Below are 144,179 nucleotides of genomic sequence, written 5' to 3'. Positions count from 1 at the left end.
CCGAAATGGCTGACAGTTGTGCAGCCCACCAGCGGCCACATGCATCATTGTTGCCGTTTGCGATTTCTTAATTGCAAAAATTAAGGAATCGCAAATAAGAAATCGCAAACGGCTATGCATCAAGAAATTGCAATTTTTTTTGCGATTTCTAAAATGTCCTTAATTGTGATTCACAATTTGCGAATCGCAATTAAGGAATCCCTTCCCATTGATTCCTATGGGCGTAGAGGCCCATAGGAATGAATGGGAAGCCATTCTCATTTTGCGATTCGCAATTAAGGAATCGCAAAATGAGAATGCTATTTCAAGGGCGCAGGGGGGGTCCAAAGGACCCCCCCTGCACCCCTGAAATTTAACTTTAAGAACATTTTTCACACACACATGCCCCAAGGGCATGTGTGTGTGTAAAATGAAACTTTGAAAAATGCACTTTTGTGCATTTTTCAAAGTTTTCGCAAATTACCATGAAGGTGAACTTCATGGTAATTTACCTCTCCCTATTTGCGAATTCGCAATTTCTAAAGTGTGATGCATTGCATTTAAGAAATCGCAAATTGCGATTTCTTAAATGCAATCGCAATTTAAGAAAGCGCAACATAATTGCGATTCCTTAAATTGCGAAAAAATAAAAAAACATGATGCATCCCAAAAAAGGAAATTGTATTCGCAAACGGACGAATTTTGCGATTCGCACCGTTTGCGAATGCAATTTACCTTGATGCATGTGTGATGTATTCCTATAGGTTCTGTATCGATCCCCCTATTCCTGACCCTGTTCTGGTTAACAAGTTAACTAGCAGCCATCCCATGATGCAGAAACCGTTATCTGATGAAGCCACACTACGGCACAGGAACGTGTTATCTGATTAGGTCATAACGCTTGCAATCTAATTAGACAAGCGATATTCCTCCAGCCCCTGATAAGGCATACGGAGTTCTCAAAACAAATCAAACCTATGACAACCTGGGAAAAACCCTGCGGCCATTGTTTTGATTTCACCGAGAACTTCAGCAAAAGAATGTGCTAACGACCAGCTCGTATGACATCCTTATTGACGTATCTATGTCCATCCTTACGTCAATCTCGGCACCTTACAGGTCTAAATATTACCGGTATTGCCTTAAGCAAACACACGCGGTGGTGACGAGATCGGAGCAGCCAGACTTGCCGAAGGCCAGAGCAGAGCAGACCCCGCTGGCGCAGCCCCACCTTCCTGACGCGCTGAGAACGAGACGCTGCTTTCTCCTGCCGAGAAATCCAGCTCCGGCGCTTCCGGGTAGCCCTCGCAGGCAGCCTGGAATATCGAGACCAGAGACAAGAGATACCATCCCTCATTCATCCTAAATTCCAGGTACAGAACTGAATAACCCCTTGCAGAGAATTCTTGAGTCAGTCACTTGGCAAAACAAACTTAACTTAAACTGCTACTTTCTATTCCCGCCCACGTATTAGGCTTAGGTCAGGTACACTGGGGTAGGCGTAGTTAGAAACACCACTTGAGTACGATTAGTCAAATGTATATGTGTATGTATCTATTTTATCCATTTTAAACCACCTTATGGCTTAGAAACCATATAAATGTTTTTACAGTATTATTTTATACTTCTGCTTTTATTGTATGCACTTTACTTAACCATAAGTATTGCGATAATATCAATTCATTTCTCTTGTATGAGAAAAGAGACTGATCAATAAATACCATCTTTTATTGAACACGCCCGTCTCTTCCTTTTCTCTACAATCTGGTGAGACTAAGAATGCACATACTGACTGAGTAAAATATGTTGTCTTTTGTTTTCACACGACTCTAGAGATACACTCTTGATTAGGGGAGAGCAAAGTTGTCATGTTCTATGGTTGTCAGAAACTAAATCCCTTCTTGTCTATCCAGGGAGGTTCAACTCCTCCTTGCCTATTCGAGAAAGTTTCTAGTGAACTCTGAGCTAGCTGGCAAACCCAAAACTTTAAGTCTAATATCGACAGTAGAAGACCTAGTTAACGTCTGGTCTAGGCCTATACTATTGAAGGTATTATTCCAATGCGCAGAGCCTATTGGGATAATAGGAACTACACTACATGGCGCCCAAACGTTTGGAAAGGCGATAAAACTAACGCAAGACATTAGAGTAACTCAGTCGTGCTTTTTCACTCAGACCCCTTTTTTCCCATAATACTCCAAAGACGTCTGGAGTGGGTGAAAGGTCATATCCGCCAAACCTCGCAGGAGGAAACTCCTATGTATGGTTCTTAGTTTAGTCAACGTTGAAGGATACACTGTTCCAAAATATTGTGCATCTAATCTTTGTCTCCATAAGAAACCTGATCTGCAAACAAACGGAATAACCTTCTGGACAGTAAAATGTCAGACAGCGAAGGAGAAAGAGAGGCAGCTAGAATAGCAGCTGAACTCGTAGCAGCTGATATTACTATGCAAGAAACAGACCCGAATATAATACTCATCGCGGTCAACATAAGAAAATCTATAACTTTAAAACTTATAGAAAATGGACTGACACCTAGAGGTGGCACAGTCATATTCGTAATAGAGGCACACGAATATCGGCAGACAGAGGTGTTCTATTCATGGATACACTTTCCAGCAGCAAACGCTGTAACAAAGGTCTTCCACTATTACAAAACAGAGGAACCTCCTGATGAATACACTCCTTTCGAGGAGGTGGAAGTACCACTCAAATTTCAAGAGCACCTGCTCTTGTTTAATGGCGCCCTAAAACATAATAATCACATCACCAGGCTCGGTCCATTAGGTAGACCAGGAGCAACGTGGCCGGTCCTAGCCGGATACACACCACATCCAGACATCGATGGGATGTCTGCAGCAAACCTTTTAATACAACTAAAACAATTAATAAAAGTACATAGACAATTAGTCCTATATGTAATGCGGACTTCAACAATCCAACCAGCAATTAAAATTCCACAGCTGACCCCTCATCAGGGGAACACAAATAAAATTACACCACAGAACATACAATCCTGCCTAGGTAAAGTACCAGCTAAACGGGAACAAATACCATTCTGGTTAGCACAAAAAATCACCCAAATAGAGGCGGTGTTTCCAGACACCACCCCGTTGGAAATACACAGGATTCTGACTATCTGTCTTCCAATGGGAAACGCACCACACGTGGAGGACTGTGACACTTGGGGTACAGTCTTTGCTTCCATTTACACAAAAACGCATGGTGTTCCATCCATCTCGGTAATACCAGATGTGCTAAAACAAATTCAAGATGAATACGGTCCAGAACCCGCTTTAACTCTTGGTATGAAATTACTAAAAGACTTCAAGCAGGTCTCGGCAATACTATTAGCCAACATAAAGGGAGAAGCAGCAAACGTGGCGATCCGCCAAAGGTTAAAAGAAACAGATATAGCAGACCAACCAGCTGAAATTGCCAGAATTATAGAAAAATCCTATGAGGAACTAGGTAGAGATAGTTTAGGTGGAATACCAGTAAAACCCCGACTGATTGAAAGTCCTGAAAAAGTATTTTTTAATAATAATTTAACATCACAAAAAAAGAGCTGGGATGGAAACAAACAATCCAATCCTAAAGAAAAGAAATTCCAGTCCAGAGGAAGGTCTCCTCGGTGGAGAGAAAAATCTCCAACCCAAGGACACAGGTCTCCCCAAAGTGAGCCCTCTGGGAAAAAATACAACCTTAGAAATAGGGATAATATAAAGAAACCTGATAGATATCAAGAAATTGATACACGCCCCTCTCAATCTTTTCAGACTTCCTCGCAGAAATCGGAAAGAAGAGGACGATCAGAACAAAGAGAAGAGCACGCCAAGTCCAAAGACAAGGAACCTGCTCATCTAAAAAAGAAATTACAATTTCCAAAAAAGAAGGTAGCCAGTATTAAAGTAGTTAACAATGCCGAGAATACTGAGGACACAACTGAAAAACGGAGAATGGGCTCAGACAATGCTAGACAGCGCAGCAGAAGTGAGCATAGCTCGCAAAGTCCTTATGAATCATCTGGAGACAGTGGACACGAATGAATACCTTCAAGTGGAAACTGCAGACACCAGAGTTAGCAAACCTCACAAAATATATGAAATAACTTTACGTATAGAAGGGGATAAGACTAGAAAAATAAGGGGACTATTTGGGGATAATCTCTCCAAGGGCTATGACATCCTTCTAGCTGAAAAAGACTGGCCACCAGAGTTTGTCAGGGACTGCCCTCATGGCGAAGAAATAATTATGCCTGCCTTCTCAAATCATATCCCAATTCATAAAAAATACACACTTGCTAGAAAGTGGGCAGTAGCTCAAGCTCCTGCTTTATATAAAAATCACGTAGGATGGGATGAGGACTCTCCTCCTCACAAAATCCAGTTAAAAACACAACCTACTGCACAAAGACAGTACCCAATTAAGCAAGAAGCTAAAAAACAGGTAAAAGAAATCCTAGATCAACTAGAATACCAGGGGGTGATTGAAACTTGCACCTCACAAATGAACAACCCTTTGTTTCCTGTCTCCAAACCATACAATTCATATCGTCTAGTTTTGGATTACAGACACCTTAACTCATGTTGCAAAACTTTTGCAGTGCAAAACTCGCATAGTGCGGCACTAATGAATAACATAGTGCGCAAAAAATACAAAACAACATTAGACATCTCTAATGGATTCTTTTGTCAAAATATAGCACCAGAGAGCAGATACTTGTCTGCGTTCTCAATAAATGGCGCTCAAAAACAATTCTGTCGGTTACCCCAGGGGTTCAAGAACAGCCCAGGATTATTCTCAGCGAGAGTAACAGAGTTACTACAAACATATGATGACGAAGCATTATCTTATGTCGACGACATATACCTAACAGATGATGACTTGGATACTCACTTGAAGAGAGTGAACACCATAATACTTGGGTTCGCAGCAGAGGGTTACAAATTCAACTTTAAAAAATCCAGAATTGCCCATCTAACAGTCCTGTTCTTAGGATATGAATTATCAAGTGAAGGCAAAAGCCTGGCTGACAATTTCCTAGAGAAATGTGCCGTACTCCAAGCACCTAGAACACTAAAAAACCTACAGTCAATTCTAGGCTTCCTAAATTTCGGAAGAACATACATTGCAAATTACGCAGAAAGGGTCAAGCCCCTTTATGATCTAATAAAACCAGATTTTAAAAGAACTAATTGGACTCAAACACACACAGAAATTCTGAGATCCTTACAAACTGACATGTTAATAAAAACAAAATTAGAAACACGTGATAACACACGCAATCTTGTGATTCGAGTCATCCCAAGAAGATGCGGATTCACATACCTGACCTCTAATGAGGGAGAAAAGGTACCAATTGCATTCAAAACACACTTGTACACAGAAGCTGAAAAGAAGTTCAGCATTAAAGAAAACATTGTTCATGCAGTTCAAACCGCAATAGCTAAAGAAAAAGATAAAGCTGACGGTAGACGTATCACAGTCAGAACAGCAGAATCAGCCTTTGAGGCATTAACAACCCCGTGTAATTTACCAACAACAGTATTGGATCCAAAGTGGATACAATGGGTGAATTCAATTACAACGGACAAAGTATACTACTACTTTGATCCAGAACTAAAGGAATTAAAAAATCTAGAATATGAAAGAACATTCCCTCTGCCAATCGACATTCTGCCCTTACGACAATACGCCTGTGTAATCTATACAGACGGACATGCTCAACCCTCCGTTTGGGGAGAACAAGCATACAACCCCACAAAAGAAGTGTGGCGCGGAGTTAAACTAAGACCTCTATTAACAAAAACACACTCAGTAGAAACTAATTCAGAACAACAGACTGAAATAATAGCATTGAAAATGGCGCTCGATAATGCAGATCGCGAATTCCCGACACTCATAGTGTCCGATTCATATTACTGCGTCAAATCATATAACAACGACTTGCAGACATGGATTCAAAACGGTTACAAAGATGACACAGGTGCAACAATAAAGCAAAAATTGCTTTGGGAACAAATAGTTCTGTTACAAAAAGAACTACCAAAGACTCACGTGATACACTCACTGAGTCATCAGCGTGATGGCGTTCACGTTGCAGGGAATTCATTGGCTGAGACAGCCACAGCGGTAGCAACTAAATCGGCTTCCGTAGCTAGAAAAAAGCGTACAGTGAAATACATTGACGGTGAAACAGTGCTGGCGGTGAAAACGTCATCAAAAGGCGACTGCTCAGCGCTACCGATCAATTATCCACTCAATTATACATACATAATCGATGCAAACTCCGTCCCTTTTGCTCGAATCCCTGGAGTGGGGGATAGAGTAATTCCAAACAAGGACAGGAGAACATTGTTAATAGCAGACGCACATATGGGTGAGGGTCTCAGACACCTCAAACTAAAAGAATCTCTGGAAGAATTACAATCAGTATACTGGTGGCCAGGCATGAGCCTGGATCATACAATTTTTGTAAAAAACTGCCCGAACTGCAACAGAGATCGCAGTGGCGAGAGAAACGGTATACTACCGTGGCGTTTCACTCCAGAAAGGATCAACAGTAAAAAGCACAGCGTCCGATTAACATATACAGGCTAGTTTCCACTTATAATGTAGATCCCCAGCACTCGGCTGACGTCTGGACTGTTATACAAAGATTTGCGAGTCTAAATGGCATATACGCTAGGAGCATGCTACGTTTGACCAATGTTTTCACTTTAGCCCTCAAGCTTGTGGGAAAGCACGGCCAAATGAGCATAGCGAAGCGGGATTCTTCTCACTTCCTTCCTGAGGGATACGGGATGGTGTAAAGAAAAAACCAAGGCATAAAGCTATCTATGACGGAAAGGATATTAGGTTCGGGAGCTGGGTGGGTCAAACATCTAATAAGTGTCCAACGTAGTCTAAACAACCTGCCAAGAAATTCTCTGAAGGGATTCAGTCCGTACGAATTATTGTTTGGAACTAGGATGTTAGTCTTAGATCTTGACAGTCAGACTTCAGTGGTAAAGGAAAAATGCTTTGATATCAAAGATCGTTTGGCTATTTTGCAGGACTTAAACAAAACAAGAAAAGACCTGAGCAACATAAAGTTGAAACAGCAGCCAACAACCACTGAAGAACCACCACCTGTCCCAGCAAGACCTGTCTGGATTCCAAAAGTCGGGGATCTAGTCAGAGAAAAGATCGCGGTAAAGAAGGAATTTAGGCCTTCTTACAGAAAAGCAGTTCCTGTCTTGTCTATCAACGGGACAAGATCGGTTGTACTACCGCCGCTTGCTGGTAAAAAGGAGAACCGAGTTGTATCCATCGACCTGGTAAAACCACAATCATGTGGCCGATAACAAACAGTAGGCCAAGTGGACTCCCGATAAGTAGTAGAACACCAAGATTTGCTACAAACACAGAGGTTCAATCTAAGAGGCTAATCACATTCGAAACGCCTACAGAAGAACAACAAGGACTGTGCAACAATGCAATGGAACTTAAACCTCTGAAAACCCAAATAAAAACATTTAGTAGAGACACACCAACCTACAATGAAGTAACAAACGAATATGCAAGAAACAGTAATCCTGAAGCAATTGGAACAATTGACAGAACTGCATCCGGCTACTTCATAAACTTCGATGATTCCTCTGAAGACCTCAGTGAATCAAAAACACAGCCATCAACAAAAACCTTTAAAGATAAAGCTAAAGAACTTTTGAAACATCTGAAAGAAACATATCTAATTTCTCCATGGATTGAATTTTGGGTGGGTTTTGGTGCATTTATCCTCATACTTTGGCTCATCATGGTACTAACTTTGGGACGCTTCATTGAGGGAAAATATGCTAAAATGGACACAGCAAGTAAGAAAATCAACTTGATCCTCAAACCCCACACATCTTCACAAGTCGAGAAAAGAGAACTTTCTTCAGTCAACTTCAGAGCCAATCCTATACCGGGTGGGGTAGCATGGGACAATACTGACTACGAAATTTATGGTCCGGTTGAAATCCTGAAATATCCACACCAAATCAAGATCTCATTGAGTGACTTTGTAAAACCAAGCTCATTTGCTGATGATTGGGACTTTGAAAGTATAAATAATATGATGTCTGACTTAGTGATGTCTGCTAAATTTACCAAACATGATTATTTGCAGGGTTCGACTAATTATGATAGTATGTACTGTTACAACCACTATGGTAACCATTTTTTACATAAATCGGCACAACCTAGAAATGTTTTAAATTATAATCAATGGGAACATTGTGCAACCCCTCCAAAAGGAAGCTCACGAACCTTTTATGACAAATATTCATACTTTTCAGGGTTCAACACAAGTAATGCTGAAACATTTTATTTCAAATTGTCAAATAAGACAGGGACAAAGACCATGCTAACAAACACGAAATTTATATATTCAGACTCATTTTTTGAACAAATGAATACTTTTGGTTTTGATTATTGGGACAAAAATGTTGAAGTAAAAAGTGTTTGGGGTACAAAAGAATGGCAAGTACAAGGTATAGAATCATTGTTTAGAGCCTGCATGATCCCAGAACAAATTATATTTTTGAATGACACTGTTCAACAAACTACCTGTCTTGGCCTAGCCAAAATCAAAGACTTAAATAAACCGTCTATTCCAAAGCCAACTATAAACAGCAATAGCTCTACAGATGAAGAGATAGACGTAAACTATGTATTAAACCAAAACAGAACACATCCTGATTGGAAACAATGGTTAATCTGGCCCACAGATACTAATAACTGTCAAGATAGATTCCTGAACAAAACACAGGGGTTCACATTGACCAGGCCAGACCCTAGATATTCCCAAAGACAACACCCAGGGATAATAACCACCTAGTGTGGGCAAACTCTGCCTTCAATGGCTACAAACTTCCACACTGACAAAAATTAAGCAACACCTAACTTTACTTACTGATGGTGCTGACTTGCGTGATTTCATTATGGGACCACGCAAACAGCGTCAAAAACGCTTCATAGCAGCCTCTGTATATGCAGCTTACAACGAGGCCTGGAAGGTGACTCAAATTGAGACAGCAGAAAGTATACGGGAAATTGACCGTATTAATTTGGAAAAATCACTTTCTGTAGTGGACAATGGGTTAATGACTCTGTCCTCCAGAATTTTTTCTTTGGACAGCATTGTGTCTTCAGCAATCGACATAATATCACAAGACTTACTGTTGTTACAACACGGTCAGTCTCAATTGCGTTCTATTGTACAGCTTGGCTGGACGTTACAAAATCTGCGTTCAGGCTATGTGCCTTGGCGTTTAATCAACACAACGTCACTATTCAATATCTTTAACCTTACTGATAAACAAATCAGTATGGCACAGAAGGGTGCTGATTATACAATCCTGAGCATTGAGAAACTCGAGAGATTACCAGTGACAATGTCAGAACGACCTGTCAGTGAATGGATAATACATGGGATAATTAATATTCCAATATCAACCTTCAGGTTTCAATACTGCCAAAAATATATACAGGCTGGCATGTACGATAAACTGGGAAAAGGGTACATTAAAACAACAAGGAAATTGCCCTATTCACATGCATGTGTCAGTAATAAAGGACAGAAAGTGTTTCTTAGTGGCAATAATTGTACGATGTCACTAAGCGGTACACTTCTGTGTAACGGAATTAGTTTGCATGGAGCCTGTGAAGGGAACTCAAATAACCTTTCATGTCACCAGCTAGGCACACCTGCAACAGAGATAGAACCATTTTTTCAAAGACTCTATAATGGGAGTTACATTCTAATTGTGATCGCAGATGTTGTAGTCTTATGCCCGGGACTCCTTATCTCGTAACTACGACTGCGAAGGTCAAGTGCTGTGGACGCTTATTGTTCCCCAGCTCCTTTCCAGACAGGGAGGCAAGGGCATGGCCTAACTTGAAAATTACTTCTATTCGAATAGATACTTTAAGCAGAATGAAAACAGTGCTTCTTCAGACGCCGACCAGACTCACGTCATCAAAAGAAACGTATGATCTCCTAGTCGCAAGGACGACTGCAGAGATTCACTCATTGTTATCAACTAATTCCCCCATACATTTCGCAGAAATCCTGAATGAAATCTTAAATATTTCTGATACCAGTGGAGTCTCAAAAGTATTTAAGACAGTATTTTCAATGGCATTAACACCATTCAAAGCCATACTGGGTATTTTTCCAGATTTCGTCCATTCGATTTTTGGCGGACTTCCCCTCATTTTGGGACTAATTGCAGGAATCCTATTCTTAGTCCTTATATTTCGTTATGGCAAACCGTGTCACAGACAAAACACCTGCGACAAGGGAAGAAACAATCCGAGCCATTGGATACCGGGACCGGATATCAAAAATCCTGGGACTATCCCGGCTTAGAGACCTGAACATGACTTGGTTTCTTTCATTTCGACCAATGTGGCATCGATGTGTTTTACCTGTATTAAGGTGCTTGCTGTGCGGAGAAGAATGCGTGTTGGACACCTGTCTGACGCTACAATCGGATGCGCCAATGGATGCAGAAACATTGTTGAGTCCGATAAAGGCTCATGCTTTGTGCTGCCCTCAACGGCTACCAATCCTGATGACGGCATTCGTGGAAACTTCACCACTACGATTAAGGGGTAGTGAAGTTCAAGATGAAAGCAGCATCGATCAGGTACGACCTTCTGTCAGCAATACTAATCAAAACGTCAATGGAGACAATCATGCGCACGAATGCATGGTTACGCCTTTTTCCGAGTTAGTGGAACTCTCCCAGGAAGCTGTTGACAGCTTTTTCGACAGTCTAAATGATATGAAATAGAGACTTTTGAGCAAGCTAGCACACGGCGTTCCCAACACCCTGAATTTGGCCTTCAACTTTAATAATAAAGTAACATGAACAATTTCCCCTCCAGTTCACGGACAGCAATTTTTTCAGCAGCCCCAAATTAATTTTACGATTTTTCGGGACACTAATCATCTGCTTAAAGTAAGAACTATTCTTAGAGAACTAAAATTTCTATTTTCAGAAACTTTATAGACATTAGCTGCCCGCTGGTATGTTCATAATTATTTTTATTCTGTGATGAAGTGGTCGCGAACTTTTTTTTCTGTATTAAGAGACATTGCATGTGTAAATTCTCATGTACAACTTAGCAATAGTGTATACATATGCGTGATTACTTTAGCATTATTCTACAGCGTGAGTGCATATAATACATGTGACTGCTTTTTCCGTATATTAGATAATTTCGAAATGCATTATATGTATTTTGGGGTGGTAAGGTATACACGATACTCTACAGTATGTTTTTACTATGCCTAGATTCGTAAATATGGCCATAGTTAGCGTGGAGTGAGTGTGATGTATTCCTATAGGTTCTGTATCGATCCCCCTATTCCTGACCCTGTTCTGGTTAACAAGTTAACTAGCAGCCATCCCATGATGCAGAAACCGTTATCTGATGAAGCCACACTACGGCACAGGAACGTGTTATCTGATTAGGTCATAACGCTTGCAATCTAATTAGACAAGCGATATTCCTCCAGCCCCTGATAAGGCATACGGAGTTCTCAAAACAAATCAAACCTATGACAACCTGGGAAAAACCCTGCGGCCATTGTTTTGATTTCACCGAGAACTTCAGCAAAAGAATGTGCTAACGACCAGCTCGTATGACATCCTTATTGACGTATCTATGGCCATCCTTACGTCAATCTCGGCACCTTACAGGTATAAATATTACCGGTATTGCCTTAAGCAAACACACGCGGTGGTGACGAGATCGGAGCAGCCAGACTTGCCGAAGGCCAGAGCAGAGCAGACCCCGCTGGCGCAGCCCCGCCTTCCTGACGCGCTGAGAACGAGACGCTGCTTTCTCCTGCTGAGAAATCCAGCTCCGGCGCTTCCGGGTAGCCCTCGCAGGCAGCCTGGAATATCGAGACCAGAGACGAGAGATACCATCCCTCATTCATCCTAAATTCCAGGTACAGAACTGAATAACCCCTTGCAGAGAATTCTTGAGTCAGTCACTTGGCAAAACAAACTTAACTTAAACTGCTACTTTCTATTCCCGCCCACGTATTAGGCTTAGGTCAGGTACACTGGGGTAGGCGTAGTTAGAAACACCACTTGAGTACGATTAGTCAAATGTATATGTGTATGTATCTATTTTATCCATTTTAAACCACCTTATGGCTTAGAAACCATATAAATGTTTTTACAGTATTATTTTATACTTCTGCTTTTATTGTATGCACTTTACTTAACCATAAGTATTGCGATAATATCAATTCATTTCTCGTGTATGAGAAAAGAGACTGATCAATAAATACCATCTTTTATTGAACACGCCCGTCTCTTCCTTTTCTCTACAATCTGGTGAGACTAAGAATGCACGTACTGACTGGGTAAAATAAGTTGTCTTTTGTTTTCACACGACTCTAGAGATACACTCTTGATTAGGGGAGAGCAAAGTTGTCATGTTCTATGGTTGTCAGAAACTAAGGGCCAGATGTAGGTAAATTTATTTTACCACCTCTTAAATACCGAATCATACCGATTCGGTATTTAAGAAGTGGTAAAATATAAGTACCGAGATGTAGGTAAATACAGATGTGCATTTACCGAATCGGTAAAATTCGGTATTTACCGATTCGGTAAATACCGACCGGTAAATGCCCATTCATTCCTATGGGCTTTGAAGCCCATAGGAATGATTGGGCATTTACCGGTCGGTATTTACCGAATCGGTAAATACCGAATTTCACAAGGGTGCAGGGGGTGTCACTTTGAAACCCTCTAGCACCCCCAAAACGGGTTCAGGTGCCATGTGGCAGGCATACCTGCCCTAAGGGCAGGTCTGCCTGTCATATGGCACAGGTGTGCATGCACACATGTGCATGCACACCTGAATCGGTATTTTACCATCAACTTGTATTTGATGGTAAAATACCGATTTTGTAGGGCTTGTGGGACTCAGAAGAGTCCCACCTACATCTCGATTTTACCGATTCTGTGAAAATACCGGTCGGTAAATTTACCGACCGGTATATTTACAGATTCGGTAAAATTACCGAAATGGCCTGTTTTCAGGCACCTACATCTCAAAAGCCAAATACCGGTCGGTAACGGCCGAATTCGGCCGTTACCGACCGGTATTTGGCTACCTACATCTGGCCCTAAATCCCTTCTTGTCTATCCAGGGAGGTTCAACTCCTCCTTGCCTATTCGAGAAAGTTTCTAGTGAACTCTGAGCTAGCTGGCAAACCCAAAACTTTAAGTCTAATATCGACAGTAGAAGACCTAGTTAACGTCTGGTCTAGGCCTATACTATTGAAGGTATTATTCCAATGCGCAGAGCCTATTGGGATAATAGGAACTACACTACACATGTGGCCGCAGATTCTTTTAAAGAATAAACAGCCTGATTCATCAACGGGCCGTTTTGCGAGCCCCTAATAGCGATTCATAGCGAATCGCTATTAAGGACTCGCAAAACGGTATTCATGTAGGAATTGCTAAATAAATAGCGATTCCTACACATTCCTTATTTGCGAGTAGCAAATTGCTACTCGCAAATAAAGAATAACTCCCCATTCATTCCTATGGGCCAAAAGGCCCATAGGAATGAATGGGGAGTATTCCTTATTTGCGAGTAGCAATTTGCTACTCGCAAATAAGATAGCGATTGAAAGGGTGCCAGGGGAGTCCAAAGGACACCCTGTAGCACCCCTTAAATGTAAATTGAAACAGGTGTTGCGCACACACATGTCCAAAGGACATGTGTGTGTGCAACATGCAACTTAGAAAAATGCTTTTAAAAGCATTTTTCTAAGTTTTTGCTATTTACCGAGAGGTCTGACCTCTCGGTAAATAGCGGCCCGAAATTGCGATTTAGCAATTTACAAAGGGTTGATGAATTGCATTTAAGGAATCTCAAATAGAGATTCCTTAAATGTAATTCCTCGCAATTTAGCGATTTAGCAATTACCGAATTTTGCATTTGGGATGATAAATCCCAAATGCAAAAATTGCGCTCGCAATGGGCCAGATTCTCAGAATCTGGCCCTTTGCGAGCGCAATTCGGCTTGTTGAATCAGGCTGTAAATGCACACATTTGAATGATAACACTATTCAAGGGACGTATTGCTTTATCTGAGGCTCACTTGGCAGGGAAAGTGGGTAAAATGTGTGACAAATTCCGTACTGAAGGCCCCGCATCCTGTATCATTCTATTCCAGCTCGTATCACGCGCGGAAGGGCAAGTGGAGGACACGCACAGGAGGGGACAGGTGACACTTATTAGGTTTATTGGAGCCTTCTTATACCTGAGTCGCTTTCTTGGATGTCACCGACAGCTCGTCAGTACTTAAGAAGCCTCCTTTTATTCTCTCTGATGCCGTGTCAGTCATCGGGGTCACGCCACACGTATTATTACCATATCACGCGACCCACGGTGACGCGAACCGGCTCCACTTTCACTAAGTGACTTGCAAAATAATGCGGGACCGAAATTGCATCTGCTCATTATGCAAATCACAGGCGCGTGGCAAAGGTAGCTGTCCCTTATTTTGTCAGCAAATAAAAAAGGCAAATACATTACCCATGGAACGGATGTCTCTCCGCTGACAGGGGAAGGGCCCCTAATTCGCTAAAGTAACCTGCCTGCCGGCTCGCGCCTCATTATGAGGTGGCAATCATCATTAACCGCCGCGAGCCGGCTCTTCTCCTCTGTGGACACCGGTGACTGGGGCTAAGAGGGCCAGAAACCTATCATTCAATTTGATTGGACGGCTATTATCGCTCATCTCCGGCTAGCATCCTCAGAACCGGGGTTCGTGGATAATGCCATAATAGCTGGGGCGCACCCACCCAGGGGTCATTCGCTTTAACACTAATGCAGCCTTCAGCCGCATCCCACTTTCTGGATGTAATGACTGCACTCTCCGGACAGATTGCCTGGAGTGGATGTTTGTCACGATGTCGCTCACAAAAAATAAAAAAAATTGAAAGAACTAGAAATGAAGTGCGGCTGAACTGTGGGCACTCATTTGTGGATGCTTCAAACAAGGCTTGGTGGTCGAAGTCAAAGGTGGGGAAATTTATGAAGGCATCAGGGAAAGGAAACTCAGAGAAAAAAATAATTCTTCTCTTCTCTTGAAGAGTAGGACTTTATTTCCTTATAAGTACCCTCGTGAATTGGCCCTGAAATGGCCAACTCACTATTAGTACAGTTTAAAGAGTGCAACCGTCTGTCAATTCATATTAAATCTATATTAATCCTTCCTGTATATTTCCATTTCATTCCCATTTAAAATGTTTTGGAGACATCTCATTAAGGTATTTAAGAGTTTGAGAGGTAGTTCTGTATAAGTGAGTACATTTTGCCTGTCTGAGAAATTTGCTAGATAAGTATCAGCCCTATGCAAACATTTTCCATGTGTATTATTTGTAGGGGAGGGCGTAACTCACGTAATTCAGTGTAGGATAATCATACGAAATTAAAAGAAAATTCCATTCAGTTTTGCATTATTAAGTGATGAGTAAATCAGTGTTTTTCTTAATGCAAAAAAAGCCCCCTCGTATCCAAAATGGGCACGAGTATGCATTTTGTGTCAAGAAATAGTGCTAAATGCAACAGAACACAAATAGCAAGAGCGAGCAGCCTTTTGGGCTCAGTGAATGTGCTCTTGGGTTAGGATGTTCAACCACCATATCCTAGCATTGAGCGCTATTTTCCTATTGCAAAATGGCCCCCTTGTACCCAAAGTAGGTGTGAGATGGCTTTTTTTAGCTAAGAAATAGCACTATACATTCTGTTGTGGTAAAATTCCCCCTCCCCAACTTACCCAGGGCGTCTAGTGCTATTTTCTTACAACAAAACGCACTCTTGCATTCAAAATGGATGTGAGGATACATGTTGCGTTAAGAATTAACACTAAATGCAGCAGAACAGAAACAGCGAGTGCGAGTGGCCGTTCGTGGTGCTAAATGTCCTCTCACAGTAGTATTGTTTTCCCCCAAATTATTCTTAATCACACAACCAAGTTTAATTGCGTTATTATCGGTATTTCCGCAACAAGGAGCAGCACAGGATTACTGAAATTGCTTTGATTCCTCCAGCATAATTAAAATTTCGCCCAATTATTTGTATAGCACAAGCATACTACATAGTACAAGCTTAAAAACACATGGACAGTCAATAAATATGGAACAAAGTACTTCCTTCCATACACTATTAGGGTATTTCAAGTTACCAAGGAGTTCTGTGGCAAATAACAGGAAGTAGACTGAATGCCAAGTATCTTTGTAAGGTCTTAGAACTCCTATGTAACATGTAACATCTTGGTTTATGTAGGAAAAGGGTGCTTTATTCCGTACAATAGATGGTCACACGATCACTCCCCAAAAACGTATTAATCACTTGACTTTGTGACTCTTCATGTGAAAGAGATTTTTGTATAACAAATATGGAATTTGTATTGTGAAAATAGACTCACTAAGCCTATTCACCAAAGCATTTTTGTGTATTGTTAGAAATTGGGTCGCCAGTTGGTAGAGGTTTGCATCCTATACATGTAGGGACCACAATCCTTGTCAGGGTAAGTCAGATACACAACCTAAATTAACCTGTGCTCACCCTCTGGTAGATTGGCACAGAGAAATCAGGCTTAACTTAATTCCTTAACCGCAACGCAAATTCCGCCGTGGTGCGGGTGTTCTATTAAGTGGGCAGGGCCACGCCGGCCAATGGACGTGCGCAGCGCTACCGTGGGAGAGCTCGCAATAGCCGTTGGCCGACACGCACACACGACCGGTTAAGAGGCAATGTGTAAAGTACTTGCGCACACTTTAATTACAGTAACACAGTGGAAAGACCACAAAAAGAATCCACCGCAGTTTAGGAAAATAGAGGGTATTTATCTGAATAGTTCACTGAATTTACTGGATCTTCTACTCACAATTGGCTTCAAAACTATCCTTTCAGGGTGGATAATAATATCTTGTTTCACACTTGATGGACTTGGGTCCGTTATTTTTAATACTGGGCGGAGTTCCACTATGCGGAACTCCGCATAGTGCAAAAAAACCTCCGCCACGCTCCGCGGAGCTCCGCAAGTGGCGGAGTGCATTAGAAAAATGCAGTTTGCTGTAGTTTTCGGCGCTAGTGTTTTTCCACACTGTAAAAATTATCGCGAACAGCACCATGCACAGTTCAAGCGGGTGCTGCTTTCTTTCTTTAGGAGTCCTAACTTTACTACTCCTAAACTGAGGAAAATACTACCTTCAAGACTTTCGGTATTCACAGAAGGCATTTAGGAGTCCTAAAGTTAGGACTCCTAACTTCTGTGAATACCGAAATGAGTAAGTGCCTTCTGTGAATACCAAAATGAGTAAGTGCCTTCTGTGAATACCAAAATGAGTGAGTGCCTTCTGTGAATACCAAAATGGTAGTAAGTTTAGGATTTTGTCTTAAGTTAATTCTGTGAATCGGGCCCGGCATCTTTTGAAACACTTTTGTTTCCTCACACTTTGTACCAGGGAGAAACACCACAAATGCATTTTGATCCAGTTACTTTTCCAAATATTTCAAATAGTAAATATTTGTTTTCTTTTGTTCAAAGCCTTTTTTGAGAGTAAATCATAATGTTGTAAAGAAATGTTTTTGATACAGTGTCAGCTTGATTTAATATGTGAGATGTGTGCAAATTGCAAGCCATCTCTATTGAATAAAAACTACTACATTAGCACATAAAATACAATTAAACACAGAGCATTATCCCTAGGTCTTAAACTGGAGAAGGAGTAGATATTGCTAGTCATTCAGAATTACCCCATCTGCCTGCCCACAAACCCTGGTTTTAAATCACGCACTAGACCTCTTCCCAGTGAGATTTCTCAATGTGGGCAGTTGCAGCAGGTTGAGATCGCTCGCTTTGAGAAATCTGCCCCTCACGTTGAGGTAGCTGCTGCTCGAGTACAATGTCTACTCGAGTGGCAGAAAGCAGCAGCACCCTCTGGCGCGTATTGCTGTTCGTGCTGATTTTACATCACGGGACAAAATCCCGGCTCAAAAAATCAGTGTGAGCAGCATGACTTAACAGACTCTTCTGCTGGCTGAACTCCGCAAAGAAAAAAATTCGTTGTTCACCCCATCTTCCGAGACTTCTACACACTAGAAGTTAACAGTCAGTTTAAAGAGGGTATTTTCAGCAGAACCCCCACCCTTCCTCATACATGTTATGTTAAATTTTTCTATTTGCAACATGAGTATTAGCCCCCTCCCCGGATTGGATGCCACTACACACATTACTTAGCACTTGTGCAAAATTGCACGGGGGATAGGTTCCTTATGCTTTACAACAACTGATCAGATAGTTCTACTAATATCTATCATCAAACCCAAGGGACACAGCGAAGATATTTGCAGATGGAAACGTTTGAGAAGTTCTATGTATGTTCGGCTTCTGTTGCAGGGCAGTTAGAGCTATCCTACAAATAATTTGGGCCACCTTTCTCAGGAGTGGGGGCAGATATGTGAAGCTCTTCCTAATTTTATGCCCATAAGGTGAACGGATTCTCAGGAGCATCAAAACACCATGGGCTGGATTCAGGACCCTGTCACACATTACAGCACAGCACCCGAAGCTGCTACACTGCGTTGCGCGACAGGGGGCGATGAGGAAAGCGGAGAGCTACAGAGATATGGCACTCTCCTTCCCTCGCTGGTGCACAATCAGGCTGCCCCGTGCCATGCACACCTTTGCACCATAGTGCAGAGGTGTCTGCATGAGTGAGAAAAAAGGTTTGTACTAGCAAGAATATCCTTCCAGTACAGAACACAACTCCTAGGCAAACTGTGCAACTTTTCCTAGAAAAGAAAGAAGAGATACAAGTATTTCTCCTTTTAACACCTGCTTCAAAGTGGTGTTATTTTTTTGGTGCAAAACCCTGAGTACTATTATCAGTAGATAGAGTTTGGCATCAAAAAGCATCGGTGGGTGCAGGGGAACACCTAAGCACCCCACATGTAATGCCACTCTGGCGCAAAGACACACAGGAAACACAAGGAGATGATTGACGAAGCGCTGAAACTTTTCAGACACTCACCCCCAGTCACAGATCTGGGTTGAATCCATCATTGTTCTTTAGCTCACTTCGCCACCCCAGTTCAGACCCAGCCAGTAAGGCCCAACACTGTTTTGCGCTGCTTTGCGTTACTTTTAACCCCTTTACTGCGGCGGCTATTCCGCCGCAGTGCTAAGGGGGCGGGGCGGCTGCGCGGCGGCCGCATGCTGGTGACGGAACCGCTCCGTCACCAGCGTCGGTTGAGCTGTGCTCGTGACGGAGCGGTTCAGTCACGGCCCGCCCCGCTCAATAGAACCCTCAGCGCAGGCGCGGAATTCGCGCCGCGCATGAGCGTTCTATCGAGCTGGGCGGGCCATGACGGAACCGCTCCGTCATCAGCACAGCGCACCCGTAGCTGATGACGCAGCGGTTCCGTCATCAGCATGGAACGGGTTAAGCAACTTTCCAAAGCAAAACAAGTTTTTTGCTCAAAAGTAGATCAGACAAAATACATTTTGCACAGGTTTGCATCACTTTTTTTACGCAAACCCAGGGCAAAAGAGTTGTAAATCTTTGCCTACATATTTTCATAAACTAACCTGGACCTGGCAGGAGCATTCACAGCTGTAAATAGGAGTATGGCCTTTTTTTTATTTTTATGAAAGCAAACACATGCATATTTCTGCATTCTTGGCCCTTCTCTAGCTCAAGGAGTTTTTATTTTCCTTTTCTGCTCTAACGCCTTCGCATATTATCTAATAAACTGCCAAAGATTCCACGCGGGAGTTAGTTGGAGCTGAAAGTGGATATATTTTTGTTTCCAGGAGTTTACAACCGTGAAACTGGACAGATGTTTGTGATTTTCCTTTTTCCCAAAACATCTCAAAATGGGCGAGAAATTTCCGATCTTAATGTGAAAACCCACATGCAGAAAACACGCGACCTACGCATTTTAATCACAGTAGTTACAAGAATTACTTGACGTTTACATGAAAAAAACCTTTACCGTCATTGGGATGTTACCAACCACACTCTGTCAAAGCAATTATAATTTGTATTATCTATAATTTATCTCTAAGAATTAAAGAAATCAAGCAGGGGTCACTGATGGGACATTAACAGCCCATCGGAAATGAAAATCCTGTTTGAACTCCAAACAGTGGCGGCTCGCAGAGGGAGTGCTGCGGGCCGGTGAGGCGGGGCGGTGGAAAGGGGATAGTGGGGGGGAGTGGACTCTGACATACAACAGACAGGTATAAAGTAAGTAATTAAATGAATAAAACGTTTTACCTTGTGCTCGCTGCATCGCCGAGTTGGCTATGCAGCGAGCGTAAGGTAAATAGTTTTATTTATTCAATTACTTACTTTACTCCTGTATGTCGTATGATCAAGTCCACTACTCTCTCACCCTGCCCCTTCCCTGCCCCACAGCACTCCCTCTGCGAGCCGCCACTGACTCCAAAGTACAGACTGGAGCCAATGATTTAGGACAAACACCATTACCTTTGGCAGAAAAGTGGGGGGCAGATTTACAAGCCCCTTACAACACTTTTACGCCACCGCTGCGTCACTTTTGTGGCGCAGCGGTGGCGTAAACCATGTGCCACGTTGCACTTTATTTACAACTAGCAGCCTGTCCCGACGTTGTCCGACTATTAAATACATGCCCACAGCCCACGATGTGATGGCCGTACCACACGCCCCCAGCGTTAGTCACGCCCACAGGACAATGCAGACACGCCCACAAGGGACTACTTTGCTGGTATGGTTCTTTTACCTTTTAAATGTATAGAGGAGTTGACCTAATGGCTAAGGCGCTCGACCTCGGACCTGGGGATCTGGGTTCGAGTCTTGGTAACGACGCCAAACATCCTGTGATTCTGGGCAAATCACTTAATCTCCCCTTGCCTAACAAAAATGAATGTGTGTCCTCCTGTAACGTAAGTGGTGCTATGTAAAGTGCTCTGATACCTGATTCAGTTCGGGTCAAGTTCGCGCTATATAAAACTCTGCAAAAAAAAAAAGAAATATGGTGGCCGTCTGCATAGCCTATGTCCTTCTGCTGCAACTGCCCTTTCCAACGCTGTATTGGGTGTTGTGATTGGTGCTGTGGTTACTGAGATTACCAGCCTCAAAGGTTTGGGCTCTCTCTTTATAATATTAGTATCGATATGGATGAATAGCAGCCCGTCGCGACGTTGTGCGGGTATGAAATAGAATGTGTTTAATGTGTGTATTTGGCAAGGGCAATTTATTTTAAAATCTCGCTGTAGACAAAAAATGTTGTTTCATTAGAAAAGGGACGGAGAAGGCCCAGCTGCAGCCCTGGTTGATGTTAGCAGGCGTGTGTAATTGGTGTAGTGATCCGCCGCCTGAGCCCGGCTACAGCACTGGTTGATGTTAACAGGCGCGTGTAATGTCGTTAAATGAGAGAGTTATCAGCCGCGGGTAAATCCGTTTAATGAGAGAGTTGAGTGATAGCGAGTAGGAGAGGCTGCAGTAATTGTCCCTGCAGACACGCTCATTTGCGTGTTCCCCCACTTGAGGCCCAGATGCAGGCCTGTTTGATGTTAGCAGGCACGTGTTCCCCCGCTTGAGGCCCAGCTGCAGCCCTGGTTGATGTTACCAGGCGCGTGTAATTAGTGTACTGATCCGCAGCCTAAGCCCGGCTGGAGTCCTGGTTGATGGTAGCAGGCGCCTGTAATTTTGTTGAATGAGAGAATTTCGTTGAATGAGCGCGCAGGAGAGGCTGAAGTAACGTTACTTACCAGGCCTCCAGGTGAACGCGTTTGTCACGCCCCCATCACACGGCCACAGCAGACAATCTTCTGATTAATGTACGACCCAAATGGCATGAAGGGCGGAAAGTAGCACACGCCCCCAGCTTTTCTCACGCCCCCAGCGTGCCCCTTGATGCGGCGCAATTGCGTTTACATGGCATGAAGGCCGGACACACGCCCCCAGTGTTTCTCACGCCCCCAGCATGCCCCTTGATGCTGCGTAGCAACGTAATTGGCGCTTGTATGTACGACTCACATGGCATAAAGGGCGGACACATGCCCCCAGCGTTTGTCAAGCCACTAGCATTTGTCACGCCCTCAGCACACGCCCACAGCCCATGATGTGATGGCCGTACCACACGCCCCCAGCATTAGTCACGCCCCCAGCCCACGCCCACAGCACAACGCAGACACGCCCACAAGGGACTACTTTGCTGGCACGGTTCTTTTACCTTTTAACTGTATAGAGGAGTTGGCCTAACGGCTAAGGCGCTCGACCTCGGACCTGGGGATCTGGGTTCGAGTCTTGGTAATGACGCCAAACATCCTGTGATTCTGGGCAAATCACTTAATCTCCCCGTGCCTAACAAAAATGAATGTGTGTCCTCATGTAACGTAACTGGTGCTATGTAAAGCGCTCTGATACCTGATTCAGTTCGGGACAAGTTTGCGCTATATAAAACTCTGCAAAAAAAAAAATATATATGGTGGCCGTCTGCATAGCCGTCCTTCTGCTGCAACTGCCCTTTCCAACGCTGTATTGTGTGTTGTGATTGGTGCTGTGGTTTCTGAGATTACCCGCCTCAAAGGTTTGGGCTCTCTCTTTATAATATTAGTATGGATGTGACCAGGGGCGGCTGGTGACATTTGAAAGTGGTGGGGCGTAAACTAATTTGCATATTGCACCGCAGCGAGCGCAGCGAGCGAGCGAGCCCGAACCACCTTGCATCCATCCATACATCATTCATGCATCCATCCACCCATCCATCCTGCATCCATCATTCATTCATCCACCCATCCACCCATCCATCCATCCATCATTCATTCATGCATCCATCCATCCACCCACCCATCCATCCATCCACCCATCCATCATCCATTCCTGCATCCATTCCTGCATCCATTCATGCATCCACCCATCCATCCATCCTGCATCCATCATTCATTCATGCACCCATCCATCCACCCTGCATCCATCCTGCATCCATCATTCATTCATCCACCCATCCTGCATCCATCATTAATTCATGCATCCACCCATCCATTCATCCACCCATCATTCATCCTGCATCCATTCATGTGTCCACCCATCCACCCATCCATCCACCCATCCTGCATCCATCATTCATTCATGCACCCATCATTCATTCATGCACCCATCCATCCATCCTGCATCCATCATTCATTCATCCACCCATCCATCCACCCTGCATCCATCCTGCATCCATCCTGCATCCATCATTCATTCATCCACCCATCCTGCATCCATCATTCATTCATGCATCCACCCATCCATTCATCCACCCATCATTCATCCTGCATCCATTCATGTGTCCACCCATCCACCCATCCTGCATCCATCATTCATTCATGCACCCATCATTCATTCATGCACCCATCCATCCATCCTGCATCCATCATTCATTCATCCACCCATCCATCCACCCATCCAGCATCCATCATTAATTCATTCATTCATCCACCCATCCATCATCCATCCTGCATCCATTCCTGCATCCACCCATCCATCCATCCATCATGCATTCATGCACCCATCCATCCACCCTGCATCCATCCTGCATCCATCATTCATTCATCCACCCATCCTGCATCCATCATTCATTCATGCATCCACCCATCCATTCATCCACCCATCATTCATCCTGCATCCATTCATGTGTCCACCCATCCATCCACCCATCCTGCATCCATCATTCATTCATGCACCCATCATTCATTCATGCACCCATCCATCCATCCTGCATCCATCATTCATTCATCCACCCATCCATCCACCTATCCATCATTCATTCATTCATTCATCCACCCATCCATCATCCATCCTGCATCCATTCCTGCATCCACCCATCCATCCATCCATCCATCATGCATTCATGCACCCATCCATCCACCCTGCATCCATCCTGCATCCATCATTCATTCATCTACCCATCCTGCATCCATCCTGCATCCATCATTCATTCATGCATCCACCCATCCATTCATCCACCCATCATTCATCCTGCATCCATTCATGCATCCACCCATCCTGCATCCATCATTCATGTATTGTTATGACCATATAACTTGCACACAGCTTGTCAGTGTTTAATACCAGTCTCGAACCTTGTACTCCAGCACCAATGATACATGATTAATATTAATTGTTTTTAAAAACATGTATTTATTCGACACCAATTTCACACCTTAGTCGGAACATCATTTTTATTTGTTTTTTAAAATATCTATTAATTTAACACCAAAGTAAGTCATGTATACATTTTTATGGTTCGATAAGAGGCTCGAACCTGGTTTCCCAGCACCAAAGTCGGCCGTGCTATCCGTCAGGGGTTATGTAAACGGGCTATGTAGTGACCAGCCAATCCTGCGCCAGGATTGGCTGGGGGGGCACCATGACTCCTCGCCCAGTCGCCCTGTGTAACCCCGGGGGCTGCGGCCCGCCCCTGGTCCTCTCTCTAAGGGGGAATTCACAAGAAAACGATCTGCGCATGCGCGGGCATGTTTGTGCCCAAAAATACACTTGCGCAGCTGCAGCAGCCCGATCCTTCCCCTCCCCCCCCCCTCCCACCCCCCTTGCGCACTCCGGGAAGGTCGGGTGTCTCCCGGTTCCCGGCCGGCAGATAGCGCGATTTTTAAAAATAATTGTGTTTGGCTTCTAGTGAGGACGTGGTGGGTCCATGGGGCTTAGTGGGGCTTCGCCCCTACGCCCCAATGGACGCACCGCGCCTGGATGTGACGCATCTAGGGAGATGCGTCACGTTTTAAAGCCCTGCGCCACATGAAACCTGCGTCAGGTTTCATGTGGGCATTCCGGTGGAGGGTGGGCATTCCGGCGCCGGAATGCCATGTAAAAGTGACGCAGTGAAATCTACGAAACCCTGCGCCTGCTTGAAGCAGGCGTAAGGCTTGATGCACCATGTTGGACATAGGCAGGGTTGGAACAGTGCTGGAGTTGCATTGCGCCCGCGATGCAACTTCAGCACTGCGCCAACCTTACGCCGGCTGATGCGATACGCATCTGTTTATCCTTGCGCCATGATGTGCCGCATTGTAATCTGTGGTGGCACAAGGGTAAGCTTGTGTGACGCATCTTTCCTGGCGCATCCCTGCTGATTTGCAGGGATGCACCAGGAAACGTAAATCTGCCCCTGGGTGTCCAGAAGTCGACACTCCCTCCCAATACTACTAGTGTGATCCTACTTGAGTTAAATTCCAACCATTGTGTCCCTACAGCTCGTTTTAAAACCAGCTAAGTTTTTTCCTTCACGAAGTTGCAGTTCCTCCTTCTGTCATGTGTGAATCGATTTCCCCCAAAACCCTGCACCGTAGCGGTGCAAATTAATTCTGTTTCACTCCTACCGTGCGGAGCTGTCCCGCAGACAGTGCTGAAAGGCCTAATTCTTGAAAGAAGCAATTCAGACTACCACCGACGACAAGGGAAGCGTTAAACTTCAGTTGCTTCATAAACTGATTTATATTCCTGCACTGTATTTATCAAGAGCACTTGCTAGAAAGGAGTTAGCGGCAACAACATTAGTAACCTAAGCACTTAACTTCACTAGTGCAGTATTACGCTGACATTTGCATAAGCCTTTGCACGAATCAACAGATTCCGAATGTCTATTTTGCACTGAGCATTCGGTGGAAACGGATTTTTAACATGTGTAGGGTGAAGTAAATCTAGATTCAAAATTATTCCGGTTGTATTGCAAGCTATGAAACACTCAGCATGTGCATACAATTAGACTAAGCCCAGGGTAAGCTTTGTAACCCAGAAAGGTTTGTGTAAAATTGCACCAGAACCAGAGCATTGTAATTAATCTGGAAATGTTGCTATAAATGCAAATTGGGGTGTGCGCTGCTCCAAAGTCTTTGCCCTACAATTTTATTAAGGCTTTGTAAATCACCCCTTGGATGGATGGCAAACATTCAAATTGTAAAAAACTAAAAAATAAAGGTGAAATTTTGCACAAAGGATCTGATCTAGATTTGGATGGACTGCTTAATGGCCGATGGAGTGTTTCGCTCAGTCACCCTAACAGGCACCCCGTCCACCAAATAAAAAGATGGAGTGATGCTCCCACTGAAGGCTTCTAATCTTCCTTTCTCAGGAAGAGTGGTCTACACAAGTTGGGCATGATTCACAAAGGTAAACTGAGACGAAAGTCTAACTTTATGACTTCCGTTATTCACAAAGGGCATTCACGAGTAGTAAAGTTGGACTTTTGTCTCAGTTAAACTTAAGTTTTAGTCTTAAGTTTAACTAAGACAAAAATATCTTGTCTCAGTTAAACTTAAGACCAAAACTTAAGTTTACCTGAGACAAAAGTCTAACTTTACCACTTATAAATGCCCTCTGTGAATACCGAAAGTCGTAAAGTTAGACTTTCTTCTCAGTTTACCTTTGTGAATCGGGTATGTTCACATTGATGATTCTGATCTTTCTGCTTAACCGTGAAATACAGAAAAAAAGACACCGACAATGACAGTGTATATTATTTTTAAGTTATATATAAACTCAAAACGATTTGGGCCTGATTTAGAGTTTGGTGACCAGGTTAGTCCATCAGAAACGTGATGTATATCCTTTCCACCTTATTACAAGTGTAATGTATCCTGTGGCACTTGTAATAAGGCAGATTGAATATCCGTCACGATTGTGATGTAGTAATCAGTCTGCCAAGCTCTAATCGAGGCAGGGTCTTTATTTGTGTTAATAAAGTTATACTGCAGTCCAATATATTTTTAACACTAGTTATTCAACTGATGGTCCTTGCACATTTTATCATTCGTATTAATCTACAAATCTATGAAAAAGATTATTACTGAGTGAAGTGAGGCTAATTGCAGTTTCACAATTCAGGGCTGTAATAATATATGTGAGCTGTCCAACCTAGGAATGATCCTGCCCCAGCATCCTTGGCATTATGCATTTACATCAGTCTATGAGTTGAGTGCCAAAACAGTTATATGTTCATATCATAAAATTAGAACTATCTTCATCTTGTTATAGAGTTTATTGACCAAAGTATGATTGAAACATTGAAGATGTGACAATTGAACCTACACAGATTTACAATAAATCATTTGGAATTAAAGAATGAATACCAGTGCTATATTAGTATGACTGATAACATAATTTAAAAATATTATCTGTTGGGCCGCTCCACTAATACCATTTGTAGAGTTGTTTCTAAAAGCTAGAAGCACCGTGGTGGTGCAGCACTAGCTCTAGCTTATTATATACCATCTATAAAGGTATTTTCCCAAAAGAAAGAGAGAGATTTTGTGACACAGCAGTAACAGTATGGCCAGCAGTCAAGGGACACGTTGTAGTGCTTTTGAGAGACATAAATATAACATTATAGCTCAGCTTCTATAAAGATGAGGCCATGTATGCATTGAGATAGGCGGAACTCACAAAATTTCACTCCACAGCATACTGTGGATTTACATAAAAACCCTGCAAGATTCCGCAGAGATCTGCCAATAGGTGGAAATATGCATGTCATGCTGCAATTTAGTGCCAGTAGTGCGTTCCGTGCTGAGAAAACAGCTTGAACGGCACCTCGTGCTACACAAGAGCGTCAACCATTCAAGTTTATTTTGCTGCCCCTCAAGTAGAAAATCTACTCAAGAAGCAGCCCTCTAAATGTGCCTGAGACTGACCGCATTTCAAAATCCCACTGGAAGTCATCCTAAAGACCAGAAATCATGCTAGTGAATGCCAAATCTTGCTCACGCTCACCAGCTCGCATTTCTGGAGCTTTAGGGGAGAAAATATTACGCCACACAGCGATTGATCGAATTTGGTCAGAACTCTGCGTTACAAGAGTAACGCGGAGCCACCAAATTCCGCTAATTTCCCAAGCAGAAAGAAAGTTTCCACTTGGTCCTATTATACAAGTTTGTTGTGTTAATCAAAATTGGTACTCCCAGACATTTTTAAGAAATAAGCGAACGACTGCTATGTAAGATAACAATGTGTGTCAAAGTAGAGATCTACTTAAGAGACAAAAGTTGGAAACTCTATTATTTCTCCCTTTTGCCATTTTTTAGCTTTTAGTTTGTAATAAAAAAAGTTTGTTTGAACAATATGCTAAAACATTTAAAAATACATAATCCCACAAAGCAGTACTATGCAATTTCCATAACCAGAACTGGAAAATTGCAGCCCTTGTGTCATGGATTCATATTTTGAAACTTCTACTATGCCAATTTACTTATTTTATATTGTAAGATATCAAGAAAAAAAAATTGCGATTTGTGAATGAGATCATAGTGGGTAGAGCTTACATTTCTATGAGTAAATTGGTAGATGCTGGTGTTACATAGGGAAGGGTGTGAAATGTGCTCGCATTGTGATGTTCCATTCATTTGCATGGGTTTCTAATATGAGTTGCATTAATAAAAATGGTGTAAATTAGTGAGAAAATGGTTGATTTTGATTAGGTTATGGATGCACTGTATTGTAACATATCATTTAGCACACTTGTGTGAATAGTTTGCAACTAGTGGGGAGAGTTGGGTTATGGAAGGGGGTACTAGAGTGTGGAAATGCTAAACCTTTTAGTGATAGAGAGCTAGTGTTTGAACTAACCAGTCTTCCCTCCACCTGAAACTCCCATAATGCCTTCTCTGTGGGGTATGGACAACACCTTCTCCCAGGGGGTAAGCATAAGGGTCATGGAAGAACAACAACCATTTGTCATTGCATCTTGGGGGAACCTGGAAGGGGGGAAATGACTCGTCCCTGCAGGTCATTTCACTGCTTGTATATGTCCTCATGTGAGTGTCTGGTTTTGGAGACATAGCGGGTTTAATCCATCACCGTTCTTTAGCCCACTCTGCCACCAGTGGCGTCACTAGGGTTGGTGTCACCCGGTGCGGGTAACTCATGGTGTCACCCCCTCACGACTTACCGCATGGACCACCTCTGTCGGAAATGTACAAGCTCCCTCTGTCTCCCTCTCTCTTACTCCCTCTAGCTCCCTCTCTGTCTTGCTCCCTCTCTCTCTGTCTTGCTCCATCTAGCCCCCTCTCTCTCTGTCTTACTCCCTCTAGCTCCCTCTCTCTCCGTCTTAGTCCCTCTAGCTCCCTCTCTCTGTCTTGCTCCCTCTAGCTCCCTCTCTCTCTCTTACTCCCTCTAGCTCCCTCTCTCTCTGTCTTGCTCGCTCTAGCTCCCTCTAGCTCCCTCTCTCTCTATCTTACTCCCTCTAGCTCCCTCTGTCTCCCTCTCTCTCTGTCTTACTCCCTCTAGCCCCCTCTCTCTGTCTAGATCCCTCTAGCTCCCTCTCTCTTGCTACCTCTAGCTCCCTCTGTCTCCTTCTCTCTCTGGCTTACTCCCTCTAGCTCCCTCTCTCTCTGTCGTACTCCCTCTAGCTCCCTCTCTCTCTGTCGTACTCCCTCTAGCTCCCTCTCTCACTCTTACTCCCTCTAGCTCCCCATCTCTCTGTTTTCCTCCCTCTAGCTCCCTCTCTCTCTATCTTACTCCCTCTAGCTCCCTCTCTCTGTCTAGCTCCCTCTCTCTCTGTCTTGCTCCCTCTAGCTCCCTCTGTCTCCATCTCTCTCTGTCTTACTCCCTCGAGCTCCCTCTCTCTCTGTCTTACTCCCTCTAGCTCCCTCTCCCTCTGTCTTACCCCCTCTAGCTCCCTCTCTCTGTCTTGCTCCCTCTAGCTCCCTCTCTCCCTCTCTTACTGCTTCTAGCTCCCTCTCTCTCTGTCTTACTCCCTCTAGCTCATTCTCTCTGTCTAAATCCCTCTAGCTCCCTCTCTCTTGCTCCCTCTAGCTCCCTCTGTCTCCTTCTCTCTCTGGCTTACTCCCTCTAGCTCCTTCTCTCTCTGTCGTACTCCCTCTAGCTCCCTCTCTCTCTGTCGTACTCCCTCTAGCTCCCTCTCTCACTCTTACTCCCTCTAGCTCCCTCTCTCTCTGTCTTCCTCCCTCTAGCTCCCTCTCTCTATCTTACTCCCTCTAGCTCCCTCTCTCTGTCTAGCTCCCTCTCTCTCTGTCTTGCTCCCTCTAGCTCCCTCTGTCTCCCTCTCTCTCTGTCTTACTCCCTCTAGCTCCCTCTCTCTCTGTCTTACTCCCTCTAGCTCCCTCTCCCTCTGTCTTACTCCCTCTCTCTGTCTTGCTCCCTCTAGCTCCCTCTCTTACTGCTTCTAGCTCCCTCTCTCTCTGTCTTACTCCCTCTAGCTCCCTCTCTCTCTGTCTTACTTCCTCTAGCTCCCTCTCTCTGTCTTACTCCCTCTAGCTCCCACTCGCTCTCTCTTACTCCCTCTAGCTCCCCCTGTCTTACTCCCTCTAGCTCCCTCTCCCTCTGTCTTACTCCCTCTAGCTCCCACTTCCTCTTTTACTCACTCTAGCTCCTTCTCTCTCTCTTACTCCCTCTAGCTCAGTCTCTCTCTGTCTTGCTCCCTCTCTCTGTATTACTCCCTCTAGCTCCCTCTCTCTGTTTGTCTTGCTCCCTCTAGCTCCCTCTCTCTGTCTTACTCCCTCTAGTTTCCTCTCTTCTCTCTGTCTTACTCCCTCTAGCCCCCTCTCTCTTACTCCCTCTAGCTCCCCCTCTCTCTCTTACTCCCTCTAGCCCCCTCTCTCTCTGTCTTGCTCCCTCTAACTCTCTCTCTCTCTGTCTTACTCCCTCTAGCTCCCTCTCACTCTGTCATGCTCCCTCTAGCTCCATCTCTCTCTCTTACTCCCTCTAGCTCCCTCTCTCTCTGTCTTACTCCCTCTAGCTACCTCTCTCTGTCTAGCTTCCTCTAGCTCCCTCTCTCTCTCTCTTACTCCCTCTAGCTCCCTCTCCCTCTGTCTTGCTCCCTCTAGCTCCCATTCTCTCTATCTTAATCCCTCTAGCTCCCTCTCCCCCTGTCTTACTCCCTCTAGCTCCCGCTGTCTCCCTCTCTGTCTTACTCCCTCCAGCTCCCTCTCTCCCTGTCTTACTCCCTCTAGCTCCCTCTTTCTCTGTCTTACTCCCTCTAGCTCCCTCTCTCTCTGTCGTACTTCCTCTAGCTCCCTCTCTCTCTGTCTCCCTCCCTCTAGCTCCTTCTCTCTCTATCTTACTTCCTCTAGCCCCCTCTCTCTGTCTAGCTCCCTCTCTCTCTGTCTTGCTCGCTCTAGCTCCTTCTGTGTCCCTCTCTCTCTGTCTTACTCCCTCTAGCTCCCTCTCTCTGTCTAGCTCCCTCTCTCTCTGTCTTACTCCCTCTAGCTCCCTCTCTCTCTGTCTTGCTCCCTCTAGCTCCCTCTCTCTTATTCCCTCTAGCTCCCTCTCTCTCTGTCTTGCTCCCTCTAGCTCCCTCTCTCTCTATCTTACTCCCTCTAGCTCCCTCCCTCTGTCTAGCTCCCTCTCTCTCTCTCTTGCTCCCTCTAGCTCCCTCTGTCTCCCTCTCTCTCTGTCTTACTCTCTCTAGCTCCCTCTCTCTCTGTCTTTCTCACTCTAGCTCCCTTTCTCTCTGTCTTTCTTACTCTAGCTCTCTCTCTCTGTCTAACTCCCTCTAGCTCCCATTCTCTCTGTCTTAATCTCTCTAGCTCCCTCTCTCTCTTTGTTACTCCCTCTTGCTCCCTCTCTCTCTTGCTCTCTCTAGCTCCCTCTCTCTGTCTTACTCCATCTAGCTCCCTCTATGTCTTACTTCCTCTAGCTCCCTCTCTCTATGCCTTGCTCCCTCTAGCTCCCTCTCTCTCTCTCTCTCTCTGTCTTGCTCCCTCTAGCTCCCTCTCTCCCTCTCTTACTGCTTCTAGCTCCCTCTCTCTCTGTCTTACTCCCTCTAGCTCCCTCTCTCTCTGTCTTGCTCCCTCTAGCTCCCTCTCTCGTATTCCCTCTAGCTCCCTCTCTCTCTGTCTTGCTCCCTCTAGCTCCCTCTCTCTCTATCTTACTCCCTCTAGCTCCCTCTCTCTGTCTAGCTCCCTCTCTCTGTCTAGCTCCCTCTCTCTCTGTCTAGCTCCCTCTCTCTCTGTCTTGCTCTCTCTAGCTCCCTCTCTCTCTGTCTTTCTCACTCTAGCTCCCTCTCTCTCTGTCTTTCTTACTCTAGCTCTCTCTCTCTGTCTAACTCCCTCTAGCTCCCATTCTCTCTGTCTTAATCTCTCTAGCTCCCTCTCTCTCTTTGTTACCCCCTCTTGCTCCCTCTCTCTCTTGCTCTCTCTAGCTCCCTCTCTCTGTCTTACTCCCTCTAGCTCCCTCTATGTCTTACTTCCTCTAGCTCCCTCTCTCTATGCCTTGCTCCCTCTCTCTCTCTCTGTCTTACTCCCTCTAGTCCCCACTCTCTGTCTAGCTCCCTCTCTCTCTGTCTTACTCCCTCTATCTCCCTCTCTCTGTATTACTCCCTCTAGATCCCTCTGTCTCCCTCTCTCTCTTACTCCATCTGTCTTCCCTGGATTTGCATAAACAAGAGTGCGAGCAACAGGTGCCACTGTAGTGAAGAGCAAGCTGAAATTTGGAACTGGTTCACTGGAAAACTGAAGACTGTGCAAGATCCTGAAAAATAGGAAACCATGCACCCTCAGATGAGCTAGGCTGCTTTAGAGTTGCCTTGTGAGCAAAGAAAATTGCAGTCACGCATTGCAGATCTCCTGCGAGTGCTGGCGAGTGTGAACAGCATGAGGAACAAGCTTGCACAGGGAGCGACAGTAAAGGTGAGAGCAGAGGCTGCAGTGCAGATTGGTGTCACCCACTGTGTTGGTGTCACCCGGTGCGGTCCGCACCCCCCGCACCCCCCTAGTGACGCCACTGTCTGCCACCCCAGTTCAGACATGGCCATATGCAAATCAGTCTGACCCTGTGCCTCATCATGGGAACAGTCCAGCCCGAACTGCCAATTCATGCCTTCCCTGGACCAGAAACAAGCTTCCGAGGACCGGTTTCTGGCATTTCAGCCGTCTTCAGCCCGGCTTGCTTGAATCCAGTGGCAAAGTGAGCAAGGGACTCACGTCTGAGCATACCCTGCCAACTTATGGCGAACTAAGTGGTACAAAAGGGGGTGGTGATGGACGGAGCATCTGAACCAATCAAACACTCACACCCAGTCAAAAGATCTGGGTCTGATCCATCACCGTTCTTTAGCCCACTCTGCCACCCCAGTTCAGACATGGCCATATGCAAATCAGTCTGACCCTGTGCCTCATGGGAACAGTCCAGCCCGAACTGCCAATTCATGCCTTCCCTGGACCAGAAACAAGCTTCCAAGGACCGGTTTCTGGCATTTCAGCCGTCTTCAGCCCGGCTTGCTTGAATCCAGTGGCAAAGTGAGCAAGGGACTCACGTCTGAGCATACCCTGCCAACTTATGGCGAACAAAGTGGTACAAAAAGGGGTGGTGATGGACGAGCATCTGAACCAATCAAACACTCACACCCAGTCAACAGATCTGGGTTTTGGAGACAGCATTCACCTTATCCACAATTATGGCACATATTTCCCTTCTCTAGCCCATGGCTGTTGTCTGGACCAGAGCTCCAAACAAATGTGGCTCAACCTTAACTATCTCATCCACCATATCAGTTAATTCATTTTCAGATAATCTGGATGCTCTTCTTCCAACCATCTTTATAAAGAGGTGTGCAGCTTGGTAAGTGGTTTGTGTGGCTTGAGGAGTGTCTTTTGTAGTGGGAGCTGCAGGTCTGTTTACTCCAGATTCTTTCACATTCAGGAACAGAATAGGATAAATCAGATTAGGTGATACTGGTCCCATATAAAAGCTAACAAAGATTAGTGTATAGGAATCTCAGATCAGAGTTGAAAGATAAGTGACTCTGGCTTTGAGGCAGATGGAACCACTGCTCTAGATAGAAAAGTTTTGCAAATGCCCCAATCTGATGATGCAGTACAAGGCAAGCCGGCCCATGACTTTCTTATTCGCTTTCCTGCCACACTTTCCCAGGTTTTTAACTGCAGAGTTCTGCTGCTCTCTTTTTCCTCAGTTTTATGTTAGAAATAGAATATTGATTGCCAAAAATATAATCTGACTTTATATCATGATCTATATATTGTTTGAAAAAATGCCACTCATTGAGTGTAGAATTTCTATTGCTAACTCTAGTGTGGCTATATTTATGAAAACTATATTCAGGATAGAATATTTCTGTAAGATGGTGGAAGAAATTGGGTTGTTCGTTGACTGGGGGTGAGCCCTGGTCAAGCAGCAACCAAGGTCCCTGTCGGTAAGGCACGTGTTAATCCCAAATTAACTTGTGCTCAAGCTCCTGGTAGCTTGGCGCAGAGCAATCAAGCTTCACTTAGAGGCAATGTGTAAAGTGAAGTTACTGTGCTACAAAGGCATGGAACAACTTGCCTTTCCATCATAGAAACTCAAATGAGCTCCTCCTCTTCAGGAAGGAATTAAAAACATGGCCTTTCCTATGAACAGTTTCATCTTATTTACCTCCAGATAGGCAGTGCTCAGCGGCCGGACACCCCAGGGTAACAGAGCGCTGTAGGTAGTCTTAGTAACATTAACATTAACAAGTATTTGTGCAACACTACAAACAGTAAAACACTGAAATCACCACACCAGAATAGAGTAATAGATTAAAATGTAATAGATAAAACCAGACTAAAATCACAAAAATCCAATCCGTACAATCAGAGATATTAATTTATTTAAGAATTAACTGGAAAATAGTGCCTAAAATCACAAAGTGCCAATCACAGCTATCTGATTGTGCTGGACTGGGTCAACATCAAAAGTTGAGGCCAACCACAATGAAGTGCATGTCAGATACAGTCCCATATTAGTCGGGCTTAGGTTATAATTTCTCAAGTTTTGTGCCAAAAGTCATGTTTGTGTTTGAGAGGGTCGAGGAGCAACAGGAGTATTGCAGGCAGTTGTTGGGCTGGTGCAAAGAGAAAGCCAGGCTTCACAGACAGGCGGGCTGGTGCTTTGTGTTTGCTGTCTCCCACAGGCCTGTGATGATGCTGTAAAGAAGAGATGAGCTGGCATAACTCGTGCTGGTTTCGGTGTGAGTGATGTGGTCTTAGTGTGAACAGGCCTGTTCACAGCTGTAAAGAGCCCAAAAGCCACACCAAGGGTCCAGGACCTGTGAGGCACCACTGGTAGGTCAGGACCTCACTGCTGCCAGGTCCAGGGGCCAATTGGGGAGCGTTTTGTGTCTCTGAGGCTCAGGTCTGGAGGCCATCAGACTAGCCCTCAGAGTCATTTTGGGTTCCGGGTTCAAGATGAAGTTGCAGGTCCAGTACTTCTTTCAAATGCGAGAGGGCAGCAGGCAGCAGGTCAACATAGCAGGACAACAGTTCCTTTAGAGCAGCAGCCCACCATAGTGGTAGTACTTGTAGCACAGCAGTCCTTCTTCCTGAAAGAGTATTCACAGTTCCAGAAGTGTACAGTACACTTAAGTGCATTTATACACAGTTGTGCATTTGAAGTGGGGAGACGCTTTTAGAGGCAGGCTTTTAAAGTGCACAGATGCCCTGCCTTCCTGGTTCTGGCACCAAACTAACTACATGGGGTATGCAGCCCTTTATGTGAAGGCAACACAGGCTATTCAAGTGTACATAGGGCTGTGCCCGGCACTTCCCTCCCATCCTGCCATTGATGGCCCATCCCATCACACCCAAGCTCCCTATTGTGTTTTGGTGTCTAGGAGCGATAAACAAAACCCAACTGTGTGCTACACCCAGTCATGTGACCCAAAGTCAGGCTGCAGGCCTCAAATGGAAAAGGCAAGAAAATGCAAACTTTTTAAAAGTGGCATTTTCAGAATTGCAATTTAAAATCCAACTTCACAATAAGTTAGGATTTTAAATTGTGATTCCAGAGACACCAAACATGAAGAGGGTACCTGTTCCCATTTGGAAATTACACTTACAATAATTTAATAAGATACTTAAAATTTAATTAGGTAGGCCTTGCAATAGTCAAAAACGGATTTAAGAGTTTTTCACTACTAGGAGATGTAAAACTTAAAAGAACATGTTCAACTTTTTAAATCCACTGCCCTCTGCCATTGGAGCTGTCCATGGCCTATCTTAGGGGTGACTTATATCTATTAAAAAGGAAGGTTTGGGCCTGGCAAAACGTTTACATTGCCGTTGAAATGTCAGTTTAAAAACTGCACACACAGGCTGCAATGGCAGGTCTGAGAAATGTTTAAAGGGCTACTTAAGTTGGTGTCACAATTAGTGCTGAAGATGCTCTAGTAGCATTTAATTTACAGGCCCTGGACACATGTAGTACAACTTTACTAGGGACTTATAGGTTCAATAAATATGGCAATTGGGTATAAGCCAATGTTACCATATTTTAGAGGAGAGTGCACAAGAATGTTAGAACTGGTTGGCAGTAGAAAAGTGCACAGAGTCACAAAGCCAACAAAAATGAATTCAGCAAAAAGTGGCAGAAAAAAGGAAAACAGTTTGGGTATGACCCTGCAGAAAGGGGCAAATCCAACAAACACTAATTAGGATATTCCATTCTGGTACCATATATTTGCCTTCCTGCTCCAGAGGACAGAAGCTTCAGATGCACAGGTTGTGACACCGTTCAAGTAGAAGAAGAAAAGGTGAGCCATGCTGCTATCTCACCTCTCCTCTTTCCCTTTGTCTGCACTGTTTCTGGACTTGAACAGCTATGCTGGTCATGAGTGCCTATGTTATCTGCTGCAGTTTCTCTGGGTTGGATTCTACCTGTCACAACAGACATGCCATGACTGGAGATTGTCTCTTTCTATGCTAACTACAACACTTAATTGATACTGTCAGGAATTTCTATGGGGCACTCAGATACAGTGGGTAGCAGGCACACCAAAAGTGAGCATGCCAAATGTCCCTAACATATAGTGGTCCAAGTACTAGGTCTACAGTGGAATGTTGGACAAATCAAAGTTCTTCGAGTCTGCAGGATGACGTGGAGGAATTATGAACGTCTTGCTCAAGGCACGTAGAACAGAGCCAGTCTGAGTAAAGTATGGCACAACTATCACATTTACAGAAAAGGTGTGACTGTTCAGCCAAAGTTTTAACTTCAATACTTTAATACCCTCTTTATAGTACTTTAATTACATAGTAAACATTACATTAAAATGCAGACATTACTTAAAACCCACTACATTATGTGTAATGCTCACATTAACATGGTAATGTAATAATGTAGGGTCTCGCCCATCCTTGCACTTGGTCAGGTTCTTCAAATGAGGAAGAACTTCTCTGAAAGTATATTCGTTGATATACAATACAGATCTTTGATATGCAAGCAGAAAAATAGAGGATTCCCACACAGCAATAGTGAAGCATATAGAAAGGAAACACTATCATAATTGTCTTCAGGGTCGTAGGATTAGGTTTATAGAAAAAAGAGGTGCAGCGGTTACAACAGGGAGCCATTTGGCGAGTAAAGACAAGAAGATTATCGAGCAACATTGGAACATTCTGAATGTGTGTGCAGGGAGCTACCACCACCCCCTCTGCTTTCAAACTGGACATTTATCTAAGAAACACAATTGTGCGCAAAGGGACAGGAAGGCAGGAACCACCCCAGGATCGAAAGACCACCTTAGGGGTTCTCCCCTTTTAATGGGTTTCCCTTTAGGAACAGTAATTTAGAAAGCAAGGACCAGAGGCTTACCCTAAAGGTTGTACAGCAACAAATGAAGTGCAACCATATAAATGGGAGGAAGGTAGGAGAAGAATTCTGTATGGTTCCCCGAAACACCCCCTTTGGATTTAGTTGTCTGATTCAAGCTTGACACATTTCTACCTTGCAATTGTTGGTCCTGATGAAGGTGAAGAAGAATTATGTATGGTCCACTGAAACGTACATCACACTTTTAATTTGCATACAATTGTTAGAATTACATGAGTAAAGATTATCGATATCCTCCTCAGTTTTGGGACTGTGATACCCAACAGGGGTCTGTTTTTAATTTATTGACTGCATGGGTTCTTGATTATGTCGGTACTGGCTGGAGAGGCTTTTTGCATCATGCACCTATCTGCAATTCCCACTTCTATCTATTGTCTGGTCTTCTGTGACAATCTGTCAATCAATCACTCAACCAATCAGGATTTATAAAGCGCAGCAAATTACCCGCGGGGGACTAATCATGCGAGGATAGAAGTGAGCATGTGAAGCAAGGCTGTGCACTTGATCAAGGGTACTCCAGAGTGTTTTATGAGCTGTCACAAAAAGGAGTTCAAATTAGGAGAGATGATGCGTTTTCCGCTAATGGTAATTACCAGGTGTGATGAAAATTGCCCCTTAAAGAATTTTCCCATTAAATTTTAACAGGTCAAACAAGCCGAGATGTAATTTGGTTTAAAAAAAAATCCTGGCAAATGCCCAGACTTGGTGGGCAGGAAGCACCAGAACACAGATTATGCCCTATTTTGGAGGCATAATTGAGTAATAAGTGACAATCTTCACACCCAATAAATACCAAATACCAGGAATCTATTGAGCAACAGCTAAAAAATTGCAAATCACAGGAGGAAGCCGACCATGCATAGATTTCTGACCTTTTGAAGACTGTTTGTGAGTCTACCCCACCTCCCACCCCTCAAAGAACACCATCCTACTTGAAATTCCCATCAAATACCTCCTACAGCCTGCAGGAACATAACTACGGAGGGCTGAAATAAACGGCCCGGAGTGCAGCGCGAGATTGACAGCGCCCCGCTCCGGCGCTGCCATTTGACAGCGCTGCGTGTTTTCTTGAGCAGACCCGTGGTGCGACAAGGTGAGTTCCCTTATCAGCGGAAGAGCAGCACAGATGCACATCCGGGCCCAGATCAGAGCCGGGATGAGGCGAGGCGCGCCCACCTCGGTGTGATAACACCATTATCAGACGCGGCGGGGGCCTGTAACATGGGGCCCGGTGAATAATAACTCATTGTGAGGCGCGCGCGGCATGAGACGTCCTAACTCCCGCGCGCCCAGGTGATGCCGAAAAGTAGAATTATCCTGGCCGTGGCGCGAGCCCGCGTGGCCTCATCTACCTGACAGCGGCGCGTCTTTGACAGCCCCACGCGGCAAGATCTCGGCGCTGCCGCTGGCGCCTGCACCAATATTTTCTTTGACAAATAAAGTGCCTCTTTTTGCCTTTTTTCTAAATTCTCGCATGCGGGAGAGGCACCGCGGTGATAATAAGGTCACGGTGAGGGTGTTTTATTTATGATGGACTGCAGAGCTCGCGTGGGTCAGGGTAATCAAGCCGCTGCCATCTGCTGCCCTGTGGCCAATGGGAGGGCGTCTGCAGAAGTCGCTGCAGGAGGAGTTAATAGAAGAGGAAGAACGCGTGGGAAGGGAGATTAAATAGTATCAGGACTTTAAGTGGGAGGAAAAAACTGGGGACTCTCTCGAAGGGGCGTGGTCAATGTAAGTAAGGGCTTGGCTTAAAAAAAGTTAAGCTACAAATCTGGGCTACCCTACTGGTGTTTTGCGGCCTACTGGTGTTTTGCGGCTTCTGTCATTGCACCCAGCTGTATAATAAAACAAGAAACATTACACCTACAACAAACTAGGACTATTAAGCACCAACTATGGTCAGCCACGGCCGGTAGTGGGAGTACTGGCCGGGCGGTTACGTGGGGAGGGGGAGGGGCAGGGTGAGGGGTAGTAATGTATGGATTACAGACTTTAACAAGTAAGTAAACATAAAAATAAATAAAACGAATTTCATTGCGCGCACTGCATGGCATTTGGTGATGCAGTGCAAGCAACAAAATTCGTTTGTATTTATTTTTATGTTTACTTACCTGTTAAAGTCCGTAATCCATACATTACTACCTCCCACCCTGCCCCTCCTCCTCCCCACGTCACCGCCCGGCCGGTACTCCCACTACCGGCCGCGGCTGAAAATGGCTTTTTTCCTATAATAATGAAAATGACATGGTTTTTGTGGGAGAGGATGTGGTGTAACAGAATGAGCTGCCGACTTTGGAGCTGCAGCAGCAGGATCAAGTGCTCGGCGTCAGTGCAACAACCTGTGATTCTGGGCAAATCACTTAGGGGCATATTTACAAGGTTTTAGCGCCACCAGAACATCACTTTTATTTTGACGTTCTGGTGGCGATAAAACTTCACCTTATTTACAAGGTGCCGCTAAGCCATTTAAAGTTGCTTAATGCTGTCTTGTAAATAATGCCCCTTTCACGCAGCATTTAGCGTGACAGGGTCAGACAATGGGTCTTGCAGTGGGTGTTCTGCCGCCAGGCCCATTGCATTTTGATGTTGCCCCCTATTTACAAGGCTGGTGTAACTATTGGTCAGCACCAAAAATACAACCAGGGAAAACCTGGTCTTAAACTGGCGCAACGAGGAGAAATTATTAATTTATCCTTCTTTTTGCTGTTTCTATGTGTTCTGCATTCTGCAGCACACATAGAAAGAGCAAAAATACATTAGTGGTTGTTCATGTGCAGGAAGGGACACCTTCCTGCACATAAACAATCATTCCCTGCAACACAGGCACCCTTGTACTACGGCGGATAGTGCAAGAGTGCCTGCGTTGGCACTAGCCAGCTAAATTAAGCACCAGCGAAAATGCAGCGATGCGCCGTATTATTGTGAAAACGGCGCATCACTGCATTTTCAGAATGTTGTATCGCAGCATTACCAATTGTAGCGTAACACCACCCTCTTCCATTCTGTTGTAAAAATGCCCCTTAATCTTCTGAGTATGTCCTTGTGTAATGTAACTAGTGCAGCATGTAAAGTGCTCCAGTACCTTCAGGCCGAGTTCATGCAAGATAGACCTGCAAAAAATGCATTCACATCAAAAGCAGTATTAAGATTTTCTTTTCCACCCTGAGGGTGTGGTAAAAAATGGAGAACCTGATATGGATCCGTTTCAGCAGCTGCTTTTTAGCTCTGCCGAGCACTGGCAGGACCTGGCCCACTTAAAGCCCTGGATAGTATAGTCTGATCCTTTCACAGTCTGTTACTCAAAATGTATTTACCTGACAAATTGTAGAAAAAACATCTATTACCATGTGGTGAATATTCGTGGACAAAAAACAGACAATTTGATACTCATATGTTAATCAGCATAGACCAATAAGGTGCAGAATTTGATCACTTGCAGTACCAGTTTAAATCCCCTTTATTCGGAAAATAAATGACGTTGAAAGGAATGATATACAAAATGATTAATCTGTCAATCTAAATGAGCAAAATTCATAATTTAGATTACTCAATTGTTCTACTAATTATCCAGAAAAAATCAATTCAGTGGATTTATTTCCCAGCAAAATAGGTTAAAAAATCTAAAAAAAATGTTTACTTTTCAAAATATTTGTTTTTGCTTTTGGCACACACGATTTGTGCATACCTCTTGTTTGCAATTAAAAAAAAAGGTGTTTCGTGATATTTCATGAAACTTAAATAATTTAGTAATTGTATGAATTCCGTCGACCCAAAAGTTACACAAATTTGTACACCTGTTGTTAGAAGCCACCAATCACAACCAATACTTTCAAATGGTGAAACGAAAGGAAAAAAATTAACAAGCTCACAGAAAAATAATACTGTCTTGTTGATCTCAAAGCACTTAAATGTGCAGTCCCATGGGAAACCAACATTTAATGCCAGAACAGCAATATTTGTTATTGATCATCTTCTTATAGTAAATGGTGACTAGAGACAATTAGGCCAGATTCACAAACATGTTTCTGTTCATAAGTGGGTGTTCGAAAGAGCAAGTTTCGCATTTGTGCCAGGTATAAGACCCACTAGCATGCCAGGTTTGCAGCTTTGGCACCTCTCCCTCTAAGCGCAGGAATATGCTAGTTTTTCAGACAGACACCCTTCAGGAGCATGGATGTCAATTTACCAAGAAAATGCCATGAGTGGCGGAAGTGACACCACACACCCTTTAACCTTAAGGACATAAAATGAAGCAGCATCATATGACCTGTAATGAGTAATCTTCCCAGGATGTGATATTAAAACCTTAACACAAATGACAACACAATAATTGATATAATTGAAGTTCCACAATTACTGCATGCAGCCACAGCCCGTCCGTACGGTAGAGGGGTCATACCCCCCCCCAATTTGTTTCCGACAATACGAGTGTCTGTTAAGCTGAGCAAAGAAGAATCTGACAAACACTCTTCTTGTTCAGGTTAAGCAGCCAGGAGCTAGACATGCGCTAAATGCAGAGACATCTGTCTGCCAGAGCAGAAAATTTGCCAGGCTGAGGATTTTACAGCCATGTGGATCTGACCTCCTCAGCCTGGCACAAGTGAGAAGGGGCAGCATCACTGATTGCCTCAGACTTGGGCACTTCAGTTTTAACACCTTCGACGCTCAGGACGAGCTCAGCTCGTCATGAGCCACGGTGCTCGTGTGCTCATGATGAGCTCGAACGCTCGCACGCTGGGCTAATTTCCCTGCTGTGAGAGCGTTCTACAGGAACGGGTGTGGTCATGACGACCAACGTGGCTCATGACGAGCTGAGCTCGTCATGAGCACAGGGCGCTGTGCGCGCCCCCTCCCCACAGCACAGTAGGGGAATCAGCCCCGCACGCAAGGGGTTAAGCGCTGAAGTGCTCAGGGCCAAGTGTCAGTCAGTGACACCACACAACAAAGTAGGGTAGGGTCAGCAATCTCACGAACCCCATCCCACGCTGTGAAGATGCCTCTTCTCATTGGCTGACCTAAGGTCAGCCAGTGAAAATTAGGCAGTAGTCCCAACCCTCCTGGGATTTTAAAGGCTTCCCACCCAGCTGCAGTGCAGGTACATCTTACATTTTTTATGTTTGGCGGCGGCATGCATGTTTGTATGTATGTGTATTTGTAAGTGAGTGTTATGGGTGTGAATGGGCATGTGTGAATGCATGGGTGTGAGTGAGTGCGCATGTGTGACTGTGTAGCACGCCCACCCTCCCCATGTTAAAATTACCAGTCACCACTTACGACGTGAATAATATAACACCACAACACAAATGTCTATTTTAGATACACCCACATTAGGATGCTGACATGATCTTTGAAAGTGGTGAATTTTAATACAATTCTTACCCTAAATGGTAGCGAGCAAAAGGAGAGAGTCAGAGTTCTTATCGCCGAGAAGTCAAGGGGTTTCCTGCCAACAGATTTGCAAAACAAATGAGGAAAATTAGTACATTTTAAAGCAAATGTGCTAAAATTCCTGGGCTCTGAGAAGGCACTCATTAAATATCAAAGTCCTTTCATGGTGTGCCAAGCCAACAAAACCTGAAAAGCCCAGGAGGGCGCCTTTTATTTTTCAAAATGTGCTATTTGTGGCCCATATGTCATAAACTACCTCCATTGTGCCAGGGCTAGCATTTTGTCATTGATCCTACCCACATAGTATCAGTATCACCTTCTGCTAAAAAATAAATACAATCTGCATGTCCCAGAATTTAGCTTTTAATCTCTTCCATATAGTATGGTTGACCTTTAGGTCAAACCTTAACTCTAATATTTTAGTGCCAACATTTTGTCATCGTTGCACCCTCCTACACATTAATGGTGTCCTCCTTTATGCCAACAATTCACTCCAAAGTGCTAGTGCCAGCCTTTTGCCTCGGGTTCCACATATGCTTAGAACTACCACCAGTATTTTACAGTGGGTGCCCATTATGCCAAGAATGACCACCTTGCTTGTGTTTGATGGGCGCCCCCATATCACAAACTTCCTTAAGTATGGCAGCACCAGCCTTTTGCCATGGATGTCCCATATGTCAAGCATTTCCTCTAGTATACAGGTACCCATATTGTGTCACAGTTGCCAGACATGTTAAGAACTGCCTCTAGTATACCAGCACCAGTATTTTAAAAGCCTCTAGAAGCTAAGAATTGTCTTTGGTAAGCAAGGGGCAAAGGCAGAACCAAAAGCAAAACACCACATTCTCACTCACTATAACTTACATTCATTCACTCAAACCCATTCTCACTCTCACTCTGTCATTCTCGCTCACTTGCACCCACTCACTCTCTTGCATTCAATATTATTCTCTCTCAATAATGCTCACATATTCTTACTTTGATTTACTCATACTTGCACATATTGACTTGCACCCAATCTTACTCTCAGTCCCTTATTTTCACTCACACTCATTCTCACTTCTTCTAACTTACTTGACTTGTTCTTTCTCATTCCCAGTTACACTGACTGTTCCTTATCTCACTAATTCTTTGTGACACACTCTCAAACTCCTGCAGACTAATTCTTACTCATCCATTCTCACTTACTTACTCACTCTCACTCACTTGCAATCACTCCTACTCTCACTCACTCTTACACTTACTCACTCAGTCTCATACACTCAGACTCACTTATACTCCTCATACTCACTTACTGACAATCAGTCACACTCCATCTTGCTCACTGCCTATCACTTACTCACTTTCACATACACATGCTTAAAGAAACAGAAACACACTTAAGTATAAACATACTCTCACACAAACATACTATAACCCACATGCATGCACACAGAATTTAATTTGAAATCTTTTTTTGCTTAGCTGCTAGTTAAGATTACATTCTAGCACCTGATTTCCAATTTTTTATTACACTAATAGTGAATAATAATTTAGGGCTGAGCTGGCCCTGTGTTCTTGCCACTGATTTGGCTAACTCTGAGGCCAGGTGTTACAAAAGTAGTGTGAGGGATCACAAGGGACAAGCCAGAGCTCTCAGAGGAAACCTCTTAATAACCCCAAAATGACATCCATGTTCAGCAATAGGTGAACCACTGTGGACACCTGCATATGTGGGTATTCACAACCTCAAACAGGTAGTCTCCCTCTCTGAAAAACTACGTACATTTTCTACTAGCAGTAAATTGAGTAGAAAAATTGCAAAGAATACCTAAAGCACCAAATTAGCCGACATAGTGTAGCATCTCATACAATTTAGCAATTTTCTCAGACCTCTACATCTGTTGAACTTCTCAGTTCACTGTTCCACTTACTACTAATTAGAGAAATATCTAGAGGTGGACGGAACATTGTGGAGTTTTACTCTATGGAATTCTGCAGAGTTACATAAAAACTCTGTGAGATTCTGTGGAGTTCTGCCCACCCCTAGAGTCAGCACCAAAGAAGAATTGTTAAGACAGCAACATATGTAAACACCGTGCGTGTTCCGTATGCGCTTCTCTCGGCCTTAGAGAGGCACGGGTTGAGGAGACCTCGATCACAAAAGTGCTTTATGGGCCTGAAGGATTCAAAGGGAACAAACAGTGGCATCAGCCGCTGGAGGGCTGGGAGGCGGTGCTAAGGGAATACTAAATAGAGAGAGGAATTTTGATAAAAAGCACCGCTCTTCCCTGCCTCTGAGCTCGCAAAAAGCAGTGGCCTTACCATGGAAGTGTTTGCAAAATTACCAGCTTGCCCTGATGTGTTAAACAAAATAAACAGGCACGGCCCATACCGGGCGTTATACTGGGGCGGTGACGTCAGGCATGGGAGGGTCAGGGTGGTAGGTTGTAAAATGTGGGATATGGACCATTAGAGGTAAGTACCGATAAAAATAAATAAAACAAATTTAGTTGCCCACACTGCATCACATTGGGCTGGGCTCAGTATATAGGTATCTCTGCCAGTTAGCTTGGCATCAAAGAGAATTAATGGGAAAGGCTCATCCTGAATGTATTCAAATTGTGCTCCAAACTCTTAGTTACTTCCTGGTGAGAGACATTGTTGGTGGTCGAGCATCTTGGACTGTGGTCCTTTATGGATGGGTTATCCAGATGTAGCATTGGTATTTCATTATGCAGGAGTATGTTAGGAGTATAGATAGGCAGATAGATAATCTGATTGGTCTGCAAAGGAGGCCTTATGATTTTAGTGTGTTGAAGTACCCTGGATCACTAGCCATACCTTGTAGTAGTGGAAGTGGAGTGCACACAATGTTTTTTATCTTTTGGATCCAAGAGTGTTTAACTCACCCTAGCAGGCTGGATGGGTGTTATACCCATGAGTGGTTGTTCTCTCACACCCAAGAATGGCTATCGCACCCTGTGGAAGTGGATTATATCCATGAGTAACTATACCATGAGTCAATGTTGCTATTCCTCGTCCGCAATCTCGATGTGGGTTATACCAAGAAGTGGATATTGCCTTTTATCCAAGAGCGGGCATTTCGTCTCAAGGAGCTGGAAGTGGGTTGTACCTAGGAGTGATTATCTCCTGACACCCAAGAGTGGGTGTAGCACCCGAAGGAGAGGGACATGGGTTCAATCCAGGAGTGACTATACCTTTAGACCCAAGAGTAAGTTTAGCACCCCAAAGAGGTGAAAGTGGGTTTATCCCAGGAGTGACCACCTCCTTAGATCCAAGAGTGGATATAGCACTCCAAAGTTGGTGCAACCCAGGAGTCACTATCTACTTAGACTCAAGAGTGGGTATAGCATCCCAAGAAGCTGGACATGAATTCAAATTATGATTGACTATCTCCTTAGACCCAAGAGTGGGTATAGCACCCCAATGATCTGAAGGAGCTGGAGGTGGGTTAAATCCAGGAGTGACTATCTCCTTAGGCCCAACAGCGGGTATAGCCCAAAAGAGCTGGAGATGGGTTCAAACCAAGAGTGATTATCAATGGCCTGTGGTTGAGTAGGCCATGTCTTTGGCAGGTTAGTCTGACAGAGCTCTGGGTATGTCTGTGTTTTTTTTTATTGTTTTAGGTAAATATTGATTGCTAAATGGCAAAGTACTTGCCGGAGAAACTGGTGGTTTCCATGGGTAGTGTGTTTCTGAGTATTGTTCAGGCTTTAAATGTAGCTGGAGCCAACAACAGTGTTGATGCAAATGGGTCAGGGGGTCAAAATGTACCTGAAGTCAATAATAGTATTGATTTTAATGGGAAACAGCCTTTACAACACGGGCTGAGCCACGCTTGCCGTGTCCCCACAAGTGGAACAGCGATTGCCTTAATCACGCATGTTCATTCACATGCATATGCGTTGTTAAGGCAGTGTGTGGTGTAGATGCTCGGATGGGCGGGCACAAGAAGAGGAAAAATTGGTAGAGGACACAGTCTGGTATGTGGGGCTGGGGCCGGGTTTTGGGAGGTAGTTTTAAGAGTTAGAGAAGTTTTTGGGGCTCAGCAATGAGGGTAGGTTTTAGGGCTCAGGGGGTGGTCGGTGTTGTTTACAGGGTTCAGGCGGGTCGGGTAGTTTTAGGGTTCAGGCGGTTCGGTTATTGTTTAGTGCTCAGGGGGTTAGGGTGATTTTTAGGGCTCAGGGGGGTCGGGGAAGTGTTTAGGGCTCAAGGGGGATTGGGTAGATTTCATGACTCAGGATGGGGGACATGAGTTATGATCTTTACCACCGTCCCCTTACTAGTCATGCCTTTACCATGAAATTGTGTGGTAAAGGCATGCATGGTAAAGGAATGCATTGCTCAGACGCATTTGTTGTTCAGTCAGCGTTGTAGAGGCACTTGTGGTTTAGCAATGCATGCCGACTGATTTTAATTGGTCTGGTGGTGAGCCCCCATTAGATTTAACCTTATACTCTTGCTCTCAGACTGAGTTTACCAACATCTCAATGGAGGACTCTGAGAAAGCTCTCAAAGCTTGTAAGTCAGGTTCCCCCAACAACTTCTGCCCCCTCAGATTTTGGTTAACACCGAGGCCATTTGTCCCACTCTGAACTCTCTTTTAAACAACTCATTGTACAAGAACCTTGTTCCTTGATGCTAGAAGAAGCCTACGCTGATTCCGCTGCTAAAAAAACCTTTGGTGGATAAGTGATCCTAGCCAATTATTAGCCTTTTTCTTTATTACCAGTACTACCATAGATCCTTGAAAAATTTATCAATGTCCAAGTATCTAGGTATCTAGATGCCAATTAGCTGCTGCATCCATCGCCATCCGATTTGTGCCTGGGATACAGCACTGAATGCACTCAGGTATAGGTCTCTGACGCTATCAAACCGGCCGCAGACAATGGGAAGAAAGCTTCTCTATTGTTACTGGATTTTTCAGCGGCATTTGACATGGTTTCCCACCCTTGCGGGACATTTGGATAGGTGGGACCCCGCTGGCCTCGCTGGGTTTCTTCTTGTTGAACAGATGTCAATCAGTTTTGATTCCGCCATTCACTTCTGACTCCAAACCCCTTAGGTTAGGTGCTCCCCAGAGCTCTGCCTTCAGTCCTACATTGTTTAATGTTTACATGCCCACTTGGCAGCCTTGGTGGAAATCTTAGTGCAGGTCATCTCCTATGCTGAAGACATGCAGGTTCTCTTAACTAGGGATGGGAACATCTCTATCGCCCAGAACAGAGATGCGAAAACGACCCCATAGGGTCCCAACTTGCTTCATTTTAAAACTGGCAGAAAAAGCCCTCAAAAGGAATTATTTTGTTTTCAACGACCAGTTTTATATGCAAGTGAAGGGCACTGCCATGGGGTGTCCTTATGCCCCAGAAATGGCAGTGCTCTACATGGCCCAATACGAAATGAGATTCGTGGATAATAACAATCCATTTTGTGGGAACATTGTGCAGTGGTGGCGTTATATATATGACGTCTGGCTCTTGTGGCAGGGGAGCCAGGCAGACCTATTGACGTTCCATGAGTGGATTAATGCCAGACACAATGACATCAAGTTCTCCATGGAAGCAAGTCCAACAAAAATGACGTTCCTGGATGTGGAAGTGACCTGTACTGATGGGTTCTTAAAAACATCATTATATAAGAAATCCACTGATAAGAACACCATCCTGCATCACAGGAGCCACCACCCCAGAAACCTGAAAGCCAATTTGCCCTACGGGCAGCTGCTAAGAATACGCAGAAATTGTACGGAGATCGGCGATTTCGACTAACATGCAGAGGCGTTTTGCCAAGAAATGATCCAGAGGGGCTATCCCAAAAAGCTACTAAAGCACTCGCAACAAAGAGCACGTTACACGCCCCGCGAGTGCTTATTGCAAACAAAAGAAAAGAAAGAGCTGGACCGGCCAGTGTGCGTGACAACGTTTGGCCCTGACACGCACAGAATGAGACAAACAATCCTTAAAAACTGGCACCTTCTAGTAGGGTTGGAATGCCCCTTTCCCCGCCCGATTTTTGCGTATAGAAAAAACAAAAGTATTGGTCAACGAATTGTGAGGGCAAATTTAATACAGCCCAAACCCAAACATGACCTCCTTACTTTGTGGAATATGAAGCCAATTGATGGCCATCATAGATGCGGCAATTGTGTCGCATGTCCAAACACCATTGAAGGCACAGAGTTTGAACATCAGGGGGTCAAGTGGAAACACTGTGGCTTCTTGAATTGCAGAACAAAAAACGTAGTATACGTGATTATTTGTCCATGTAAAAAAATATACATTGGAAAAACAAACCAGCAGGTGAATTCACGTATCAGCCAGCACAGGTCAAGGATCAAAAAGGCGGTATTAAATGCCCCCATGGTTGAATATTTCATTAAAAAATCACATACGGAGAATGACTTTAAATGGTCAGTACTGTTCACAATAGATACAGCACAGCGCTGATGTCGATAGGGTGTTGTTGCAAAAAGAAGCATACCTCATCCTTAAATTTAACAGCACAATGACAGGCCTCAACAGCATGTCTGAGTTGTCAAGGATCTGAGTAGCTTGATGTTCGCAGTGGCTATGTGAGTTAATTCTCCATCCAATCGTCCATTCATTTCTCTTAAAATGGTCAGGTTCTCTTATAACCATATAATAAATGCAGGTACAAATGAAAACAACATCGCCATACCAAGTAAATAATTCTTCCGCCTGCCTCCGCCCCCCCTCCCGCTCCCCTTCCCCCCCGACGCTGTTGTGTAAATAAAGCGTACATTTAACAAATGCACATATAAATAATTGTCTGAAAAGTACGATGTATTTTCCGATCCAATCTACCTCGAACTACAATTCCCACAATACACCGGGGCGCCGAACTAGCGTTTCTAAACTGTCCAAGATGGCCGCCGCAGTTCAGTGAGGCGATTCATTGAGAGCGTCCACAGCGGAGTCCTAGATCGGCGTACTCAGGTAGGAATGGTGGAGCGATTAAACCCCACATCACAACCATGATTAAATTAGGCTTTAAGTCATGGGTATTTTTTCCTCAATACAGTACGCGGGGAGAGACAAACAACATATCGGACCCCCGGGGGGACTCGTTTTATTCCGAAAAAATATTCTGAAAACCAAGCGAAGGAGGAATTGATCGTAAGCACAGGTACGATCTGGTTTATTGCATTAAATTTGGAAATATGAGCAACGTTAACTGCCGAGCCACGAGTTACATATAATTGGCTTTTTACCTCCTAATAGGTTGCCAAACAATTATAATATTTGCCCAGGAACAGGGTCACGTCTCCCCCATCACAAACACGGACATAAGGTATGGAACTCACTAGAAATGGCCTTGTTGTTGATTTAGATGTCGTATGAATGTAGCAGAATGATATTGAGAAAAATCCTTCTTTTAAATTAGGATTTCTGAGACAAGTACCACGAACTCCTCCCTCCCTAGGGGCGCCGGATGGTGCACATGGAGGTACGTAAAAATGATAATTTCACTGTGTTAGTGATAAACTCTAGCGCCATAGCCATCAATTGGCTTATAATATGCGCCTTATTTGTTGTAGAAATAGGATTTGAAGCCCTGAAAAACGCCCTTTGTTTTGGAAAAACATCATCCCAAAGGATACAGGTAGAACATGATAACTTTATATTCCTAGAGTGGTAGCTTGCAGGTGGACAGGTTGTCAATAAAACTTTATTGTTTTCTTGCATCCTCCACAGACAATTAACAAAGCCCTGATGAGGGTTCGGACATTGATTATTCGAACCCAAAACGTGTCGGCATATCCACAAGAGTGAATTGCATCATTGGTTGATATACTAAAATAACGTATACTATTGCTCTCTTGTGATTGTATCACGCTTTGTTTATTCCAAAAAGTGACTTGATTTGTAATTTATGATGCACTGTACTTTTAATGTATAATGTGTTGTGTTATGTGGATGTATTCTTGATTTACGTCTTGTTATGAATTTTGTGTATTTTGTAATATTATGGTTTAAATGTATATTTTTTTTGCCTTTGAAAAAACAAGTTTCTAAAAAAGTAAAAACATGAGCGAAAGGTATAAATAAAAGTACCTGACCAGGTTTAATTAATTTCCATTTGGTCTCATTGTGAAATAGCTACATAATTCAGATACGAGGTTTTGGGCATTCTTTAGTTTATTCATTCAGAACAGATTCAAGGCGGGTCTGTCAGCGGTGTTTCAGTGGATGCACTGGAGTAATCTTCAGTGCAACACTAGTATGACCGAAGTTTGTTCTTTGGATCTCCTCCGCTCTTATGGGGTTTGCCCTGTCTCAGCTCTAACCCCAGGCGGGGTTCGCAGAGTTGCACTACTCGAAGCTATGCGAAATGCAAAAAAAACTCTGCCACACTACATGGACCTCCGCAAGCGGCGGAGTACAGTAGAAAAATGCCATTCACGGTGATTGCACAGTGCTGATGCTTGTCCGCACTGTGCAATCATTGCGAACAGCACCACGCACAGTGCAAGCTTACCATTTCTGCCGCTCAAGTAGATTTGTTCTCGAGCGGCAGCTTCCTCAACTCGAACAGGCAGTTTCTCACCACGAGCGGTCATGAGCATACGAGACCACTGGCAATAAGAAACTTGGCCCCCGCATTGGGAAATTTCGCTGGGAGGTTTATTTTCCACGCTCGGGCTCGCCGACTTGATGTTGGCTATCGTGAACGAGGAAAAATCTCGCCGGACAGTGGATTTTCTTCGCTCGCGCTCGCCAATTTGACGTTGGTGAATGCAAGCGAGGAAAAAAACTCTGCTCTGCTGCGCGAAGCAGAGTTTTTCGGTACTCCGCGTAATGCAGAGTGCGGGAAACTCCGCAAACTCCGTGAGGGGATTGGAGTTCACCGCCTAGGGTTACTCTGCTCCATCACCTTCAACTCCTGCCACAGTGGTTCAGAATCTCAAAGTGAAGTTTGACAAGATTCTGTCCTTCAAACCACAGGTGGAATATGTAGTCCGGTCCTGTTTTGGTCTTCTTTAGTTGCAGAGGAAACTTTTGTTCCTATTTCCCTCTCCGTGTTAGAAGAAGGCAGTCCATTCCCTCATAACATCTCGGCTGGACTATGCCAATGCTTTATCCTGGGGTCTTCCTCTGTACCTACTGGATATGCTCCAGTTGGTGCAGAATGCAGCAGCTTGGCTCCTGCTTAACGTCCCGTGGAACACCTCAATACATACCCATCTCAAGGAGCTGCACTGGTTGCCGATCTGGGAGAGAGTGAAGTTTAAGAGACCGGCGTTGGCCCATAGTGCTTTTTATGGCCTAGGTCCCAGCTACTTAACTAAGACACTTTCACTCTATCCTTCATCAAGATCCTTACATTCTGCGTGCGCTTTGTTGGCGGTGCGGCCTAAGACTAAGAGGAAGAGACGGGGTGGCACCTCCTTCATTGCGTTGGCTTCTTTGGGCTGGAACACCCTTCTCCTACACCACAGTGCGTCTAAGGATGTTGACTCCTTTAAGCGGGATTTAAAAACCTGCCTATTTGACTGTGTCTTTTAATTCATGTTCCACATGTGAGATCAATGGTTGTCAAACCTGTGGCACCGGGACACTCTATAGAATAGCCGCATGCTTTGTAAGTGCCAATTGATTTGAGTTGATTTAATTTGGGCATCAGTAAGCCATCAGAAGCTTATAATTTGAGGGCAGAATGGAACAGGTGGACTGTGAGAGTTAGCAAAAGTTTTTTTCTCCCAGGTCAATCAGAGGTTGGCACCACTGTGTTTTCAGTACCAAAACTGCTGCCAGTTTTGCAATTAGAAAGGCTGTTCATCCTACCTGACGACAATGATGCAGGAGTGGGCACCCTATACAAGCGTTTTCCTCAACATCATTCCTATCAGCTCTTTTCATGGGAAGACCTCCATTGCACAGTGGAAGTGCCAAAGACTAAAATTCTCAAATGCCCTCCATGAGCCCGGAGAAGACTCCAACGCAGCAGAGACATGGCTTTTTTTTCCAAACACAAACTTCCTGCTACCAGATCCTGCCTGCAAATATTTCATGCCTAACAGGCAAGAATCTTTAGATTGGGAACACCAGCTGTGAGCTAGTCCACCAACCTCTAAATAGGACCATAGTCTTTACTGGGATTTATTTATGTAAGATGGGGCAATTCTATCCTATTTGGGCTCTGAAGTACATTTGACAAGAGTAACGTAAATGGTACAGCAATACGAGCAATTAAAGCTAGAGGTTTTAAATCACCATCTTGGAGGGGTATTTCTGGTGGGTAAAAAATGCTTCTTTAGTAAAGTTAAAACTAGGTGTATTTCATTCTTGAAACTTCTCATAGATACAAAGCAGATGGAAGCACTGGTCCCCGGGGCAGGCTGGTTGGAGAACTGAAAAGTCTAAGCATTAAACAGAAGCAGAGTAACACTTTGACACCTCGTCAGGGGTAGTAAGAGCTATATAAATGCAATTACAATGCAATACAATACATATAAGGTGAGTCTGTTAATGGCCCTGGAAAGATGAAGGGCCCGATTCACAGAAGGAACTTAAGACTCAATCCTAAACTTACTACTATTTTGGTATTCACAGAATGCACTTACTACTTTTGGAATTCACAGAATGCATTTACTACTTTTGGTATTCACAGAATGAACTCACTACTTTTGGTATTCACAGAAGTTAGGATTTTGTCTTAAGTTTGTCTTAAGACAAAGTTAAGACAGACTTAAGACAAACTTAAGACAGACTTAAGACAAACTTAAGACAGACTTAAGACAGACTTAAGTTAGGATTTTGTATTAAATCTGTCTTAAGTCTATCTTAAGTCTGTCTTAAGTCTGTCTTAAGTTTGTCTTAAGTCTGTCTTAAGTCTGTCTTAAGTCTGTCTTAAATTTGCCTTAAGACACACTTAAGACAAAATCCTAACTTCTGTGAATACCAAAAGTAGTAAGTTCATTCTGTGAATGCCAAAAGTAGTAAGTGCATTCTGTGAATACCAAAATAGTAGTACGTTTAGAATTGAGTCTTAAGTTCATTCTGTGAATCGGGCCCGTACAGTTTTAGGAGATGAGGGGTTGGAGCAGACATGTTCTGATGTATTAAAGGTGATCAGGGATTGGTTAGTAGTTACGGATGTATGACATGAGACTGTAAGACCTTATTTTGCCTGGTTTTAACAATCAACAAGCATTGGTATAGTCAACAGGTCTCGCCTTTGAGACCCTATAAGTTCGTGCGAAGAATGTCGAAAGGATGGGGTCTCCTTTTCAGGTTCATGGAATGATAATTTTTTTGTGTGAAAATAGATGAATACTGTTAAGAATTCGGATTGCGTTTATGCCTTGCACTGCTTCCTCTGTTGAACAAGCAAATGGTGCGCGCAAAAGTGATCGGGAGCAAGACGTGTGGCCGCGACCGGGAGTTGTGTGCGCGCACCTGTGCAAAAAGGAAATTTAAAAAAAACATGCAGGCTGGCGAGTGGTGTGCGCGCACCATGACGAGAGAGGAAAGCCATTTGGCACCTCTGCTCGTCATTGTGCACGTAACCGCACGCTCTCTGCCAGCCACAAGCGTGTGGTAGGACTTTTAAAAGTCCACACACTAAATGTCTCGCAGACCAGCGCATACGCTGGCTCAGCGAGACCTAAAAATGAATATTTGTCAGTGGGTCCCTCCTCATTGTCCCCAGTTGGTCAAAAATAGACCCAATAAATATAATTTTCATAAGGGGGGTTTTCACTCATTTTTTACACCGGGTCCCAAATGAGTCCCCAAGAGGTGGAGCCAGGAAAGCCCCAGCCACCCTCCTGCTCGCCGTGGCCCTGCAGTTGGCACTTGACAGAGGCGGAGCGATCAGTGGCCCTGTGATGTGCCAGCCGTGCCAGGCTGCAGCTGCTGTTGTATCACACAGTGTGACTTGCAATGGCCGGATCAATACATCCTCTTCCAGAGGCATCATTACAAGAGCACAACACGCCTCGACAGCGACCTGTCATTACTGACAGCTTGAAACCGAGCGCGAGGTGTCAGCAGTCCAAGGAGCAGGCGCGCGCTCACGGAGTAGGGGCTTCTATGCCAGGAATTAATCAGAGTGAAGCCCTTCCATTGATGACTCCCGTGCAGCAGCCTTCGAAAGGCCATATAAATCCAATAATAATAGGATGGAGATGTAAGTGTTCATGGAAGGGCAGTGAGTACAGGCCAATTTCCACTGCTAAGAGAAAGAAGGAAAACTCTTATTGATCCCCGTAGTTCTATTTGTTAAACTTGGCTTCCATTGTGTCGTGTGAAGTGATAAAGGGCGGTACTGTCTGTTTCCACTGCGTGTCCTTTGTTTGGGTAATGATAAGTGACACAGTCTTGTTTGGTGTGTGCAAGAGGATTTCAGGGCGGGGGAAAGCCAATGATACAAATTACAGGAGTCTTTGAAAAGAGGAAAGTTACCTGCTACAAGGTCTGCAGTGTTGTCTCACACTACAACAACGCGCGTGGCCCCTCAACAAGCTGAGCCCAAAAACACGTAGGGCCTGATTCACAGAACTAACTTAAGACAAAATCCTAAACTTACTACTTTTGGTATTCACAGAAATTAGGATTTTGTCTTAAATCCTAAACTTACAACTTTTAGTATTCACAGAAGTTAGGATTTTGTTTTAAGACAGACTTAAGACAGACTTAAGTTAGGATTTTGTCTTAAGTTTGTCCTAAGTTTGTCTTAAGCCAAACTTAAGACAAAATCCTAACTTCTGTGAATACCAAAAGTAGTACGTTTAGGATTTTGTCTTAAGTTAGTTCTGTGAATTGGCCATGAAGAGACCAGTCAGATGTCATTGACAGGTGCCACTAAGATTGGGTGAGTGGTGACTTAGCAATTTCCCAGATCTTTCTCCATCTCATGGTGTTGAATCGTTATTGAAGGGCCCAGGGAGGTTTAGGACCATGTGGAAAGTAGAAATCACAGAAACCTCCCTTCCTGTCTGCTTGCGTCAAGCAAGATATTTTCTCCTACCCAGGCTCCCAGATGCAATGTGCCCCTGTGCAGGATCAAATGCCCTCCACAGGTGCTGAGTAATATACAAGGTCCCCCACTCACATGGGGGCAGTCAATGGGCTCCTCAGAAGAGTTCTCCCTGAGCACTTGTTTACTTTAGGACAGTCAGGAACCCTGCAGTGGCCTCTGCTCAGTTAGTACTCCTCTGCCTGCTAATCAGAGCTGTATCAGGACAGAATCACCAGATACCTTGCTTCACCTCACAAATGCTGGTGAGTTGCAGGGATAGTTGGATGATGCAAACCAAACCTGGCTACCAAGCAGAAGAGCACAATACATAGGTACATGTAGACAGAACGGAGGTGTGGCTCAATGGTTAGAGCGGCAGACCCTGATGCAGAGGTTTGGCCCGGGACCAGGGTTCAATTCCCGCCTCGACGGGTCTCGGGCTCAATTTCCTCGGAGCTGATAATTCTCGCCTCGGTACCTATTCTAATCATGGGTCCAACTCTGGACAATAGCTTGCTTAATCTCCACAATGGCCCCAACATCGCTGGAATGCCTGGCTTCACCTTGGGGGTGCCCAGGAGTGGGCATTTCACAGGGAAAAGCTAGGAAGGGTTCCACAGCGTTATGCGTACAGCGCCAAGACACCTCAGGGTATAAGTGTGCTATACAAGTATGAATTCATTTAATTTCATGGGTACCATTGGGAAGCCAAAGAGGCAGGAGTGTGAGGGTAGAATGAGAGTGAGACAATCTTATGATGGGGCAGAGTTTCCTCTGAGGACATCTTAGGATGAGGCGATGCTTCAAGATCTGAGTCTCCAGTTCCCTCTAAAGGTGAAGGAGGAAGAATGAGAAGGGACCTGAACAGATTTATAGATGATATGGATGAAGTAGGATAAATCTGTCGTGCCTTTGTTTTCTTGCCCGAGTACGTTTCTTCAGAGGAGGTTACTTTGCCACCTTAGATAGTGGGTTGGCTTAGGTGCAGTGGGGCTCTCAGGCTTACCTCTTTGAAGAGGATGCAACAGTTTTTTGAGATGATGGGGTTCAGCAGAGGGGACCAGTGGAGTTGTCGGATGGTGAGGAAGGCCGTGTTTCATTTCTTGAGTCTGATAGTCGGCTGGGACCTGGTTTGAAGGACCTCTTCAAGGGATCAGATGGACTTCTAGATTGAAAGTGAGCAGAGCAGTGTGTTGTTCATGTTGTCACTTTACGCCATCCTATTGACTTCAGCATTGCATGTGGGTATTTAGTGCAGCAAAATGTGCTTGATGAGAAGTTTTGGATGTCTTTGTAAATTGCATTACTGACATCAGATCAATTTCCCAAAAGGTACCACTAAAAACATTTTCCAAATAGTTTTCCAGTGAAGGATGGAAATCAGATTGATGGAGCTGCCAATAGGTTGGCCAATCCGATGATGCTTCTGGCAACACAAGATTCTTCTTATGATAGTACCGGTAGCAGCTCCAATTTTGGCAATATCATGTTTCCCTAGCAAATACAAAATATTTTTTAAAATGTCCCTTTAGTACTTTATGTTGCTCTAGAGCAGACGTAAGTCAAGCGGCTGTCTTCAATTTCAATAATTGGAGGCAAACAAACCCTTCATTGTCCTAGTCTTTTCTCTATCTTTATGACTGCATGGAAGTTTTAACTCAGTGGCAGCTTTTCTTGAGGAAAATCTTCCTTATTTACATCGATTTCCGTGCTTAATAATCCTGCTTAGGTCCCCATTATTGGAGGGGCCCCTTTACAAATGTTGAATTAAATCATGTGTTTTTGGAAAATTCCTTGTTCTGTGTGTATCCATGTGTTAGATTTTGCATTTAACTAAAAGATCCAAAACTTGTGCACAACAGCTTTAAAGGAAAGTCAATTTGTGCGAAAGAAAACATATTTTTTTTCAGAAAAACATCCCTAGCTACTAAATATGTTGTGCTTTTAGAAGTAAGAAGTAGGATGAAAATGCTTATTAAGCCATTTAACACTAGGGGGCATATGTACAAAGAAGTGACAGAGCCCGGCATTAGCTTTCTTGGCTTAACGCCGCGCTCTGCCACTTCTGAAACGCAGGTCTGCACAGTATTTACAACATACAGTGCAGCCCCGCATTTCCCCCTGCTCTGGTGCTAATTTCAGCTGCCTAGTGCCAACATAGGCACCCTTGCACATAGGTGCAAGGGTGCCTGCGTTGTGGGTATGATTCTTTATGTGCAGGAAGGTATGCCTTCCAGCACATAAACAATCTTAAATGGCAATTTCTAACGTCTATGTGTGCTGTCATTTTTTAAATGATTGTTCATGTGCAGAAAGAGACACCTTCCTGTACAAAAGTAATTTTTTTTGTATATGTGCAGGAAGTGACATCTCTCCCTCTGCCCCTCATATAGAGGCCGCGCAGCGGGCAAGCCCATCTGCGCCCGTCCGCGCCTGGACCGCGCCCAGCACCAGAACCCCTGAACCCCACGCCCCCCGCATCGCCAGACTGCACTACGACTCCATCACTCTCCAAGCACTCAACACCGGACGAGACCATCCCTGCTACCGGGCCACCCCAAAGCGCACCCAAGGGCCCTTCGCCTGCCGGAACTGTGGATTCACCAGCATCCGGCCCGCTAAACCATCAACCAGAGAACCCAACCACCTCCGCTGCATCCTCCTCAACACCCGTTCCGCTCGCAAGCACGCAATCGAAATCTGGGACCTCCTAGTCTCTACCGCCCCAACGCGGCCTTCCTGACAGAGACCTGGCTGAACGCCACCTCGGCACCAGACATCGCCATAGCCATCCCACAGGGCTACAAGATCACCCGCAAAGACCGCACCAACGGAGTTGGAGGGGGAATCGCCATCATCCACAAGGACACCCTCAGAGTCTCAACCAACACCGACGACACCCTCACCACTGCCGAGCACATGCACTTCCAGATCCACACCGACCACAACACGACCCTCCGAGGAACACTCCTCTACAGACCACCCGGACCATGACCACAGTTCAGCGACACCATCGCCGACCTCGTCAGCACTCACGCCCTCGCTTCCACGTACTACATCCTCCACGGAGACCTGAACTTCCACCTTGAGAACAATAACGACGACAACTCCACCACCCTGATCGACAACCTCGCCAAACTCGGACTCAAACAGCTCGTGACAACACCCACCCACGCCGCTGAACACACCCTGGACCCCACCTTCTCCACAAGCCCCCACGTCTCCTTCAACCACACCACCGAACCCCACTGGACCGACCACAGATGCGTCCACTTCACCTTCAGGAAACCCACCACACACCACCGCACCCAACAGCTGCCATGCCGCTGCTGGGGCAAGGTCACCAAGGACCAACTGATTACCACCCTCGCCCTGAGACCACCCGCCGTCCCCACCGACCCCAACACCGCCGCAACCAACCTCAAACGGTGGATCAACGACTGCGCCAACACCCTCGCCCCTTTCAAGACCTCCACAACCAACCACACCAACAAGAAAGCCGCCTGGTACACCGAAGACCTCCGGATCTCGAAGCGCACCTGTCGGAAGCTGGAGTAGAAATGGCTCCGCAACCGAACACCAGACAGCCACACAGCCCACAAGAGCGCCACCTGCAAACACCACCAGCTGATCAGGACCGCCAAGAGGACCGCCAAGAGGACCTCCTAGACAACAACGCACACAACACCAAGGAGCTCTTCAGCATCGTGAAAGAACTCTCCAACCCCAGCTCCAACACCAACGACATCCCACTATCACAAGACCTGTGCGACTCCCTTGCAACCTTCTTCCACCGCAAGATCACAGACATCCACGACAGCTTCAACTCCGAGACCCCCGCCACCGAGTCCACCACCCCTGCGACCACTACCCACACCATTCACCTGACCGATTGGTCCAACGTCAGCGATGAAGACACCATCAAAACCATGAACTCCATCCACTCCGGATCCCCATCTGACCACTGCCCTAACTACTTCTTCAACAAAGCCAGCACAACCATCGCACTCCACCTCCGGAAAACAATCAGCAGTTCCTTCGAGACAGCAACCTTCCCGGAAAGCTGGAAGCACGCCAAGATCAACGCCCTTCTGAAGAAGCCCAAAGCGGACCCCAAGGACCTCAAGAACTTCCGGCCCATCTCCCTGCTCCCGTTCCCAGCAAAAGTGACAGAGAAGATTGTCAACAAACAGCTAACCCGCTACCTCGGAGACAACAACATCCTGGACCCTTCCCAATCCGGTTTCCGCAGCAACCACAACACGGAGACCGCCCTCATCGCCGCCACTGACGACATCAGGATACTGATGGACAAAGGAGAAACAGCCGCCCTCATCCTCCTGGACCTATCAGCTGCCTTTGACACAGTCTGCCACCGCACCCTATCAGCACGCCTCCATGACGCCGGAATCCAAGAGAAGGCCCTAGCCTGGACCACATCCTTCCTCTCCGGCAGAACCCAGAGCATCCGCCTCCCACCCTTCCGCTCGAAAACCACCGAGATCATCTGCGGTGTCCCACAGGGATCCTCCCTCAGCCCGACGCTGTTCAATATCTACATGGCACCGCTCGCCCACGTCGTACGACAACATAACCTCAACATCATCTCCTACGCCGATGACACTCAGCTGATCATATCCCTCACCGAAGACCCCCACACCGCCAAAGCCAACCTCCACAGAGGAATGAAGGCCGTAGCAACTGGATGAAGGACAGCAGACTGAAGCTGAATTCAGACAAGACGGAGGTCCTCATTCTCTGACCCACCCCATCAGCCTGGGACGACTCTTGGTGGCCCACATCGCTAGGCACAGCCCCGGAACCCACAGACCAAGCACGCAACCTGGGGGTCATCCTTGACTCCACCCTCTCCATGACCAGGCAAGTCATTGCCGTCTCCGCATCCTGCTTCAACACCCTCCGAATGCTACGCAGGATCTTCAAATGGATCCCTCCCGACACGAGAAAAACCATCACCCAGGCCCTCACCACCAGCAGACTCGACCACGGGAACGCCCTCTACTCAGGAACAACAACCAAGCTCCTGAGACGACTACAACGATTCCAGAACGCCTCGGCACGATTGATTCTCGACGTCCCCCGGCGCAGCCACATCACACCCCACCTGAGAGGCCTGCACTGGCTCCCCGTCAACAAGAGAATCACCTTCAAGCTCCTCATCCATGCACACAAGGCACTACACAACACCGGACCTACATACCTCAACAACCGACTCAGCTTTCACATCCCCACCCGAAGCCTCCGTTCAGCCAACCTCGCCCTCGCCACAGTCCCTCGCATCTGGAAAACTACCACCGGCGGCAGATCCTTCTCCTACCTCGCCGCCAAGACCTGGAAAGCTCTCCCTACCAGCCTACGACAGACTCAGGACCGGCTGGCCTTCAGAAGACTTCTCAAGACCTGGCTCTTCGATCAGTAGCGCCCCCCCCCAGCACCTTGAGACCCTCAAGTGTATGTAGCGCGCTTTAGAAATGCAGTGATTGATTGATTGATTCCTGCACATAAACAATTATGCATGGCGTTTTGCTGTTTTTTTGTGTGCTGCACAACGCAGCACACATGAAAACAACATAAAAGAGGCAAAATAAAGTATTTATCCTCCTTGCGCCCTGTTAAGACTAGGTTTTCCCTGGTCTTCATTTTGGCACAGCCCCATATTTACGCAACCCTTCTAAATATGGGACAGCGTCAACATTAATGGGTGTTTCCGTGGAACGCACACAGAAACACCCATTTCACGCTAAGTATAGCGTGAAAGGGTGCCTTATTCACAAGGCAGCATTAATCCACCTTAAGTGGCTTAACGCTGCCTTGTAAATAAGGTGAAGCCTGAATCGCCACCACAACGTCAAAAAAAGTGATGTTCCTGTGGCGATAGGGTCTTGTAAATATGCCCATAGGTTTCTTAAATGAAGACATTGTAGGGTACACCATGCTGCTTTTATAATAATAAGTATTAGAATTATGCAATTTATTGGCAGTCTGGAAAATGAGAGAAGATGGCTGATAGATGCCATTCCTAATTTCTTAATGGTACAATAAAGAAGTGACAGTGATGCTGTAATTGAGTGTAATTATCATGAAGTGGAAAGGTGGTCTTATCACGTTTAAAGTGTTATTTTGCAGTAGTTACTTTTTGCTCCACCCATAGGCAACATACTTTAGTAAACGAGAGTCAGTAACACCACCCATTGTCAGGGCCACTGGAATTATGTGATTCTGTGGCGTTTTTTGCACAATTATTGATTTGCCCTATTGATACTTAGTCCATCATCTTTTGCATAATTTCAGATTTTAACAAAAACATTGTTTCTAGCTGAAATGGATCAAAAGTTCTAAAAAATGTGGCAACACTTTCTGCAGTGCAGTGGAAGGCACTTCACATAGGTTGACTGTTCGCCTTTCAGTTGCATATTCCTGTATTCATGTTTTTAACTAGCACTAATAAGGTGAAACGTTTGTCCAGACAGTTTTAACTTGTAAAAATGAGAAAATAATGAACTGATATCACAAAATACGCCACTTTATCCCACATAATTTGAATTTTCATCCCGCATAATTTAGCAAACTCTGCCGCATACTTTGGTACTCCCTTGCCACACAATTCCAATGGCCCTGCCCATAGTGTGTTCTAACTTAGCCGCACAGCAGCTATCCTACCCTGCCCTTAGAGACATGTCACACCAGAAGCCCTATCCATCTAGAGCATTACACCTCCTCTCTGTTACAACCCTGAATTTATTGCAGACTTAAGCAGCCTTTTCACTGCACTTGCTGTCATTCACTCAGGCTGGCAGCTCAGGGATTTCTGACAATACATCTCCTCAAAGGGAGAATAAAACATACAGACCAGTCAGCATTCTTCTCACAGAAGCCCAGAGATTCATAATATTACTAAAAATGTCAACTGCTCTCTCTATGGCTGTAGAAGCGATGGCTATTTCATGGTTCAGGTGAGTGACATTTTATGTTTTCTGACAGTGAGTGTGATGAAGGAGGCAGTGCTGTAACTGTGGACTGGGCTGCCAGTGTCAAGTTCAGTTAGAAATTGAAAGCAATGGACACCCAGTGGCACTATGATATGATGCTGTATTGCACCAAGGACATAAGTGTCAGCCATTATCTCTGACAGATGAAGAAAGAGTTCTGGGGATTGGATGAGCCAGTGTTGGGCCATGTAGTGTCCTTGAGCACACATAACCCAAAAAGAACCCAAGGATGGTGCATGACTGCTCTCTGACAAAAGTGCACTCCTCAAAAAAGAACACCTTCGGGTCGAGCTAGTGCTATATAAAACTCAAAGTAATAAAAAATAATAATACCCGAAGACAGGGGAACAGTGATCAAGATTGTCACAGTGATCCATGGCCCTACCCATCACCGTTGCACTGAAGCAGGGATTCGGTGATAGGGTGACCAACTGGCATGGGTGCAAATTCAGGACGGTAAGTGTAAAATTTCAGGACAAAGGGTCAAAATTCAGGACAAAAATTCAGGACACAAGGTCAAAATTCAGGACAAAACTTCGGGACAAAAGGTAAGTTTTACAGACACATCAGAGGAAGTTTCACAATAGTATAAAAGTGAGTAAATAGACAACCATTTAAGTACAAGTCAAAATAAGTTTAGATTAGGTTGAGACAATCGTGCACTTTATGGTTTTTCGGTATGCTTCCAGCTTTGAGCAACTGTGCTGTTTTTTTGTTGTACTTCATATGATAGTAATCTATTTATATGGTTACTGCACTGGGTTGTCCAGTCTGATATTTTGTTTACAACTCATGGTCCTGAGCAGGCATATTTGGTGAGAGAAGTGGTCAGGAAGATCTGCTCGGATAGTCTTTGTTACTAGCATCTCATATCTGAGTGCCATTGTGAGATGTAGTGCGGCACGCATAGGCCAACTAAAGGGAGGATTGCTGTGATGAACGCATTATGGGTGTTTCAGCAAGTGGAAAATTAAAATATGGAATTTGACTTTGCGTATGGGGACTTCCAGGGAGTTGCACTAGCTGAGGAAGTCACAAAGGTGCTCTTCCCTGCAGCTTTCTTAAAGAAGGCACTGTCGATACACTATTACATCGTTTATTTTTTACGCTTTGCTTTTTGCTACAAACACAATATACATCTCAAGCACAGCTCATGGCACTATGAGGCTTTCCCTAAAACCTTACACTTAAAACAAAACACGTAAACATTTACAATTATTAGTGTAACATTTAAGTAGCAGTTGGGTGTCACTCAAAATGTCATATGTATGATGTATAGATCCCACACATAAGCACACAGCAAATACTGAATAGTAACATATAGGCAAGTGAGTAGCCAGAAAATTAAAATACCTACCACTTTAAACTAAAGCTCCTATGGCACCAAGAAAGCAAAAGTAATCACAACCCTCCTTAGAAGAGCTCTCTTGTCAAAGGATCTAGCCATCCATCCTTCCTTCCATCCATCCTTCCATCAAACTCCTGATATCCACCATTTCATATTTACATTCTGTCATCTATTAATTCTTTCATCCATAATTCAGTCTTTCACCATTCATTCTGTCCTTCCATCTGTGTGCTCATCCATATCCAAACCTTTTCAACCATTTGCAAACCTATCCATCATCTATCCTTCCATCCATCATTTCACTCATCCATCCCTCCATCCACCCTTTCACTCATCCACCCATCATCCATCCACCCTTTCACCCAATCCATCCTTTCACTCATCCATCCACTTTTCCACCCATCCATCCATCCAAGCCATCCTTTCACTCATCCATCCACTCTTCCATCCATCCACTCACTCATCCATCCACCCATTTACCCTTTCACCCATCCAGCCATCCTTTCACTTACTTATCCATCACCCAGTCACTCATCCGTCCACCCATTCAACTTTTCACGCATCCATCCATCCTTTCTACCAGTTCTCCACCCTCCCTTTCACTCATGTATGCATTCTTTCACTCATACATCTTTACATTCTTCCTTTCACTCATCCAGACACCCATTCCCCCATCCATTCTGCCAATCATTCATCCATGCTTTAACTCATCCATCCATCTATCCTCCCTTTCTCTCTCCATTCCTCTTTCACTTAGCCAGTCATCCTTCCATCCTCCCTTCACCTATCCACCCACTCATAAATCAATCTATTGACCCAATCACTCATCCATCTTTTCTCTCATCCATCCCCCTTTCACTCATCTAGCCATCCTTTTTTCCATCTATTCTCCTTTTCACTCGCTCATGCACCCACTTGTCCACCCATCCATCCATTCACTCATCCATCCAACCATTTACCCTTTCACCCACCCATCCATCCTTTCACTTACTCATCCATCCACCCAGTCACTCAGCCACTCAACCTTTCACTCATCCATCCATTCTTTCTTCCAGCTCTCCAACCTCCCTTTCACTCATGTATGCTCCACATTCCAATGTTCTAATGTTACTTATTTCTTCTGCAAGCATAAGCAATTGGACAAAATAGCAAACATATTAAAAAGTAAACTAAAGGTGTTGCCTAGCAGCCCAGGTGCAAATCCCAGGCACTGAAGGGCACCCCTTTCTGGGCTGATGCGCACATATGATTTGTCACTTGCTGTGAAGAGAGCCACTGTGGGTTCACGCACTATGTATAAATGCATGTTTATGATAAACTTTTGAGAAAGCATGAGTTGGGCCAGATGTAAAACTAACGCATCATTTAACACGCAAGATACAGCCAAGTCCAACAAAGATGTTTACCAACCACAGCGTCCCGCAGAAGCACCAACTTCTCCCCAAAGCTTCTAATTGCCTTTAAGACATTACACCTCAAGAAAGTTAGGGAGCATCCTTCACCAGCGTTTATTAACTACGAGCAATTGATAGAATCATTCTAAAGCATCTGTGTATTGAAACAGGTGCGATACAAAAGGGGATGATGGAAGGAGCGTTTGAGCAAATCAAACACTCACCCCCTGTCAACTGATCTGGGTTTAATCCATCATCATTCTTTAGCTCACTCCGCCACCCCAGTTCAAACATGGCCATATGCAAATCAGTCTGACCCTGTGCCTCATGGGAACAGTCCAGATCTCTTGACTGGGTGTGAGTGTTTGATTGGTTCAGATGCTCCGTCCATCACCACCCCCTTTTGTACCATATTGAAACAGGTGAGCACGGGGTCAACTGTTTACAGACCGAAAGTGCGGAACAGTTTGGAGGGGCAGGGAAGTATGAATTAACATCTCTTAAAAATAACCATCAGGCCACAGATCACATCAGGCTTAAGATGTCTTGAGTTGATTATAATGTTATTAAAGCTAAAACCATGAGCGCATATTCTTCAAAGGAAAGGACTGCCGATTTAGGATCGAGGAAGCGTGTTGGAGGCAAATCTGGTCGTGGGTGACCTGGTGAATCTGCAGTCAGCACTAAGCATGGGCGTAAAATCCGCTCCGCTCGCGGATTTTTCGGATTTTCGGCAAATCCGCAATCCGCGAACGCTCGCGAATTTGTCGAAAATCCGTGAATCCGCTCGCGGCGGATTTTTTGCTTGGTTGCGGCGCGCGGCGTGGTGCACGGCGTTCACTTTCCGTCATTTAGCGTTTGCCGAGTTGTTTTTCTTTGCGAGTGACGCGCCATTTTAGATCTTGCTGCGTGTTCCCGCGGGAGTTTGGCGCCCGCGAATACGTACTCGCGGCTTGCCACCTTGCACAGCACACCTCGCGAGAGTTCGCAATTGCGAACACGTAGTTGCGGCGGAAAGGAACAATCTCGCACTTGCGAAATAGAGATTTTGCAATTTCGCACAAGAAAATCACCAGCAAACAGGATAAACCTTCAGAAAATTATGATTTTTATCAGAATCACTCCTCAGGTTGACATTTGCATGGCCTTTTTTTTGCAAGGAGTCCATTTTGGGGGGGGGGGGGGAAGGAAGTGCCCCACAGTCTCCAACTTCCTGTTCCTGTCCAGCAGGCTCCTCCCAGTGCTTTGTCCATCTCCTGGTCACTTTCATTTGGATCTGGAGCTGGAAGGATTACTTTTTGTGGGTGCTGCTGGATATTTGGATTTGAGGCCTTTTTGACTGTCTTTGGATCACTTTTGGATTAGAAATCAACTTTCACAAGTAAGTTTGTTTGGGGCATTACAGTTGCTGCAAGTAAAATTTTGGAACTTTTTCAGAACATTAAATAAATTATATTGTGGGTAGCCACAGTATCCAGTAGGACCAGGGTTGGTTAGGGGTGCATGATACAACTGTTTTGTTGAATTTAAACACCATTTAGGCCATGGATGGGCTGGGATTGTGCTGATTTTTGTCGTTTTTTTGGGCCTGCTGGTGGGGCCCTTTGCCCAGGGGTGGTGAGTGTTGCATGGGCCTAGTCTTTCTGTGGGGTGTCTTCTTAAATTTAAACATAATTGAGGCCATGGATGGGCTGGGATTGTGCTTATTTTATTGTTTTTTGTCGTTTTTGGGGGGCTGCTGGTGTGGCCTTTTGCCCAGGGGTGGTGGTGCATGGACTGAGTGTGCCTGTGGTGTGGTCTCACTCTCTTTAATGTAAACATCATGGATGGCATTGGATTGTGGTGATTTCTGGCTGTTTTTCTGTTTTTTGGGGGTGTACTGTTGATGTGGACTGGCCATGTGGGTGGTGGTGGTGGCCATCTTGAGTGCTGGCTGGTACAGGCAACATGTGCCTGGGGTGTAAGGGGCCATTTTGAGGAGAGGCAGTGTCTGAGGCCTGCACTTATTTTGCCTACTTTTCATCCATTATGCCCAGGGGTAGTGAGTGTTGCATGGGCCTAGTGTTTCTGAGGGGTGTCTTCTTGAATTTAAACACCATTGAGGCCATGGATGGGCTGGGATTGTGCTGATTTTATTGTTTTTTGTCGTTTTTTTGGGCCTGCTGGTGGGGCCCTTTGCCCAGGGGTGGTGAGTGTTGCATGGGCCTAGTCTTTCTGTGGGGTGTCTTCTTGAATTTAAACATAATAGAGGCCATGGATGGGCTGGGATTGTGCTTATTTTATTGTTTTTTGTCGTTTTTGGGGGGCTGCTGGTGTCGCCTTTTGCCCAGGGGTGGTGGTGCATGGACTGAGTGTGCCTGTGGTGTGGTCTCACTCTCTTTAATGTAAACATCATGGATGGCATTGGATTGTGGTGATTTCTGGCTGTTTTTCTGTTTTTTGGGGGTGTACTGTTGATGTGGACTGGTCATGTGGGTGGTGGTGGTGGCCATCTTGAGTGCTGGCTGCTACAGGCAACATGTGCTTGGGGTGTAAGAAGGGGCCATTTTGAGGAGAGGCAGTGTCTGAGGCCTGCACTTATTTTGCCTACTTTTCATCCATTATGCCCAGGGGTAGTGAGTGTTGCATGGGCCTAGTGTTTCTGAGGGGTGTCTTCTTGAATTTAAACACCATTGAGGCCATGGATGGGCTGGGATTGTGCTGATTTTATTGTTTTTTGTCGTTTTTTTGGGCCTGCTGGTGGGGCCCTTTGCCCAGGGGTGGTGAGTGTTGCATGGGCCTAGTCTTTCTGTGGGGTGTCTTCTTGAATTTAAACATAATTGAGGCCATGGATGGGCTGGGATTGGGCTTATTTTATTGTTTTTTGTCGTTTTTGGGGGGCTGCTGGTGTGGCCTTTTGCCCAGGGGTGGTGGGTGGTGCATGGACTGAGTGTGCCTGTGGTGTGGTCTCACTCTCTTTAATGTAAACATCATGGATGGCGTTGGATTGTGGTGATTTCTGGCTGTTTTTCTGTTTTTTGGGGGTGTACTGTTGATGTGGACTGGCCATGTGGGTGGTGGTGGTGGCCATCTTGAGTGCTGGCTGGTACAGGCAACATGTGCCTGGGGTGTAAGGGGCCATTTTGAGGAGAGGCAGTGTCTGAGGCCTGCACTTATTTTGCCTACTTTTCATCCATTATGCCCAGGGGTAGTGAGTGTTGCATGGGCCTAGTGTTTCTGAGGGGTGTCTTCTTGAATTTAAACACCATTGAGGCCATGGATGGGCTGGGATTGTGCTGATTTTATTGTTTTTTGTCGTTTTTTTGGGCCTGCTGGTGGGGCCCTTTGCCCAGGGGTGGTGAGTGTTGCATGGGCCTAGTCTTTCTGTGGGATGTCTTCTTGAATTTAAACATAATTGAGGCCATGGATGGGCTGGGATTGGGCTTATTTTATTGTTTTTTGTCGTTTTTGGGGGGCTGCTGGTGTGGCCTTTTGCCCAGGGGTGGTGGGTGGTGCATGGACTGAGTGTGCCTGTGGTGTGGTCTCACTCTCTTTAATGTAAACATCATGGATGGCGTTGGATTGTGGTGATTTCTGGCTGTTTTTCTGTTTTTTGAGGGTGTACTGTTGATGTGGACTGGCCATGTGGGTGGTGGTGGTGGCCATCTTGAGTGCTGGCTGGTACAGGCAACATGTGCCTGGGGTGTAAGGGGCCATTTTGAGGAGAGGCAGTGTCTGAGGCCTGCACTTATTTTGCCTACTTTTCATCCATTATGCCCAGGGGTAGTGAGTGTTGCATACTTGCATGTCCGTAGTCTTTCTGTGGGGTGTCTTCAATGTAAACATCAAGGATGGCATGGGATTGTGCTCATTTTTCTGTGTTTTGTCGAATTTTTGGGGTGTATAACTGAACTGATGTTCCTCTGTCTTCCATTGCTTTTAGGTGCACAAGAAGATTCAAGAGAACCACCAGTGCCAGGAAGAAGTCCTGCAGCGGTGTGTGCAGCATAACGTCACGCGACGTCACGTCTGGACACAGAACCCTCTGCAACTCGTGCAACTGCTGCCTGCTGACCTGCTCTGAAGAGGATGGCCCCAAAAAAAGTAACCCGTAGCTCCTCTAGCAAGAAAGGTGCCAGTAAGGAGCAGAAGAAGCAAGTTACCAAGGAGACTGGTGTGCCGCCCGCCCCTTTTTTTGGGAGTAAAAAAAAAAGTATGCCTGCAGCAGCAGCAGCGGGATCTGCTGGGGACCAAGCTGGCAGCACCCCCCCCGCTCCATTGGGCTCAGTGCCACCACCACCACCACGCCAACTTAAGTCCAAGCCCTTGAGTGCTGCAGAGGCAGCCAGTATAGTTCTTCAATCACCATCGACCAGTGATGTTGGCTCATCGCAAGAAAGCAGCAGCAATGTCCCTCAATCAACACAGGTTGTTGTAGCTCATCTGACGAGTGTTGAACAACCACAGCCGCAACAACAATCACATGTGCAAGTACAAGCCCAAGTACATGTGGAAGGAGAGGCAGCGCAAGGAGATGCGCAAGCAGAGGTGCATGGAGGGTCACAAGTGCCCACAATAGTTGTTCCTCCCGAAGTAGGGGCACATCAGGAAATCGACAATCAAGGCGAGGTATAATTTGAGGAAGCCACTCCTCCTGATGATCCTTCATTGTCTTCCACAACCCTAGCAAGGAAGAGATCAAGGGTGGTGTCTACATCCTCTTCAAGCACACCTCCTTCTGATGATACGGATCAAACTTGGGAACCAGCACCACAGCCGTCTGAGAGTGAGGCACACCATGATCCAACAAAGGTACTTAAGCGTAAAAGGAAGCTCGTCCAAAGTCTCAGAGTTATGGAGTGTGATGAGGCTCAACAAGAAGTGGCGGATACTGCTGCTGATGAAGACTCTGCCAACGACGACCCAGTCATCATAAAGGTCACTGCAGCCCCAGCGGGCATGCAGCAAACAGACATTTTGACCCTAGCCCGAAGAGCTGCTGCGCGTGATGATGATGATGATGTTGTCGATGAGGAGGCAGTGGAAACACCACAATCATTGGAGTTAAGTAGTACACCAACTCGTCCCGCTTCCATATTTCTTTCTGGCAAGAAGAGACCTCCGTCAACCTCGACCTTAATTAGTGGCGGTGAAAGTGGAAAACGTACAAAAGTTGGGCAATCCAGATCCTCCACTTCATCTGGCATTAGCTTCATGACCACCACCACCAGTATCGCCGCCTCCTCCAGGTCCCACAGACACTTCAAGTCCCCAGTTTGGGACTTCTTTACTGTTTGTCCCAAAAATCCAAAGTTTGCCATTTGTACCCTTTGTAAGCTTGCAGTTAGTCGTGGTAAGTCAGGTACCAACTATGGTACCGGCGGCCAGAGTGGTCATCTTGAGAGAAAGCACGCTGTCAAATGGTTTGCGCACCTAGCTGCGATCAAGAAAGGCCAAAATCAAGGAAACGTTGATGTTTCATCTGATGATGACGAGCAGGAAGAAGACGTGTCAAACACTTCCCTTACACCCAGTACCCCTGTCAGCAGCACACCCAATGTGAGGCACACTAAGAGTGTTGGAGCGAGTGAGACACCAACGCACAAAAGTTCACCAGCGAGCAAAATTGGGTCAACGAAGTCATTATCAGCCCGTAAATGCTTGGTCCAGGGCAACATTAGAACAATGCTTACTTCAGACGTGCCATATGAACGCAACCACCCACTGACGCGTCTGTATAACACTAAGCTGGCTAAAATGCTAGCTGTGGACCTTCTACCTTTTTCTTTTGTAGAAGCGGTAGGTTTTCTTGAATTAGTTGCAACGCTCTGCCCTAAATGGAAGGTTCCGAGCCGGTTCTATTTTGCCAGAGTTGCGGTTCCAGCACTACATGAAGATGTGCTGCAGGCGATTGGGGCAGCTTTGCAGAAGAGTGCTGTTCACACAATACATCTGACAACAGACATGTGGACCAGTGGCCCAGGCGATGATTACATGTGCATCACTGCACACTGGGTCTCTTTTTCAGGTGTTAAAGCAAAGCTAAACGCAGGTGTTGACCCGGACCAAGTTTTCAAAGCTGCTCGGAAACATGCAACACTAGCCATGTTTGGCTTGGAGAAAAGTCACACAGCAGAAAACCTTTTGGAAGAGTTTGACAAAAAGGTCTTGACAATGCTATCCCCCCTAAAACGCAAGATTGGTTATGTTTCCACGGATAATGGCGCCAATGTAGTTAAGGCCATGTTCATTGGTGACCATGTTAGAGTGCCGTGTTTGGCGCACTGTATCAACCTGGTAGTTCAAAAATTCTTGAGTGATAAAGAGAGTCCAGCGTTCGAGGTAATGGCCACCTGCCGCAAAATGTGCAACCATTTCAGCCATTCTTTTAAGGCCCGGAAGCATCTGCGGAGACTGCTACTTCAACGTGGAATGCCAGTGAAAGCACTCATCCAGGAGGTGGCAACACGTTGGAACTCAACCTTCTACATGCTTGAGCGTCTGTATGAGCAGTATACGGTACTCGATCACTATTTCTTGACAGAGGCTACATCTCAGAAGGAGGACCTGCGGATGAGTAAGGCGCAATGGGACATAGTTAAAAGCCTGACAGACATGCTTCGTCCTTTTGAGTTCTTCACGCGTGCAGTCAGCCAGGAGGACTGTAATTTGGGAAAAGCTATCCCATTGTTGTGCATACTGGAGCACCAACTGATGGCGGTTTCTTCTGAGTTTGAAAAAGATGAAAAAAAAAAAAACATTTCATTTTGTCTGAGAAATTATTACATTGCCTACGTGGTGATGAACGTCTTCAAAACATCAACTCAGATCAGCATTACATTTGTGCTACTATTCTGGATCCACGCTACAAAAAGGCGCTGGCAGACAACGCATTCTTTCCTTTCGCTGATGCAGATGTTCAAAAGTACAAACATTGGTTAGCCTGGTCAGCCAAGAGGTTTGAAAAAGAACGGCAGGTTATTGAAGGAGAAGCCAGTACATCAGCATCAGCATCAGCAGGCCATCCGCAGTCACAAGAATCCACTTCTGCACCTGTGGCTGGGGCACAAGTGACCTCTCAGCCGTTAAAGACACCGGCAACTGGATCATCTGCACCACACACAATGACAACACTAACAGTGGCTGGGGAGGAGGATTGGCTAAGTTTGATGGGGTATGGTTCTCGAAAAAATGTCACAGGCACAGCAAAAAGTAAGCAAAGTGGAGGAACAGTTGATGACCTTGAGTCGATGGTGCAGGACTATCTGAATGACTCAACAGAGGTCTTCCTTAATGATGAGCCATTGCAGTATTGGCATGGCAAAAAACAATTGTGGCCACAGCTCTTCAACCTGGCTATAAACTATTTGTCTTGCCCACTCGCAAGTGTGTCTTCTGAACGTGTTTTCAGTGCTGCTGGTGGCATTGTAACTCCCAAACGGAGCCGCCTCTCGCCCAAAAATGTGGAGCGGCTGACAATGATCAAGATGAATCAGCACCTCATACCACCAGATTACAAAGTACGAGAAAGCACGCCGCATGAAGACGAGGAGGACAGCAACGTAGATGAGGGGATTTTTTCTCTGTTCGGTGCCACTGACCTCATCCAGCCTGAATTCGCAGAGTATGATGACGAAATCTTGTTCTTATTCCCTGACACCGAGCCCTGAAAATGAGACAATCAATCAAGAACTTTCTTTTTCGTCCTTATTCACTTTTATTCCTGTGTGCTTTGTGTCTCTCTTTCTTTGTTTTGCACAGTTAATTTAATTCAAACTTTAATCACCTAATCCCAAAAACAAGACCATCATCAGAACTGTCTTCACTTGTTTGCTTATTGATTTGAAGGTGCTGCAGTCTACATTCCTCAGGTTCACAAGTTCTGAAGAACATGCTCCTCTATCCTCCTCCTCCAGACTGCGATTTCCCTCCAAGCAGAGTGCTGGATTACGCACAATGAAGAAAGACTCAGCACTTGTGGGGGTGTTGTACTTCTTTGCGGGTGAGTTGACGGATTTGGGCCCATTGCTGTGAAGCTCTAATAATGGACAAAAGTGTTTTGGACCAAATATGAGGTGGAAATTTCTTGCCGTTTTTGCTGACTTGCTTGCCTTTGAGGTGCTCTTTGGCGGGGTTCCGGGGGTTTGTGTGTAATTTTTGGTGTCTGTCGAAGCACTGCTGCGACAGTCTAATCTTGATTGCATTTGCTTTTCAGGAAATCCGTGGTGGAAAACAGGAGTTATGATGATTGATGATGATGACCTAGCTGAACAGCGCCGCATTTGGAACGAAGGCCGAGAGATATTGTAAGTATGAGATTTAGCTTTTTCGCTGTTTGGGGGTGTTGTCGGGTGGTTTTTTGCGGGTGGGTTGGCGGGTCTTGCCTGGGGCATTCCTGGGAAGGTCTAATACCGGATAGAAGTGTTTTGGACAAAATCCATAAGGAACAGCCTTTTTTTTGCCATTTCTTCAGACATCTTGCTCAATGTAGCGTTTTGGGGGGCTTCCTGCTGTTCGTGGGTGGGTTGCGGCCGGGGTCTCTGTCGAAGCACTGCTGCGACAGTCTAATCTTGATTGCATTTGCTTTTCAGGAAATCCGTGGTGGAAAACAGGAGTTATGATGATTGATGATGATGACGACCTAGCTGCACAGCGCCGCGTTTGGACCGAAGGCCGAGAGACATTGTAAGTATGAGATTTAGCTTTTTCGCTGTTTGGGGGTGTTGTGTCGGGTGTTTTTTTGCGGGTGGGTTGGCGGGTCTTGCCTGGGGCATTCCTGGGAAGGTCTAATACCGGCTAGAAGTTTGTTGGACAAAATCCATAAGGAAACACCAGTTTTGGCACTTTTTGTAAGTTAGGGTTCGTTAGGGTTAGCCCTAGCAGCAGGATTGCATGTGTTTAGGGGGGTTCTATTGCAACGCGGTTCTGTTGTTGTAGAGCACTGTTGGAGCGATGCTGGCTATGGATACTTTTGCTTGCTTGCAAGTGGTTTGAATACAATCCACGGTCTGTATTTGGGCCTACTGTTACTTTCAAAGTACGTTTTGTAACCATTTTTCTGCTAGGCATCGTTTTTGGAGATATGATTGGGGTTCTTCTACATTTTTGCGACTGGCTTTAGTAAGGGTCTTGGTGGGAGCATTGCTGGGAAGGTCAAATTTTGTTCTAAAACACAGTAGTACACCCACCTTGAGGGGAAAGATCCGCTATAATATTTTGGCCATACTTATTGATCCTTAAAAAGGTGACTCAGACAGAGCACGCAATTTCAAAAATATTGTACTGTCTATTAGGGAAATCAAAGTGTCACTTTTTGAACCACACAGCGTACATACCTTTTATTTATTTATCAGTGGTATTGTAATAGCACTTCCTGTTTTCCGTTCAATAATTACAGGCCGGGTTTCAGTCAACATCCGCCAGGCAGGCAGTGGACAGGGTGTCTCTTCTGTCAGTGGTCACCACATTGATGGACGAAGCGTCAGCTGGAATGGAGGAGTGCCGCCAATAAGAGGAATTGTTTGCTGCATGCAACTTACTTACCAATTTCAACAGGACAACTCCAACAACATACGCAATACAGATACAGTATCCATTGTTGTCTTTTATTCTATGAGTGTGACTGCATGTGCTTACCTTTAGTTTGTAACCAAAGATTGTCTGTAAACTCTGTATCTTCAATTATTGTTTGTCCATGCTCTGCTTTTTTTTCTTCTCTCAACAAAACCTACCCAAAAAGAAACCCCCATTCCCATCCATTTTACAAACCCTAACCCTCTTCCCCCGGGCTGTGTTGTTTTGCTTGATGTCTGACTAAAATGACATCAATAATTCCACACACTTGCTGGGGAGGATAAGGTCATAGCAGCAACAGGCTGGTGAAGGAATACGAGGATATCTTCTAGACTTACTCAGCTTCAGTACTATATCTTCTAGTAGTAGTAGCCAATGTCAAATAAATTCAACGCAAGTACTAGTTATACTTGCAAGCAAATACTTTACCATTTGTTAGGCTACATTATGGCACTGTTCTAGTGTACTGTCACCTGCTATTTTCTCGATCGTACCGTAACCGTTGTAATGCTACAGTAAGGAGGACAAACAAGGTTTCGTTTTCTTTTTTTCCATAGGCATGCAACTGCCACTGTGTCACACCACTAGTACCACCGCAATGAGGAAATGTCACCCGCCCAGGATTGACAACGTTAATCCCCATTTCACCTGGAGCCAGCCCTGGGCCTAGCCCTAATTTCTAACACAAATTACAGGTAAGATAAGCGTTTGGTGGGAGGTAGTATAATGGAGTATTATTTCGGAGTAGACAAGAGATTGACGGTTGTACTACTAAAGTCCTACGACTGTTCAGGAAAACAAAGTTACTGTTACACCCCCGCCCCCCACCCACCAGACTGAAAAGCAGTAAAAAACAGGTATGGTCAGATAAAGTTGAAAAATATATTTATTTAGCCCTAACAAAATAATCTCCCTCACCCACCCTAACCCCAACGATTGTCTCTGAAACGTCCCAAAACGATCCCAACTCCCAAATCCCACCCCCCAAAAGTCTATAAAAAAAGGGCAAGGGACACTCCACTACTGGAGGGTGCTGGTGCTGGTGCATGATGCGGCATGGGCATCATACTCCTTGCGGAGGGCGGCAAGCTCGGAGCGGAGGCCCTTAACCAAGTTCTTATACCTCAGGACCTCCTGCTCCAGGTTGGACATGCGGACTCGTAGGCGGCGTTGGCGTTCCTTGCAGCTCCTGTGGGGGGCAGCTGGTATTTCGGTTGCTTGGCGGTGGCGGTCGTCTTTCTTAGCCCGGCTCGGTCCCGCTGGCTTAGTCACGGAGGAGGATGCAGTGGTCACAGTCGAGGATGTTGCCCCGCTCGACTGCGTGTCCTCCTCCTCCTCCAGGGCCACCAGCCGCCGATACTCGGCGACTGTGGCCTCCAGCCTCCGTTGCCGGGCCAATCTAGCCTGCTCCCTCCTTGTTGTTGATTTGGAAGGAGCAACTATATGAAGAAAGAAAGACATAGTCTGTAACCAATGCTCCTTATTAATAACACAAAGTGATTGAGCCGAAAGTTGGGTCACAGAGTACAAGTAGCAAATTGAAAGCACAGTACATAACTATTGAGGACAGTATCTATGTAACCTCCCACTTCTGCATCCTTGCTCTAACAGTAGTGGTAGTTTAATGAACTAATTCTACGACCACTATGGACTTCCATTACAGTCGACTATGACAGTACACCAGTCTTATTCTTCTTCTTCTCTCTTGTTTAGGGAAATGGGTACGTTATCTTATGCAAGCCGGCAGAATGACATGGACACAGCACAGTGAAGTTGCACCCGAGAAAAAAAGTTGCACACCATGATGAGTGAGACAGACTTGCGTTACTGTACCGGTCCAGTACATGCAGGTGGTGAAGCTTTTACTTTTCTATTACGGGTGGCACTGAGAATACTCTGTTACAAGGGCTACTGCTTAATTAATTTACCTTTCACCCTACAGTGCAAATGAGTACTAGAAAAGGAAACTGAAGAAGCTAACTAATTTGATTATCTATCACTTCACATGGGACGTATTTAATGACAGATGAGATGACTTTAGGTGCTTTGCTTAATATTGAGTGAACAGTGATACACCCACACATGAATGACGTACTACAAGTAAACTAAAGTTATTAAGAGAGGTACGGAGTGTCCACCGTAATAACCAGATATATGCTGTGAATGCAAACGCAATACAAAGTACTGCTACTATTCATGGTAGTATTGGACACATTTACAATTTCTTTTCCTTGCCTTCCCTGCACTGGGACGGACGTGCGGGTGCGGTGGTACATGCTCTTCAAGGTAACACTTACTTCACCTGGCGACCATCTACTCTCTCTAGATACACATGTGCTATCTAAGAGTCAGAGAATACCATGCTCCAGGCATCCATTCAGTCAAAGTATACGCACACATACAGTTTCTGTTTCACCCACCCAGGCTGCTGTCCTTCCACCCATCCTTGCTTCATCATTGACCCAGCCATGCACCATACCATATTCTTTCCTTCCCAGCCACCTCTGGGTCCAAGCAAACACATATCGTTCTTCTTTGCCAGCCATCATACAAGTTCGCGTCCCACTTACTTACACCCTTCTTTCGCTTTTCGTTCATCCCATCCATCACGTTCGTCTAAGAACTTATTGGGATTCTTCTCACCAAAAACTTCACAGCTAAGTCGAAGTACATTTCGAGGAGGCTACTACCTGGTTGATTTGTAATTGTAATACACCCGTGCAGAAAGCACACTATGCAGTCTTCAATCTCAATAAGTAAGGAATATATAGCTTACCTGTTTCCGCCACCACCGTTTGATCCCCCACAGGAACGGCCGCCAGCTCTTCTACCGCCGCCTCCTCCCCAGAGGCCTCCGAGTCCTGGTCCAACACAGCCACCTCCGCGCTGGCCCCGTCACCAGATGTTACACCTACAAAGTACATTTAAGAATGTTAGAATACACCACTCACTACTATATAATATTTGGTCTAGGAGAAATGTTAAAAAAACAGAATACAATGTAATAATTTGTGACTGTCTACTCCATAGTAAAAATGTCCCATTTTCCAGGGAAGGCTGTTGTCTTGCTGCACTTTTATGCACAACTGATGAATGCTTGCTTTTGATTTTTAACACGCACCACTTTTTCTCCTAACAGACAGAAGCTTGACTCCTGAGTCCTAAGAACACGACCAGGATCAAGTTCAAACTAGGTGAGAGTTCGGCTCGACCACAAGAAATGTGTCCAATTATTCGTCAGCACTAACCACTTTTCCGTTTACAGTTAAATAGTTTTATGACAAAGTAGATTTTAATAAATGTGTTTACTTTTAATAAAGCTTTTAAACTTAAATAGACTCTGTGGTTTTTGTTCCTCTAGACTAGAGTGGATGAGCTAAAGGTTTTGGAATTTTTGCAAGCATGAGTGCCTCTGACACTTCTTGACTGTGCTGTGACTCCGTACTACTCTCTTGTCCTGCGTACGATAATCTAGAGATCATTGGGGATCTATAATCGGTGACTTCGGGAGCTGAATGACTCTGCCACACTATCTAGTCAGTAAGGAGACAGTGCATAGAGGTATTGCTGAATATAATGGGAGTCCAATGGAATTGCCAAATGTCCAATCTTAGTTAGCTACACAGACAGACTAATAAGAATAGTCTAGTAATACCACAGGGAGTCATATTCGAGGCAGGATAAGAATTTATATCCAGTCTACAAGAAGATCAAAGACGATTTAGAAAAAATCGAATGAGGAACGCTAGGAAAAAATAGGTACTGTTTATTAAAATGTAAACTTACTGGGGCCAGCAAAGGAGCCCTCGCCTGCCCGATCCTGGCCTGCATCCTCAGCACCCTCCTCCTGTGTCCTCTTGCCCTTGGGGGGAGCTGATGTACAACATGAAAGAAAGAAAAACCAGAAAACATGGATGAGATTTTTCAACCAAATCAAACATTTCAAAAGAACAATAACAACATATTTTGGAAAAATAGCAAATAGATAGACAACTATTCCACGGGATCTATCTCATGTGGTATACTACGTTATTCGTATTGCCTGATTTGCGGAACGTTGACTTAGAAAGTTCCTATGTAACTCAATAAACAGACTACTAAAGAGGTTTGCCTAGGCCTGGCACTGCAGGCAGCAGTGCGCAACACGTGACAGACAAAGTCCATCCTGCTTGCAGATCAGTGAATACTCAAACTATCAATCCACCCGCCACCACCGCCACTATTTCTTCTTATAGCCATGTGACTGTCTAAAGGAAGGACTGGACTTCAGTCTGTTGGGGCTGATTTATAAGTCCCTTGCGGAAGTTGCGGCTGATTTTCCTCCATTGTTGCGTGCCTTTTCTGACGCAGCGGCAGAACAAAAGACTCGCCATGGTGTTGGTGCGGCGTATATATAAAAAAAAAAAACACATATGGGCATATGGGCGATGCATCACGTTGTAAAGCCCTGCGCCATCAGGGGGCGTTCCGGCGCAAGGGAAGGCGTACCTGCGCAGGAACGAATCCTAAAAGTGGCTGAGGGAAATCTACAAGATGTCAATCAGTCACTTTTAGGACAATGATGCATGACTCAAACCCTGCGCGCTTGAAGCCGACGTACGGCTTGATGCAGCATTGGGGAGATAGGGTACCCCAGAGCATTGCTGGAGCTGCGCCATCGTTGGCACGCAACTCCAGCAATGCGCTGCCTTTACGGCACAGATGCGTAAGGCTTCTGTGACGTTTTGGGCCAATGGGTGGTGGTGGCATGGCACACAATTACTGCCGCATCCCTGCTACTTTGCAGGGATGCGCCGGTAATTGAAAATATGACCCTTACTGTCTAGCATTACGCAGTTCTTTTCTTTACAGTACACTCATACATAATTTCTCAGGCCAATGAAATGCTTCTGAACACAACATACAAAACAAAGAAGCATAGTAGCAAGCAAGGCTACTGAGAAGGAGAGCAGTGCACCTGAAATGCATAGAAGACTTTGAAATATAATTTACCTCAATGTAATCGGCAGCATTATTGCTCTTGGTAAAGAACAAAGATTTGCAAATAACAGAGCAGGATAAAACAGAGTAGTAAATGTACTACTACTACTACTCACCAAGCCCGGGGACCTCTACGCCGAGCGCGTCCAGCAAGTCCCGCTCCCGGTCCATGACATCGGTCCAGCGGTGGGTGGCCTGGTTATATGTGCGCCGGACCCCAGAGATCTTGTACATGGCCCGGCACACCTTCTCCCACCGCTTGCGACGCTCCCGGATGCCATAGCCGGTCGCGATCTTGCCGCCTCCCAGGATCGTCTTGGGGAGGCGGCGCTGGACGTGGAAGATCAGTGCCGCCACTTCCTCCGCGCTGAAGATCTCCCTCGGGACCACTTGCTCCCCCCTTAAACGCCCGCACGGGAGCCGGGCACGGGGTGCGGGACCCTTCCCCTTCTCAGGGTGCTTCCCGGCTCCCTTTACCATGGTCTGGGCAGAAATAAACTTAAATGATAAAGAAGAAATAGAATAGTGAAGAAGAAAAGAAAAGAGTTTAAAAAAGTAGTTTAAAAGTAACTAAAAGCTGCAGAAAACACAAAAATATAGAGCTAGAAAAATAGAGGGTTAGATAATAAGTAAAATTAGATCAAAAAAACTTCAAACAAGCAAAGGATGGCAGAGATTGAGAGAGGATAGAGAAAGCATGCCCAGAACCATAGCAATGAATGAGAAACAAGATGGCCGCGCCCGTTCACGACCGCGTGGGTAAGTTCGCGCGAGATTTTCCTTGCGAGTACGCGCGAAATTGTACTAGCGAGCAGCACACTTTGCGAGATTACACATAGCGGGCGGAAACGGAATTACGTCACGCCAACAAGATGGCCGCGCCCGTGTACGACCGATAGGGTAACTTGGCAAACGTATAGCTAGAAGCGCCTCGCGAACACGCGCAAGATCACGCGAACATACACGTCGCAACAAAAACAATTTTGTATTCGCACGTATTCGCGGCTTCCGAAATCGATCTCGCACGGATTCGCGCCCCAAAAAACGCGCGAAATTGCAGAAAAAACGATTTTAGCTAAACTGAAAGCAATGAGCAGGTGCAAAAGTTCAAACTTAACATTAGTAACATTCAAGGTAGTGCTTCCTGATGGGCCCCTCCAGAGTTTGCAACTATTCTATGACCCTGCTATGACCCAAACAGCAGGCTCATAGAATAGCACCATGAAGGTCCTGTGAAAAAAAAATTTCACTGCAACAAAAAGCAAATTACAGATAAGGAAGGAAGCAGGTGCCAGCCAGACTGGAACTTTCAAAATTACTGACACATTAATGAAACACAAATTAATTGATGGCAGTTGAAGAAGGGCAGGTGTGCTTGCTTTTTTCAACCACCATAATCTACAGTGATAAATAAACCTAATAGGTGCCAGTGAGGATGTACTAGAGGGTGGCATGGGTGTCCCAGAGGGTGGCAGTGGTGAAACAGAGGGTGCTGTGAACCTGTGATGATAAACCAGACGTAGAAACAACATAGTCGCGGCCGTTGCAAGCCGAAAAGTAAGTTCGCAATTGCGAACTTGTCCCAAAATCGGCGCGAACACGCGCCAACACAAAAAACGGAAAAATCCGCAAATCCGCTAGAGTTCGCGGATCTTCGCGGATTGCGAATCCGTAAATACGCAAGTTCGCGGATTGCCAATCCGCAAAATCCGCCCATGCTTAGTCAGCACCAATTGTGCGGGAGCAAGGTTTTGCGCTGCTCCTGACGCCCTGGCAAGCCTGCGTCAACTTGTGTGAAACACTGGGCACTAAACAGATTGCTCCAGGGCAATCTTCACAGCATGTGCATAATGAGCGTAATCATGACACTCACAGGAAGAAGACCAGGGCAGACCAATGGGGGCAAAAGGACCACTAAACAGAGAGCAGGGTGAGACGATGTGGTGCGTTGGCGAGACTGCCGACTTTGGTGCTGGAGACCAGGTTTCGAGCCTCGGGATCGCGTCCACATCCTGTGATTCTGGGCAAATCACTTAATCTCCCCGTGCCTGAATGTGTAATGTAAATACGGTGCTCATGTAAAGCTCTGAAATACCTTCGGGTCAAGTTCTCGCTATATAAATATGCAAACAATAAAAAAAAAGGGTGTAACAGCTTAAACTGGCCCATTGTCATTCTGTATGGGGTAATCGGCAGCAGACAGGTTGACAATGGGCGGGGTGGGCTGTTCTTGTCCTCAAGGAAGAGTGCGAGGCGGCCCCATCAGGGGACTGAGGCCTCTCGCAGGGAGCAGTGCTGCTCCCTGCAGTGGCCAGAATTATGGACAAAAGGCGTCCGTAAAAAGGATCCTCACAGACAATGGACGTGAGGTCCAAATTACAGACGGTACGTGAAATTTACGGATGGTTGGTCACCCTATTCAGTGACCAGGATGTGAAATAAGATTTGCATCAAGGGTGAAGGATGATCTGCCGGCAGCCCGGCAGGAGGAGCCACTCTCAGAGTCCGACCCCATTGAATGGACTTATTTCCTCCTCCTAAGGCAGAATACGAATCAGTTACAGATTGATTGACTACTGAGTTCTGCTGGTACTCGGGCTCAATTCTCAGACGCGAGGCAAACTGACTGACTCACATCACTCCTTACTGTGGTAAGAGTCATGTCAGGTAGGGGGTGGGCCATAGCAGCCAAGATGGAAGACACATCTTGAAGACGTACCTAGGACCTTCTCTGGCATCCTGCTGCATCTGTCACTATGGGCCCTTTTATTGGTGTGGCGAACCCAATCTGGACTCCCTGAGAGCCCATCCTGTAGTGATGGGTCCGAACTCCTCATGCCTGTATCCCCACTTAGCTGGAGAGTGGTGCACCGTTTGCCACTTTGCCAGTGCGGAGCCCGCTTCCCAGTGTCGACCTGCAGCAGCTCCTGCAGGACTGCTGGACGGCCCCAGACTAGTGTGGTGCTCTGCCGAGAGGGAGCTGCAGGTGAGTGGGATGAAGGGGCTCTGAACAGACCGGGGCCCTGCACTTGCAGTTCACTGCAGCATCTATTGCAGACCTAGCCTCCTGTATAGCCTATCAGCGTGGCTGACGACTGCAGCCCACTTTTTCCATCACCCCAGGGGCCCAGACCTTTACGTCCCCCTCCCTACTTGTCGCCCGACCATGTGGTGGGCCCTAGACTTGAAGAGGGGGTGACTGAGAGGTAACAGGGTCCCTGATGAGTGGACACTGACCTTGCCCTGGGTCCTCCGACCGGTGCCAGGGGCAACTTAATAGTGCGGCCATTTCCCAGCCCTGCTGCTGTACGGTTGGTCTACAAGTGGCCCCACAACCACAATTAGGCTTGGCCATGTATCCTCATTGCTTTCTCCTCCTCCATACCAGTATCTCACCTGTGCTTTGTGTGCCTTCCTAAATCTGGGATTTGGTTGCTAGGGAGCCCCCAGCTGCTCGTGCAGCCTCTCCAGGAGTTGAGAAGTAAACTGGCTGAATTTGGTCTCTGGTGGGGCCTCCTTCCTTCCGCTTGTGTACTTACCTGAGACTTCGATGGCAGTAGTGGCTGCAAGTGGCATGGGACTTTGGAGATGTGGCACGCCTCTACTCTACGTGGTGTCCTGGTGGTTGGCTTCCCAGGTGGGGTCCTTTCTATGGTGGATGCTTTATATCTCAGCTGCTCATGCTGCCCTGACTGGACCCTCGGGCAAGCAGTCTGAGAGCTGAAGACGTTGGCTCTTCCCCACTGGGACTGCGTGTTCAGTCTGCTTGGACTGTTCCTGGCCAGGTGCTGTCCCCTTGACCCAATTGCTGTAACATGATCTCCTTCTTTATCCCAGCGACGACAGTTGAACTTGCATCAAACCACAGGTGGTGACAATGGGGAAAGACAAAGCCCTAGGGCTGGAGCTCTCGTTCAAAGATTAACAAATGCACAATCTGCCCCTCTGACTCTGCTAAACAGCAAGCAGCTGTCAGCTCAGGCCCCAACCCTCTGTACCCAAGACTGTGGCCTAAATCCTGCAAGCCATCCAGACCTCCTGAGAAGCCCTCGAATCTTTGAAGAACCGGGCTTTCTTACAACCCAGCGGTGCCAGGGACACACCCGTAGTCTTCGGATTCTCCTGTCTTGCAATACAGAGACACAGAATACTTCTGGATGGCGTCAGAGATCAAATTTAGTAGCTGCAGCTGCAGCTAGTAACAGTAAACCAAGCAATACAATACGGTGTACAACTCAGGAAACTGCTCAATTTTCATAGAGCAAGACATCGCTTTTTATACACCATATTCTCATTACAAATGTACACCCATTGTGCAAAATTCTGACCAATAGGACACATTTTCTAACTGAGTATCACATTAACAAAAACCCAATTTACAGTAACCCAACCCAAAAGTTAATTATTAGGACTGTCCCAAATTCAATTTCCACAAGCCGGACAAACCCATAATTGATAGCACTACCCATGTAATGAAAAGTCGTAAGGAAAGAAACAATTCAGATGCTGATTAGGATAAGATATGTGCAAGGAAACTAAAAGTTAACGATATCCTGAACATTGATTGGTAATCTCAGACAACGATCAGCCAGAGAAATTGGCTTTGTGAAAGGGTCAGTTTCAGGTGATGGGGTTAGCGTCTTTGCAATTCATTCACAAGTCAGAAAAGGGCCTGTTAATGCATACATGAACAATGAGGCCCATGCAACTTTGTTCGTTCGGTTACCTCCCCGGCCTACGTGAGGGCAACACAAAAATGGCGTCTTGAACAACTCAAACAAAATGGAGTCTGGTTCGAAATCACGGAACCTCAGACCCTCCTTTTGCCATTACGTAGGCAATAACCTAAACTCACGTCAATCTGAATCCAGGTCTATATCTATTCTCATCAGGTCGTCAAGGTGTTGCTGTAACATCATCTTATTATCCTTCACTTCTCTCGGGACTGGTCTTCTCACACAGATCGTAGCACAAAGACTACAAATGGCGGGACCACACTGGATGCTTAAGCAACACGAGAAAAGGATTGCTAAAGCCATACCAAGAAACATCAAAATCTTCCATCCCCATTTGGACAGCAGTTCCCAAAACCATTCTATCAATGACCAGTTCCCTTCGTCTACATGTATAGACTCAGCGGACTTATGTAACCTCAAGATGGCTTGGTACACTGTCGGGCGTTATCTGGTATGAAAACACAGCAACTAGACCCGATCAATTTACATACCCCACCTCTATCTGCAAATATAATATCTAAAACAAAGCGGTTCTGTAATGTCATGAGGCGATCTGCTTGAAGCTCAGCTGTAATATTGCTAAGGGCACCTGCAGTCTCATTTATAGTGGCCTCGACCACTCTCGTAAGTTGATGAATATTTCTACCATTAGCCATAGGACCCCAAAAGGGCAGAAAACCCTTAAAGAAGTCTCCAACTTCTTGTGCGACAGTATCTTTCGCATCAATAACACCTCTACCATATCTTGTCTTATGGTAATTGAAAGCAGCTGTGTACGTAGGGGGAAGCAAAAATGGCACATAACATGTGCCTGAAAAATCAGAAGGCAACCATTTATTTATTTATTAATTTTATATAGCGCGACAGCTACCCGTAAGGGTTTCCCGGCGCTGAAAAACAGTGATAGCAAAATACAATCCAAAGGAGAAATCTATTGAACAAAAAGCCAAGTCTTTACGGCTTTACAGAAAAGAAAGTGAGAGTTCTCCATTCGCAATTCAAGAGGAAGAGAGTTCCAAAGTTTGGGTCCTAAGGTGGCAAACGAGCGACCTCCCATTCTCGAGAGCCTAAATTTAGGAATACAAAAAAGGTGTTGGGACGAAGAACAAAGAGAACGAGTGGGTACATAAGGTTTAACAAGGGACTGAAGATAAGAAGGGGCGACTCCAATTTTGATCTTGTGCATAAAGCACAGTGTCTTAAATGTTATCCGGTTGTCAAGATTGAGCCAATGTAGCTCCTTTAAACGCTCAGTGATATGATCACGTTTTTGACAACCACAAAGAAGCCGTGCAGCCGCATTTTGAACCAATTGGAGACGGCGTATGACCGCACTGGTAGACCGAAGATAGAGCACGTTCCCGTAGTCTAGTCTGGAGGTCACCAGGGCCGTCACAACAAATCTCTGGGTATCAGAGGGCAAAATCCAAAAGATTTTTCTCAGCCACCTTAAGATAGTAAAACAGGTGGCTGCCACTTTGTTGGCCTGGTCTTTCATAGATAGATCCCTATCAACGATGACCCCGAGATTGCACGCTTGTTCTGATGGAGTGGGTAAGGGACCCATGGACGAAGGCCAGTGTCTCGGGCTCCAAAGGTCGGGTTTATTACCAAAAACTAGTACCTCCGTTTTATCACTATTTAACTTAAGAAAATTGCGATTCATCCAACGGGAGATTTCACTGAGACCCGCTTGCAAAGATGAAGGAGACGTAGGATCAGCTTGGGATAGAGAGAACACAATCTGTGAATCATCAGCGTAAGTGAAAAGATTTAGACCAAAACAGTGATCAATATGGGCCAAAGGAATAACATAAAGATTAAAAAGAAGAGGACTAAGAATAGACCCCTGGGGCACACCGTGAGGGGAGACATAAGTATTAGATGTAGACGTATTAGAAAAAATTTGGAAAGTCCGGTCAGTGAGGAAGGACGAAAACCAGTGGAAGGCTTTATCACCGATACCGAAAGAGGCAAGATTGTTAAGGAGGATATTGTGCGATACAGTATCGAAGGCTGCACTGAGATCAAGCAATATCAGTGCAGCCGATTCGCCTCGATCTAATAGTAGGCGAAGATTCTCAGTCACTCCTAAAAGAGTGGTTTCTGTAGAGAAACCCTGACGAAAGCCAGATTGGGAAGGGTGAAGAAGATTGTTGGCTGTTACAAAATGCGTTAAGTGCAAGTGAATGTGCCTTTCAAGAATTTTAGAAAAGGCAGGCAGCAATGAAATGGGGCGGAAATTTGAAGCAACACTGGGATCCGCTGTAGGTTTTTTTAATAGCGGCGTAACCATTGCGTGCTTCCAACAGCTAGGGACCGTGGCCGAGCTGAGAGAGAAATTAAGTAAGGTGCAAATCAGAGTGAGTTGAGGAAGCTCTAACTTACGTAGAATCGAAATAGGTAAGGGATCAGTAGGGGAACCAGACTTAATATTGTTTAAGGTTTCCAATAGAGTAATAGGTGAAAGATCAGGCCAAGTCAACAAAGAAACCGAATGGGAACATGAATCAGTAGGCGACCAGGTAGAGCCAGCCCCATTATATATGCTCGATGATGGATTAATTAAGGCATTATTGTCATCATGGGCAGCTATGTCCAAGTAGATGTTTTCAATTTTAGAAGTAAAATACTGGGCAAGTTCGTCACATTTCCTGCTGGAGAGAGGAGGGGGTACAGCAGTAGTTTGTGAACCGGCAAGATCTCTCACTACATTGAACAATATTTTACATTTATTCATAGCTCCAGTGATCATATTATTCACATAGGTGGCCCTAAAATGAGCACAAGCCTTGTGATAAAGTTTTAGTTCTTTTCTATATATGAAACCGGCTGGGACGGAATAGTCCTTTCTACATGCACGTTCCAGTTTTTTACATTTGGATTTATGAAGACAGAGGGTTTCATTGTACCAGGGAGCAGGTGATTTGTGAACAGTACTTTTCTTTTTAACAAGGGGGAGGCAGGTGTTTCTAGCCTCCAGAAGCCAGGAATTCGCTGAGTTGGCAGCCGCATCCATGTCATCCAAATCTAGTGGAAATTTAGACACAAGGTCGAGCAAAATTTTGTTGAGAGCAGCAATATCGAGATTTTTCCAGTCTCGCTTCCTGATGTTAACAGAAGGATTGTGTTTAGACTGTGCTTCATAGCTCGTAAAAGTAAATTTAACAAGGTAATGATCAGACCAGGAAACTGGCAATGCAGGATGACATATCAGCTGAGTGGTGTTAGATAAAACAGGATCTAAAAGATGGCCACCCTTATGAGTGGGGCCATTATTATGTAAAATTAAATTCATAGAGGCTAGGTCTGCAATGAAGTTGCCCACCAATTTATCAGTAGGATCATCGAGATGCAGGTTTAAATCACCTACAATTAAAAAATTACTGGATGAAGTAAGAACAGATGAAATGTATTCCAAGAATTGAGTATGCCAAGAATTAACAATGCCCGGAGGGCGATACATAAAAGTCCCGTGAGGGTATTTTTCGAATTAAGGGAAAGCTTAAAATACAGTGCTTCACAATTTCCCAAAATAACAGGATCGGACTGGCACTGATATTTCTTCTTAAATACAATTGCCACACTGCCCCCTGCCCTCTTAGGACGGTCATTTCTGACGATAGCGTAGTCAGCCGGTAAAGCTTCGGCGATATCAGGGCCGGAGCTGTCATGAAGCCAGGATTCAGTAATAAAAAGCGCATCAGGTGCATCGTCAATTAGCAAGTCAAAAATTTCTCGTTTATGTTTGGGCAGAGAACGACAGTTGTGACTCAAAAATACAAAGCTAGAAAGAGGAGAAATAGTTGACTGTCGTGTATGACTTTTACAGAGGACTGGGATGTCTAAATGAAAAGAACAGTCGGAACAATGCTGAGGAAATTGATCAAGCATATTAAAAGAGGTCGTGATGTGAGTATTTGAAGGTCTTAGATCAAGTAGTTGTATGGCGCTATATGAAAAAGAAATATCAGTGGCAGGACCGGGGGATGTGGCCCCGGGTCCCGTATGTGCGCGGACGGGCGCAGACGGGCACGCCTTTGGTGCACCTTCGGCGCGCCATCGTCGCGCCCGCTGCGCCCGCCCGCTGCACGGACGGGAAATAATACACATTTATACAGGAAGAGGGCGGGAGGGTCTGAAAGACTAGACCGCGATCCCTGCACCTCCCTACAGATGGCGGCTCACCCCCGGCTCAAACCGCAACAACGATCAATCGGCTGTGCGGTCCGATGTCATAAGAGCAAATAGGAAGTGTGCAAAAGCGCCAGTAAGCAGAACTAAAGTGCAAAATAGTGAAAAACACAATTTAAAAACATAAGTGGTATTCCGCCTAACTTTCCCGGCTTTCCGCCTCAGGAAAGAGAAATTGCTAACAGTCAATCAACCATGTATATGCTCTGTCGTAACAAACAAAATACGTGCCTTTAGCTGGCATGAACGGTGGAGATTTCTGGGATAAATAGACATAGGTGTGAACGCACACACTCTTACCAAGCTGAGCTCTCAGATTCTGACCATTACCTTGCAGACAAAAATGACCTCGGTGGGGTACAATCCAAATAGGAGGAGTCCTTTTCTGTCTCTCCTTTTCTGTCAGACTAATACTATATCTCGTCTTGTTCCAACCAACATATGCTCGTACCTCATCTTTAGGGATAGCATTATACGCATCAATATCTCTGATCATATCTACTATTCCCTGTATCAAGGCATTATTACTCGCATTATCTTTGACGGAACGTACAGGAGATGCTTCATTCGCATAGATAAACATTGCTTGGAGTGCCCATACTGACCCATTAGGCGAAAAAGGCAAAACCAAATATGGCATTCCCCTATCTGTCGTATGTGGCATAAGACCACAAACCCAACAATTCGTGGTATTTACGACTAGCTGATGCAACATCTGTATGAACGAATTGTTCACAAATTCTGATCTTCGTGTCTGTTCATGTTCAGGCAACGTATGAAACTCATGTGGGGAAACAGCAGAAAAAGAAAGAGTAGGTTGGGATGTAGATGCAAACGTCTGTTGTATGGCATAAACAATCCAACCCACACATCCCAATATAATATTCAAAAGCATCAAGAAATACAATATTAAAAAACATTTGCTACGGACCAATGTACACATTTTCATTTTAAAATCAACTTTATCAACACTCTTATCAGACCCAAAAGACTCCATCCTCTAACGTGCTGCTCACGGCAATCTTCTTTCTTCACTCAAGTGTGCGTCAAGATCGTACTAACAACCCTGAACCACAGACCTTATGTCAATACGCGGCTCACCCCTTAAGAACTTATACCGTGACCCTGCAGCGGAGTCTGGATGGTGACTCGAAAAAGAAAAAAACGTAAAAAAGTCTCTTGATCTGACAAGGTGTAATTCACTATATAAAAAAATTCAGATTTTATTTGTCCATGAGAACAGTCTTTCTTGGTCTCAAATTGTAGCGTTCTTTACCAAGCACAGTTGGGTCTTCAAAAAGGAGCTCCGGATTCGTCGTGTCGAGCTTCAGATGTGGAGGCACAGCAGCTTGCAGAACATCATCATCCTCGCGTTCTGACTCAGTCCATGTCAAATGTGCATCACTAAAAGGTACAAATCTAGGAATCCTTTCACATTCGGAATCAGCTATTCCATCCTTCACCCACTTATCATACAGTAAAGGCAAGGGAACTTTTTTAGTATGGGTGGCATGCACCCAATTTTTTTACCAGCTACTCTAACAGCAGTTCTAGTGGCCAAGAGGACCAAATGTGGTCCAGTCCATCTCGGCTCCAAGTTTTTGGTTTGTTGAAAATTCTTCGGCAAGACAAAATCACCAGGTTGAGTCGTATGGCCTGCATCTGCAGTAGCTGTCGGCAAACTGTCATAGACCTGTTGGTGTAGAACACGTAATTTAGCAGTCAAGTCATGTAAGTAATCCACCAACATAGGGTACTCAATCTCGCTGTATTTCTTAGGACGAGGCACACCCCAAACATTCGCTGGACGACCAAAAACTATTTCGTATGGGCTAAGTCCCACACGAGAATGCACTGTCGTCCTTGTTGACAAAAGAGCCAACGGCAAGGCATCCGGCCATGTAAGACCAGTGCTCGCTTGAATCTTAGCTAATTTCAGCTTTAGAGTGCCGTTATAGCACTCGACAAGTCCTGCAGACTGGGGGTGATTCGCAACATGGAATTTCTGATTTATTCCCAAACCAGCACACACTTTCTTCATAACTTGGCCCACAAATTCACTCCCATTGTCGCTCCATACAATTCTCGGCAAAGCATATCTAGGGAAGTAATCTTTGAGCAAAACCTTGGCTGTGGACAAGGCTGTATTATCCTTTAGGGGGTAGACCTCTATCCATCTGGAAAAGGCGCAAACAACCACAAGGACATACTTCAAATTGTTTCATCTCTCCATGTGTATCTAATCTAGCTGTATCACTTCAAACGGATACGTTGGAGGAGCAAAATGACCAGCTGGAGTTGGAGTTCCCTTTCCAGGATTGTACATCAAGCAAATCATACAATGTTTCACCACATTCTCAGCACATTTAGGAATTCCAGCATTCTGCCATACTGGAGCCAACAACTTGCATATTCCCTTTCAACTAATGTGAGCCATTCCATGAGCCATAGTAACCACTGGGAGCACATACGCATCAGGCAACAACCATCGCTGGTGTTCTGACAACTCAACCCAACAACCTGTCGAATCCAACATACCCGTACTTTCTCTCCACGTCCTCACTTCCTTTTCCGTAGCTTCAGCCTAAATTGACTTCACACTTTCTATTGTGTCTTCACACATTCCACCAGCCATAACCCAATTAGCAGGGCCTGCGACATACATACGGCTCATCATGTCTTTCGCCGTTTCCTTCGCAACTTGATCCGCAAACGCATTCCCTCGACCTACATCATCCACAACTTTCTTATGCGCACTACACTTCACAATGGCAATCTGCTTTGGGAGAGTAAGTGATTCCAGAAGTTCATTCACTAACTGCCCATGCTGAATTTTCGCACCATGAGAAGTAAGAAATCCTCTTTCTCTCCACAAACGTCCAAAACTATTGGCAACACCAAACGCATACTGGCTATCAGTATAGACATTCACTCGCTTTCCCTCTGACAACACACACACTCTAGTCAATGCAATCAACTCTGCTGCTTGTGCAGAATTCTGTGCTATGCGTGCTGTTTCAACAACTGTATGTAAAGTTGTGACAGCATATGCCGCAGTCGTCTCACCATTCGGAAGCTTGAAACACGAACCATCTACCCATAAGGTACCATCAACATTCGTGAGAGGAGTATCTTTTAAAACAACTCTAGGCTTCGTTTCCTCCTCTGTCCGGAGAACACAATCATGCTGTTCCTGAACATCTGTCTCTACAGAAATCGGCAACAACGTAGCTGGATTCAACACATTACATCTTTTGATGTGAACATGGCTAGCCAAAAGTGTCAGCTTATAAACTGACAGACGTGCACTAGTAAGGTGCTGAGTCTTAGTCCTATTCAATAAGGTATCCACTGCATGTGGGACCATCACAATCAACGTATTATCCAATACCAAACCAGCAGACTGTCGGGATAGAAACAGCCGCTGCCGCTATAGCGCTCAAACAGCTCGGCAACGCTTTAGCTACCGGATCTAACGTAGCTGAAAAATACGCACATGGGCGTTGCTTGTCTCCAAACTGTTGAGTCAACACTGACAATGCACAACCTTCTCTCTCGTGAACATACAACGTGAAAGGTTTACTGTAGTCAGGAGTACCCAACACAGGAGCAGAACACAATGCATCACGTAATTCGGAAAAACTTTTCTGACAAACATCAGACCAAGGGAGAGGATACAGAGTATCTTTAAGAGTCAATGCCAACAGAGGTTTTGCTAGCAAGGAAAAGGTGGGGATCCATTGCCTACAATACGAGGTGATACCTAAGAAAGCACGCACTTCTCTCTGTGTGGACGGCACACTCATTTGCGCAATCGTTTGAATTCGTTCTGGGGTCAACCTTCTTCCCTACTTCGACAAGAGATGACCTAAGTAGGTTACTTTTTGTCGACAATACTGTAACTTTGAAGGTGACACTTTATGATGAAGGTCAGACAAATGTCGTAACAAAGAAAGAGTAGCCTCTTTACAAATCTCTTCGTCATCAGCAGTAATCAACAGATCATCAACGTACTGAATAAGAGTAGCACCAGAAGGCAATACAAAATCATCAAGCTGAGTTGTCAACGCCTGACTATAGATGGAGGGACTTTCACAATAACCTTGGGGAGCTTTCTTAAACCGGAAGCTTCGGCCTCCTAAAGAGAAGCCAAAAATATCTCTACTCTCCTCGGCAATACGAATACTGAAGAAAGCATTCTTCACGTCGATAATAGAAAACCAGGCTGCCAAAGCAGGAATCAGAGTCAACAAAGCAGTGATATCAGGGACAACAGGAAACTGTGGCACCACAATCTTATTCACTTCTCGAAGATCGATCACAAACCGATACACAGGTGGCTGAGAAGCATCAGTACGCCTAAGGACAGGCAAAACAGGACTGTTACACACGTTACCTCTCATTTCTTCAATTACACCCTTCGCAACCAAATCATAAATAATTGCTAGAAGAGCTCTCTTGCCACCACTCGATATTTTATATTGTTGAATATGAGGTAGCCTAGCATTTGACTTAAGGGTAACAACAAAGGGTGGGATCTGCAAAAGACCAACATCATTGGGACCTGTAGCCCAAAGTGTATCAGGAAGAGAACGCAATTCCAGTGGAAGGCAATCTTTAGACAAATACATCGGAGAAATCACTTTCTTACCCAAGGTAAGATGTACTCCCGAAGGAGAGCAATGTAATGTCGTATGCAGTCTTTTCAGCAAGTCCAAACCCAACAGATTCTCACCACAACCAGTCGTTAGAATAAGTGGAGCTTCCAATTCACAAGGACTAATAGAAAGGGACAAAGGACTAGAAACCGGGTTACAAACTGGGGCGCCTGAAAATCCTACGGAAACATTGGTCAAGCCAGACAAAGGTGGGCCAGAAAGTTTAGAGTGCATAATAGAACTCTTCGTCGCACCAGTATCCAAAAGAAAAGGTTCTGCCACACCTGATGTAATCACTTCAACATAAGGTCCACTCTGGTCTACTGGAACTGACACTACTCCCTCTCTTTGCCCATGGCTGTCCTAACTATCATTATAACCTGCACTCTCACTCTCGACATAATAATCATCAACATAGTACTGTGCAGACTGACCACTCGGAACATTCTGTCTGTCAAAATAATTCGCAGAATTCTGAAGGGAAGAGGAACGCTCATTCTGGGGTAACACACCACGTCCCCCACCCCTAGGAGCTTGCTGGAAACCACCACGACCTCTGTGACCAGATACACCATTCGCACATTGTAACAAAGCCGGGCAACTATTCTTGAAATGACCTTCCTCTCTGCAATAAGCACACTGATTAGGACCAGGAAAGAATCGCGGAGCATAAGGCTCAGGCTTCTGTAACAAGCTCTGAAACTGCGGAGGTTGCTGAAACTGAGGCTGATTCTGACGAGGCGGATAAGCTTGCTGCAAAAGAACCTTCGTCTTTAGATCTTTAGTTTTCTTCTCTGCTTTATCCTTCTCATCTTTATCCCTTTTCTCGTAATATTGTGCAGTAGCCAATATCTGGGCCGACGAAGAAACAGCCCATGAACTCTCAGAGTCCTTTAACTTATTAGAAAGTTCGGGAAGCAAATTAAAGACAAATTTGTCCACGAACAACCTTTGACCACCTTCAGTACTCATGTCCTGACCACTATGATCAATAAACATTTCTTCAAACCTCGTGAAGAAATCAGACACACTCTCATCTTTCTTTTGCTTGCATGCTGCTAACTTGTCCCAATTCACTCGTAAAGGAGGCATCATAGTTTTCATTAAATTAATAATCCTACCAGGTAATTCTGCAACTAAGGGCTCAGGTTTGGCACCTCCTACCTGCCGACCATCTGCAGCAACAATATTAGCCCACGTATCTCCTAATTCTTGCGCATGATTCTCATGACGAATCTTCGCCCACAAAGGTTGAGGAACTACATTACCCATTAACATATCTATGTCAGCTAAATTTATAATACACGCTTCAACTGTCTGAGACAACTCCTTGTAATAACCGGCAGGATTCTTACGGGGGTCAGGTAAGGTCTGCTTAAGAACCAAGACCTCTGCTCTTTTCCAAGGGACATGTACCCACACTCACTGAAAATGTGCCGGTACACCCTGAATACCCTGATTAACATTAGCAACAACTTCCTCTCTCCATACAGGGGGAACCTCTCTCATTGGATACTGCTTCACTTTCCTCCTAACAGAGGAATCAGGTTCGTACAATGTCTGAGACGGTAATCTAGACCTAAAAACAAGTATCGTCTCCACGGCATCTGTAACATCAGATTCCACTATCGTCTCTTTAGCAAATTCGGACTGAACATCAAGCACTTCCTGCGGAATCTGACCCAATTCATTATCTTCCCATTCCTGATGAACAAAAGTACACATTACATCAAAAACATACCTTTGCTCAGGCGGCTCCCACTGAAAGAAAACATCCATAACCGCTGGCAAATTATACCTAGAAGCATTTAAAATCCATCTACGAGCCAACAAATCCGACACTGTCCGTTCCTCGGAATTAGGAAGCTGACTACGACTCTGCTTACATTCCGAAACAGGGGTCATATTCAGTGACCCAAACAATGGAGACAACAGATTAACAACAGTCTCAGTCATTCGTTTCCGAGCAGAAGGAGAAGAAGCAGACATAAGAACTGGGGAATGAGTATATTGAGGCAAAAGAGGTGTAGAAGCAAGAACAATAGGAGTTGAAGATGCAGAAGTAGAAGGCAAATGAGTTTGAGGCAAAGCTGGTAGCAAAGCTGGCGACCCTAGAGTGGGTTGCGCAGTAGGAGGCAAAACCATCTGTGGAGCACCGGGTGGCTGAACAACAGCAGGAGGCTGAACAACACAGGGTGGAACAACCGGGGGTAATGGAGGCGCACTAGCACCCTGCACATAAGGGGGTGGCAATCTCAGTAAATGAGAGATCAAAGGATCTTTTTCAAGATCTTCAATTACTTTCGGAGGAGAAGGGGGCAAAGCCGGACAACATTTATCTATGGCCATGCAACGCTGTCTATCTGAAACTTCACTCACACGCTCTTCTCCATCTTCCCTAAACTGCCTAGCAGCTTGTAGTACTGACATATTCTTATCTTTCCTATCTCTTTTTGCTTGCTTAATTTCTCGCTGTTTGGCTTCCTTTCGCCAAAGGCGGAAAGAGTCAAACATTACCGGCCGGGCTTTCTTCTTAAATAGCACATTTAATTTGAAATTACCATATTGGGGCCATCGTAAAAAACACCATCTTTCCTTGTATAGCGGACCCACACTTCATTATAAGTGATAGGACCCACTCCGTCTTTTGAATAGAGCTCATAAGTTGGAGTTCCAACCGGAGGTATTGGACATGAATCCTCCAATCGGGAATCCCTGTTGCAACCACAACTAAACCATTTCCTAATTCTGCTAAGACCAGGCATCTTATAGCTCACTAATCTAGCTTCAAACTTCAAGGGGTTATCAGCTATCGATACACTCGCAAATATACGAGCCCCTCGGCTTCGATTGTTGCAGCAACCGAATCAAACAAAACCAAGAACCAAAACAAAATCGTGGGAGCGACCCACTTATACTTAACCAAAATATCTGTCACGCCACCAGAAGACCGTCTATCGTCTCGCGTTACAAAGGATCAATCAAGGGTCCAAGACAGGGCGACAGTCAAGGCAGCAGTCCTTCGTAGCCGTTGGAAAGTGGGAAGCCTCGCAGAAAAGACCTTCGGTCCACGTCGACATGCAGGGGTCAATGAAGTGGCGGCCTTCCTCCAGAATTTCCTCACGTGGCTCCTCACGATCCTCAGGCTTGGACCGGTACCGCTGAAGTCGCCCCACGATGGGCGCCAACTGAAGAACCAGGTTTTCTTAGAACCCAGCGGTGCCAGGGACACACCCGAAGTCTTCGGATTCTCCTGTCTTGGAATACAGAGACACGGAATACTTCTGGATGGCGTCAGAGATCAAATTTATTAGCTGCAGCTAGTAACAGTAAACCAAGCAATACAACACAGTGTACAACTCAGGAAACTGCTCAATATTCATGGAGCAAGACATCGCTTTTTATACACCATATTCTCATTACAAATGTACACCCACTGCGCAAAATTCTGACCAATAGGACACATTTTCTAACTGAGTATCACATTAACAAAAACCCAATTTACAGTAACTCAACCCAAAAGTTAATTATTAGGACTGTCCCAAATTCAATTTCCACAAGCCGGACAAACCCATAATTGAAAGCTCTACCCATGTAATGAAAAGTCGTAAGGAAAGAAACAATTCAGATGCTGATTAGGATAAGATATGTGCAAGGAAACTAAAAGTTAACGATATCCTGAACATTTCATTGGTAATCTCAGACAACGATCAGCCAGAGAAATTGGCTTCGTGAAAGGGTCAGCTTCAGGTGACGGGGTCAGCGTCTTTGTAATTCACTCACAAGTCAGAAAAGGGCCTGTTAATGCATACATGAACAATAAAGCCCATGAAACTTTGTTCGTTCGGTTACCTCCACGGCCTATGTGAGGGCAACACAAAAATGGCGTCTTGAACAACTCAAACAAAATGGAGTCTGGTTCGAAATCACGTAACCTCATCTTGGATTTGTGAGGTGGAGTCTGATGTTGTGCTCCTTCATCAAGATATTCGTAACATTACTCGGAGGGTCACCAAGGGGGAGGGATGGGTGTCCACTCTTGAAAATGACTCATCAGTCCTTAAGGTTAAGGTCAACTCGTTCCTGTCCACTGTTCGCACCCTTGAGCCCAGGGCAGAGGTTGCACAAAACCGCTCTCATCAAAGTAGCCTGCACCTTTTGGGCTCATGTGAGGGGGATCATACCCTTCACCCAGAGTCCTTCATTGAGACTTGGATCAAATTCTGAATCACCGAAAGGACTTTGTCACCTTGGTTTGTTTCCGAGCCGGCACATCAGGCCGAAACGCCCTCCTGGAGCACTTCCACGGCGTATTGTTGCTCAAATTCTGAATTTTCAAAACCATGATACTAGTCTGCCGGATGCACATAGTCGAGGCAAATTTTACTTCCAATCCGACCATATTATAATTTTTATGGCCTACACTAAAACCACTCAGAAACAACTTAAATCATTTGATGCTGTTAAACAGAAACTCCAAGCTATGTCATTTCAGTATTAGTTGCTCTTCCAGTGCGGCTGAAGGTCCTCCATGGATATTGTTCCTATTTCTTCGATATCCTGGAGGAGGCGTGGGCAACTGATCAAAAATCTCTAAAGTCCATCTCGAATACCCCAATATGTGTTTCGCCTGGTTTGTTGAAGGATGTTGGGTGACAGTTGCTCCTGGGGTGGAAGTGTGGGGTAGGGAATGTTGTTGGGGGGCATTTTTGGGGTGTTTGCTCTGTACGTTTTACTGTTTTTTGTTCTCATTGCTTCCACTGTCTGCCACACTCTATATGGTTGACCCGCTCACCATCATATGACCCCCACACAATATTGTCATGGCTTGCTTTAGTTATCTTTCAAGGAACGTAACAGCCTCTTGGATCGTATCAAACATACCGCGGTCCTTAAGTTCCTCCAGCGACACCAACCGAGTGCGACACTGCTGTAGGACTGGACAGCGGTGTCGCACTCGTTTGGTGTTGCAGGAGGAACGTAAGGACCGCAGTATGTTTGATACGATCCAAGAGGCTGTTACGTTCCTTCCTTGTCTGCCTGGCAATTTCCAATTAGATACAGGGCTAGGCAGGGCTGCCTTCTCCTTTTTTTTTCACTCTGGCTATAGAGACCTTGGCCCAAGTGATTCGGTGTGACTCTCAGTTGCGGCGATGGAGATAGAGTGACACAATGGGGACAGCATCCTCCTATACGCAGATGACATCCTTTTGTTCAGGACTGACTCTCCGGTGTCAGTTCCCTGTGTATTAGAAATCCTACATCTGTTTGGAGACGCCTTAGGCCTCTGGGTGAACTGGGGTAAATCACTTCTATTTACTTTACGAGGTGACAATGCAGTGCTGGGCTGGCAACTTGATATCCCAGCCCATCACCTCAGTTTTAAATAACTAAAATAACTAGGGGTTCACATATCAATGGTGCCAGAGCTCACACACTCTTTTAACCTCACCCCACTTCTTCAGGAGCTCTGGGCTGGATCACTCTCATAAACGTGAGGATACTCTCACACTTCTTATACACCCTATAGAAATTTGCACTCAATATTTCCAGTGCGGGGTTTTCTGAGGTCATGGCCCAGCTCCACTTCTTCCTCGGGAAGGATCGACCTCCGCTTATCACCTCTGCCAAGTGTCGCTGGTCTGTTTATGATGACGGTCTAGGAACGGTAGACATCTGTTTATATAATGGATGTATGGCGGTACAACGCGTTCTATTACAAAGCGGTATGTTACATCGCGGTCTTGACAACGCAAGTCGTTACATCGACTTGCGCTGGAGGGCGCTGGACTTAGGGACAGTGTGAATTACTATTCCAACTTCAGTCTACGTAGAGTAGGGAATGTGTTGAAATAATAAATTACACTGATCCTTAGTCTAGAGCGCCCTCCAGTGCATGTCGATGTAACAACTTGCGTAGTCAAAACAGCGATGTAACATACCGCGTTGTAATGGATGCGTGGTAAAGGATGTTTCCCTTATATAATTGGGCATCCCAGCTCCTGGTAGTCAATGACTGGATGACTGGAGGATGGAGAGACCTGGCAGCTTGAGTTAACCCGTCTTTGCTCGGATGGGGTGTTGCTCTATATTTATGCTAGGCAGTTGCTCTTCATATCTCTGAACTCAATAAAACATTTTTTCTTGTATATTGAGCCATCAACAGATTCCTTAGCTGGCGCAAGAAATTGACTAAGCAGACTTCCTTGTGGCATGGACACTGGCTGGAGCAGAGGGCGCGGTTGGAGGGATTTCAGCAGTGGTACCTTATTCCAGATGACAGCATTGAGTGATGTTTGGACGTCAATTACATGCAATCCTTTGCCGACATTCAAGCTGTTTTCCATCTCTCTCATATCCAATTACATAGATATTTGCAATTAAGGCATGTTTTCGGACATTACAAGACACACCTGACTGTTTTACCTGCATGGGTAGAGGGCGGATCTCCCAACTTTATTGCTCCTTGGTTTGTAATGCCCCTGAGATGCTGGACCAGCTCTGACAGAGATGGGAGGGTTGGGTTGGGGACTTGGATGCCATAAAATGATGGATGGCATGTACGGCTCATCAGGAGCTGGTCATCTCCGCACGGCTCAGCCTCATTCAGCGCCACTATCTACACCTCATGCATATGACCCCTCAAAGGCTCTGGCATGCTGGTCTCCTGCCCAAACCTGGCTGCTCCTGGTGCTCTGCCCCCGCTTCCAACGAATGATCTCCGGCGGCAGATCCTTCTCCTTCCTCGCTGGCAAGACCTGGAACACCCTCCCTACCCACCTACAACAGACCTGCTGACCTTCAGAAGACTCCTCAAGACCTGGCTCTTCGAACAGTAGCGGCACCCCCTCCCCTCAGCGCCTTGAGACCCTCACAGGTATGTAGCGCGCTTTACGAGTACTTTGATTGATTGATTGCTCCTAAGGCTGACTACTTTCACATCATGTGAAGTTGTCCACAGATCAGCCAGTGTTGGAATCAATTAGGTAGAACTCTTTCAAGGGTCTTAGTTAGAACGGACACCAAAATTGGCTCTTTTGGAGCTTCTGGATGAGTTCATGAGTCCAAGAGGTGACCAAACGCTGGTTGGTCTGGCCACGCTAGTGGCTGAAAGACACATGACAAGGTGTTGGAAATTGTTACAGGCACCTAGCCGCGTGCTGTGGAGATCCAGTAGGACTAGTATGCTAAACAGACGGAACCAATTTATATTTTCAGAGGTTGTCCACAGAAATTCTATAAGATTTGGGGTAAATGGTGGAACTACTACGGTTTGTGTTCTACACCGGAGACTGCATCCGTAGATGATTTGGCCCCATTGTATATGATAGGGATTGGGTCAAATGTGATATCAGGGAATGATTGGAAAGCAGTTATTCCTTTTTGTTGTTATAACTGCTTAATTCAAATCAATAAATTAAGTTTATACAAAAAAGTAATGTCTTTCTGTTCACACCTAGCTCTGAGGATTACTCAGGCATGGATTGCACGCGCAGTCTTGTGCTATGTGGGCATTATTACTTGCTGTAATGTGTGCTGGTGCTGGCTTTGACACACCAAGCCACTCCTTGCATGTTTGTACACTGAGGGCTTAGTCCAGAGTCTCAGTTTGACAGCGGTCACTATGAGCAGAGAGTGTGTGTCTCTCACAGCAAGGAGGGCAGTATGGTGTTATTTCTCAGGAGCAGCACATACTCTCTTTGGAACAGTATTCTCATCACACATCTGTGTCCCCGGGCATATACATGCCGTGGAAATGCAAACAAGAAGTTCGGATGTGAGTGTTGGCCTAGAAGTAGGCTTGAAGCACATCAGAAGGTGTCTGCGTTCATTGTCAAGACCATATCTTCTGCCACTCTGATGAGTTGCATTTCACACTTGTATTATGCTTCAGCCTGACAAATTAGCTTAAGCTGCTCTGTGAGTTCCATTTATAGACCTGTTTGCTTCTTACTGCTGATGTACTCACTGAATAATGCACTGGCAATGATGTCGCTCTTTTTCCCAAGTTTGCTGCTTTCTCTTTACAAAGGCAGTGAGTTCTCCTACTGTATGGGTGAAGATTTAAAGGTCCCAGCAATGAAGGTGTCCCTCTCACTCTGCAGCACTGTAAACACCACAGTGGTTTCACTCTCTCTCTGACTGGGTGTGCCACCACTTTTCAATATAGTGGAATCCAGTAATTTGGGACCCTGCTGAGGCTGGTGAATCAAGGATTTTGAAATATAGAGCGAGCTGCTTGGCACCAAGACTCAGAAGCACATATAAGATCTTTTGATGCATGGTGTGGTGCCTGGGATTCGGAACATTATGTTTGAGCTTGATGAGAAGGACAATCATACCTGTGCAGGTTTGAAGAACTGACTTATTTTATAACCAAGAGTAACCTTAAGTTTGAGTGGTAAATATTTGGGGTCTCATTTATGAGAAATGACGCATCGCTGCGTGAAAGCAGCGAAGCGTCACTTCTCAGTGCGCACTCCTTGCGACATACCTGAAGCTTCATATTTACTATATGACGCATCATGTCACAAGGAGTTACAGATACGTCAGTATTTCTGACGTATCTGTATGGCGCAAAAGCGACGCATTGCTGGAGTGTGTCACAAAAGTGACGCAACTCCAGCAATGCGTCCTTTCACATGGAGAAAGCCCCATGTGAAAGGGCCTGCGTCAGTCTTACACCTGCTGTGATGCAGGTGTAAGATTTTGACGCAATGGTGTCCTAGGAGTGATGCAGTGAAATCTCATAGATTTCACTGCGTCACTTCTACGAGGCTTTTTGCGGAAGAACGCCCTCCTGCATACATTATACCTGACGCAGGTGTAATGTAGCGCAGGGGTTTACAAAGTGACGCATCTGCTTAGATGTGTCACTTTGTAAATAGTGAGCAACAGAAGGCATGGTTTACGCCGCTGATGCGTCACAAAAAGTGACGCATCGGAAGCACAAAACTGACACAAGGCCTCATAAATGAGGCCCTTGATGTGGCTCATCTACATACTGGTGAAACCTTTGATTAATTTGTCACATACCTTGAAACACATAAAACCTTGTGAAAACAATAAACACAGATTGGGAAGATCTAAAAACTTCAATTTATCACTTCTGCATGTCTTCATCATTTAGGAAGATGTTGCTACAGAAACCTGTCAGGTTTGAGGGCATCCTTGCCCTGGCCTTGAGGCTGTGAACAGGAAGAGGGTGGCAGGGGATTGGCTCTGAAGGATGCAAGAAGCACATTGGGCAGCTGCAGCTTCCATCCAGGAGATCATGTCTCCTGATGTTCAGATAAATAGCTTTCACCCTCCTACAATGCTTACCTGAAAAGTGGTGTTTGCCTGCTCTGTGAGTAACAATTTGCAACCTACTTGCTGCATACTGCTGGTGCCAGTCATCACTGAATAATGCAGGAACACACAAAACTGTCTAGACAAATAGGACAGTCTCCCAAAATACAAGATGGGTGGACATTGCATGCACAGACTGGGTTAAAGCTTCAACAAGAGAGCTCAGCAATAATGACATCTTTTACTTCTGCTAATCTAGGATCATATCACATAAAGTAAGAAGTAAAGGTGCTAATTAAAGACAGTTCTGGGCCAAAGATTTGAAGTGCTGAAGCAGCACTGTTTCACCCCTGGAGACGGCGGCAACATGGTTGATGGTCACTAGGGGGCATATTTACTGGAATTGTGGCTCAGAGCAGCCCAGCAAGACACCTGTACTGCCCTACGTCAAAGTGAAAGTGCAGGAATACACCGTATTTATCCAATATGGTGCATTTCTGTCCTTTCCCCCTATGCTTGTGTCGTTTCGGCAGCCTAGCGCCAACGCAGATACCCTTGCACCATGGTGCAAGGCTGCATGTGTTACAGGCATGATTGTTTTTGTGCACGAAGGCACACCTTCCTGCACAAAAATAAAAAGAATCCATTACGGTACTTACCTCTTTCTATGTGTACTGCAAAATGCAGCACACATAGAAAGAGGGAAAAACGAGGAGAAATGAAAGATATTTCTCCTCGTTACGGCTCACCTCAGGAGGCGTAAGATTTTGATGCATTACCAGGTTTACTTTCCTTGTAAATAAGGGAATGCGTCAAAAACCTTTGGTGCTGCGTGGGAACACACGCTGCAATGCCCATGGAGCGCCTCCCTTGAGCAGAGTAAGGCAACGCAGCGATTTGTGCTGTGTAGTATTACTCTATATTTGTGAAGCCATTCAAAGCCACACAAAGTGGCTTTGCGTGGCTCTAGAAATATGAGTGAGAGGTTTGCATCGTGCATGTACCACGTTAAGTAGTGCAAGCATGATGCAAGGCCCTCTTAAATGCCCCTAGAATTTTAGAGGAAAGTGATATTTTTTGCTCGAAATGTATCAGCATTGGTTAACATTTCTAAGGTAATTACAGAGCACAACAGAACACAACTCAATTATATTCAAATTAAAATGACACAATTAAAGCATATCAAGGGACAACAGAATTAAACAGTTAAAATGGGACGCAACACAACAACCACAGAAGAGTGCAACTATACCACCAGACAAAAAATACAGCACAAAACAGAGCAAACCGCAAGAAAATATGACACAACACGTGCATAAGTATTCTTGGCACATTTTATCACCTCCACAAGCTTTCATTCACAATAATAATTTCTTTTCTTTCATAAAACGGTGATAGCCTTCCTTATATATCACCATGGACAAGTAATAGCGCGAGTCAAAGATGTTTTGTTTTTGTCACCTGGTGTTATGTATGGAGTTAAAAAACACAGGGGCATATTAGCAAGGGCGTGCGATAAATATCGCAAATTGCGCTTCGCGCATTTTTTTATCGCCGTCTATCGCTGGATCCTATCGCAGAGATAGCGCGTTATAACCAATGTGTATCTCCAAAGCGATAGCGGCGAAATCCACCAAAAACACAAGTGAAACAGCGATAACACTTTTATCGCCAACGTAAAGTTTGCTAATAGGCAGGGGGGGATTCTGCCTTAGAATCCACCTCCCATGGAGGATAATGGCTAAGTCAGGGATTTAGCAGGTGTAAAAATTCCTGCGATAACCCCGGTTAGCGCGACGTTTTTCATCGCTAACCGGGGCCAAGCCTCATTGCTAATAGTCGTTAGGCCTGTTAGCGGCTGTTTCCGTGGTGTTTTGGTCGGGAACACCTACTTTGCATGTCATTAACGATAAATATCACTGGCATGCAAGGCGGCCCCCAAAACAGTTGCTTTCACCAGAAAGCTGTCGCTAACAGCAGTTAGCGACAGCTTGCTGATAGGGTGATTAAAATATTGCCGCTTTAGCGGTAAGAAGTGCTGCGAAAGCGGCGAAGACGCCATTGCTAATTTGCCCCATAGTAAGGATATTAGCCATTCTAGGCTGGCACAGGGCCAATTGTCTCTGAAGACTTTGTTTACGTTTTACAGAACACATTGGTTCAAGAAAACTAGGAATATTTTTAGTGAACAGTGAAAACTACTTTAATAAATTTCAAATTCTTTATTCGTAATTCAATCCTGACATTAACCCTCAAGTGCAGTTTTCTACTATTGGGCATCTTTCTAAGTTTGATGGAGTGGATGTCAAGGTCTCCCTTTGGGGATTATTTAAATCTGCGTCTTTGACCCCTTAAGACTCCCATTGGCAGCAAATGTATAGTCACACTCATGTTTTAGGCATAAGCAGGCTAGGCCCTGGCCAGGGCCTTAGCATTTTAGGAGTCACATTGTTAGGGGTTCCTCGCCATTTTCCATAATCCTCCTGTGTTCTAGTAAAAGCCCACCTAATCCATAAATATAGTAGAGCATTTCTGACCTCTTCCTGTTGAAACATCAATGACCTCCCCTGATGTAGAAGAGCGGATTTTGTTCGTGATTTTGAAAACCTTTTTTAGTTTGTTTGCATGATCTAAATCTATTTTGAGGTAGGTAGATTTGGCTTTGGAAATATGTTTTTGTATTTATTTATTTCAATTTGAAGTTGTATCAGGATCTTCAGAGAGGACTTTTCAAGCAAAATTCGGTCAAAGAGATTTAGAGATTTCTTTTTCCTCTGTAGAGCAACAAAGCACCAATCTTTTGTTAGTTTGCCTTTTAATTATTTTGGGGGTTATCCTATCCATTATACCTATCTTGTTCTCAGTGTCCTGAACTGTGCTGCAATTGTCTACTTGCTCTGGGATATATATTGTAATGCACATACTACTTCAGAGGCGAGTTTGACTGTGACTTTGGGGCCTATTAGCAAGAAATAGGGATATTTATCGCGAAATGCGCTTAGCGACTTTTTTTTATCGCTGCCAATCGCTGAGAATCCACCCCCCCATTGACTAAACAGGTAAGTCAACTTTTTAGCAGGCGTTAGATTATAGCAATTTTTTTATCGCTTCGCCAGCTTTGCTAATAGGCGATAGCTGTGTTAGCGACTGTTTTCAGTCGCTAACAGTTTGTATACGCCCACTTTGCATGTCATTAGTGATAAATATCGCTGACATGCAAAGCGGGCCCCAAACCTGTAGCTATCGCCTAAGAGCTGTCGCTAACTGCTGTTAGGGACAGCTTGCTAATAGGGCGATAAAAATATCGCCGCTTTCGTGGGAAAATGTCCCGCTAAAGCAGCGATATTGCCCTTGCTAATATGACCCTTTATTCTTCTGGTCTTCGGCGCATTGCTTTGGAATTCTTGATTGCCCAGTGGCTATGACTTCTATGAGTGAAAAGAGAAGTGCATGATGCATTGGAGTGTGACATGTAGGCATCTCTTCCCTCTTAGTGTGGCAGTCCAAAGAAGAGTCTTTTGTTTGCATCAGAATTCACATATATGAACAAGGGTATTATTGAGCAACTATTGGGACAATAGTGATACAGCGGAATCAACCCAGTAAACATTGTAGTGCCCTAGGAAAATCTTGTTAGCAAAGCTGATTGTAAATGTTGTGAGGAGTTCAATCAGTTGCTGCACAATTGTTTTGTTGTCATCAAGTAACTAGTAACTAGTAGGTCAGTTGGGTTTTGCCAGAAACAAGGTTTGATTGATTTAATTTCAATTGATAGACATTGGTAAAGTAGAGAATTGGTCTTTTTAGAATGTTGTTGTTTTATGTAGTTTTTATGAATTACTTTTACTTCACCACCTGTTTTATGACCAACAAAAACAGAATATGTAAATGGGAAAAGCAGGTTTAGCACTAGTTGAGAGGATTCTTTCAAAGAGATTTTCATCAGGAAGAATAGGGCCAGCGTGATTAAGTGATCGAATACTCAGGGGCATATTGATGAGGGTTTTGCATCATGCTTGAATGCCGCAACATGGTACATGCATGACGCAAACCTCTAAGTCATATTTATGAAGCCTCGCCAAGCCACTTTGCGTGGCTTTGAATGGCTTAAAAAATATGGAGCAATGCAACGTAGCACAAATAAATTGTTTTTTATGCATTGCCAGATTTATCAAACCTAGTAAACTTGGGAATTCACCAAAAAGGTATGGTTCCCCAGGTGAGGCATGACGAGAAGAAATATGTTTATTGTTCCTTGTTTTTCCTCTTTCTTTGTGTGCTGCACAATGCAATACACAATGCAGCACACACTTGAAAGAGGAAAAAGCCTCCCAGGATTGTTTTTGAACAGGGAGGTGCCCCTTCTTGCACATAAACAACCCTGTCTACAACACAGGCACCCTAGCACCATGCTGGAAGTCTGCCTGCGTTGGCTCTAGGCTGCCGAAACAGTGCCGGGGAAAGGACAGGAATGCTCCGTATTGGATAAATACGGTGCATTTCTGCCCTTTCCTTGTGCACTGCTCTGCACCACAATTCCCGTACATATGCCCCTCAATCTCCATGTTATATTTTATTGCCTATCTACTGTTATACTGAAGGCACGCAATCAATCAGGGGAATTATAAAGGCGCTACTCACCCGTGAGTGTCTCATGGCGCTGGGGGCGGGGGTGGAAGCGGCTCCGGCCAGTCAAAGAGCCAGGTCTTGAGGGTCTGTCTGAAGATGTGCAGGTTGGGGGCGCATCTGATATTGATCAGTAGCTCATTCCAGGTCTTGGCTGCGATGTGGTAGAACGTTCTTCCACCCGTTCTTGCTTTACGGATGCGTGGGGGTTCAGCGGGGGTGAGGTCGGCGGATCGGAGTTTCCTCTTCGGTACATGGAAGGAGAGTCTGTCATCGAGATATTGGGGTCCGATGTTGTGGAGGCATTTGTAGGCGTGGGTGAGTATCTTGAAGGTTACTTTTTTCTCGACAGGGAGCCAGTGAATGTTGTGCAGGTGCTGGGTCATGTGTTTGTGTCGACGGATGACGAGGACGAGTATGTCTGTGGCGTTCTGTAAGGCACTAAATGAAGGACTGCATAGTGCTAGTAATTGGGAATGCTAGCATAACTACTTCTATCAGGTTATCGTGGTGGATGGCTACCTGTGCCCTCCTATGATGGTACAGATTTTAGGCTTCCAATAGAAGGGCTAGTCTAATCTACTTGTGGCATGTTCATCATTGCACTGGAGTCAAACTTCAGGATCAGGTCCTCAATGTCTTTAGTGGACATATGTGTCATGGTGCCGACAAGACATTGCTCCCTTTTGCTGCGAGGTCTGGTTTCAACAATAGTGTTATTCAAGGGCCCAGTGTGGCCAGATATGAAACGGAGTCTCAGTGTGTCCTCTAGGGAGGTCCCAGTAGTGTATTTGTGTGTAATGTCAGTGGGGAGTGATCTCACTTCCTTGAGGATGATATTATACTTGGAAGAGATGTTGTCATTGAGAACTGAGTATTGTGGAGAGGTTTAAACTCAACTGCTTTCTACCTTTTCTCTGGAGGTGCTTCCCTGTCCAAGAGGTCATCAGATGAAGAATGCAATTGTGCTGAATAGTCCACAGGAGTATATATACTAATCCATACTTCGCAAGCGAGAGAGTTTATCAAGGGTTAGGGTTTTATATTAAAGATGAGTTTTGTAGGATCTTGTGATGATTTGTAGAGGGCTGCAGCCATGTGGCGAAAGGCTTTCTATTTTTTATTTATCTTTTTAGGAGGTGTAGCATATACTCCGGTTATGCATAACAGAGTGGGTGCATCCTGAAGTTTGACAGATGTGAGAGTATTAGTGGAGTTAGCCCCATGTGGTGAGGCATCAGAAGCAGGGAATGGAAAAGGGTTGGACAATAGAGTCTAGAGACAAGGGGTGAAAACAGATCAGCTGAGTAGTAGGTGAAGTAGGCGGGGAACGTCTTAGGATGGACGCTTAGAGAGGAATCTGCAAAGAATTAGGTACAGCAGGTAGTGGATTACCATGATGACAAGGTGTGATTTCCGCATTACTGGACCATATAGAAGCAGTACTGTTGATTGGGTTGGAATGCTATTGAGGTGGAGAAGTGGAGCAAGAGTGAGGTATAGTGCACCTGGATTCTATCACCCTAGAAGTGTAAGATAGGTCCAGTGGTACAGAATGTATAGGAAACTGGGAGGAATGGTGATGGGAGGAGGAAGATTCTTTAGAAAATTGGACCAGATTCCAGAAATGTTGTCCAAATTGTACTTGCTGTCAACAGTTGCTTGAATCAGGACCTTGCTTTTATTGAAGATGGAATTCAAGATTGGCTGTGATGCTTGAGGATAGATAAACCAATAGCTAAAAGATATTTCAGATTTTAGAATTACAAGGAACTTTGATATTATCACAAATAAAAGTCAGTTTAAATGCCACCATTGATGCAGTGGTACTATTCAGTAGTGAGCCTTTCAAGATGCCCTCTCCTTTCAATGTGTCACTGCATTTTTAGGAAGGTTAGATGGGGAAGCAATCCTGGTAGAGTTAGTGGCAGATTTGCTTAGGTAATTCTAGAAGGAGGAGATTTCTAAGAAGAGGAATAATTAATCTATATTTTAAATCAGATTTTAAATGTGATGGCAAACATTTAATTATATGGGAAACATATGCACCCTAAGCTTCATTTGGAAAATTGAGTTACCTCATTAGAGGGCCCCTCCCAGGTAGAGCCCTATAGGTATATGGTCCACTATACAATATACAAAGCACTCAAGCTCAATGACATATAAAAATCCAGATATGTTCAACTGACACATGATGTTTAAATATTAAAAGCTTCTGTCCAGACAGCGCAGTGCAGAGCGAGGAAGTGAATGAAAAACGAAAAAATAAAAGTTCATGTGCGAAGATTTATTTGGGGAAGTATTCGACCTTTCGGCCCTCCATAGAAGCAATCTTCAGGTAGTACTAGTAAGTCATCTATCTAAAGCCTGTATCAAAGAAACAGGTTACGAGTGCAAAGACTAATTGAGGTGAAGGTGATAGATCCCAAAAATGTGATAGTACTTACAGGGGAAAGACAAGCAATCCTATAAAATTATATTGAGTGGTCCCGTGATGAACCCATACAGATACTCTAAACTATAAATACCCATTTCTAAACAATATTTGTAAAATCATGTCAAAAAAGGGACAACTGTTGTCTCCACAGTCACATCTGAGGTCAGCTACATAGATGAAAATGCTCTCATTGCATCTAAAATAGACAAAGGCTTGATGTAGCAAAAATTAACTCTTGCAATGGAGCCTGGGTTGTAATAGTAACTCTTATAATGGTACACTTAGCTGAAGAACTGGTGTTAATCTACTTACTGAGTACTCTAGTCTCAGTGTTGCAAAAAGAAGTAACAGGAGTCCAAAGCTTCTGGGCTATAAAAAGTATGTCTTGGCCAAAAGTGCACATGTGGGTAAAAATGGCCGACAGACTTGGTGAAGGTGCACCGATGTTTGGCAAAACACAGTGCCGCATTAGGAAGATTAACCCTCACTTGAAACATAAATTTCCTTGTATGTGAAAAGAACACACAAGGGGCGTGTGTCTCAAAATGGGAAGGAGACATGTCCACACAGCTAGAAAAATATGTAATGAATTGGTCCCAAAGGAGTATATCCCAAAAGTGTTAATAATCAGAGATGGCACGTTTTGAGGAAAAAACTATGGGGGAACTATTGAAAGGTAAAATCTTCAATGAGGTGGACAGCAAGGGTAGTTGAGGAAGATGTATTTCTTAAGTCTAGGGAGAAAGAAGAGCCCAGCCACATCGGAGAGTCAACATCCAGGACCTTTTGAAAACATTCATTCCATCACCAGCGCAGGCTGATAAAGATTCTAGAACCATGCCAGATGATGACAAATGAAGGAGAAATGGAGGCACATTACCACACATCTTCCTTCCTAATAGAAAAACAAACAAAAGCATAATTTATTAGGCAGCATAAAATCAAGGTACAAGTTAAGAACAAAAACAAGAAAGAGAGTAAATAACTATTAAGCATACATTAAAAATTCTACTACTCATAGTCTTGTAAATGTGAAGGAAGGCGTGTTGATCTTACAGACCTTCTCCTTAAAACAACATCTGGTTTGCTACCAGCCTCACAACCAACATCATCAGAATCCTTGTCACAACCCAACCTCCTTCCCTTGCACACAACAACTCTGCCAAGATTCTAATATGTGACATTGCAACGCCACATATTTCATTGCGGTAGGTAACAACGCGGGTGTTACATTGTTGTTTTACGACTTGCACTAGATGGCGTGCTGGACTTAGGAGTAGTATAAATTACCATTCCTACTCCAGTTTGCGCAACAGCAGGGAATGTGTTGGACTTAAAATCCAACACATTCCCTGGTGTTGCGCACCATCTAGCGCAAGTCGTAGAAACGACTTGCGATGTAATGCCATGCGTGATAACAACACGGGCGATGTAACGTCTGTGTTGTTACCAGCGCACGTGGTACTCACTGTGTTGTAAACGCTGTCTCCCCCAAGATTCCACACTCTGTGATCAGAAGTTTTTACAGTATTGCGAAACAATTTATTAACCTTCAGGGGTTTATTAAACTTGAAACCGGTGGCCCACATCCAGGTTTTTTTATTACAACAAAATCACCCACAGCAACCTTTGTGTTTTTGACAGCATATCTTAAATCATATTGCATCTTGCTTTTCAAACATTTATCATCTTCTCTTATTTTCCAATCTTGCAAATTCAAGTAATCACGTTTTCAAGAAAGAGATTTACCCATGGGGGTTCTAAGAAGGAATCAGGTTGCCTTCCACGAAAAAAGAAGAAAAGTTTTACCTGTGGTCATGTGAGGAGTAAATCTGTAAGTTCCAAACCTTTTTAATACCTCCTCCTTCCAATTGAGACAATTATTCTTTGCCAATGAAATCGTCTCCTTCAAGACATAATTAAACCTTTCAACAGTTCCATTTGACTCCGGATAGTAAAGAGCACATTTCTTATGAGTGATACCACACCCCAACGGAAATTCCTCCCTTTCTTCCGAGCCAAGCTGTACACCATTAAGCAGTGACTCAGGTAACCCTTCCCTGATGAACAAATCCTTAAGAAAATTGATTTTGTGTCTACCCATCTAATGAAACAAAGCTCTGGCCACCTGGAGTAAAGATCCATGACAACTATGACGTAAGTGTCAAAGCCATCACCCTGAATGTGGCCTAGAATGTCCAAGGCAATGTCCACTTGGGCGTGTGCGAGTTACCATGGGTTGTGTTCTAGTCTTTATGTTTTTATCACTGAGAGAACATTGTACACACTCTCTGACAAGATGTTCAATCTGTCAGTCCATACCAGGCCACCAATAATTAGAATATAACATTTCTTTTGTTTTGCAAATGCCTAAATGAGATTTATGTGCCAGTTCCATTAATTCTCCACAGAAGGTGACAGGAGGTACTATTCTATGCCCTCTCAACAGAGGTGGAGGCACATTACCACAGGAACGTCACAGGGAAAAAGTGTGCAAGCAGACAAAATGGTCGCTATACACGGTGCAGTTTCACCTGAACGTGCATACTGATGTGTATTTACTTGAGTTTAAACAAGCCAGATGCAAGGTGGGTATCTCAAAGCAAGGGAAGGGCCTGCATCCAGGCTGCTAGATAAACTGTAAATCAATTAATTATAGAGGAGTGCATTTAAAAGTAATATGAGCAAAGGAAGACAAGTGGCACCTAAAGGGATGCAGCTCTGAAAACATGCATCAGCACACCTTTCTGTTCTCCTAACAAAATGTAGAGTAGATGACATCTACAAATTTGGGAGTTACAGTAAGTTTCTTACGTTAACAAGGGAACCCCTGCATGAATTGTGTGCATATGTAATACTATAATCACAGACAAAATTACATAGATAAATGTACATTACGTACAGTCCCTATCATATGCGAAGGTACAGCTTAATGAAGGATGGCCACTTGCCTAAGGTGAAACAGTTAATTGAAGCTGACATATCTGTCTTGCTTCTATTGAACAGCAAATTAAATCCTTAAGTTGATGAACTCCTGCTTTGCTGCGCTGGCCCGCTGCCTACTGCCTGTTGCCTGTGTGAGAAAGACTGGACCTGCATCCCATTAACCCAGAGTGACTCCCAGGGCTAGTTGGCTGGTCTCCTGATCTGAAGGCTCAGGAACATAACATTCTTCCAACAACCTTGCACATACACCTGGACTCTGCCATCTGTGAGTCTACCATGCCAAGTGGTGCCACCCCAGTCCTGGACCCTTGGAAGTGGGCTTAAGGTGCTCTGCCAGCCTCAGTGGATCCAGTGGGATCTATGCCTCTTCTCTGTTGCACAGCACAGCACAGCCCCAAGCAGAACTGATGCACCTCCGCTGCGGCGTGAATTGGACCTGTCACAAAGACTCGCATCGCTGGCACAGCCACAGTCGCATCACCTTAGGTTCTGCTGCTGCTGCATATCGCATCCTAAGAGGGCCCTCACATCTTTCAATGATAGCAGCCTTGACGACGAGAACATACAGTGCATCGCAGCTCCTTGGAACCGGCACATTGCGCCAACTGCGCAACACATCCCCGACTCTGGACTTTGTGACGCAACCCCTCGTCAAAGGGATCCTCAATGTCGATGCAACAGGACCTCATACCACAGCCTCACCACATCTCAGAACTGATAAATCCCTTCGACTGCGTGACTCATCTTCAATGCTCAAGACTCCGCAAACCAGGAATTAAGGTACTTTGTTTAACTGGCCTAACCATGTTCCTGTAGCCTGCTGTTAGTCCATCACGGCCATCCTCATCATGTGACTTTGTCCCAGTCAGATATCCACAGTTTGCACGATACACCTATGGTGCTATTTTCTCAAAAAACTTTAAAATTCAATATATCTAGTACTACTAATTGGATTTCTATCACTTTGGTCTTGTTTTATTTATTATAAATCATTCTATTTTTCTAGCACTGTTGTGGGCTCTGTTAGACACAGCGGTTTGAGACTGGCTGTGATGCATCAAAACAAGTCACAATCAACCACCCTAGATATGATGAGTATGATACACGTGCCCAATAACCTGTGCTCATCCTTAGGTAGATTGGTACCGGGCAGTCAAGCTTATCCTCAGTGTCAAAGTGTAAAGTAGTGGCACAACACCACCCTCGCAACACACTGTGCATAAAAAACAGGACTTTGTATTACATACACATTGGGCCCGATTCACAGAACTAACTTCAGACAAAATCCTAAACTTACTACTTTTGGTATTCACAGAAGTTAGGATTTTGTCTTAAGTTTGTCTTAAGACAGACTTAAGACAGACTTAAGACAGACTTAAGTTAGGATTTTGTCTTAAGTTTGTCTTAAGTCTGTCTTAAGTTTGTCTTAAGACAAATTTAAGACAAAATCCTAACTTCTGTGAATACCAAAAGTAGTAAGTTTAGGATTTTGTCTTAAGTTAGTTCTGTGAATCGGGCCCATTGAAACTAAAACAGGAATGTATACTTCACAGTTATATGCAATTGTAGAACTTTTCCATTAGCAGACGAAAAGCAGCATTAACATACATGCACTACTTAGTCAGGTATTCATCAAACACGACCTTCCCAATATCACATACACCAATATTTGCAATGGTAAATAAATCACAGGCCCTTGACTAGGCCTCATGACCTAGCGCCTCAGTCACTCAACTACACCAGCCACCTATACACGTTGCTCCTGCTGGTGACATGATGATTAGATTGTCGGGCCCACCTAAAGAAGAAGGAAACAGTTACTTAGTTATGTTCAACCAGATTAGGCCTCCAGGCACTGAGCGGCACCTTCATAAGTGCAGGATCACTATCCCCCCCTAAGCAACAGATTGTGACACAGGAAGCTGTCATGCTTCCAATTTGGACAAATGTTTCCCCTCCGGTGGAGGCATGCGATGCAATTGCTCTAGGCAGCCGCCGTGAGTGCCCACAATCTTGTCTTTAACAACAGGAGAATAACCCATAAACCATGTTGAGATTTGGGTAGGTAAGTGAAACAAAACAACAGTATCGCAACTGCTATCGTTAGGAAGGACGGTTAGGCATGCAAGTACAATACATTACGCAAAAGGAAATGGGAGACTCTGAGACGATTTTTTGGAATGTGCATTTAGCATCATATAGTTAAGATCCGATATAGGAAAACATTTAACATACAGTTATAACAGCACTGTAGGCAAAAATACTTGAACAACCCGAGTTGGACTTGGTGCTTAATTGTGTAAGTGACACAAATAGTGGCGACACAAGTGACAATGTGTAGTCAGCGGAAAAACGGCGCAAAGTGCGAATGTGAGCAAGTATGTACAGTAAATATGGTGGTTCCAGACAATGATTTAAAAATTAGAGGAACAATGACAATAATTTCATTGAACCACCCATGGTGCGCCTTTAGTTGCGCTGAGAAGTCAACGGCGTTTCGATCCAATTACTCGGGATCATCATTAGGGCAGGGTTGTATGATATGATCGGTGCTGGGAGGACACCGTCCCGTGTCCAAGAGTGGCGCTCAGAGCCAGTGGAGTCAGGTGTGGGTGTCCGGCACGTCTCGGAGATCCTTGGTGGAACAGGTATCCAAGGTATGAAGAATCCTGCGAGCCGTGTCACGGAGGGACATCGATGGGTGTGAAGGCTCCTGGGCGTTCGGGATCTTGGTAGCGGAGTGAATACGGCATGGGGAAGGGCGCTTCAATAAGTGTAGGACCGCCACCTTCATGTGCGGCTTGCCGACAAAGCACAACGAGACCTCTTTGGGTCCAGTCATGATTTTCTCCATAAAAGAGTACCTTGTGGCATGGGTACGGGGGGATGGAGCCAGTGACCTCAGACGCAGACAGCGATGTCAGGCACTGTTGTCCTATTGACCTGGAAGTCGGGTACATTCTAAACTCCCAGCGCAGGTATGGCAGACTCAGTAAACATGGAGGCCAGCCAACTGGCCCTTGAAGAGTACTTAGGGACCTGGGCCATGACAGCTGGCAATTAGCTTCAGGCAAGCAACCTCCAGGCAAATTCCACCGTGTGATAGTCCCCTTCTTAAAGCACGACAAGCCCCAGGCCACCACAAGTCAGTCTGCGGATAATCCAGTTGCAGTCCCTCCTGTCATAATGGATCCTCTTGTCGATGTCCCAGACTCGAACCAGTGTAGTATGAGTCCCATTCTAAAAGCGTCTCTAACTCCTGAGGCCGGGGCCCCAATAGTTATACCCACAATGGCCACTGAAGATGCATTACGTTCAAATGGCCACCTTTGAATTTCACAGGACTTCTTTAAAGTTTGTCCTGTCTGCCATCCTACCCTGGGAGGCTTGATCACTAGTTGGAATGCAGGCATCAATTCCATCACCTTGTATCCATCACATGAAGACCAGTCAGGGGTCTGCAGTTTTTCTCGAGCCCCTAGTTTATGACCTTCTATCAGAATTACACAGAGGTAGCTGCTCCTCCAGCACCCAGATGTTTATTGGAGATAGGCTGACAGGCACACAGAACCAGGAGCATCAAAATGCCCACTTTCCCAAAGTGATATTTCCACATTGGTAATGTCAAATCCACTCGCACTGCCATTACGAATTCATCGATATCAACACCAGACTACACTACGACTCAGGCACCCTCCACGCACTCAACACCGGACGAGACCCCCCCTGCTACCTGGCCGTCCCAAAGCACACCCAAGGGCCCTTCACCTGCCGGAATTGCAGCTTCACCAGCATCCAGCCCGCCAAACCACCAACCAGAGAACCCAACCACCTCAGATGCATCCTCCTCAACACCCGCTCCGCCCGCAAGCACGCCATCGAACTTTGGGACCTCCTTGACTCTACCGCCCCCGACGTCACCTTCCTGACGGAGACCTGGCTGAACGTCACCTCAGCACCAGACATCGCCATAGCCATCCCACAGGGCTACAAGATCTCCCGCAGAGACCGCACCAACGGAGTTGGAGGGGGACTCACCATCATCCACAAAGACACCCTCAGAGTCTCGACCAACACCGACGACTCCCTCACCACTGCCGAACACATGCACTTCGAGATCCACACCGACCCCAATACGACCCTCAGAGGAACACTCATCTACAGACCGCCCGGACCACGACCACAGTTCAACGACACCATCGCCGACCTCATCAGCACCCACGCCCTCGCCTCCACAGACTACATCCTCCTCGGGGACCTTAACTTCCACCTCGAAAGCAACAACGACGCCAACACCACCGCCCTTATCGACAACCTCGCCAACCTCGGACTCAAACAGCTCGTGACGACCCCCACCCACGCCGCCGGACACACGCTGGACCTCATCTTCTCCGCAAGCCCCTACATCTCCTTCACCCACACCACCGAACAACACTGGACCGACCACAGATGCATCCACTTCACCTTCAAGAAACCCACCACACACCACCGCACCCAACAGCTGCCACGCCGCTGCTGGGGCAAGGTCACCAAGGACTGACTGACAGCACCCTCGCCCTGAGACCACCCGCCTACCCCATCGACCCCAACACCGCCGCGACCAACCTCAAACAGTGGATCAGCAACTGCGCCAACACCCTCGCCCCTCTAAAGATCTCCACAACCGACCACACCAACAAAAAAGCAGCCTGGTTCACCGAAGACCTCCGGACTTCCAAGCGCACCAGCCGGAAGCTGGAGAAGAAATTGCTCCATGACCGAACACCAGACAGCCACACAGCCCACAAGAACGCCACCCGCACACAACACAAACTCATCCGGACCACCATGCGGACCGCCTTCAAGGACCGCCTAGACAACAACGCACACAAATCCGAAGAGCTCTTCAGCATCGTGAAAGAACTCTCCAACCCCAGCTCCAACACCAACGACATTCCTCCATCACAGGACCTGTGCGACTCCTGAGGTTCCGTGGTTTTCGGGACTGGACTCCATTTTGTTTGCGTTGTTCATAACGCCATTTTGTGTTGCCCTCACGTAGGTCGTGGAGGTAACCGAACGAACAAAGTTGCATGGGTCTCATTGTTCATGTATGCATTAAACAGGACCTTTTCTGACTTGTGAGTGACCTGCAGGACGCTGACCTCTTCACCTGAAACTGACCCTTCACGAAGCCAATTTCTCTGGCTGATCGTTGTCTGAGATTGCCAATCAATGTTCAGGACCTCGTTAACCTTTAGTTTCCTTGCACATGTTTTATCTTGCCCAGCATCTATTACTGTTTCCTTTATGTTCTGACATTACATGGGTGTGCTTTTCAATTATAAATTTGTCCGGCTTGCAAAGATTGAATTTGGGACAGTCCTAATAATTAACTTTTGGGTTGGGTTACTGTAAGTTGGGTTTTTGTTAATGTGGTACTCAGTTAGAAAATGTGTCCTATTGGTCGGAATTTTGCGCAGTGGGTGTACATTTATAATGAGAAAAATGTGTATAAAAGGTGATGTCTTGCTCTATGAAATTTGAACAGTTTCTTGAGTTGTACACCGTGTTGTATTGCTGAGATTACTGTTACTAGCTACAGCTAATAAATTTGATCTCTGAAGCCACCTAGATAGTATTCTGTGTCTCTGTTTGCCAAGACAGGAGAACCCGAAGACTTTGGGCGTGTCCCTGGCGCCGCTGGGTTCTAAAACCCGGTTCTTCAGTTGGCGCCCAACGGTGGGGCGACTTCAGCGGTACCGGTCCAAGCCCGAGGATCATGAGGAGCCACGCGAGGAAATTCTGGAGGAAGGCCGCCACTTCATTGACCCCTGGATGTCGACGTGGACGAAGGTCTTTTCTGCGAGGCTTCCCGCTTTCCAACGGCTACGAAGGACTGCTGCCCTGACTGTCGCCCTGTCTTGGACCCTTGATTGATCCTTTGTAAAGCGAGACGATAGACGGTCTTCTGGTGGCGTGACAGATATTTGGTTAAGTATAAGTGGGTCGCTCCCACAACTTTGTTTTGGTTCTTGGTTTTGATTTGATTTTTGCAAAAATCGAAGCCGAGGGTCTCGTATATTTACGAGTGTATCGATAGTTGATAACCCCTTGAAGTTTGAAACTAGACTAGTGAGCTATAAGATGCCTGGTCTTAGCAAAATTGGGAAATGGTTTAGTTGTGGTTGCAACAGGGATTCCCAATTGGAGGATTCGTGTCCGATACCTCCGGTTGGAACTCCGACTTATGAGCTCTATTCAAAACACGGAGTGGGTCCTATCACTTATAATGAAGTGTGGGTCCGCTATACAAGGAAAGATGGTGCTTTACGATGGCCCCAACATGGTAGTTTTGAAGTAAACGTTTTAGATAATCTGGAAGTTGCGCTATTTAAGAAGAAAGCCCGGCCGGCAATGTTTGACTCTTTACTCCTTTGGTGAAAGGAAGCCAAACAGCGAGAAATTAAGCAAGCAAAAAGAGATAGGAAAGATAAGAATATGTCAGTACTACAAGCTGCTAGGCAGTTTAAGTCAGATGAGGAAGATCGAGTGTGTGAAGTTTTAGATAGACAGCGTTGCATGGCCATAGATAAATGTTATCCGGCCTTGCCGTCTTCTCCTCTGAAAGTGACGGAAGACCCTGAAAAAGATCCTTTGATGTCTCAATTACTGAGATTGCCACCCCCTTATGTGCAGGGTGCTACTGCGCCTCCATTACCCCCAGTTGTTCTACCCTTTGTTGTTCAACCTCCTGCTGTTGTTCAGCCACCCGGTGCTCCACAGATGGTTTTGCCTCCTACTGCGCAACCCACTCTAGGGTCGCAAGCTTTGCTTCCAGCTTTGCCTCAAACTCCTTTGCCTTCTGCTTCTGCATCTCAGACTCCTACTGCTCTTGTTCCTACTTTGTCTCAAGATTTTAACTTTCCTGTTTTTACGCCTACTTCTTCCCCTTCTGCTCGAAAACGAATGACAGAAACTGTTGTTAATCTGTTGTCTCCATTGTTTAGGCCACTGAGTATGACCCCTGTTTCGGAACGTAAGCAGAGTCGTAGTCAGCTTCCTAGTTCCGAAGAGCGAGCAGTGTTGGATCTGTTGGCTCGTAGATGGATTTTAAATGCTTCCAGGTATAATTTGCCAGCAGTTATGGATGTTTTCTTTCAGTGGGAGCCGCCTAAGCAAAGGTATGTTTTTGATGTAATGTGTGCTTTTCTGCGGCAGGAATGAAAAGATAATGAGTTGGGTCCGATACCGCAGCAAGTGCTTGATGTTCAGTCAGAGTTTGCTAAAGGGACGATAGTGGAATCTGATGTTACTGATGCTGTAGAGACGATACTTGCCTTCAGAACTAGACTCCCGTCTCAGCCATTGTACGAACCTGATCCTTCTGTTAGGAGGAAAGTGAAGCAGTATCCTATGAGAGAAGTTCCCCCTGTATGGAGAGAGGCAGTTGCTGCTAATGTTAATCAGGGTATTCAGGCTGTAGAGGCCCATTTTCAGCGAGTGTGGGTACATGTCCCTTGGAAGAGAGCAGAGGTCTTGGCTCTTAAGCAGACCTTACCTGACCCTCGTAAGAATCCTGCTGGTTATTACAAGGAGTTGTCCCAGACAGTTGAAGCGTGTATTATGAATTTAGCTGACATAGATATGTTAATGGGTAATGTAGTTCCTCAACCTTTGTGGGCGAAGATTCGTCATGAGAATCATGCGGCAGAATTAGGAGATACGCGGGCTAATATTGTTGCTGCAGATGGTCGACAGGTTGGAGGTGCCAAACCTGAGCCTTTAGTTGCAGAATTACCTGGTAGGATTATTAATCTAATGAAAACTATGATGCCTGCTTTACGAGTGAATTGGGACAAGTTAGCAGCATGCAAACAAAAGAAAGACGAGAGTGTGTCTGATTTCTTCACGAGGTTTGAAGAAACGTTTATTGATCATAGTGGTCAGGACATGAGTACGGAAGGTGGTCAAAGGTTGTTCGTGGACAAATTTGTCTTAAAATTTGCTTCCCGAACTTTCCAATAAGTTAAAGGACTCTGAGAGTTCATGGGCTGTTTCTTCCTCGGCCCAGATATTGGCTACTGCACAATATTATGAGAATAGGGATAAAGATGAGAAGGATAAAGGAGAAAAGAAAACTAAAGATTTAAAGACGAAGGTTCTTTTGCAGCAAGCTTATCCGCCTCGTCAGAATCAGCCTCAGTTTCAGCAACCTCCACAGTTTCAGGGATTGTTACAGATTCCTGAGCCTTATGCTCCGTGATTCTTTCCTGGTCCTAATCAGTGTGCTTATTGCGGAGAGGAAGGTCATTTTAAGAATAGTTGCCCGGCTTTGTTACAGCGTGCGAATGGCGTATCTGGTCAGAGAGGTTGTGGTGGTTTCCAGCAAGCTTCTAGGGGTAGGGGACGTGGTGTGTTACCCCAGAATGAGCGTTCCTCTTCCCTTCAGAATTCTGCGAATTATTTTGACAGACAGAATGTTCCGAGTGGTCAGTCTGCACAGTACTATGTTGATGATTATTATGTCGGGAGTGAGAGTGCTGGTTATAATGATAGTTAGGACAGCCATGGGCAACGAGAGGGAGTAGTGTCAGTTCTAGTAGACCAGAGTGGACCTTATGTTGAAGTGACTACATCAGGTGTGACAGAACCTTTTCTTTTGGATACTGGTGCGACAAAGAGTTCTATTATGCACTCTAAACTTCCTGGCGCACCTTTGTCTGGCTTGACCAATGTTTCTGTAGGATTTTCAGGCGCCCCAGTTTGTAACCCGATTTCTAATCCTTTGCTCCTTTCTATTGGCCCTTGTGAATTGGAAGCTCCTCCTATTTTGACGACTGGTTGTAATGAGAATCTGTTGGGTTTGGACTTGTTGAAAAGATTGTATGCGACATTACATTGTTCTCCTTCGGGAGTACATCTTACCCTAGGTAAGAAAGTGATTTCTCCGATGTATGTGTCTAAAAATTGTCTTCCACTGGAATTGCGTTCTCTTCCTGATACACTTTGGGCTACAGGTCCTAATGATGTTGGTCTTTTGCAGATTCCACCTTATGGTGTCACCCTCAAATCGAATGCTAGGCTACCTCGTATTCCGCAGTATAAAATATCTAGTGATGGCGAGAGAGCTCTATTAGCGATTGTCTATGATCTGGTTGAGAAGGGTGTAGTTGAGGAAACGAGAGGTAATGTGTGTAACAGTCCTGTTTTGCCTGTCCTTAAGCGTACTGATGCTTCTCAGCCACCTGTGTATTGGTTTGTGATCGATCTTCGAGAAGTGAATAAGATTGTGGTGCCACAGTTTCCTGTTGTCCCTGATATCACTGCTTTGTTGACTCTGATTCCTGCTTCGGCAGCCTGATTTTCTGTTATTGACCTGAAGAAAGCTTTCTTTAGCATTCCGATTGCTGAGGAGAGTAGGGATATTTTTGGCTTCTCTTTAGGAGGACGAAGCTTCCGTGTAAGAGAGCTCCCCAAGGTTATTGTGAAAGTCCCTCCATCTATAGTCAGGCGTTGAAAACTCAGCTTGATAGCTTTGTGTTGCCTACTGGTGCTACTCTTATCCAGTACGTTGATGATCTGTTGGTTGCCGCTGATGACGAAAAGATTTGTAAAGAGGCTACTCTTTCTTTATTACGACATTTGTCTGACCTTCATCATAAAGTGTCACCTTCCAAGTTACAGTATTGCTGCCAAGAAGTAACCTACTTAGGTCATCTCTTGTCGAAGGAGGGAAGAAGGTTGACCCCAGAACCAATTCAAACGATTGCGCAAATGAGTGTACGATCCACACAGAGAGAAGTGCGTGCTTTCTTAGGTATCACCTCGTATTGTAGACAATGGATCCCTAATTTTTCCCTGCTAGCGAAACCTCTGTTGGCGCTGACTCTTAAAGATACTCCGCATCCTCTCCCTTGGCCTGATGTGTGTCAGAAAAGTTTTTCTGAATTACGTGATGCATTATCTTCGGCTCCGGTATTGGGTACTCCTGTCTACAGTAAACCTTTCACGCTGTATGTACACGAGAGAGAAGGTTGTGCATTGTCAGTATTGACACAGAGATTCGGAGACAAGCAAAACCCATGTTCGTATTTTTCTGCGACGTTAGATCCGGTAGCTAAAGCGATGCCGAGCTGTTTAAGAGCTACAGCGGCAGCGGCTGTTTCTATCCGACAATCTGCTGGTTTGGTATTGGATAATACGTTGATTGTGATGGTCCCACATGCAGTGGATACCTTATTGAACAGGACCAACACACAGCACCTTACTAGTGCACGTCTGTCAGGTTATGAGTTGACTCTTTTGGCTAGCCATGTTCACATTAAAAGATGTAATGTATTGAATCCAGCTACGTTGTTGCAGATTTCTGTAGAGTCAGATGCTCAAGAACAGCATGATTGTTTTCTTCTTACAGAGGAAGAAACGAAAGCTAGAGTTGACCTAAAAGATACTCCTCTTGAGAATGTTGATGGTACTTTATGGGTAGATGGTTCGTGTTTCAAGCTTCTGAATGGTGTTGCAGCATATGCCGTCACAACTTTACATACAGTTGTTGAGACAGCACGCATAGCACAGAATTCTGCGCAAGCAGCAGAGTTGATTGCATTGACACGAGCGTGTGTATTGTCAGAGGGAAAGCGATTGAATGTTTATACTGATAGCCAGTATGCGTTTGGTGTTGCCCATACTTTTGGACGTTTGTGGAGAGAAAGAGGTTTCCTTACTACCCATGGCACAAAAATTCAGCATGGGCAGTTAGTGAATGAACTTTTGGAATCTCTTGCTCTCCCAAAGCAGATTGCAATTGTGAAGTGTAGTGCGCATTAGAAAGTTGTGGACGATGTAGGTCGAGGGAATGCGTTTGCGGATGAAGTTGCGAAGGAAACGGCGAGAGACATGATGAGCCGTATGTATGTGGCAGGTCCTGCAAGATGGGTTGTGAAAAGTGGAATGTGTGAAGACACAATAGAAAGTGTGAAGATGATTCAGGCTGAAGCTACGGAAAAAGAAGTGAGTATGTGGAGAGAGAGAACGGGTATGTTGGATTCGACGGGTTGTTGGGTTGAGTTGTCCGAACACCAGCGATGCTTGTTGCCTGATGCATATGTGCTCCCAGTGGTTACTATGGCTCATGGAATGGCTCACATTAGTTCGAACGGAATATGTAAGTTGTTGGCTCCAGTATGGCAGAATGCTGGAATTCCGAAATGTGCTGAGAATGTTGTGAAGCATTGCATGATTTGTCTGAAGTATAATCCTGGCAAGGGAACTCCAACTCCAGCTGGTCATTTTTTCTCCTCCGACGTATCCATTTGAAGTGATACAGCTAGATTACATTCACATGGAGAGATGCAACAATCTGAAGTATGTCCTTGTGGTTGTTTGCGCCTTTTCCAGATGGATAGAGGCCTACCCCCTAAAGGATAATACTGCCTTGTCTACAGCTAAGGTTTTGCTCAAAGAGTATTTCCCTAGATTTGGTTTGCCGAGAATTGTATGGTCGGACAATGGGAGTGAATTTGTGGGTCGAGTTATGAAGAAAGTGTGTATTGGATTAGGGATAAATCAGAAGTTCCACGCTGCGAATCACCCCCAGTCAGCAGGTCTTGTCGAATGCTATAACGGCACATTAAAGCTGAAACTCGCTAAGATTCAAGCGAGCACTGGTCTTACATGGCCGGATGCCTTGCCGTTGGCTCTTTTGTCAACAAGGACGACATTGCATTCTCGTGTGGGACTTAGCCCATACGAAATAGTTTTTGGTCGTCCAGCGAATGTTTGGGGTGTGCCTCGTCCTAAAAAATACAGTGACCTTGAGTACCCTATGTTGGTGGATTACTTACATGACTTGACTGCTAAATGACGTGTTCTCCACCAACAGGTCTATGATAGTTTGCCGACAGCTACTGCAGATCCAGGGCACACGATCCAACCTGGTGATTTTATCTTGACGAAGAATTTTCAGCGATCCAAGAATTTGGAGCCGAGATGGACTGGTCCCTATTTGGTTTTGTTAGTAACTCGGACTGCTGTTAGAGTAGCTGGTAAAAAGAATTGGGTGCATGCCACCCATACTAAGAAAGTCCCTTTGCCCTTACCGTATGACAAGTGGGTGAGGGATGGAATAGCTGACTCTGAATGCGAAAGGGTTCCCAGATTCGTACCTTTTAGTGATGCACATTTGACATGGACTCAGTCGGAACGCGAGGATGATGATGTTCTGCAAGCTGCTGTGCCTCTGTCTCTGAGACTCGACACAACGAATCCGGAACTCCTCTTTAAGGATCAGACTGTGCCTGGCAAAGAGCGCTACATTCTGAGATCGAAAAAGGACGTTTGAAATGGACAAATAAATCTTAATTTTTTTTATGTAGTGAATTACACCTTGTCAGATCAAGAGACTTTTTTTTTTACTTTTTCTTTTTCGAGTCACCATCCGGACTCAACTGCAGGGTCACGGTATAAGTTCTTAAGGGGTGAGCAGCAAGGTCTGTGGTTTCGGGTTGTTAGTACGATCTTGACGGATACTTAAGTGAAGAAGGAAAATTGCTGTGAGCAGCACGTTAGAGGATGGAGTCTTTTGAGTCCGACAAGGGTGTTAAAAGAGTTGATTTCAGAGTGCAAATGTGTATATTGGTTCGTAGCAAATGTTTTTTAATAATGTTTTCTTATGCTTTTCAACATTACGTTGGTTTGTGTGGGTTGGATTTTCTATGCATCACAACAGACACTTGCATCTACCTCCCAGCCTACTCTTTCTTTTCCTACTGTTTCCCCACATGAGTTTCATACGTTGCCTGAACATGAACAGACACGAAGATTAGAATTTGTGAACAATTCGTTTATACAGATGTTACATCAGCATCAGCTAGTTGTAAATGCCACGAATTTTTGGGTGTGTGGTCTTATGCCACATACGACTGATAAGGGAATGCCATATTTGGTTTTGCCTTTTTCGCCTAATGGGTCAGTATGGGCACTCCAGTCAATGTTTATCTATGCGAATGAAGCATCTCCTGTACGTTCTGTCAAAGACAATGCGAATAATAATGCTTTGATACAGGGAATAGTAGATATGGTCAGAGATATTGATGCATATAATGCTATCCCTAAAGATGAAGTACGAGCATATGTTGGTTGGAACAAGACGAGATATGGTATTAGTCTGACAGAGAAAGAGAGACAGAAAAGGTCCCTTCCTATTTGGATTGTACCCCACCGAGGTCCTTTTTGTCTGCAAGGTAATGGTCAGAATCCGAGAGCTCAGCTTGGTAAGAGTGTGTGTGTTCACACCTATGTTTATACGTCCCAGAAATCTCCACCGTTCGTGCCAGCCAAAGGCACATATTTTGTTTGTTATGACAGAGCATATACATGGTTGCCTTCTGATTTTTCAGGCACATGTTATGTGGCATTTTTGCTTCCCCCTACATACACAGCTGCTTTCAACTACCATAAGACAAGATATGGTAGAGGTGTTATCGATGTGAAAAACACTGCTGCACAAGAAGTTGGAGACTTCTTTAAGGGTTTCTTGCCCTTTTGGGGTCCTGTGGCTAATAGTAGGAATATTCGTCAGCTTACGAGAGTGGTCGAGGCCACTATCAATGAGACTGCAGGTGCTCTTAGAAATATTACAGCCGAGCTTCAAGCGGATCGCCTTATGACATTACAGAACCGCTTTGCTTTAGATATTATACTTGCAGATAGAGGTGGAGTATGTAAATTGATCGGGTCTAGTTGCTGCGTTTTCACACCAGATAACGCCCCGACAGTGTACCAAGCCATCTTGAGGTTACAGAAGTCTGCTGAGTCTATACATGTAGACGAAGGGAACTGGTCATTGATTGGATGGTTTTGGGAACTGCTGTCCAAATGGGGATGGAAGATTCTGATGTTCCTTGGTATGACTTTAGCGATCCTTTTCTCATGTTGCTTATGCATCCAGTGTGGTCCCGCCATTTGTAGTCTTTGTGCTACAATCTGTGTGAGAAGACCAGTCCCGAGAGAAGCGAAGGATAATAAGATGATGTTATAGCAACACCTTGATGACCTGATGAGAATAGATATAGATCTGGATTCAGATTGACGTGAGTTTGGGTCATTGCTTACATAATGGCAAAAGGAGGGTCTGAGGTTCCGTGGTTTTCGGGACCGGACTCCATTTTGTTTGCGTTGTTCATAACGCCATTTTGTGTTGCCCTCACGTAGGCCATGGAGGTAACCGAACAAACAAAGTTGCATGGGCCTCATTGTTCATGTATGCATTAAACAGGCCCTTTTCTGACTTGTGAGTGAACTGCAGGACGCTGACCTCTTCACCTGAAACTGACCCTTCACGAAGCCAATTTCTATGGCTGATTGTTGTCTGAGATTGCCAATCAATGTTCAGGACCTCGTTAACCTTTAGTTTCCTTGCACATGTTTTATCTTGTCCAGCATCTATTACTGTTTCCTTTATGTTCTGACATTACATGGGTTGTGCTTTTCAATTATAAATTTGTCCGGCTTGCAAAGATTGAATTTGGGACAGTCCTAAGAATTAACTTTTGAGTTGGGTTACTGTAAATTGGGGTTTTGTTAATGTGATACTCAGTTAGAAAATGTGTCCTATTGGTCAGAATTTTGTGCAGTGGGTGTACATTTATAATGAGAAAATTGTGTATAAAAGGTGATGTCTTGCTCTATGAAATTTGAACAGTTTCTTGAGTTGTACACCGTGTTGTATTGCTGAGATTACTGTCACTAGCTGCAGCTAATAAATTTGATCTCTGACGCCACTTAGAAGTATTCCGTGTCTCTGTTTGCCAAGACAGGAGAACCCGAAGACTTTGGGCGTGTCCCTGGTGCCGCTGGGTTCTAAAACCCGGATCTTCACTCCCTGGCCACCTTCTTTCCCCGCAAGATCACCGGCATCTACGACAGCTTCATCTTTGACACCCCCGCACCCACCACCGAGACCACCACCCCCGCGACCTCCACCCGCACCAGCCGCCTGACCGCCTGGTCCACCGTCAGCGTCGAAGACACCATCAAAACCATGAACTCCATCCACTACGGATCCACGTCTGACCCCTGCCCACACCATGTCTTCAACAAAGCCAGCACAACCATCGCGCCCCACCTCCGGAAAGCAATCAACATCTCCTCCGAAACTGCAACCTTCCAGGAAAGCTGGAAGCACGCCGAGATCAACTCCCTACTGAAGAAACCCAAGGCAGACCCCAAGGACCTCAAGAACTTCCGGCCCATCTCCCTGCTCCCGTTCCCGGCAAAAGTGACAGAGAAGATGGTCAACAAACAGCTAACCCGCTACCTCGAAGACAACAACATCCTGGACCCCTCCCAATCTGGTTTTCGCAGCAACCCCAGCACCGAGACCGCCCTCATCGCCGCCACCGACGACATCAGTATCCTGATGGACAAAGGAGAAACAGTGGCCCTCATCCTCCTGGACCTATCAGCAGTCTTTGACACGGTCTGCCATCGCACCCCATCAGCACGCCTACATGACGCCGGAATCCAAGAGAAGTCCCTGGCCTGGACCACATCCTTCCTCTCCGGCAGTACCCAGAGCGTCCGCCTCCCTCCCTTCCGCTCTAAAACCACTGGGCCCGATTCACAGAATGAACTTAAGACTCAATCCTAAACTTACTACTATTTTGGTATTCACAGAATGCACTTACTACTTTTGGCATTCACAGAATGCACTTACTACTTTTGGTATTCGCAGAATGAATTTACTACTTTTGGTATTCACAGAAGTTAGGATTTTGTCTTAAATTTGTCATAAGACAAACTTAAGACAGACTTAAGACAAACTTAAGACAGACTTAAGACAGACTTAAGTTAGGATTTTGTCTTAAGTCTGTCTTAAGTCTGTCTTAAGGCTGATTCCCTTCCCAATGTCCTAGCCGCACTCCCCCCTTCCTACTCCATCATTCGGGCGGATCGCCCGGAGGGTAGGAGAGGTGGTGGAGTAGCCCTGATATCACATTCTGACTCCCACTTTCAGATACTTCCTTCTCCTCCTATCCCTGAGGTAGACTGCCTAATAATTCGTGCTAGCTCTAACTTGACCCCCCTTACGGCTGTTCTCATTTATCGACCCCCTCATGCTACTTCCAATTTTGTCTCTTGTCTCCAAGACACCCTCGCCACACTGGTTATTAACAACTCCTCAGTGTTGGTGTTGGGTGACTTCAACTTTTGGCCCAACGACCCCGCCGAAACCCCCCTTTCTAAAGATTTTACTAGCCTCATGACCAGCCTGAATTTCTGTCCCCTCGTCCACAGCCCCACACATGTCCATGGCCACTCGCTTGATCAGGTCTGGACTTTAAATATCCCCACTACTCCTCCTGTCATTTCCCCATGCTCTTGGTCGGACCATTTTTCAATTTCCTTCTCCCTCGCGCTAGCCCCAGCATCTAAACCCCCTCTCCCTAAGAACACCTGGGCTAGAAAGTGGGGTAAGGCAGACATGCCATCCTTCTGCCTAGCCCTGGCCAACTCCTGCCCTGACCTCTCGGGCCTCACCGCCCCAGACCAGCTGACTACCATCGATGGCTGGCTGGCTCGGGCAGGCGACGACTTCGCCCCCTTGAGACGGATTACGGTGAAGCGCGCCCATGCGGCCAATCGTTGGTTCACCCCCGACCTCAAGGAGAAGAAGCTGGCCGCACGCAGAGCAGAGCGCGTATGGAGAAGAGAATACTGCCCCGCCAAAAAAACCACCTATCTCTCTGTGCTCAAAGTTTACAAACAAAGCATACTTGATGCCAAGACCCTGTTTTACTCAAACAGGATATTGGCAGCCGAATCTCAGTCCAAAGAGATTTTCGCCACAGTACATGAGCTTGCCTCATCTAACAGAGCCACGGCCCTGATCCCCCCCTCCCAACCACTCTGCGACTCCCTCAATGATTTTTTCATTGACAAGGTCGCAACGATCAAGGCTAAAATCTCTCCTCCCTCCTCGGCCTTCATCAACCCCTCCCCCCCGGTTATCACTTCCAAACTCACGTCCTTCCCCCCTCTGACCACAGCTACACTCTTTCCTCTGCTTCAAAAGGTAAAGTCCGGCTCACCCCTAGACTTTGCCCCCGCTCGTATCTTGCGAGAGGTCTTCCTACACTGTCCTACCCCTCCCCTCACACTCTTAAATGACTCACTTAAATCCGGAGTTGTCCCCACTGCCCATAAATTTGCGGCAGTTATCCCCATTCTAAAAAAACCTGGTGCCGACCCTTCATCTCCTTTAAATTACCGTCCCATTTCCCTTTTACCCTACTTGGCCAAGGTCTTGGAGACCCACGTAACCAGCACCCTGAGCACCTACGTGGAAGCCAACCACTGCCTCTCCCCCCGGCAGGCGGGCTTTCGCCCCCTCCACTCGACGGAGAAGGTAGTGATCTCAGTGATGGACAGCCTACGCGAGGGCATTGATACCAACGTCCCCCAGGCCCTCATTCTTTTAGACCTATCCGCCGCATTTGACACGGTGGACCACTCCATCCTTCTCACCCGTGTCAAGGCGGCGGGTATAGAGGGCCTGGCCCTCGCCTGGCTCAAGTCCTTCCTGAGTGACAGGGCTCAGGCAGTCCATCTTGCTGGTTTCACCGCTGCCTCTCGTAAGGTCGCATGTGGAGTTCCCCAAGGCTCTTCCCTTTCCCCTCTTCTGTTTAACTTATACATCTACCCCCTCATTTTTATGTTACAGCAGCTCGAGGTCACGGTGTTCAACTACGCCGATGACCTCCAGCTAATTTTCAACCTTTCCCACCCCTCCTCCTCTGCTTCAAATGTCCAATCCGTCATGTTATTCATCCAGGATTGGATGAACTGCAACCACCTCAAACTCAACCCAGACAAGACGGAGTTAGTCTTGACTAGAGGTGGTTGCAGCCCCTGGTCCCCTTTCCACTGGCCCCCTTCACTTGGTGTTCCCCCACCCCCAGTCCCCAAGGTCAAGACCCTCGGCATCCTCCTGGATCCCTCACTTTCCGTCCACTCCCAGGTCAGCTCAGTCGTTTCCTCTTGTTTCTTTTCCCTTCGAATCATCAGAAAGATTTCTCGTTTTTTTTTCTTTACCCGCCCTAAAGATTATAGTGATGGCCATGGTGCTCTCGCGCCTCGATTACGGGAACATCATTTACAACGGCGCTCCAGCTTACGCCATTCGCCGTCTGCAGCTAGTGCAGAACCAGGCTGCCCGCCTGATTCATGGCCTGCCTAAATACCACCGAGCCACTCCCTTACTGCAGGCATTGCACTGGCTGCCGGTGAAAGAGCGTGCCTTGTTTAAACTTGGTTGCACCACCTTCCAGGCTAAAACAGGCACCGCCCCGGAATTCATTTGTTCTGCCATCACCCCCTACATCCCTGGACGAGAGCTTAGGTCCACTCATCAGGCTCTGCTAACTATCCCCCGCTTCAGTAAGAAAAAGTCTGGTGGTACGAAATTTGCAGTACTTGCTCCTTCGTTTTGGAACTCCCTTCCTTCGGAACTCCGCATGTCATCTTCCTACATGGAATTCCGGAAGGGTCTCAAAACTTTTCTTTTCTCTCGAGCCTACAATGCTTAATCCCCCTCTGCTCCTGCCCGCTTCTCTCAATCCAACAGCGCCATGAAACCGCATGGTAAAAGTGCGCTATAGAAAAGTTTTTTTTTAAATTCAAATTAAGTCTGTCTTAAGTCTATCTTAAGTCTGTCTTAAATATGTCTTAAGACAAACTTAAGACAAAATCCTAACTTCTGTGAATATCAAAAGTAGTAAGTTCATTCTGTGAATGCCTAAAGTAGTAAGTGCATTCTGTGAATACCAAAATAGTAGTAAGTTTAGGATTGAGTCTTAAATTCATTCTGTGAATCGGGCCCACTGAGATCATCTGTCCGACACTGTTCAATATCTACATGGCACCGTTCGCCCACGACAACATAGCCTCAACATCATCTCCTACATCGACATCGACGACACCCAGCTGATCATCTCCCTCATCGAAGACCCACACACCGCCAAAGCCAATCTCCACAGAGGAATGAAGGCCATCGCCGACTGGATGAAGGACAGCAGACTGAAGCTGAATTCAGACAAAACGGAGGTCCTCATCCTCGGACCCACCCCATTAGCCTGGGATGACTCCTGGTGGCCCACATTGCTAGGCACTGCCCCGGAACCCACCGACCACGCACGCAACCTGGGGGTCACCCTCGACTCCGCCCTCTCCATGACCAAGGAAGTCAACGCCGTCTCAGCGTCCTGCTTCAACACCGTCCGAATGCTCCGCAGGATCTTCAAATGCCCAGCGCCTTGAGACCCTCACGGGTATGTAGCACGCTTTGAAATGCAGTGATTGATTGATTGATTGAAACACTATACTGCTACTCTACTGCACATTGGAAATGCTGCTCGATAGCCATTCCCTAGATTCTTCAGGCTAATCCTTCTGGTGCCATTCACTACCATTGCATGTAGCACACCCGTGAACATTCACTACCTCTTCCAAACAATGCACCCTGTCCCCAGGGAGTACTCCGATGTAACAAGAGACATGCAGAACCTTGGCATGTATCTTTTTGAAAGTCAAACCGAGTAAGAGTAATTTGCACACACAGGACCCACTGGGGCAAACCTGTGACACGTTTGAAGAGCTACCTCTCTTGATGGCACAGCCAGTGCTGCAGGCCCACGGGTGAGCTTTTGAGTTACATGTCCTAGGTATATGTCTTACACCTAGACAAGGAATTAGAGCTAACTCAAATCAGCCAATCATGCATACACCAATCACCAGTAGATATATGACAAGGACAGCACTTTTGCACTGAATGGCAGTGTCAAAACGCTCAAAGTCCTAAGGCTAGCACCTAGATTGGTGAAAAAGTATATTTAGAAATGTATATTATTTGAATGTTTTAATATACGTATTCAGATGCTTAGAAATGGCAAATTTGTCTGTCGCAATTTAGCCTATTATCTATAGAACTATATTTCTGTGCAGTCTGCAGAGAAGCAATGGCTGCAAATCAACTTGCAATTAGTACTCAAGTAACAAATGTACAAATATTTTAGAAATTCACAAATATAATTTTGTTATTTTCTGAATATAATCTTAATGTCAGTTGAAAAATTATTTGTCATATTTTGTTGTAAATAAGCATGACAATTCTATGTTCCAAAAACACACATTTTTGATACCAAATGTGAACTGCTCATCATTAGTAGACAAACTCTGCTCCACTCACAACAGCTTGTCATTTTCAGAAAATAACACTGGGCCCGATTCACAGAACTAACTTAAGACAAAATCCTAAACTTACTTTTGGTATTCACAGAAGTTAGGATTTTGTCTTAAGTTTGTTTTAAGACAGACATAAGACAGACTTAAGACAGACTTAAGTTAGGATTTTGTCTTAAATCTGTTTTAAGATTGTCTTGAGCCAAACTTAAGACACAATCCTAACTTTTGTGAATACCAAAAGTAGTAAGTTTAGGATTTTGTCTTAAGTTATTTCTATGAATCGGCCCCATTATGTCTCAAATACCAGCTTTTCTATTTTAGTGAATGCATTAATTAGGCTCCCTAAATAGCTGGAAATGTAATCAATTACACTTAATTATTACTGTCCTAAATGGACCAACACTGCCTCGACTTTACCATGCACAGATTCACGTTTTGATTCAGTGTAACCTCTGCACAACCAGGAAGAATCCATGAAGAGGCAACAGTTGTCATGGCTACTACAATATGATATGGATGTTCACCACATGCCAAGAATGACCACTACATGCCAGAACGTCTAAAACATATGATTGAGAAGAGCAGGGAATATGCAATGCAGGATGAACCTTAAATAACGTAGGTTTGAGTGTTGACATTGTTGTGTTTTTTTTGTTTTTTTTTATACTCTACTCTTAGCTTAAATTCTTTAAGACTCAATCTGTAACATAAAAGACAAGCAGCCTGATTCATCAAGCTGATTTGCGCTCGCAAAGGGCCAGATTCTGAGAATCTGACCCTTTGCGAGTGCGATTTTTGCATTTGGTATTCATCATCCCAAATGCAAAAATCACTATTAGCGAATTCGCATATTTGCGAGGAATTGGATTTGAGGAATCTCTAATAGAGATTCCTTAAATGCAATTCATCAACCAAATAAAAATAGCGAAATCGCAATATTTGGTCTCAATTTACCACCAGGTCTGACCTGGTGGTAAATTGCGTAAATAGTGTAAAAAGCACTTTAGTGCATTTTTTTCTTTTGCATGTTACACACACACATGTCCTTTGGACATGTGTGTGCGCAACACCTGTTCAAATGTGCATTTTAGGGGTGCTACAGGGTGTCCTTTGGACACCCCTGGCACCCTTAAAATCGCTATCTGATTTGCGAGTAGCAAATTGCTACTCGCAAATAGAGAACATGTAGGAATCGCTATTTATTTAGCAATTCCTACATGAATACCGTTTTGCGTATCCTCAATAGCGAGTCGCTATGATTCGCTATTAGGGCCACGCAAAACGGCCCGTTGATGAATCAGGCTGAAGGTCCTGTAAGAATTCTCATTGTTTAAGCTTGAAATTCTAATGTGGAATGTAGTGGTTGTTTTGACTAGTGCTATGCAATTATATGTATACTTTAAGTGCATTTCAGATCACCGGAAGAAATTAACAGCTGTAATGTCATCTGATTAAAACAACTGGGCCTCCAAAAGTGGACCCTCAGCTGGTTTTACCATCAAAAACCCTTGACCTGGTGCTCCAAGCACCACATGACCACAGTGGCAGTAGTAGTAGTAATAAACTTTATTCAGTAGACAAGCACCATCAAAGTATACAGTGGCAGTAGCCTCCCTCAGTTTTGAGGATGCGACTGTCAGTCTGGGCAAGCCATTCAAAACATGGCAGCCCTGGGCACGGTAAAGGAAACTCCATGTGAATCGGTGCCATTGTTTCTTCGGTTTTCCACACCAACTCCTACTTTGGGAGTTGGTTTACAGCAAACAAACAAAAATACTGAGGAAGCGAGTAAAAACACATGGCACATGCTGGGCATTCTGCTGCACCTACAGTGTATACGTCTCACCAACCAAGGTACTAAAGGCACAGAGATCCCTGCTAGGCAGATGGGGATCTTTGGGCATACTTGGGCATTTTTACGAGTCCCTTTCGCCGCCAGAGCATCCCTTATCGTGACGCTGCAGCAGCGTAAATCACAAAATCATATCTATGAGGCCACGCAAAGCTACTATGCACGGTTTTGAATGGTCTCATAGATACGGAGTACGGCAAAGCAGTGCAAATCACTGCGTTGCCTCACTGTGCACTCGGGAGGCATTCCATGGGCGTTGTGGGGGATTTTCCCCCGCAACACCCATGGATTTTGACACTTCCCCAGATTTACAAGAGCATCTAAACTTGGGGGAGTGCCAAAAGCTTATGCCTCCAGAGGTAAGGAGTATTGACAAGAAATAACGTTATTTCTCCTAGTTTTTTCCTCTTTCTATGTGTGCTGAACTGTGCATCACACATAGAAAGAGGAAAACACGTTTTAGGATTGTGTCTGTGAAGGACGGTGCGCCTTCCTGCACAAAAACAATCCTACCTACAACACAGGCATCCTTACACCTGGTGCAAGGCTGCCTCATTAGCGCTGGACTGCCGGACCGGCGCCAGTGCAGGGGAACGGACAGGAATTCACCATATTGCATAAATACGGTGCATTCCTGCCCTTTCACTTTGATGTAGGGCAGAGCAGCAAGGATGCTGAGCTGTCCTAGGTCAAATCCTCATAAATGATGGTCACTGTGTGGTCCAGCACCAAGGGGATTAAGGACCCAGGCCACTGCTGGCTTTGCGGGCTGGCAGGCCACTAGGTAAATTCTACAAGACCCCTTTACTCTGCACTTATTCTTTTGAAAATGAATTGTTATTACAAAGCCATGTTCATATTTAAGAACAGCATAAGTGCGCAAGTGACATTATTTACAAGGTCAAATTCATATTTGCAATTCACAAATTTATGAATTTAGGGGCATATTAACAAGATGTGCTTTAAAATACGCACATCACATATTTCCATATCGCCGGCTATCCCCGGAGATTTTCGCCATGATAGCGCGTAATTATCAACGCGCATCACGTAGGCGAAATGAAATCCGGCGATAGTCGGCGATATGGAACATTAGCGCATGAAAACAAGCGTTGTTTTCGCGCGCTAATGTGCGCCTTGATAATATGGGGGGGAGGGGTGGATTCAGCTTTATGATCCACACCCCCATGTTATCTATGCCTAACACCTGATCAAAGCAGGCGTTGGGAGACCTGCGATAAACTCGTTTATCGCAGGGCTCCTTCCCCCAACGCCTGCCTTGATAATAGGGTGTTAACACCTCCAACCACATTTTACATGTGGTTGGACGTGGGAACGCCCACCCTGCATCCTATTAGCGTTATCTATCGCCCCCAGCGCGGGGCGATAGATAAAGTCAAGAATATGTCTCTAACTCAGGTTAGAGACGTATTGGTAATAGTGCGATGTGAAGAAAAAATGCGTTAGCGACTTTAAAAAGTCGCTGACACATTTCTCGCGGGCTTGATAATATGCCCCTTAGGCACAGCAAAAGGCCAACATCCTCCAAGTTGATGTGGCCTACTAGGTAGCAGAAACAAACCCACAAACCTGGGAATTGTTCTTGGAAACAAACAGACAGGATCATTTTATCTCTCAGCATCAGAGACATTTCTCACTTTAATGCACAGAGGGAAGACCAAGGTAAAAAAAAAATCTGTGTGGGATGTTTTGCCCCAAAAAAAGAACTACATCTGCGACTGTGATAGGGCAGCCCCGTAAAAGAATGTATGTATTGAGAGCGTGTTGAGAATATATTTATTTCTGAGTAGTGCAAAAAGAATGTGCAAATGCACTTGTACTAAGAATTTACACGTGCAGAAGACGCCATATACACATGCACATGTGTAAAGGTTTATGCTTGTGATAACTTCCGGAAGGCTGTGACTTTTTTCGAGAATTCCAACAAAGGTGTGAATCTTCTCCTAGCCTGGGTGTCATTCTTTTAAGCTTTTTTGCTTAAGGAATTATCTTTAGATTCATTAGTTAATATTAATTAGTAACAGTGCCTTGCATTTATGTTTTTGTCTTCAATTCATCTGCAGTCAAAGATGTTGTGTCCTTACATTTTAGGGAATCTCTGCGACAGCGACCTCTAGGCGCTGCACACCTTCCAAACTGCCTCGAATATAGATTACACCCTCATCTGATCTGTCATTGATGGATAGGCCGTGGAGATGTACTGCACAGCCAAGCAGAGGACGCCTATTACAGCTAATTCCTGCGATTAGGGCGGGGGAGGAGATGGTGCCAGAAGCAGTTTGTACAACCGCTGTTTTGAAGGCGATTCTTGACTTTTTATAGAAGCTGATAGCTATCGTGTTGAGGCATTTCATCTGAACTCAATTTGCGATGGTTAATAAAGAAAACAACAGAGCCCATATCAAGAGAAAAGAAAGAAACGAGTGCACATAGAATTATAACTGGATCTCAGGGCAGGTGTTGGTTTCCACTGAGCGTTTTAAAGTTATATCAGACAAGAAATTCAACTCGTATTGTCTATGATGCAACTTGCACTGGCATATTGGAACTTGATTTTTTTATTTATTTTATTTTATTTAATGCGATTTTATATAGCGCAAACTTTACCCGAAGGTGTAAGAGCGCTTTACATAAGAACCAGTTGCAAAACATAAGGACCAAGGATTACATGCGTTAAATAAAAGATACAAACAGAAAAAATTGCAAATTTACAAGATGTAAAGTCACACAAAGAAGAGACTAGTGATTAGAGTTGTCTCTATATACATAGGGAAGGGATACGAATGGATATACTCTAAGGGGTCGATTCCGATCCGGTAAAAAAATCCGCCGTACGACTCGCATCCGGAGCCGTTTCCGTACGACTCATACAGATACCGTAGGACCCGACGAGTACGATCCCTACCGGTGTACCAGGACGCGAGTCGTACGGTCCACGTCAGGTAAGGGCGATCCGTACGGAAAAGCACACATTCCCATACACACCGTATGGCGCGTACACCCCATGATCTCAGGGGTACGCGCCGTACCCCTGCGATCATGGGGGGTATGTGCCGTACACCCAGCGTACATGGGGTACACACTGTACACCCAGCGTACATGGGGTACGGTGCGTACCCCATGTACGCTGGGCATACGGCGCGTACACCCCATGATCGCAGGGGTACGGCACATACCCCCCATGATCGCAGAGGTACGGGGGGGCCGTTCCGTACCTGTTTTGGGGCGAACTCCGCTTTTACGGCTGTTTTCACCTCCCGTAGGAAAAGGGTCGTACGGTGCGTACCCAACACGAATCGTACTTGCCGGGTCGGAAAAATCAGCCGCGAACCGTACAGATGTCGCGTACAGCGGGTTCCGAGGGAGAGTCGTACGGGGATTACATTCGTACGGTCCCTGTACGATTCATACGGAGTACGGCTCCTGGTACGGATCCTACTTCGTCGTTCGTACGGTGGACGTTGCAGGGTACGAATCGTATGGGAAAAACGCTCCGAACGGCAATTCGGAGCACTTTTTACCGGATCTGAATTGACCCCTAAGAGTCACACAGGAATGGTAGAGTACAAAGGTCTACTGCATATACTAGTGATTAGAGTTATCTCGATATACATAGGGAAGGGATACGAATGGATATACTCTAAGAGTCACTACCTTAAGAATCCATTCAAATGCTTGTATTTCATATTCTGTAGATTGCCAATGTGCAGTTTTACACCCTGCATTCGACCAGGCCTCCTTCACATCTGCAATTCGAAGTTATATTTTGGAAAAGGAACCCACACATTCTGCTCTTTAAAGTTGTCAGAACTCCTTTTAGAGCACCGCATGGCAGGTGGGGGTTCATGTGCCCCACCTAGGTGTTTGAAACCTTTTAGTCCTGCTGGCCCAGCCTATTATATGCTCTGCGTGGCTGGTCCAAGTATTACCCCATAAGTACTTGAATCTCAGTGGTAGCACAGGTAAAGTGGTCCATGACAATCAAGGCAGTGGCGGCAGGCGGCAACCAAAACTGGTGGGGCGAATATTTCACCCACTGACAGTAGTGCTTTTATGCTCAGCAACAAAGTTCTCAATCATGGTCCATTTTAAACAGTGTTTTTTAAAGGGCCATGATTGAGAGCTCTGGAGTTGAGGCAGAAGGCCCTGGGAATTTCTCACAGTGTCCGTCAGTGAGTTAATTAAAATTAAAATAAAGATTTACTTACCCACTGCTTCTCTTCGTCTCAACACTCGGTGGCTCCTCTCCAGCACAGGCTCCCAGAGCCTCGCCCAACTCCCCTCTACCAATCAGGGATCTATCTGTAAAGGTGGTATCAGAGCTGATGGACTCACAGCCAGGTCAAAAAGGCAGCAAGTGGGTTTCACCTGAGTGGCAGCTTCCTCAGACATATGCTGCACATACCTCCAAGATTCTCTGTTCCTGTAGTGTGTACCTTATCAATCCCACCATCTACTGTAAACACTGTGCTATGGCCTTCCTGCTCAGCACCCTTCCTGAATCATAAGATGCCTTTGATATGCGCAGGGATGTTTTGCTTCCCTCCCAGTGTGTCTTGCCTCCTAGCCCAGCGTTGTCAGCAATCCACATATCTTGTCTGTGTCTTCTGTCCATGCCTCCATTGTAGGATTTTCTAGGCCCTGGATTTCCTACAGGTCTCCACATTATGTTTTCTCATAGGCACACATAAATTAAATCTTTAGCACAAGCATACATGCATGTGCTGCAAAGCACTACGGGGCATAGTAGCAAGGGCGATATTGCCGCTTTAGCTGGACTTTTTCCCGCAAAAGCGGCGATATTTTTATCGCCCTATTAGCAAGCTGTCGCTAACAGCAGTTAGCGACAGCTTGTAGGCGATAGCTACAGGTTTGGGGCCCGCTTTGCATGTCAGCGATATTTATTGCTAATGACATGCAAAGTGGGCGTACCCAACCTGTTAGTGACTGAAAGCAGTCGCTAACACAGCTATTGCCTATTAGCAAGGCAGGGGAAGCGGAAAAAAAAATTCGCGCTAGGCGCGATAATTGCTAGAATCTAACGCCTGCTCAGACCACTTCTTAACCTGTATATCCAATGGCAGGTGGATATTCAGCTTAAGTCCCCATTAGCTATAATGCCTGAATATCGCTGGATTTCCAGCGATATTCACGCATTGAGCCGCTATCGCCGGATATTTTATCGCTTTGGAGATAAATGTTGCTAATAGCACGTTATCTCTGCAATAATATCCGACGATAAAAAAAATGCGCTAAGTACATTTAGCGATAATTATCGCTAATTGTTGCTAATATGCCCCAACATTCTTCTCACGTAGGCCAGATGAGTTGTAAATACTGCTGCACAATTTTAACCAAGTGGGCTGGTAGGCTCTATTCCTGTGACAAGGGAAGCAGCCCAGCCTTTCTACTGTTCACCAATCACGTGTGCTGCCACGACAGTGCTCATATTCCGCAACTGCGGGTGAGAGCAGTAGCCCATCCCTTCGTGAGGGAAGTGCTTTTGGTTCTCCTCCCGGTCTACGGTAGACCGCAGGCCTTCAAGGTAGGCCCAGGTCACAGTACACACATGATCTGTGCATGCCACATCCCAGATCCACATGCAGCTGGAACACTCCAGGTTCAGGTATAAGTCTGTTATCATTCAGGGGACATTTACATCCCAACAACAGCACTACTTATGATTGCTCTAGACTCCTAGTGTAGCCAACTAACTGGAGTGTGCCTGGATCTACCTTCTGAATCATCAGACTTCAACTTACACCAGCTTTTAGTCTGTCCTTGGGGGGAAATTCATACATCTTAAACATGTGTGTTCAACATCTCATAACGGTTCCGATGCATAGGCACTGGGTACTTCCTTACCATCCATGAGCTGCAGTAGCACCGCTTCGAAACCCACGCCCTTTGCATCAGTGCAAATCGTGTTCTAACCCGTGTGTCAAAAACTTTCAATGCCAGAGCAGATACTGTGCTCCTCTTCAGCTGAAAAAACTCTCTTTCACACTCCGCGCACCATTCAACATTAGCATTTGTTAACATACGTTTGCACATATACTTGGTTTTATCCACAAACATTAGAACAAATTGAGAAAAATGTTCCACCAATCCAACCAAATTAACAGTTTATCATTGTACTGTGTCCAGGGGTAATCTGCAATAGCCTTCACCAACTTTAGCTTGAGTGACACTGTGCTTTTGTCCTACCAATGCCCTACAAACTAAGCACCTCTCACACCAAGTTTTTCACTCGTCCAACTGATGGCAAACCCACAATCCTGCAAAATTTTAACAGAGAATGCAAAACCCATCATGTTTTTCTTCACTTTCCCAGGACACTAAAATATCATCGAAGAAGTATGTTACATTATTTTCCTCCCTGAAGAATTGTTGCATCGCCCTCTGTAAAGCTGAAAACAGCCAACGCTGATACCAAGACAAATGGCAGGCATTTGAATTGATGGACCCCTTCCAGAGTGAGGAATTATTTGATGATATGCTTATGGCAAGTCTAAAGTAGAGAAAAACCTATCCCCCATGATTGTTGTCAACATATCACCAATGTTGGGGAGAGGATGTCTATCCACCCCAATGACCTTATTAAGATCACATAGATCTTCACACAATCGTAAACCTCTATTAGCTTTTCTTGCCAAAACTATTTGGGCCAGACATTCAGAAGCATTGATTTCTTCAATGATGTCCTCCTCACAGAATCTCTGCAATTCCAGCTGCAGGGACTCTCTAATAACTACTAAAGGTACACTGCATGGTTTATGAGACTTGGGACAAATTCCTTCTTTCAGAACAATCTTGTGTGCAAACCCTTTGCCTAAACCCAACTGTTTTTCAAAAACACTGACATAGTTCTGTCAAACACTACTACATAACATATTTACATTAACTTGTGCTCCTAAAACCTGGTCTGAGTGACTGGGATCTTATTAATAAGTCCCTTTGCTGCGGCCATCCCAGCAAACACAAGCCATCTTTGGCAATGCATATCTTAGAATTAGTTTTACCACCTTCAATCTCAAAAGAACTCTCAAAATATCCCACCAAATATACTGGCTTTTAACTGCAGGCCACCAATTTAATGTCAGGGACACTCAAAGCATGGTGTTAAAACTTATTAAGGTACTCTCCCCCAACCAAGGTATAACATGCTCCGAAATCTGCTATCACTTGTAACTCTAGTCCATCAATCATGGTGGTACAGAAGGGATGATCACTGTCTCTGGAAACTCCTATTTCACTAACCTGTAATAAAGATTCTTAAACTAAGTTTTTTGATTTGTCTTCATCTACAGTGTTGACAGACTTCCTTGACAGTTAAAACATTCCCACCATTCACTTTACAAACCCAAGCAAAATGCCCTTTCATTTTGCACCTTCGGCACATTTGGCCGATAACAGGACAACTGGAATCAGTAGCAATATACCCTTTCAAAAGACACTTGTAACAGGAGAGATTTTTCTCATTCACAGAACTAATTTTCTGAGTGTATTTCAAGTTGTCTGTGCACCTTTTGCATCAGTTGATATTGTAACGTTTCAACTAGGAAACCTTTATAATTTCAAGTAAATGCCAACAAATACAGTGCTGCTATGAAATTGTCAATTAATTCACCAGGGAGTTGACCCCTTTGTTAAAAATGTAAACCTTTCCACTACTATAATTGTTTCTCTTTCCATAGTTCAAATCACACATTTTAAATGCAAAGGCATATTCTTTGTAGTCTGTTTCTTTATCATTCTCCTCAAGCAAAGGCAGAAGATGTTTGAGTATGTATTGTTCTTCTGCCAAAAACAATGCTTTAATATGTCCAGTTTATGAGAAGCAGTAAATATGTCTCTTCCTACTGCCTCCACATATGCCTACAAACCTTCTTTCCAATCTTCCTATCTTGTCATGGACTCTCCTGGTGAGTTTAGAAAATACATTGATGCAATCATGCCTTTGATGGCCGGTGACAAAGATAATGACAACAACAGCTGATAGGCCACAATTGGTATATCAGGTATCTTACGTGTGGTTTCAGCTGTTGACTGATTTCTTCCTTTTTTCTTCACAGTAAAATACACAGTATTGTAATGCGCAAGACGCTGTAAACAGAAATGAAGTTGCGTCTGCAGTTCTCCACCCACAGGTAATCCTTTGTCTGTCTATTAGGCCACTTTGCACCTCATTAAGATGGCTTGGCTCAGCCGGGTAGAGGCTGGCCAATCAGGAGAGGGCGGCTGAATTTTGGCTTACAGAAATGTATCTTGTGAGATAAATTGAGCGACAGCTCTTATGTCCGAATGCCTGAGTGCTATACCTTTAAAGATAGATCCTCTGTCTTATGCCTTTCCCTCTAAGATGAGGGTGAGCTCTAAGACAGCTGTTGTCAGATTCTTAAGCCTCAAAAGTAGCTGTAACCCGATATATTGCTTTGCTGTCTGACAACTGTGTCTTAGAGCTCACCCTCTGAAATCTATGCACACTGAGCAATAGCTCTGCTGTCAGATGCCTGAATGCTGTAAGTTCTATTGTTCAAATACCCTTCCAAACGTTGTTCCTGGGGCCTGGTAGTATGCGGGCTGCTGGACCAGCCCACAGGGTTTAGAATACCCTTTCAATGGTTGGTCCTGGGGCCTGGTAGTATGCGGGCTGCTGGACCACCTCACAAGGTTTAGAATACCCTTTCAATGGTTGGTCCTCGAGCCGAGCAGTATGCTGGCTGCTGGACCACCTCACAAGGTTTAGAATACCCTTTCAGTGGTTGGTCCTGGACCCGGGCAGTATACGGGCTGCTGGACCACCTCACAAGGTTTAGAATACCCTTTCAGTGGTTGGTCCCGGAGCAGGGCAGTATGCTGGCTGCTG

The sequence above is a fragment of the Lissotriton helveticus genome, chromosome 9 (assembly GCF_964261635.1).
Source record: "Lissotriton helveticus chromosome 9, aLisHel1.1, whole genome shotgun sequence".
NCBI classification, from domain to species: Eukaryota; Metazoa; Chordata; class Amphibia; order Caudata; family Salamandridae; genus Lissotriton; species Lissotriton helveticus.
The sequence above is the reverse complement of the archived record's forward strand: the minus strand, read 5'-3'. Positions refer to the sequence as shown.